At 32.4% G+C, this 144,179-nt stretch overlaps 3 protein-coding genes across 4 annotated transcripts; 2 read left to right on the plus strand and 1 right to left on the minus strand.

Moving 5' to 3' along the window:
- Nucleotides 1-10,569: 10,569 nt before the first annotated feature.
- LOC127708596 (histone-lysine N-methyltransferase, H3 lysine-79 specific-like) lies at nucleotides 10,570-12,740 on the plus strand. 2 transcript variants are annotated; one of them, XM_052213586.1, is made up of 4 exons: nucleotides 10,570-10,588; nucleotides 11,003-11,246; nucleotides 11,594-11,766; nucleotides 12,289-12,740. In XM_052213586.1, exons 2-4 carry the CDS (start codon nucleotides 11,014-11,016, stop codon nucleotides 12,540-12,542), a joined length of 660 nt encoding a protein of 219 aa, XP_052069546.1. In that variant the 5' UTR covers nucleotides 10,570-10,588; nucleotides 11,003-11,013; the 3' UTR covers nucleotides 12,543-12,740. The 2 variants fall into 2 exon arrangements, with proteins under 2 accessions (XP_052069546.1, XP_052069545.1); XM_052213585.1 differs by lacking the exon at nucleotides 10,570-10,588 and having other exon boundaries at nucleotides 10,603-11,246; nucleotides 12,289-12,739.
- Nucleotides 12,741-15,945: 3,205 nt separating this feature from the next.
- On the plus strand, nucleotides 15,946-18,121 carry LOC127708597 (histone-lysine N-methyltransferase, H3 lysine-79 specific-like). Its single transcript, XM_052213587.1, has 4 exons — nucleotides 15,946-15,964; nucleotides 16,379-16,622; nucleotides 16,970-17,142; nucleotides 17,665-18,121. The coding sequence occupies exons 2-4, from the start codon at nucleotides 16,390-16,392 to the stop codon at nucleotides 17,916-17,918; spliced, it is 660 nt and encodes a 219-aa protein (XP_052069547.1). The 5' UTR covers nucleotides 15,946-15,964; nucleotides 16,379-16,389; the 3' UTR covers nucleotides 17,919-18,121.
- A 21,534-nt stretch (nucleotides 18,122-39,655) lies between these two features.
- Nucleotides 39,656-115,027, minus strand: LOC127708304 (RYamide receptor-like). Its single transcript, XM_052213153.1, has 3 exons — nucleotides 114,619-115,027; nucleotides 48,939-49,697; nucleotides 39,656-41,467 (listed from the first exon to the last, which is right to left on the minus strand). The coding sequence occupies exons 2-3, from the start codon at nucleotides 49,662-49,664 to the stop codon at nucleotides 41,120-41,122; spliced, it is 1,074 nt and encodes a 357-aa protein (XP_052069113.1). The 5' UTR covers nucleotides 49,665-49,697; nucleotides 114,619-115,027; the 3' UTR covers nucleotides 39,656-41,119.
- Nucleotides 115,028-144,179: the final 29,152 nt, after the last annotated feature.

The raw sequence follows: 144,179 nt of genomic DNA on the forward strand, positions 1-144,179 counted from the left end.
TGGCCAAGCGAGTAACTACATCATGTTCGGCAGAATCATCATTTTCGGACAACATGCGTGTTGCCGGGTTTGCATTATTTAATCTCTTTTGATCAACAGTGAAAGCTTCATATTCAAGACCAAACCGTACATAATCATCGATTGTTTTTGGTTCTCTTTGAAATATTGATAATTGTATTTTTGGATCATTAATTGCACGAACAAAACAGTCATTGGCTAGTTGATCCCTAATTTCAATAGGTGCAGTCGGATAAGCTTGTCTAGTTACCCTACGAATTTGTTGTGCCATTTCTGGCAAAGTTTGACCAGGCTTTCTATAAATAGAATTCATTTGTACTTTGTACATATTTACTTGATGTGCAGGCTCAAAACGAGATGTCAAAGCAGATACAAGATAGTCATAATTTAACCTTTTAGCAGGATCAATATCGGTCACTATTCCTTGTGCAACTCCACGTAAACAAGTTGCAAGTTCATAAGCTTTCATACCGTTATCCAACTTATTCACAGTAGATATTAGTACAAATTGAACTAAAAAGTCTTTCCAACTACCTGTTCCGTCAAACGTAATTGTTTTCTTATTTTTGAAATGGACTAAAGGTTCAGTCATTTGAGATACACAATTATTGACTGTGTTATCATTTATATTAAAAGTTGGATGGGAGTTTTCACTTTAAATTCCATTCCCTGCTACTGCATTAGTAGTCCTTACAGGAGGAGTCATGTTGTCTACACGCCCGTTTCTGTCCACTCGGACAGTACTGCACCCCTCATCAGTTATGTTGGGAGGTGACTGTCATAGAGAGTTAGTGCTGGGCCCATAGCACTGGTCACTACTTAGACCGCGGAGATCTGCCTGTTGCCGCCTCCTGTCATTTAGGAGACCAGGGAAAACCTTATTACAAAAACTATCCCCCCCTCCATAGGATTCCCGTGATTTGCGACACTCGTCGCCTGAATGAATCTCCAATAAACCCATTAACATGCTTTCCCTCTCCCTTGTTTCATTTAGCTCTTGTTTAAGTTTAAGTATATCTATATTTTCTGTTGAAGTCTGCATCGACTTTTCAGTAGCTCCCGTTTGAGCACGTGGCGTAGTGAATTTATCATCCTTTTCCCTATTAACCCGCATTTGAACCTCCCCTGATGGTGTCAAATCAATAAGACTCGTGTTCATATCCGAGTCTACGTTCACGGACATTGCGGGGAGCCGTGTTCGAACCCCAAACGGACTTGCACTATTTTCCTCTTCTTCTAAAAAAACAAAACTGGGTTGTCTGATATTTGATTTTTGACATGTTTATTTATTAAACGAAATTAATTATATCTATTTTTAAATATTTATTTAACTTCACTTCAGCTTAAGTTCGGAGAGCCCCATAGAATTTGGGATTCCCCACATTGGCCACCAAATGTAACGTTTTCGCTCTTTGTTGCTATAGCGTTTTCGTTACCCTGAAGTGAAAATATGACTCACTGGCAAAAACTATACTACTCGTCAGACAAACTTATAATCCGCAATTACTTTTTCCAATGACTGCTTCCTTGAGTCAACTCAACCCCGTACTCCAAGTGATATGATTAAAGATGCGTTGTTTCAGTAGACAAAAATAATCAATTCTTATACAGTTAATGATTTAATGAAGTATTATGACCTATTATAGATATGTAATCCAAACAATTTCAATATTAAGTCAAACTATATCTTTTTACATGAGATCAACATACAATGAATAACATTTTAAATAGTATGCAAGCTAGTGAGTAACTCTGGTCATATACTATATACACATGTATTTAAATAAACCATCTTTATCACAAGTAATTATAGAAATCTCTTTAATTATATAAGCTATGTCGACTTTTCAAATGTATGTTGCGACTCCTGCTTTTACTGTACTTTTGCGAAGATTCGACTTCGTAATATGTGTAAAGAATCGTTGGAAATTGATAATAATAATTTCTATACTTTTGTTGTATGTCAAGTGAATAATGTAAGAATCACTTTTATCTAACTGTAACTTTCTTTGAAGAAAAACTATGTTGATGTCTTATTTGAATAGCGACTTTAAGATTCAAGTCTGCGTCGTTGAGTCTCTGTATAAAATATGAAATATCTTATCTTTCCGACTTTTTGTGTACTTTTCAGTATATAATTTGTACGTCTAATATTTAGAGTCTCTTATAATATGAAACTTAAAAATCTATGTTTTACATAAAGTAAAACTCTGAGAAAAATATTTCATAACCTTTAAAAGCGCAAGCTTAAATTGTTAGCTACAGTGACGAAAGGATTTTAATATTTAGGCTTGTGATTGTTAGCAACCTTTTGCCACGGTAGTCCGATATATATACAATGAAAAAGACTCGAAAGACTTCATTTTGACGTCAAAAGCGACTCAAAAGACTCTATTTCGACGTAATATTGCCGTTCACGACAGTGCACTTAGACTGGTTTATGGTAAGCGACTCACGTAAACATGGCGGACATTACACAGAAAAAGAGAGACCCTGTGTCTCTAGAAACTTGACCAGGTTAACTAATCCACTGAATATAATTATATATAGAGATTAAAACAACATAATACAATCATCAACAAATATATAAATGTAGGTCAAGAATAAAGAAATCCCGTATTTACACTATACAAAAATAAATGGAAAAGCGACTCAGTTTCAGATAGGACCTAACGTTATTTTTTATCTTTGCTCATGTTACTGTCTATAAAAAAATGTGTTTAAGTACTTAATATCTAAGATAACTTATTTTAATAAAAAAAAAAACATATCTAACAATTTATTAGTATCCAATGCTGTTACACGGAGGTCGAACTGTTGATAAAAAGTGAAAAGGGGAGGGGACACATACTGCCAAACAATGAGGACGAATCCGTTACAGTATTAATAGTGGTTGTTGATGCAGCTCTGTTCGTGTACATCAAGAAGATGTACAACATGTCAGACCAAACTTGTTTGCTGACTCTATTTGAAAAAAAGTCCAGCAATTAGTTAAAAAAGCCCAATAAAAGGTAGTCTCTGAAGTAAATGAAGCACACATTGTACTTTGGAGTGCCATTGAATCAGCCTTCATTTAGAGGTAGAACTTAGTTCAAGGTAAGGGTTAGGTTTAAGGGCTAGTGTTGCATGAAGATATGGGTAAAGGTTAATCTAGTATAGCATATGTTGGCTGGTCCCTTACAATAAATCAGTGCCATGGAACCAGTTAATGCGACCTTCTTTTACTTAAGGGTTAGGGTTCATTCATGGTTATGGTTAGGTTAATGCATGCAAATAATATATACCTACCCGGCGGTGCAAGTACAGTAGACAGCTTTTACGTCACCAGATTCTTTTTCAATGTAGGCCCATATATCATGCTCTGTATCAGCTAGTCTTTGTGATGAGGTATATTTCGCTCCCAGTATACAAGAAGGATGGTCTTTTTTGATGTTTTGGTAATACACCTCTTTCAACCTATCACTTTTAAAATATTCATTTTTACCTTGCCAACCTTGTACTTACTTAGATATTTATTCACAATGCCAATGGTGGGGTTTACAGTATTTACGTATGAGATGATGTCAGTGAGAAAAGTCGGTGGCCAATATGCTAATCCCTCTTTCTCATCACACCAGTTTTCTGACAAAGTCAATGGGTCAGGGATGTCTTGGTTTGCTAGAATTGTGTCATATTCTGCTTTGTTCAGCCTTATTGGTGTGGGTAAAATAGGCAATGACAAACGACTCGCTGCGAAAGTAAGAGCAACAAGTTCTGCTTTGGTCCCCTCATCTAAAAGTCCACGGAGGCTAAAGAAATCTTTCAATGCCGATACTTTCCAAGTGCCAAAATCATCAAGGGATTCTGCCATAATAACATTGTCACAAAAGCCGAAATTGGTTAAATGATAAGTTTGGTATGTTTAATCGATTCGTCTTGGCACTACGTCCATGTTTGTTTTGATGTTGCCATAAGATTTGTCTCCGAATGACCTATTGATCCGCAATACTTCCGGCGACATGCGCAATGAACGCTGTAAGTGTAAACACGTTTATTTGTCAAGTACTCTGCGTGCTTTGGGTTGATTGTATATCAATGTCACGATCCGGCAAACTTCGACAACAAAAAGTTAATAAGTTTCCGATCAACAATCACTGAATGAAGTATTATTAAATAATTTGTCGATGATTCGTTATAGGTTCGTAATAAATATATAGAACGTGTTTACAGGACTTAGTTTAGCATATATGCATTTTGTATTTACATTGTATCAAAGCTCAAATTTATTCATTCAGTGTATGTTCACTTGTGTTAATATGTCTTTTGATTGAGTTAAGCCATTTCAATTGATATTTTATAGTGTGTCTTTCTATGTTGTGATGTTACACTATTGTTTCAGATAAGGGTGAAGGTTTGGTACCATTAACACGTTTAAACCCGCTGCAAATGTTTGCACCTGTCCTAAGTCAGGAATTTGATGTTCAGTAGTTGTCGTTTGTTGATGTGGTTCATAAGTGTTTCTCGTTTCTCGTTTTTTATATAGATTAGACCGTTAGTTTTCCCGTTTGAATGGTTTTACACTAGTACTTTTTTGGGCCCTTTATAGCTTGCTGTGCGGTATGAGCCAAGGCTCCGTATTGAAGACCGTACTTTGACTTATAATGGTTTACTTTCATAAATTGTGACTTGGATGGAGAGTTGTCTCATTAACACTCATACCATATCTTCTTATATCTATGCACTGGTAAAATAATTTCGATAACATTAAAATTACAAAAAATGTCGTTTCATATGACTTACAATGCACAAGATTCAATGATCTCCTCAACGCTATATAGATATCATAGGTCTTACAATCAGAATTTCAACAAATATTTTACTTTTTGGCTCAGATAGACTCTCAGTAGTTCCAAAAATTTGTATGTAAAAGTGTCCAAAAATGTTATTATGAGTAGCAATCGATTCACATCTACGATCTTATCCTATCTTAACTCCGCCCTTCAAAAGAACTATTATCTTGCTCTGAAATATCTTTTTCATTTTTCTAAACACCCTTCATCTTTACGCCGATTTAACCTTTTTATGTCAATAAACACACATATAATATCCAATAATGATCTTTATTTAGTTGTATTCACTGTATGTAATTTTATTTTTGAATAGTGTAGGGAATTGTTTTTGAGATACTCGTTTTATTTATTCTTATAGTTTTATACATGACGAATTCATTCATAAAATATGTTTACAGTAAGATCTTCGGCGATCGTTTGCAAACAAAACTTAACGCCCATACCATCTTTTCTAGTCACAATTCAAATTTCCATACATTCATCCGATCGAAATCACTAAGCAAAACCTCACTTATTCATTTATTGTTAAATTTGCATTCGTCCTGAATATGATATATATGTCTCAGTTGATAGACGTATAAAGGGCATATCAGAATATTTGTTTTTCTCTGTTCGATTACATTGAATCTTTGGGAAGAGACAATGTATTTAATTTAATATGTATAGATAATATTGGGATCTAGACTTGTGAAATTCATGTGATTCTATTAATTTGAATATCTAAACTTCAGATTTTTTTTTTTCATTTCAACATGGATTATACAAATGTCAGCGTTTAAGAATTTGTTTTCGACAGGAACTTTGTACAATAAAGGAAGATTATTCCCTTTATATTATAATTTGTACATTTTTTGTTGGTTTTTGTTCAACATTAAACTTTGTGAGTAGCACCATTAGTTTTATCAGATCGGAACAATGCTTCTTGGCTACATATATATACTATAAATTACAGTTGAGTTTGTTATATTTCCTTTATGAAGATTACTTCGAAAGACATTTGGTTGACTAGGGTATATATTTATGGTCCTCTGCAATCCTCGCTATCGGCAGTTCAACCCATGATTAAGAAACGCACAGTTAGTTGTTCGGGATATATAAATACGCAGCCACGTTCGGTTGGAATGGGATTCAGTATTTACGTATAATTGTATTCGTGGTATTGATGTTACATGTAGTAGGTGTTCCGATGGTACCAATCGCACTCTCGCTACGGCAGATTCGAGGGATTCCTGTTTTGAGCCCAAATCACTGCACGAGCTTCAAAAGCACACAGTACCCTATCGATAACTTTCAGACAGATATTTCAGCATTAAAGATACAGTTTTGTTATTCAGTATTTATAAGATTAGTCTACACAATTATGTATACATGTTTGAAATATTTTACGTACATTTTTTTTTTGGTGTGTCCAAAGTATAAATATGTTTTAACAATGTCTTATAAATCTATTGTTATGGCTTGGTATTGATTAATTAGTGTCTTTGTATATTGTATTGATTGATGGTTGGTTGTTAATCGTCCAGGAACAAATTAACAATTAATGCAATAGGTAGGTCCTTGGAAAATGAAGGTAAATTTGGTAAGGACATAAATTCTGCTTGGCAAAATGATTTATGGACCCCTCAAAGAATTGTTGGAAGGGTTCTTTACCTACAGAGAGCGTGGCACTTTCACTACTCAAGGCATCGGATTTAACTTTCTCATTCTGACCGGACGTGGCTGCGTACTTGTACATCACAGGCGCCCCACTTTTGCAAGGGTTTTACTGCTAGTCGGGAAAAGACAAAAAGTTACCATATTTCTATTCCCCAGTCACTCTTAGGGGGATTGTATATATTTTGCATGTTAATGTTAATCACTAATTGAAGCTATGATAAACCTTTATGCATTCTTAATAAATTTTATTTCGGCAGACTTACTATTTATATAAGAATAAGAAGATTTGGTATGATTGCCAATGAGACAACTCTCCACCAGAGACCAAATGACATGGAAGTTAACAACTTTAGGTCACCGTACGGCATTCAACAATGAGCAAAACCCACACTGGATAGTCAGCTTCAAAAGGCCCCGAAATAACAAATGTAAAACAATTCAATCGAGAAAACTAAAGGCCTGATTTAAGCACAATGAACGAAAAAAAATATGATATACAGCAACAAACTACAACCTTTGAAATACAGGCACATGCAGAATGTGGCGGGGTTAATCTTGTTTACGGGCGCCCAACCCTCCCCCTTCCTGGGACAGTGGTACAACAGCACAACATATGAACAAACTATGAAAATAATTTGAAAAAGGCTTAACTCATCAGAGGGATACAAAGCAGGAAAACAAGTAACAAAAAACAGACCTTATGTGGCAAGGTATTTATATATCACCACAACAAAAAAGACACGAAACTCCCATGGCTAAATATAAATATAAGAAGATGTGGTATAATTGCCAGTGAGAAAACACTCCACCAGAGACCAAATGACATAGAAGTTAACAACCCTAGTTTACCGCACGGCCTTCAGCTATAAAAGGCCCGAAATAAAAAATGTAAAACAATTCAAACGAGAAAACTAACGGCCTGATATATGTAAAATAAAATGAACGAAATAAAAATATGATATACAGCAACAAATGACAACCATTGAATTACACGCACATTACTTTAGATAGTCACACACAGAATGTGGCGGGGTTAAAAATGTTAGCGGGGTCCAAACCCTCCCCCTACCTGGAACAATGGTGTAACAAAAAAAAATATGAACAAACTATAAACATCAGTTGATCAGGGCTTAACTCATTAGATCGATACAAAGTAGAAAAACAAGTAACAAAAACACAGATCGGACGTGGCAGGGTATTTATACATCCCTACAACAAAAAAGACACTAAGTACAGATTTGAGAGAACTCGCAGTTACTGACAGCTAGTTCTCTTTAAGTATTCCCGAACACAGTATTTGAATTTCCCTGTATAATCTATAACACATTATAGTCACATATAATGTATACTGGTCCTTAAATTTTCGAGTAGATACATTTGTACTTGTAGTCTAAATGACTGTCTGAAATAATACAGAACCTTTAATTTCCTCATTGTTTCTTTAATACGTATAATACTAGAATGCTTATGGGTTCTCGCTACAAATTATCTTGAAGCCACGTTCGGTTGGAATGGGATTCAGTATTTACGTATAATTGTATTCGTTGTATTGATGTTACATGTAGTAGGTGTTCCAATGGTACCAATCGCACTCTTGCTACAGAAAATCACTGTCTGAAATAATACAGAACCTTTAATTTCCTCATTGTTTCTTTAATACATGTAATACTAGAATGTTTTTGGGTTCTCGCTACAAATTATTTTGAAGGTAGGTACATCATATATACGGGATTTATCAATAAACTATGACTATAACGGACAAGGAACTACCTACAAAAATTGAATATTTCGTTTCAAAAACCTCATTTTGTTATTGTCTTTTTTCACGTGGTTCTAACGGATATCTTGCCATTTTCCATGAAGGATTTTTTTTGGTAAACAAAATTATGTATTTACATGTACAAGAGTAAAACAAGTTCTTCCATATTTTGTTACATTTAATCTATAAACGATTATTTCACTGTCATGTGAATGTGTGTGTTAAGAATATAGTATAGTAGATGCTAGGGTCGAAACGTTTTTCTTGGATAACATCCATGTGGACAACCAAATGCATCCAAAGCCTTATAACCAAAAAAGATAAAAAAAAAAAAAAAGGTCAAATCGAATAACCAAAATGTTTGAAGTCCTAACATGAGAGACTAGCAACCTATGTTTCTCTAAATTTTACAAACTGTAATTGACATTAACAAAAATAAAAATGATAAGTGGTCTTAAAAAAAGCTGTGTCAGTCATTTGGCTATTTCAACTAAAGTCGTTACGGTATGAGAGAAATTCTGCATGATTCAATGTCAACCATTCGTATAATGATAAAGGTTGGTTAAACATAATTTAAAGATTTGCGATAGACACAAAAGTATAGAATAAGTTCATTTAGGGATTAGGAAAACGAAATTTATTGGGGGGGGGGGGGGGGGGGGGGTATGGTATCATTCCTAAAAAATCGCTTACCAGCAGGCCAAGATTGCCATAGTCGTATTTGGCACAACTTTCCGTTTTTAAATGCCCTTCTACTTCGTGAACGATTTCGGCCTTTTAACTGTTTTGCATTAGACTCCACTGAGGAGTCATATATAGACGAAAAGCATGTCAGGCGTACCAAATTATAAGCCTGGTATCTATGATAAGTTAATACCTCCCGTATTCCACAAAATCCCTTTTTACCAGTTTATAGTTTATTAGATTTATTGAAATAATACATTGTTATACCCGTATGGGATTGTTGGTATACATGCAAATTAGCAAAATAACACATTACATAATACATCACTAAAATAATAAAATACAAGACATGAATTCATATATGTACATACCATGCAGTTGTTGAATCCACTCTCCTCAGTGACTATGACTTGTTCATAAATGGAGCAGCATACCGCATAACTGACGGACATGAAAGACATAAAACCAATTAATTCAAGTTATCCATATCATATATATTTGAATAGATATTTGTAATCTTTTTTAAGAATTCAATTCTCACGTTTTCATTTTATGTACATTTAAATAAGAAATGATCTTCATCATCTATCTTATTTTAAGAACAATGTTGACATAAACGTTCTTCTCTTTTTATGTTTCTGAACCTCCCCTTTCAATTTCCAAAATATGGCAACTTACCCTTATTTTAGTAAAGCTTTTCCTGGTTTTACAGTTATTTCCTTTAATTAAATATTGCACAATTTCATAATTATTTTTAATTCAATGTCTTAAAGAACAACTTTTTATAGTTTTCTTGTATAGTTTCCTTCATGTGTTTATTTATTTTATATTTTTCTTGTATAAAGTTAGTATTCATGAATTATATTTTTTACAAAGGTATATGACAACAAAAATACAGTTAACTCTAAACTGAGGCGATTTTTTTGCGAAAAGAAAATTGATATGTTTTTACAAAGTTTAAAACGTGTAAAATATTCACAGAGATTTGGAACATAAAAAATTGATATTTCGACACACGCTTGTGATTCGGAATATTAAGCAATTGCAAGTATCAAATACATATTCACACGAGAAGTGTTGTTCATGAAGTCAAACATCGTGGTAAATTATTTGCTTTGTTTGCATGTTCAAATTTCAATTTTCAGTCACAAATTAGACAGAATTACCTTGTTCTTTCTTCAGGAACGATGTAAATCAACATTACTTGTGAAAGCAAAGATCTGTCAAATTGTACTAATTGTGGTTTTATAACCAAATAAGACTTCAAGTGATGAATTTTGACTTACAATTCAATGTCAAATCTCGGACATAAGTAAGGTAAGGTATTTGTGGGCCCGTAGGTGATCCATCGCGTATCAAAATATCTACCTTGTCAAATATATCTCGTGCTTTCTCTTGACACGAGACATCGGATTTTGCGGCGAAATTCCGACAGTGGTTGCGTATTTATTCATCCCGTAAATTTAAACGGAACCCACCCTTTTTTGTATAGGTTTAAGTGATATTAGAGAGGTTTAGCAAAGCAGACGTGTACGTGTACGGGTAGTAGGGAAAATCCCTGATGCAGTGCGTTATACGTCATCAATGTATGAGACGTTTTACAAGTACACGCCACTGGGAACTTGTAAGGCGGGATTTACACGTACGTACAAACTTCTGAGTTTTATTGGATTTTCTGAACATTCTTTCAATGAAAATAGCAGTAAAATAATTTCTTTTTTCTCTCGGGAGTATGCAGCTCTAATTACATTGAATTCAGAAGATTATTTTGTTGTTTACAAACGAAAAGAAATATATGGGCCGCCAAGCGGGCACTTGTCACTGAAATGTACCTAAAATGAATTTTATGAAGAATATATCCCTTTGATTGACGTTGCCGCAATACCTTGCTACCAACGGAGGAAAACAAAGTGAATAATAAATACAAGAATTTCCTTCTAAATTGACTCTGTAATAGAGTCTTCCTTCCTATCCATATCTTTACCATAATTTTGTTAACAAATTACAAGTTTCATACATTTATTTTGATTTGTAGAAAATATTTCATATCTTACAGGGCACTTAAAGATGGCATCTTGTACTCCTGCAAGAAAAAAGCAAGCAAGATTTTCTGTGGCTGATGATATTAAACTGCTAAGGGAGGTCACATTAGACAATCCATTCCGAAATAAAGGGAAGTGGATAGAGATAGGCGAAAAACTCTCGACAACAACCTTCCAAATAGATGGGAGACGGGCTAGAGAGAGGACCAACTTGTTAATTACCCAATTCAAAAAAGATAATAGGGAAAACTTGAAAAAGTAAGTGATTTTCCAGGGGGTGTCTTATTTACATTTTGTACATTCAATTTGGTACATTTTTTCATAAAAATAAAAATAAATATTTTCCAGAAAATGAGCAGCCCCCTAAAATCAATTGCCTTTAACTTAAGAACAGGAATGAAAAAGATTTATTAAAAGTGTAAAAGTGTTTAAAAAGATTTATTAAAAGTGTAAAAGTGTTTAAAAAGAGTTATTTTAAAAATTATTAGCTTTCAAATCAAATGCAAGTTCTTTTTGTTTTGTGTTTGATTTAGTTTCAAATATAAAGCCTTCCAATGGAGTGAATTAATTCTGCTTGATTTATAATTTTACATTATATGTTTTAGATCAGGTATAAATGAGGAATATAGCGAAAGAGAAATTTTACTGGAGGAGGTGATAGGGTTGATGGAGGAAGAAGAGAGGAAAAAGGATGCAGATAAAGAAAAAACAGCTTCCCTAGAAAAGGCTTCCCTTGACATTAGAAAAAGGGCATTAGAAACCCTGACACCCACAAAAGGTAAGTTAAAGTCATGATAATTTTAGTTTATTTTTGGTATTCTATATTTACAATACAATTTGTATAAAATGACTCGCCTCAATCAGTTTGAAAAATAAAATGGTTGTGGTTATTATAAAAAAGGAGATGTGGTATGATTGCCAATGAGACAACTCTCCACAAGAGACCAAATGACACAGAAATTAACAACTATAGGTCACCATACGGCCTTCAACAATGAGCAAAGCCCATACCGCACAGTCAGCTATAAAATTCAAACGAGAAAACTAACGGCCTAATTTATGTACAAAAAATGTTTATGTTTGGTTCTGCTGTAAACTATCTTTTTATTACTATCTTCATATGTCCCTAAAAACAGAGATGGTAAGAACAATTTTATGGTTTTTCGTTGATTTGAAACATGCATTTTATTGCAGACGTTTTTGAATTACAAAGGTAAATCATAAGCACAATAATTTATTATTTTATTGTTTTAACCTTTAATTGGAAAGAACATATTTTCATGTGACCTTCTATATACAGATTGTGATGCAGAAGAAGCTATTAGACCAAAGAAATCAAAATCATCCAACAACATTCTTTCTTATCTGCAAGAAAAGAAGGAAGTAGAGATGGAAATAAGGAAAGAGGAGATGGAAATGAAGAAACAACAACTACAGTTTGAGAGGGAGAAATTTGAGTTGGAGAAAAACGAGAGGAGACAAAGAATGGATATTGAAAGACAGGAAAAGATGATGATTTTTGAAATGTTTAGAAAGCTCGCGGACAAGAACTGAATTAGCTGATATTTTTGTGAATAGGAAAAAGAAATTTTCTGATATTATACAAAATATTGATTACTCTAAATTTGCTGTAATTTTTCATCATCATTGTGTCATATTGTGCGATTCGATAATGAGATAGTAAAATGCTTGGTTTAATTTTGTTTTGGTGGGTTGTTGACTCATGGTCTCCTTGAAATAAGATGCCACAATTTAGTTTTACCCCCACCACATTTGATGTTTACCGGTTCCAAAACAGGAATACCTTGGTTGATAGTTCGTGTGTGAATGTCTTACTTATACCTTTTATTATGCCCCATCTTTGATAGTAAATAAAGGGGCATCATGTTTTCTGGTCTGCATGTCCGTCCGTCCGTCTGTCTCGTATCAATTTAAGTTTTGGTCAAGGCAGTTAATGATGATGTAGAACTTAGTACACATATTCCTCATGTTATGATCTTTCTAAATTGTTTGCTGAATTAAGTTTTTGAACCTAAATTTTACGGTTCAAAGAAAAATGATTGTGTAAAAACAGTACATTCTAAGTTACATTTTTTGTCAAGGTTGTTCATGATGAAGATGGAGTCGCATCAACTTGAAACTAAGTACAAATGTTCATATGAGGATATTTCCTATTATTTCAAAAGGGGAATCATGAAACTTTATTTTTCCTTTTTCCTTTTTTTTCAAGGGGAAGATGCAGTATTTTTTAACCAAATTAAATCGGAGATGAGAAGGCTGGTAAAAATTGATAACATATACGCCTTCAAGGAATTTCTTGCAACATATCTATGAGAAATGTATAATGGAATAAAAAGTTACACCCTTTCAATTTTATTTAGACGTGCCATATGGTCTGGATCTTGAATTAGACATTTAAGATTTAACATTTTCAACAATATTTATTTTATTTTCAAGACAAAGTTCACATCAATTGTACAACAAAAACGAATTACACGTAGTGTATATAGCTTCATCCAGACAAATAATTTTCCAAACTTGGTGGATCAATGTCAAAATAATGTCCAGTCTCGCTACCGTATAGACAAGTATGACAATTTACAAGAATAGTGCCAACCAAGTAATATTTCCCTACAGGTTGCAAATACAACTTCAAGTTTTTCTTATAGTCCAAAAATGCAAACAAAGTCAAAATTTTGCCAAAAGTCCATTCCACACATGTTCTCACGGCAGACATCTTCTTGTTGAATCGTGCCTGTGCTGCTGAAATGACTCCTCCACGAAAAGGTTTTATGATGTGTGAAGTCATGGGGTAAGCCGGATCACCGTAAATAACATAAATGTCACCAGTTGGGGTTGTCATATGTGTCTGAAGTTCTCCACAAATACCACTCTCTCGTAGTAGACCGGCAAATCATGCCTTCGACCTTCAATCGGACCATACATGTTTGCTACAAGTCCATTAGGAGCAACTATGCTTTGAAATTTTATAGCGTGGACTCTTTTATGACCATTAAACAGAATGCGCTGATTTGTAGTTGGTCTACATAAGGGTCGAACGGTCCCATCAATGAAACCCCAACAATTAAGAAGAGGTGCATCTCTAGCTACAACGGCGTCAGCGTATTCCTGTAAATGCCTGTGCGACAACCAATTACTGTTTAAATCATGTAAGAGATGGTTATGAGCATCGTAGACAAAGTTCAATACTGTATTAATGATTATAGACATATCAGTTTCAGAGTGTCCGAATACAGATTTAAGGTCTGAAAGGCGACTAGGATAAGCTAATCTACGTAATAAAAGACATAAGGCTTCTAGACCGGAACACACTGTTCGGTTGTCACATACAAAAGAATCTGGGATACCCAAGGCTGTACATAAATTTGGAATGTCATCTTTTTCAAAACGGAACAATTTTTTGCAAGCCTCTGCAGATAATTCATCAAAATTAAAAGCATCTCCTGAATTTGAATTGTCCTTATAACATGAAAGAAGCAATAACTCGTCCTCTATTTCCTCATCTATGGCAGCTAGCAGACGAAAATTTGCCATCTTGCCGATGAATGATATTCTCCGATTCGATAATCGTGCCCAATCGAAATCTCCGTTAAATTGTATTTACATGTACTCTTACAAGTTGCGCCATCTATTAGACATGAACGTGTACGTGTATGTGTACTTGCACGTGTATTTCACCCGTACAAGTACACGTACACGTACACGTTCAACTGCTAAACCTCTCTAATATTTCTATACACCGTCAACTTTTGAGTCGACTTACAAGAACAGGTAAGACCATATAGGGTCAACTACCCCTCAGGTTGATACCAAACTCGCATTAACAGCTTAGAATTTATCAAAATGTACGCAGTAAAACGAGTTAAGGATGAAAAGATTAGTTTTGTTAACTGTGATCATATTTATTGATATACTTAACAAGACAGACAGAAACGCAAAAATGAATGCAGAAGCTGAAATCTTAAAAGAGTTTGAAAAGTAAGTTTATTTTGCAAAATTTTAGCTATCAAACATGAAATGTGAATTATAAAATATATTTGCGATGTTAAAATGTTGACAAAAAAAGTCATATATAAAAGTATATAAAAGTATTTATTATCCCACTTAAAAAAAGGCAACAATAGTATACCACTGTTCAATAGTCCGACTTAACTGTTTTATATTAACCTTTTTAATTTAGCTTTAGAAAATGTTAACGTATAGAATGTCAAATGTTTATATTTTAATGCAATATAATTTTAGTAGTTATTTGAGACTTTGTTCCCAGAAATGGTTTCCCCAAAAACAGTTGGAAATAATTGTGATGCAAATGCAAACAAGATGACAAGGAGGCAATTGACGAGGTTGACAAAAAGTCTAGCAACAATTTAAAAAAATTCAAGTCATACCAACAGTGAAGAAAGTGATATCTAAATTTTCTTAACGATAAAAAGTTGTTTGAATTAGTGTTTGTATACTCCTCTCAAAATAAAGAAAAAAACATGTTTCATTACCAATTAATATAAATAAAATTGTAACGTTAAGAAAAGATATTTATCAGCAACAACGCAATTTTGGATATCAAATAAAATATTCTTGTCTTTTCTTATTAGATTTAAATTTGTAACTACAAATCGCACAGAAGAAAAAGGGTCTTTTACTTTGAGTGAACCCTGTTTTGTGTATCCTTGTTTGTATGAAGCAGTGATGAAGTAAAATTGAGAATGGAAAAGGAGAAATTTTTTGCGGCGAAATTCCGACAGTGGTTGCGTATTTATTCATCCCGTAAATTTAAACGGAACCCACCCTTTTTTGTATAGGTTTAAGTGATATTAGAGAGGTTTAGCAAAGCAGACGTGTACGTGTACGGGTACGGGTAGTAGGGAAAATCCCTGATGCAGTGCGTTATACGTCATCAATGTATGAGACGTTTTACAAGTACACGCCACTGGGAACTTGTAAGGCGGGATTTACACGTACGTACAAACTTCTGAGTTTTATTGGATTTTCTGAACATTCTTTCAATGAAAATAGCAGTAAAATAATTTCTTTTTTCTCTCGGGAGTATGCAGCTCTAATTACATTGAATTCAGAAGATTATTTTGTTGTTTACAAACGAAAAGAAATATATGGGCCGCCAAGCGGGCACTTGTCACTGAAATGTACCTAAAATGAATTTTATGAAGAATATATCCCTTTGATTGACGTTGCCGCAATACCTTGCTACCAACGGAGGAAAACAAAGTGAATAATAAATACAAGAATTTCCTTCTAAATTGACTCTGTAATAGAGTCTTCCTTCCTATCCATATCTTTACCATAATTTTGTTAACAAATTACAAGTTTCATACATTTATTTTGATTTGTAGAAAATATTTCATATCTTACAGGGCACTTAAAGATGGCATCTTGTACTCCTGCAAGAAAAAAGCAAGCAAGATTTTCTGTGGCTGATGATATTAAACTGCTAAGGGAGGTCACATTAGACAATCCATTCCGAAATAAAGGGAAGTGGATAGAGATAGGCGAAAAACTCTCGACAACAACCTTCCAAATAGATGGGAGACGGGCTAGAGAGAGGACCAACTTGTTAATTACCCAATTCAAAAAAGATAATAGGGAAAACTTGAAAAAGTAAGTGATTTTCCAGGGGGTGTCTTATTTACATTTTGTACATTCAATTTGGTACATTTTTTCATAAAAATAAAAATAAATATTTTCCAGAAAATGAGCAGCCCCCTAAAATCAATTGCCTTTAACTTAAGAACAGGAATGAAAAAGATTTATTAAAAGTGTAAAAGTGTTTAAAAAGATTTATTAAAAGTGTAAAAGTGTTTAAAAAGAGTTATTTTAAAAATTATTAGCTTTCAAATCAAATGCAAGTTCTTTTTGTTTTGTGTTTGATTTAGTTTCAAATATAAAGCCTTCCAATGGAGTGAATTAATTCTGCTTGATTTATAATTTTACATTATATGTTTTAGATCAGGTATAAATGAGGAATATAGCGAAAGAGAAATTTTACTGGAGGAGGTGATAGGGTTGATGGAGGAAGAAGAGAGGAAAAAGGATGCAGATAAAGAAAAAACAGCTTCCCTAGAAAAGGCTTCCCTTGACATTAGAAAAAGGGCATTAGAAACCCTGACACCCACAAAAGGTAAGTTAAAGTCATGATAATTTTAGTTTATTTTTGGTATTCTATATTTACAATACAATTTGTATAAAATGACTCGCCTCAATCAGTTTGAAAAATAAAATGGTTGTGGTTATTATAAAAAAGGAGATGTGGTATGATTGCCAATGAGACAACTCTCCACAAGAGACCAAATGACACAGAAATTAACAACTATAGGTCACCATACGGCCTTCAACAATGAGCAAAGCCCATACCGCACAGTCAGCTATAAAATTCAAACGAGAAAACTAACGGCCTAATTTATGTACAAAAAATGTTTATGTTTGGTTCTGCTGTAAACTATCTTTTTATTACTATCTTCATATGTCCCTAAAAACAGAGATGGTAAGAACAATTTTATGGTTTTTCGTTGATTTGAAACATGCATTTTATTGCAGACGTTTTTGAATTACAAAGGTAAATCATAAGCACAATAATTTATTATTTTATTGTTTTAACCTTTAATTGGAAAGAACATATTTTCATGTGACCTTCTATATACAGATTGTGATGCAGAAGAAGCTATTAGACCAAAGAAATCAAAATCATCCAACAACATTCTTTCTTATCTGCAAGAAAAGAAGGAAGTAGAGATGGAAATAAGGAAAGAGGAGATGGAAATGAAGAAACAACAACTACAGTTTGAGAGGGAGAAATTTGAGTTGGAGAAAAACGAGAGGAGACAAAGAATGGATATTGAAAGACAGGAAAAGATGATGATTTTTGAAATGTTTAGAAAGCTCGCGGACAAGAACTGAATTAGCTGATATTTTTGTGAATAGGAAAAAGAAATTTTCTGATATTATACAAAATATTGATTACTCTAAATTTGCTGTAATTTTTCATCATCATTGTGTCATATTGTGCGATTCGATAATGAGATAGTAAAATGCTTGGTTTAATTTTGTTTTGGTGGGTTGTTGACTCATGGTCTCCTTGAAATAAGATGCCACAATTTAGTTTTACCCCCACCACATTTGATGTTTACCGGTTCCAAAACAGGAATACCTTGGTTGATAGTTCGTGTGTGAATGTCTTACTTATACCTTTTATTATGCCCCATCTTTGATAGTAAATAAAGGGGCATCATGTTTTCTGGTCTGCATGTCCGTCCGTCCGTCTGTCTCGTATCAATTTAAGTTTTGGTCAAGGCAGTTAATGATGATGTAGAACTTAGTACACATATTCCTCATGTTATGATCTTTCTAAATTGTTTGCTGAATTAAGTTTTTGAACCTAAATTTTACGGTTCAAAGAAAAATGATTGTGTAAAAACAGTACATTCTAAGTTACATTTTTTGTCAAGGTTGTTCATGATGAAGATGGAGTCGCATCAACTTGAAACTAAGTACAAATGTTCATATGAGGATATTTCCTATTATTTCAAAAGGGGAATCATGAAACTTTATTTTTCCTTTTTCCTTTTTTTTCAAGGGGAAGATGCAGTATTTTTTAACCAAATTAAATCGGAGATGAGAAGGCTGGTAAAAATTGATAACATATACGCCTTCAAGGAATTTCTTGCAACATATCTATGAGAAATGTATAATGGAATAAAAAGTTACACCCTTTCAATTTTATTTAGACGTGCCATATGGTCTGGATCTTGAATTAGACATTTAAGATTTAACATTTTCAACAATATTTATTTTATTTTCAAGACAAAGTTCACATCAATTGTACAACAAAAACGAATTACACGTAGTGTATATAGCTTCATCCAGACAAATAATTTTCCAAACTTGGTGGATCAATGTCAAAATAATGTCCAGTCTCGCTACCGTATAGACAAGTATGACAATTTACAAGAATAGTGCCAACCAAGTAATATTTCCCTACAGGTTGCAAATACAACTTCAAGTTTTTCTTATAGTCCAAAAATGCAAACAAAGTCAAAATTTTGCCAAAAGTCCATTCCACACATGTTCTCACGGCAGACATCTTCTTGTTGAATCGTGCCTGTGCTGCTGAAATGACTCCTCCACGAAAAGGTTTTATGATGTGTGAAGTCATGGGGTAAGCCGGATCACCGTAAATAACATAAATGTCACCAGTTGGGGTTGTCATATGTGTCTGAAGTTCTCCACAAATACCACTCTCTCGTAGTAGACCGGCAAATCATGCCTTCGACCTTCAATCGGACCATACATGTTTGCTACAAGTCCATTAGGAGCAACTATGCTTTGAAATTTTATAGCGTGGACTCTTTTATGACCATTAAACAGAATGCGCTGATTTGTAGTTGGTCTACATAAGGGTCGAACGGTCCCATCAATGAAACCCCAACAATTAAGAAGAGGTGCATCTCTAGCTACAACGGCGTCAGCGTATTCCTGTAAATGCCTGTGCGACAACCAATTACTGTTTAAATCATGTAAGAGATGGTTATGAGCATCGTAGACAAAGTTCAATACTGTATTAATGATTATAGACATATCAGTTTCAGAGTGTCCGAATACAGATTTAAGGTCTGAAAGGCGACTAGGATAAGCTAATCTACGTAATAAAAGACATAAGGCTTCTAGACCGGAACACACTGTTCGGTTGTCACATACAAAAGAATCTGGGATACCCAAGGCTGTACATAAATTTGGAATGTCATCTTTTTCAAAACGGAACAATTTTTTGCAAGCCTCTGCAGATAATTCATCAAAATTAAAAGCATCTCCTGAATTTGAATTGTCCTTATAACATGAAAGAAGCAATAACTCGTCCTCTATTTCCTCATCTATGGCAGCTAGCAGACGAAAATTTGCCATCTTGCCGATGAATGATATTCTCCGATTCGATAATCGTGCCCAATCGAAATCTCCGTTAAATTGTATTTACATGTACCCTTACAAGTTGCGCCATCTATTAGACATGAACGTGTACGTGTATGTGTACTTGCACGTGTATTTCACCCGTACAAGTACACGTACACGTACACGTTCAACTGCTAAACCTCTCTAATATTTCTATACACCGTCAACTTTTGAGTCGACTTACAAGAACAGGTAAGACCATATAGGGTCAACTACCCCTCAGGTTGATACCAAACTCGCATTAACAGCTTAGAATTTATCAAAATGTACGCAGTAAAACGAGTTAAGGATGAAAAGATTAGTTTTGTTAACTGTGATCATATTTATTGATATACCTAACAAGACAGACAGAAACGCAAAAATGAATGCAGAAGCTGAAATCTTAAAAGAGTTTGAAAAGTAAGTTTATTTTGCAAAATTTTAGCTATCAAACATGAAATGTGAATTATAAAATATATTTGCGATGTTAAAATGTTGACAAAAAAAGTCATATATAAAAGTATATAAAAGTATTTATTATCCCACTTAAAAAAAGGCAACAATAGTATACCACTGTTCAATAGTCCGACTTAACTGTTTTATATTAACCTTTTTAATTTAGCTTTAGAAAATGTTAACGTATAGAATGTCAAATGTTTATATTTTAATGCAATATAATTTTAGTAGTTATTTGAGACTTTGTTCCCAGAAATGGTTTCCCCAAAAACAGTTGGAAATAATTGTGATGCAAATGCAAACAAGATGACAAGGAGGCAATTGACGAGGTTGACAAAAAGTCTAGCAACAATTTAAAAAAATTCAAGTCATACCAACAGTGAAGAAAGTGATATCTAAATTTTCTTAACGATAAAAAGTTGTTTGAATTAGTGTTTGTATACTCCTCTCAAAATAAAGAAAAAAACATGTTTCATTACCAATTAATATAAATAAAATTGTAACGTTAAGAAAAGATATTTATCAGCAACAACGCAATTTTGGATATCAAATAAAATATTCTTGTCTTTTCTTATTAGATTTAAATTTGTAACTACAAATCGCACAGAAGAAAAAGGGTCTTTTACTTTGAGTGAACCCTGTTTTGTGTATCCTTGTTTGTATGAAGCAGTGATGAAGTAAAATTGAGAATGGAAAAGGAGAATTTTTCAAAAAGACAATAACCCGACCAAAGAGTAGAAAACAGCCCAAGGCCACTAAGGTATATCTTAAAATCATAGACTTAAAAAGGAAATGGACATAATATTTTTATGGTGAAGAAATAAAAAAAATGATCACAAGAGCTGTAACGTAATTTACTGGATTAATATGACAGATGTCATATGTAGAGCATGATTTGCTTACCCTTAGGTATGCTCAATCTCACTCTCTTCTATTTTCGTTAAATACAACACCAACCACAACAACATATTGTATTACCAAGTAATATGTTTAGAACCAATTGGAGTATTTAGTCGTAAGTTATACTTACTATCTCTTCCTTTGTATCAACCTTTTTGCATTTATTACAGGTTTTTGATCACATACCTAATGTCACTTATGTAAAAGACGGTAACGAAAATACGAAATAGACCATTCTTAGTTGTGATGGCCTGCTTTACACCATAGACAGTTGCATCCTCGACAACTATTTTATTTGCAATTACTGCAAAATTGAGTTTGATAAAGCAACCCAACTTAACTAAATTTGATGAGCACAGAAAAGACGGGAGTCACTGCATCAACATTCCACGTCCAATCTGCTGAAAGAACACGAACTAGATGAGGTTACCAAATATTGTTATTACATCTTTATGCAAAAAGATTATTTTCTATATACCATCACTTCAAATGTTTATGTGTAATATTGAAAAAATAGGCCAGAGAAGTTTTAGATTACATAGATACTTAGATAATAGATAGGTACTGAATCACACAAACTACTAATATGCACCCCTTATGTGTGTAAAATATGTACTTAGGCAAAATATGTGGAAATAACTTAGGAATTGATTTTTCAGGTTTTGGAAATTATGAATAAATATGTCAAAGGTGTTAATGGAACTTAGGTAGGTGTAATCATTATCGACATGACAAAGATGCTTGGTTTCAAAAGTATCAGGCGTTACAGGCTTGTCATTGTTCTTCAGGTATGAAAAATATTCGAATGTTATCATCAAATACAGCATTCGAAATAAAAATAAGAAGGTGCGGTATGACTGTCTATTGTCAACTCTTCACCGCAGAACAAATGACTTTGACGTTAGCATTTATAAAAGTCTCTGTACTGGGTTTAACACAGTTAAAGCCCACATAGCATTACAAGCTATACAAAAATTACAACACGATCATAACACGTATTTATTATATATATATAAAGAGTAAAATGTTTTTTTACTGAGACAAAACCCTCCCAGTTTTTTCCAGAAGGCGGAATTATTATTACTCTTTTGTTTAATAGGAAGGTGCGTCTATTTTTTCTATTAAAATGTTGGTGTTTTGTTTTCAGACCATCACAAAACAAGGCAAATTCTACATTTTTTTTATGTTTGCAGTGGCACAGGAAATACAGCAGCCTTACTGCAGACTTGAGGTGGTGTCTCGTAGCACACCAACTATGGGAGGTTTTATTATTACTATTTTGTTTAATAGGAAGGTGTCAATTTTCTATTAAAATGTTGGTGTTTTCTTTTCAGACCATATAAAAACCCGGCAAATTCTACAAATTTTCATGTTTGCAGTGGCATAGGAAATATAGCAGCCCTACTGCAGACTTGAGGTGGTGTCTGCTTCTGTAGCCAACCAAATGTGGAAGGTTTTTATTCCTGGGTAGGCAAGTTAAAGTTTCCAATCCAAATTTTAAGTATTTTTTATCTACTGTCTGGCAATATATTTTTTAAGGGCTGGAACCAGGCGTACTTGTAATAACTCTACAGCTATTCAAGCTGGTAACTGAAAGTTTTTGCCGCTTTTCTTTGGTCTCAATATGCCCTTTTGCATGGAGGCATTTATTCGAGATTCATTTTTAAAAAGTACAATCTCCGCATGATATACTTGCCTTCAATGATAGAAATGAGTCTTATAGTGTTAGTGGTAACGAACCTGACATGCTAAAGATATGTACACGGTTACAAATCAAATGCAAAGATATTTAGTTATTTCAGAATATGTTGATAAGATAAATCCGAATGAAAATGGTGGTGACCCAAATCGTCTCTGTTCATTTCTGTTCTGTGTTTACATTTATAAAACTGGGATGGTTTCTTACTAGCAAGAAGCTGGTCGGAACTCTAATTCAAATTAATAATGATTACCGTAATTAAGGAAAAAAGTTATATTCTCCATGATAGTAGGGGCCTCGGTGGCCGAGTGGTGTAAGTAGTTACTACTTTAAACAAACTTATTAGTAAAGGTTATCTTACCAATGTTGTAATTAGATCTTTGAATATAGTTTACATTGGCACTAATATCGATTTTGTCATTAGCAAATTAAAACACAACTAAATTTGTATTTTTTTTCAAGTGGGATGTATAAAGACACGTTTAGATCTATAATGAGGTTAAACTCCTAACTATCCTACTGTCTGTCGATACATTTATTTTTGGCATTGCACTAGTCATGTCTTCTTTGACTGTCCATGACGTTAAAATGCTAAATCGCTGGGATGTGTTTTAGTTGATTTTATTCTCTGATGCATGAATTTTTATTATTAATTGTTTTGGCTTTTAACTAGCTGTCAGTAACTGCGAGTACTCTCAAATCGTACTTTCTTGTTTATTTGACCTGTTGATACTAATTGTATTGCTTTTTTGTTATTTAATGTTATTTAGGGTTATATCTGGTCTATATACCAGCTTTGATAAGTGTTTGGTAGAACTATAAATTTTCACTTCGTACTATGAACATCAAAATTATTTATTTTGTAAAAATATTTCCTTTCTCTATTGGTACTGTACACGTATACCTAACAACTAAATTATTTTCTTTTACCTGTGTTTAAAGTTATTGCAAATGGCTGATATTTTTGTTCGAGCATATTGTTTTTCTTTAATTGTTTAACATTTCTTACCGATACAACATGTTACTTTTATTATTCTTCCCTTAGTTTATTTATTTTGTATTTACATTGTGTCATAGGTCAAATTTATTTGTTCAGTGTATGTTCAATGGTGTTAATATGTCCTTTGATTGAGTTAAGCTATTTCAGTTGATATTTTATAGTGTGTCTTTCTATGTTGTGATGTTACACTATTGTTTCAGAAAAAGGGTGAAGGTTTGGTACCATTAAAACGTTTAAACCCCCTGCATTTGTTTGCACCTGTCCTAAGTCAGGAATCTGATGTTCAGTAGTTGTCGTTTGTTGATGTGGTTCATAAGTGTTTCTCGTTTCTCGTTTTTTATATAGATTAGACCGTTGGTTTTCCCGTTTGAATGGTTTTACACTAGTAATTTTTTGGGGCCCTTTATAGCTTACTGTTCGGTGTGAGCCAAGGCTCCGTGTTGAAGACCGTACTGTGACCTATAATGGTTTACTTTTATAAATTTTGACTTGGATGGAGGGTTGTCTCATTCGCACTCATACCACATCTTCTTATATCTAACTACTATAATCACCAGCCAGTCAACACTGAGGTTGTGAGTTCATACCCCGCTCGTGCGGGTGTACTCGACTCCAATCTTATTTGACTAGGATTGTCAGTTTTCCTATCGAAGGTCGGTGGTTTTCTCCGGCTTCCTCCACCTATGAAAACTGGCCGCCACGAAATAGCCCAAAAGCGGTGCTTAAAAGTGGCGTTGAAACACCCAAAAAAATCAAATCAAATCCATGATAGTAGCTAACTGAATGACAAAACAAATATCACCTGATTTTTTCTTGGTGGGAACGACTTACTACTAACTATCGCTTTACAGTAACAAAATTGCATTTCATTAGACTTGAAAAAATTGGGATATTTTCCAAACTATTCGGCTCACCACACACAATATTTTTATATATTATAGTCATTAATAGTAATAGTAAAGAAATAAACCTTAAATATTTAATTCTTTGAATTTCAAAATGTAGAATTGCAAGATTTCTTATCAGAGAGTTAAGTCTTTTTGAGTTTGGTTTTTTTTTTGTCATTATACATTCAGTTATGTTAGAGTTAAGTGCAATTTGTACTATTTGTTTTAGATTAGTTTTTTGTGCATTTTGTTAATCTTCTGATCGCAATGAAAAAAAGGAGTTTGAGATCTCACAAACTTTATGTGCATGTATCTGCCCTCGTAACCAAATGTCGTATATCTTATTTTAATATTTTCGTTGGATGAATTAAGAAATGATTCATGCAATCCATAAATTAATTGGAAATATCCGAATATGTTGGGCCGTTATATTTGAGCATTATTGGGACAAATACATATTAATTTACGTGTAAGTGTACCGTGTGAGTGGCTGTTCTATTTTATCACCTGTAAGATATAGCTAAAAATTTCAAACAGATTTGTAGCTTGCATGAATTATTTCTTAAATAACCTATATTCTATATAAATTCGACATTGAAATATTATAACATAAACAGGAATATCCGTTTGCTTTCATCGTTAAAGTGTTGTTATGAAAGAGAAGTTGAAGTCTCAAGGGTTAAAATTCACCGTGAGATGTTAATGTTTTTACTAGTTTTTTTTTAAGCCTGACCAAAATACTACAAATTTTACATGGAACAGTTGTGATGTCACTAGTAATATAAAATAATTTCTTTTTGGCATAACATATTCAAATTATGAGGTTATGGCCACTAAACGATTTATTATTTATGTTGAAACGTCAGTGCTTGGTCCAACTTTTTATAAATAATAAAATTGAGAATGGAAATGGGGAATGTGTCAAAGAGACAGCAACCCGACCATAGAGCAAACAACATCTGAAGGCCACCAATGGGTCTTCAATGCAGCGAGGAACTCCGGCACCCGATGGCGTCCTTCAGCTGGCCCCTAAACAAATATGTATACTAGTTCAGTGATAATGGACGCCATACTAAACTCCAAATTATACACAGGAAACTAAAATTAAAAATGATACAGGACTAACAAAGGCCAGAGGCTCCTGACTTGGAACAGGCGCAAAAATGCGGCGGGGTTAAACATGTTTTTTGAGATCTCAACCCTCCCCCTATACCTCTAGCCAATGTAGAAAAAACAAACGCACAACAATACGTACAGTAAAACTCAGTATAAGAGAAGTCCGAGTCCGATGTCAGAATAGGAAACAAAAGAAAATAAACAAAATGACAATAATACATAAATAACAACAGAATACTAGCAGTTACTGACATGCCAGCTCCAGACCTCAATTAAACTGATTCAAAGATTATGTCTTCATCATATGAATATCAGGAACAATCCCTCCTGTTAGGGGTTTAGTATTATACCGTCATAAAATATATGAGAAGAACATAACCCGTGTCATGCCAACAACTGGTTTTAGAATAAATGTGTTTAATTCCGATGCAAAGACCCTATAAGTGAATTAATATTAAAGCCAAAATATGCAATCTTTAATGACCTGACAACAGTGTCGTAACTATATCCCTTCTTAATAAGTCTGTTTAAAAGTTTTGTTAGCTTTTGAGGTGAATACTGACATTTTTGCAACGATAAAACGATTAAATAGAGGCGAAGGATACCAAAGGAACATTAAAAGTCGAAAATAAACTGAGAATGCCATGGCTAAAAAAGGAAAAGACAAACAGACAAACAATAGTACACAAAACAGCATAGAAAACCAAAGACTGAGCAACACGAACCCCTAAAAATATGGGGTGATCTCAGGTGCTCCGGAAGGGTGAGCAGATCCTGCTCCACATGTGGCACCCGTTGTGTTGCTCATGTAAGTACAAACACGGTGATATGTCTTAATTTGGTAGGTCACATTCGGGTGAAGGCGACAATTGGAACATATCAGTCGTCATCTGTGAAACAGATATTCCATAACGGTCAACCAACTTGTGATGGCGTCCGTAATATTTACGAAAGGATGATTTCAACTTCACCACTTGGAACTCTTGGTTTAAGAGCTACCTTGTGAGCAGACATCCTTTATCAAGGAAATCATGATAGGAAACACAAGCCCTGGAACATCGTATCAACTGGGAGAAATATACTCCGTATGCAGGCACCAAATTTTGAATTATTTAGTAAGAAATCATCATCGATATAGCGGAAATTGAAATTAAAGGATACTGCTAACTTCTTTTCTTTCTTCCAATATTGTATGTGGTTTTTTTTAAGATGGACCAACTTCACATAGAAAGGATTAATGACCAAACTGAAATGATGATATATGTCATTAGCATTATCATATCAGAATGAAGAGTGGGACATTTGACAAATACTTCAGACATTGATATGATTAAGAGACGTCAACTTCCGGTAGGGGAAAATAAAGGGAGATGATAAACCTGCCCAAATTCTTTTCTATCGTCTGTCTTGAGTAAGGTCGCGTAACAGGTCATTAACAAAGCGTCGTTTTGGAAGATGATGTGTGCAAGGGGAATACCTAGTTGATCAATAAGCTACATCTAAAGATATTTTTGGTACAAAATATTGAAGAAAATTATACAGAAAACACAAAATGATGTTTGAGAAATGTATCATTATCAAACCTGGAAAATCAGATAAACAATTTTTACTATAAACAACAATTAAGAGCAGAAAAAGTATGAAAAAAAGTTTTATAAAATATCAGCTGCAACTCATGTATGAAGATTTTTATGAAGATATTTGAATCGGCATACACAAAGAAATGCATGACATTCAATTTAGAACAATAACAGTTAACTCCCTTTGCATATATGTTTTTTTGTTATTACCGCTATTATGTTACAAATACAAGTTCTAAGTATTATCCTATTTTCTTAAAATCTAGATTGCTGCCTAATATCATTATTACATTTGTGTAGTAGATCAACTTAATAACCCAATAGGCAATTTTCATTCGTATTTCAGTCATTTATATTTTTGATTGATATGCCTATATGATTGGTAAGAAAAAATTATGCCTTGCAATGGTTTGCATTCGAGTGGTTTTTTACGTGGAAATACTCTGAAATAGCATAACACTGAAAACACGTTGCATCGAATTGAATGCCCCCGCATATTTATAAATTCCATTTGTTCAAAAAGACACTGGTCCATCGGTACTGCCGGAGAAGTCCTGGTGACCTTATTTCTATATCCTAAGTCAACCCTTTAGGTATTCATATGTGATCGATTTAGACAAGTTCTACTCTTTACAAACCTTTCCCTTCCTTTCATCGACATATACCAACCCCAAATGGTTTCGCTATAACCCATAAACAATACTACCATATCACTTTATAGATTCAAATCCTTATGAAGTTTTAAAGGTATGATTATGAAAGGACAGAACATATCATGATAGCGTTGATTCTCGGGTAGACTAAAAGGAAATGGTATATCATGAATATCAATATAAAATTATAAAATGCGGTCATATGTACCTAGAATGAACTATTGAAGAACTGAGAGAAAATAGTTTTTCACACTTTGTAAACAAATCTAAAGGTTTTTATTTATTCTTTCCTAATGATAGATTACTTGATATTATACGTCTAGACCTTTCTATACAAAACGTTAATCACAAATTCTGTTCTAATAAGTTTAATGCAAGTGATTAGTTGAGAAGTTATTTTGTATTTTCCCTTTTTGAATAGGTGATCTGTTATCGGGTCATGAACAAAAGTATCGTTGTCTGCTTCAAAGATGTAACACAAATATTCCTTTATTTTTACAAGTTCAGAATGTGTCTAGAATCTTCAATATGAAATTAACCAATAGTTACTACTTTAGGTTAATAAGTCGGGAATTTATTAACCGACCACTCGGAAAAGATGAAGCGACATAAAAGGACACTTGTAAAAGTTATTGAGGGAGGAAATATCTTACTAATGCGTGTCGAGTACATCTAAAATAGCATTTTGTCTTTCAATATAGTAAAGTTTTTCGTAACAATTAATCTCTTTTATACAATATCATTTTTGCAATATTTTTTTTCTGTCACTATGACATATTCATTGGTACGAACCTACAAATGTTTGTATCTAAGCAGAAATTGTCTTTGTCTTAGCATGACTGAATCGCCTATTGGTTTATACAAATTATCCGTTCTCTAGATCTGTAGAACACTTCACTGACATGACTGACAGAAAGAATCAGTGTCACCCAACGTGTTAAATATATAGTTAAGCCTTAACTGATATTATCTACTCTCGCCAGTACTAATTGACGCATTGTTACTAAATGAGCCCTAAAAATTAATACTTTCCCCAGTGATTTTGTATCCTTACCGAATTTAAAACATTATCGGCATATATCATATGGGAATACTACTTCTGTTGTTTGTTATATTCAGCATATAATTATCCTCCTTATGTAGACGAAACGCGCATATGGCGTACCAAATTATAAGCATGCTATATTAGACGATTTGTTTTATAAACACTGGATGGCTGCTACTGCTGGTGGACGTCTTGTCCCTGAGGGGATCACCTGTCCGGTATTCGGCACTTTTGTTTTATGTATTGATATCTTCACTTTTCTGAAAATTAAATGCTCATAACACGTCGAAATTTTCAAAACGCTTAGTTTTTTCTACCCAAGGTATAGATTGCTTGAGCCGTATTTAGCACAACTTTTCGAAAAGACGAAACGCGCGTCAGGCGTACCAAATTATAAGCCAAGTACCTTTGACGAATTTCTTTTTAACATTATCGGCATGGTTCACTAGATAATAACTGGTGTTGTATGTCACCTGTAGCATTTGATTACCCTTCAAAACAATAATGCCATTGCTTTTCGGATAATACCAAGGGTGTTGTATGTGAAAGGCAGCATACGATTGACATTCGAAACATTTTCAGAACTTTTCATGGGATACTATACTAGCTCTGTATTTTATAACCATCATGCGATTACCTTTCGAAACATTTTCGGCATTGATTATCGAGTAAACTACTGCTGATTTTGTCATATGCAACATACGATCATCCTCCCTTCGAAATTTTATCGATACGACTACCCTTCGAAACAATATCGGTGTCAATCATTTGATAATACCTGTGGCGTTGTATTTCTTATGCAGAATACGAGTAATATTTCCAATATTTTATGTAAGATTACCCTTCGAAACAATATCGGCATTGATTATGTTGAAATACTACATGGACTGCTGGTGTATGTCATTTGCAGCGTTCAATTACCCTTTAAACCAATATAGGCATTGATAATGGGATAATAGCTGTTGTAGCTGATATTCGGCATACGATTATCCTTCGAAACATTTGTAACATTGTTCATAGGATAATACCACTGATGTTGTATGTTATCCAGCATACGGTTATCTTTTGAAATGTTATCGGTGTCGATCATTCAATTATACTACTGGTGTTTTTCTCATGTGTAAAACGATTATCCGCCCTTGGAAACATCAACATTGGTCATTGGATAATTCGTGTTGTTTATGTCAGATATAGCAAACGATTTCTATTCAATTCATTATCGGCATAAATCATGAATACTTGTGGGGTTATAGTTCTATAACATTAAGCACAACATTACCCTTCGACACATTATTTGCATTGATCATTTGATAATATCACTGGTGTTTTATGTCATACGAATACTTTCTTTAACAAATCATTGGCCCATAAAGGACATGTTACATATAATGAATACAAATAGACAAAAGTAAATAAACAAAAATGATAATGCTTATGGTTATATGGAGTTAACTATAGCATTTGTTTTCTTACTGTAAAACATTGATAACAAGTCAAAGCCACAGTGTTGCATATTTCTTCATGTTGACACGACAGAGGCAAAAATATGTATCTTTATTTTGAAATTATTATTAGATATTAAATATTTTAAAGCAGAATATAACACATAACTTATCGTTGTTGTTCGAATTCTGGAAAGTCCAGCAGAAAATGGATTTCATCTTTAATTGAATTTAAAGAACAAAATTTACAAGTTCTTTTTTTTGGTAAATTTTTTCTATAACGGCCCTAATTAATAGCTTATTTATGAACACTAGTTCTCATTTGTGTGAGGTGCTTTCTAGTTTAAAAATTCTTCCCAACATTTAGATGAGTCTCCCTTTTGAAAATATCCCTACATTTGAATTAAGTTAAAATTGACCCTTTTTCATTGTTGCATTCTGTAAAAGATCATCTTTCCAAAATTGCATATACCTTTCAAATAAAGCATCTTTAATCTCATTAACATTGAGATTATTAATATCTACATTCCGCTGTTTTGCAACAAAAACAATAGAAGAACACCACGTTTGTATACCATTCTGGTGCATATAAATGCTTTATGCATATACGGTTACCTTTATAAACTTTATAAACATTAATCATTAAATAGTACTACTGGTGTTGAATGTCAGAAGCAGCATACGATTACCCTCCTTACGAAAATATTTGTGTTGCATGTCATATAGGGTACACGATTACCCTCCTTTCGAAAGTTCAACGACATTGATCATTGATTTATAGCACTGATGTTGAATGTCATATGCAACATATGATTACCGCTCGTTACATAATCGGCATTTATCGTTTGATAAGACCACTGGCTGTGTTTGCTATATGCAGCTGTATGCAACAACCCTCCAATCGAAACATAATTGGCATTGATCTTCAGATAATACAGTTCGAACAATTATTGGCTTTGATCATTTGATAATACCATCCGTATTGTATGTCATTTACAGCATAAAATAAAAAAACTGAAACATTTTTGACATTGATCATTAATTAATACAACTGATGTTGTATGAAATATGCAGCATAATTACGGATCGTTACGTATACTTACTCGGCATTATTCATTAGATAATACCTCTTGTGTAAGTCATATGCAACATACAATTACTCTTTGAAATAGTATCAGCTTTGATCATTAGATAATACTACTGGTGATGTAGGTAATATGCAGCATATGCTTATCCTTCCTTTGAAATATATCGACATTGATCATTGGATAATACCACTGTTTTGAATTGTCAAATGCAGCACACAAGTACACATAAGAAAAAAATCGGTATTGATAATTAGAGATAACACTGATGTTTTATGTAATATGCAGCATACGATTACTCATCGAACATATTCGGCATTATGCATTAGATAATAACTCTAGTGTAGGTCATATGCAGCATACAATTACCCTTTAAACATTATCGGCTCTGATTGGTGGATAATACTACTGGTGGTATATATTATATCTTGTACAGGATTACCGTCACTTCGATATATTGTCGTTAAAGATCATTTGAAAATACCAGTCTGTGTATGTCATTTGCAGCATACGATTTCCTTCAAATAATCGACATTGATGATAAGAAAATACTGCTGTTGTTTCATGTCAAATACATCATACAATAACCATTAGAAACATCGACACTAATTATTGGAAAATGCCAATAGTGTTTTGTGTCATATACAGCGTACGATTTTCCTACGAAAAATTATCGGCATAATTAAATAATACAGATGGTGTTGAATGTCATATGCAGTATACGATTACCGTTCTAAACATCGACATAAATCATTAAAACATATCAGTGGTGTTGAATGTCATATGCAGCAAATGATTTTTCTTCGAAACATTACCAGCATGGTAGATCATTGGAAAATAGCATTAGATTTGTAAAAAGGTCATTTGCAGCATACGATTTCCCTTCAAAACATCAGCACTGCTGTTGAATGTTATAAACAGCATATAATTACTAGTAGTAACATTATCATAATGTGTTGTTTGGCAATACCAGTTGTGTTGAGTTTTAAATCCAACATACGATCACTCTTCGAAACATTATCGGTATTGATCATTGAATAATACATGATGTTTTATCTCAAATACATAATACGATTACCGCTCTTAACATCGGCATTGATCATTGATAAAAAAAACAGTGAAGGTGAATGTCATATGCAGCATACGATTGCCCTTCGAAACATTATTGGCATTGATGATAGGATACACCGCTGTTGCTATATTTTATATGCATCGTATAATTACGGTTCCTTCCATCGGCATTGATCATTAGGTTATACCAGTGGTCTTGAATGTCCAATACGCAGCAAATAATTTCCTTTCACCGGCATAGATCATTTGGGAATACCACTGGTGTCACATGTGATATGAAAGTTACGATAACCCTTTACAGCACCAATTATCAAATTTGTTTGATGAACTTTGAATCGCTGAAAAGCTAAGCTATATTTATCTTGATGTTTGGTAACTTTTGTTCTACGTCGTTCGGGTATTTGTCCCCTCGATATCGATACTCTTGTATAAGTACATTGAAATTAGTTTCAACTAGTTTGATAATTATTTTTTTAGTCACACGTTGATATTTCCCGCCAAATATATTCGGAGTTTATTATCAAACGTTCCATTAAATATGAGAAATATTCACTCTTGATAGTTAAACTTTATTTCTTTTCCGTTTGCTTATCTTTTCTATTTCTGTAATCGTGTGTATTCCAGTGGTGATTTCCAAGAAATTAACCCCCAGGCAACCACGGGCCATTAAATTAGACCAAGATTTTTACTGAGGGGTATGAATCCCTTGCCAAACGTGACCATATGGCTGAACGAGATGTATGAATTCGCAGTCATGCACAATGCGACTAGGCGTTATCATCGCTACATAATGAAGGAAAAGTGCAAAGCACCCTTGCAACAACTAGAGGGGTCTGTCTACCCTGTCTAACATTCCCTCGTTTGTCTTCATCGATCTACTATACAGAACCTACATATGGATTTCTTGTAAATTTCTTTTCATCTTACATGGATTAAATGAAACTGGGCGTTTACCAAACAAAATTCAATACTCAAATTACCATTTTCTCACATGTGTTCGAGTGTGAAACAAGGGAAAAGAATAGCAGGGCATTTTTTTTTAAAACGTAATTTTTACAAGAACTCATTTCAGATAGCCGACGGAATTTAGTTAACCTTTCTGTAATCTTTTAAATTAAAATGTGCACGTACCATGCCTTTCCATTTAAGTGTATAGTCCACGTCATTTATTTTGAAAATGATAGTTTGTATTTAGTGCAATATATAGCAGACTTACCATGTATATAAACTAAAATAACTTTCGTTGAAAAGAAATATTACAGAAGCAATTTTACAAAACTACAGCAGAGTTGAAATCAAAGTACCTACGGACATAGTGTGTCTACAGCATATCATCTTTCCTTTTGGTTTCTGGTGATCTTAAATAAAATCGACTATTTCAATAATCTAATCACTATCATTTGTAAAATACACAAAAAATATACATGTATATCAACAGGAAAATTTTATACTACTTTTGACCGTATCACATATTACATGGAATTTGGATAAGATATTCATATGCGAACTAATGAGTTGAGTTGTTTTCATCCCTCGTCTTTTTTGTGTGATATAGGATAAATCACAAACACAAAAAGATGCAGACAAAACCTATTTATAAAGTGTACGCAAGCATCATGAAAACACCGCAAAGTTACTTAAGAGTCAACTACTAGAAATGGAATACATAAACAACGATAGTTATGCACTTTACTTTGCAACAAAAACAATATTGGTCCACACAGAAGGTGTGGTGTTAAGAGTCATTATTGTGCACCCGAAAATGCAAACGATCAATTATTTAAAATTTATGTTATTTTGTTTTAAACGGAATAAGTAGTAGTGTGGTAACACTAGAGCAGACTTGTCATTGGTAGGGCTGCTGATCATATTCAAATATTTATGACAAAATTCAAAAATATCAAAACAGATTTTTGAAAGATTTGTAATAAATTTCGATTTTCGATTTAAAATTACCAGAAAATGGACGCTTTCTTCTTTGTAAACTCCATTAAAACATCATGTACTAAGGATTTGTTGGTCTTGAATCAAATCCTGTATAACAAGCAGAAAATATCAATATGTCACTGGGAACTAGTTGCAACACTGTTTTTTAATCTTACGGTTTGTAATTGCGACCAAAAAACCTCTTCAGCGATTATATTGAAATTTAGAATGAACATTACCTAGACTTAACAGCTTTAATGACAGTGATACTGTCCTATCAAGAAAGAACATGTGTTCGGTACAAGTTTTAGAATAGCGGATTAACTTTGATTTAACACAAATGCGCAGGAGAAATAGTCATACAATGTAGCACTTAACCAGAAAGATAAAAAGAAAAGAACAGTAGGAACTTAAATCAATACACCCGACATTCAATTCAAATAATAACAAAATTTAAATTTCAATCGTCCTTTACTGTAAAAAAGGACTTGTTTGTAGAATAACTTGAAATTGGTGTGCAGCTCCCTTGTCGTTCTAAAATTGTCAGTTTTGACTAGCTATAGGATTCTATCATATGTTAGTCTCACATTTTATCTTCTCATCTGACACATCTGGACTAAATTGAACTTACCTGGAATGATGTTTAGTCAGATCTTTAAAACTAAGAATATGTCTTTTAATTTGATTATGCGGATTTTAAACTGTGATGCAACTCTTCAATTTGTATTACAAATTTTCACATTTGTTTTCTTCAGTTTCTTCATTTATTTCACAAAGTAACTTTGACCCAGAATTTTTTAAGGCTGGCAATTAAAACACATCTACACCAATTGTGTACAAAGGTTCCTTATTGCGTGGCATTCATGTCGTCAATTCTCATGAATCATGATGGTGTCCCTAAATTTTTTGACCGGACGACTCTAACTTTACCACATACAGAAATTGTATTTATTAATCTAAAATAATTTAAAAAGAATAAAGAATAAGACTTACATTTTGTATATTTTATATTCTGATGTATTTTATACGTTCAGATATTGATGATGTCCTATTGTTCAATAACTCACATTTTAGAGAGTACTTGCACCATATCCCAATTAGTTCGAGATTTACATAAAAATAAGGAGATGATGTATGATTGCCAATGATACAACTATCCACCAGAGTTCAAATGAAGTGGACTTGAGACTTGCACATCAAGAATGTGACGGGGGTAAACATGTTTGTGAGAGTTCAAACCTCCCCCAAACTGGGACAGTGGTGTAACGTAACAGCACAACATAAGAACAAACTACATGTATAAAGATCAGTTGCAATTGGCTTAACTCAAAAGATCTGTACTACTGAAACAAGATGGCCAGCTACATATCTTGATCATTTTCTTGAAATTAATATACTAGTAGATGCATTTGATATGGCTTAGACTATCAACGTATTTTATCGGAGTAACACGACGGGTGTCACACGTGGAACACGATCTGCTAACCATCAGAAGCACTATGCATGTAGCTTACTCAATTACATATATACAGGATTGCATTTGCTCAAATCTGCTCTCGTTATTTGCATGAAATATTTGCCATTGAACTTTAAGCAAGAAGCAATCCACCAATCAAACCTTCATTCCAAAATTATGTTTAAACAGCGATGACATATTGTGATAGTAAATAAATTGTCTTATCAATAAAATAGATAAATAACATGTGCTATGTAAATAAGTATTGCAGTATGTTATCATATTTAGAATGTTACATAAAAGGATATTTAGGATGTACATTGTGTAAAAATCGAGCGAATATGATGAAGTTATCACAGAAAACTTGTCTGAAGCTTTTAAATGCGTATTAGCTGCTTTGGTGTCACAACTGCATAAGCTGAAGATTTTTGTAGTTTACCGATAATTGTGTGATAAATCATGTGCAGTCACAACAGATGATGTCAGAAGCGCATGCATAAGTTCATGATGCAAGAGCTACGTAAGCAATACTGATTAATTGTCATAATGATTTTGATATAATTAGATGCACAAATCCTTTGCGTTGAGATATTTGTAAAACAAATCAGGTAACAGAGCGAGGAGGTTATTCATACGCGGTTTTTAATCTGAAACATATGTTTATATGTATTATGATTTGTACTGGTAATCATTTATTGAACGACATTATATAATATAGAAATTTAAAACAAAGACAAATCTGACTTGATTTGAATGAAAACAAAGGAATACATGATAAATATCCAGAGGACAATTAAATTACGTTATTCTATATTATAACATAACAAAAAATATAAGTATTATAATACTGTAGGTTCTGAACAGCAGATTCGAGTAGTCTTATCACAATGTAAGCTTTATATTGTCTGTTGCTGGTAGTTAGGGCCAGTTAGAATGTGAATGGTTTTTCAGATTATGTTCAAAAAAAATATCACGCAGAAAGGATTAGAACCAAAATCAGTAAACAAACATGCATTAATATATAGGGTACAAAAGTTCGTTTTAATTTGAGCATTTTCTTGAAACCATGGACACAAATGAAATTAAGTTAAAAAAAACATTATTTCTTCATATATTGTAAACAAACATACAAACATTATGCTTTGTCGTTTTTTTTCAGTGCTGCTTTTACACCCTATCAATACTTTAGTTCTGGCATTTATCATGGTCATACTGTTTTGACTATAAGAAATCTCTTTACACCTAATCCGCTTGGATGTGCTAATACTGATGATTCTGTTTACGTCCTTTGGTCATTAGCTGTCCAATTTAAAAACATACCCTATCATATCTTTATGTTTATTTTAGAGACAATTCAATTGTAAATAAAAGATACATGAATACATGTTTTTTTAACTAAGAGCTTATTTTATTACAAAAAAGGGAGCAAGGGATAGTTGAATGATAGGAAATGGCCTTTCTTATGTAGTACATTCACGCCATTGTCCCAGGTCAGGTGAGGGTTGATCACGCTCAGAAACATGCTTAATCCCGCCAATTCTATGGGTGCCTGTGCCAAGATAAAAGCTTGTAATTCAGCGCTTTTCGTTCGTTGATGTCTGTCATACTTGTTTTTCGTTTATTGTTTTGTCACAATTCAGTCCATTGGTTTGTTCGGTTGAATTGGTTTACATTTTGTCATATCGGGCATTTAATAGCTGACTATAAGGCATGGTTTTGCTCGTTAAAGGCCGTACGGTGATCGATGGTTAATTAAATCCATGTCATTTGAATATGACAGTAGTGTTGCATTCGTTCCGTTGGTTGATATAGTCAAACGTTTGATTTTGTCAGGTTTTAAGGAGATTTTCCCTTTTTGAAAAATAAAGTAAAATAACAAAAATACTGTACTCCAAGGAAAATTCAAAACGGACAACGGAAAGTCCTTTATCAAATGGCAACATCAAAAGTTCAAACACATAAAATAATTTAAAACAACTGTCACATTTCTGACTTGGTACAGGTATTTCCTTATGTAGAATTTACCCTGGAGTTCGGTATTTTTGTTAATACTTTTTTGGACTCTGGTGGATAGTTGTTTCATTAAAATCACAGCTCTTTATTCAATATAGATTTTAAATCAGTGTAAGGAAACACTTTAACCTGTACTCATTTAGCAAAATCTTTTCACCAATATACAATTGAATATTTGGAAAATAAAATTTTTCTATTTTGTTTTTGTTTTTCGACATCACAAATCAACCTTAACAAATCTATAAAAGGAATCCTGTATGCCTCGAGATCGTATGAGTTGAGAGTCGGCGGTAACAGTTACTTTTTATTATGTTTTATTTTTACCTATGACGACACTCAAACGATTTACTGCAAGTTCAAGTTATCCTACCGTGATTCAATATCATGTCATCGAGGTCAGCAGAAATTTTAAAACTGGTACTTTTACTATGGGTCATCAGAACACATGTGATAAACAATATTCATCTGCTCGCGCAAGAATTGACATGGTCAGGACCCTGTAGTTCAGTGGTTGTCGTTGGTTCATGTCTGTCATATTTGTTTTGTTATAAATAAGGTCGTTAGTTTTCTCAAATAAATTGTTTCATATTTTTCATGCCTTTTACAGCCGACTATACGGTATGGAATTTTTTCATTGTTGAAGGCCGTATAGTTGCCTATAACTGCTTACATTGACTTCATTTGAACTTTGGTGGATAGTTGTCTCATTGGCAATCATACCACATCTCCTTATTTTTATATGGACTTAAGGGATGTTTAAACAGTTTTACATTGTATTGTCATTTTTATGATTTGGAGATACAAACTATGCGTTGTATGGCGAGAGATTATCACAAAGTCTCATTATAATCGGGGTACGAGGCTTGAATTCGATGGTATCGAGACCAGCGTTCTTGGTTAAAAGTTTTGTTTAAATGGCTTTTTGATCGAGTTAAGCCATTTCAATTGATATTTTAAAGTGTGTCTTTTTATGTTGTACTGTTACACTACTGTCTCAGGGGTGAAGGTTGGTGCCTGTTAAAACGTTTAAACCCGCTACATTTTTATGCTCCTGTTCTAAGTCAGGAGCCTGTTGTTCAGTAGTTGTCGTTTGTTGGTGTGTTCATAGGTGTTTCTCGTTTCCCGTTTTTTATATAGATTAGACCGTTGGTTTTCCTGTTTGAATTGTTTTACACTGGTCATTTTGGGGCCCTTTATAGCTTGCTGTTCGGTTTGAGCCAAGGCTCCGTTTTGAAGGCCGTACTATGACCTGTAATTGTTAACTTTTTATACATTGTGACTTGGATGGAGAGTTGTCTCATTGGTACTCATACCACATCTTCTTATTTATATTTATGCTGGGCTGTTGAATAAAGTCAGAAATAAATATTTAAGCTTCTATAACTTTATTTTTGTGCAACGATTTACATTCGCCAATGTGTTTATTAATAAACCGCTAGACAATTCAAGTACATTGTTATTTTACGCTTACTAATACATTTAATAAAAGATTATTTTATTGGTTTTACTTTTGAATTCTATAACCTGTAAAGCACTGTACATTCTTGTAAATCGTTGTCTACCTGAAACTAATTCGGAATTTAGGTAGCATGTTTCAAAATGACAAAGTTATTTCCCACTAACCTTCTACAGAGTGTCAACAACTTTCATATCAGAACTTAACTAATATGTTTATTGTATAATAGGATCTCGTTCTGAATATGTATGAACGGTTTGCTACTGAACGTTAAGCAAACAATAATAAAACAAAATATCAATCAACTTAATATTATAAATGTTTTAATTTAGCATTGTTTAAAATCCTAAGTTGTATTTTTTAAATCTATCAATGCCTTCTCGTGACAATTTTACAGTATGTCACCGTTCGGTACATTATAACAACAATAAAAGCTAAACCTACATTTACAGATGAACAAATGTCAGAAATGGTCTGCAATAATCTGAATAAATTTAGCTATTAAGGTAGATGGGGTGTCTAAATTATAATCCATAGAATTTTTTAATAATTTGCCAAAATGTAGTTTATATCATGCTTTTAAAAAAAAAATAAAAAGAATGGGTAACGGGGCTTATTTTCACGCTACAGGTTGTGCAAAATTGACAGATTTTGTATAGATTATGCATGGAAAACCCAATTTTCTGCCATAAAACGAAAACTACACCATAGGATTTTGAGATAAAATATGAGAAGATAGCTCTAATAGTATGCTTTCAAATAAGAAAAAGAAAAATGGGGTCACGGGACCCGTTTTCTTGCTACATAATAAAATAAGTAAATTCCTAACACATTCTATCGTAAAAGTAACTTTATCTGAATTATCTGCCCTTACATTTGAGTTGCCTCCCCTTATGTGGCAAAGTTGGAAAAAATAGAATCAAACAAAAGTATTCTGTTTTTCTGTAAAATACAACCATAAATATGATAAAATATGTCATTTTCTCTATTGAAATGAAAATTCTTACACATGAATTACCTACTACTCTCAAAATTTGCACCTTTTACTAAAGATCTAGACCGATTGTTTTCTTGTATTTCAAAATCCAAGATGGAGGAAGACACCCTATCTACCTTAAAAGCATTTTCAACATATGAATTTTGACCAACTCGCATTGCCTTTATGGTGTTGACAAAGATTTACATATTGACCCTGTATGTGTTTAACTAACAATGAAACGATCTTACAATCACTGGTCAAAGAGTGTTCGTAACAATTTTGTCAATCAACTTTCGGAATATGAACTTTATAAATAACGAACGACTGTTGCATCTAAACCATCAGTTAAGATAGACATATCACTGTTTAATAGCACTAAATGAAATTTGGAACACCAAATATTAGCAATAATTCACACAGAATTAGATCCTGACTGCGACCCCGAATGTCCATTTCTAGTGCTCAATGTCATTGTCATCGTATGCTCCTCCTGAAGAGAGTTCGTTCTTCTAGTTTTCTTGCAACAACATGTAGCAAATATTTTATAAAATCCTCTTCGAAATGTTTTATTCATCCAGACATATACAAACGGGTTGTAACAGGCATGGCTCATCGCAAGCCAAAATGAGGTATTCCATATCAATTTTGTGTATTCCTGCTCGTAAAGCCTAGGATCATAGTCTCCAACTAATGTTACAATATGAATCGGTAGCCAACACATTCCGTAAACAAGAACCACAATTATCATCATCTTTACCATCTGTAATTACAAATATTCATATACATTATAAAGTCATCATGATTCTCAAATTACCATATCTGTATACCTAGAGTACATGTTACTCATTAAAGTTTAAATTACTAATAGCTTAGACAGTTGATATAATCTTCAGCATATGAAACTTATTTATATCTCTGAAAACAGAGTAATGTTTAATTTAACTTGACATGAGCCATTATTTTGATCTTGAAATTAGAAATCAAGTAAAATGCTTTCAAGTCTTGCAAAATATGTTAATTTTATTGATAAATAAATATAAGATCATAATATATTCTGAACACTTTTGTGCAGACATTTCACTATGGTGTCATTAACTTGTTAAAATGGACATATTTCATTTTAAATTACCATTATACTCATTGTTGTTGGCAATATAAGATATGAACTAAGGGGCCTTACCCAAAAAGATAGTTTACCAACATAAAAGTCGTTTTATAAGACATCTTGTAACGAAAACTAATCAAAGATACCAGGCTGATAATTTGATACATATATTATTTGTGTGGGTTAGGCTTTGGTTCACATCTAAATATTAATACAGGTTCTAAATATCAAGCTATCTTGCCATTTTTTGCAATTTTGCATCAAATATAAGAAGTTTGAATCCATATAGATGAATTTCTGAAGGATGTTGTTCGATAAATTTCGTTTAAAATGTGTCCCTATCATATGTCCGTCTCCTTTGAGGAGAAGAAAGCGATAAAAAATTCAAACAGGACAACACTATAAAGTATAAAAAAAAGTGTTTAAGCCCGAACCGAGACACATATCATCAATTAAAAACTTCAAATTCCGATCATCATTTATATTAAAATTTTACACCATGATATTGGTGATGCATTGACCACTGTGTCTGTATTGAACTTTTTCAGGCACGTAAGAGATCAAATGTGTTAGTTTACAAGGTCAATTAAAGTGTAAAAATCGATGAAGAAATTTATCACTTATACATGTATATTCTGTTATGAAGCTCTGGTTGTAGATATTACGCAACTTCGTATCCATGAATAGTACTGATTAAGGTTTATTATAAATGATAAATGTACAAATATTTAGTGGCACAATAAATGTTTACGTAATTTATTGATGAAATTATTTTTACAGGAAGCTCATCCATGTTCTGAATTGATAAGAGTATTATGACACAGTATCAGAATCATGTGTGTCTTCAATTGTCATGAACATATAAACCACATATATATTTTAAGAAAAACTGTGACAGTCATTTGATTTTCAAAGAATACTACATACTCCATCTGTCAAATCATTGTAACTGTAGACTCCGTGGAATAATTGTTATTTTAAACCAGGATGTTTTCTTTAAAATTATCTAATTATCTTAGCTAATAACTTGAAAGATCTGATAGACGATCACATATCAATAAAAAAGAAAATATAAATGTTCTCGGCCGTCTACAAATCTTTTATCTTGAGTTAAGAAATTCATTGTCACTTGCTTACAAATCGATTATGAGGACACAACCAGAATTACATGTTTACTTGTTTTTTACATAATGACAACGCATCAATTTGAGGCAAGTTAGTTTACCGATGTTTAATATTCATAAATAAGAAGATACAAAAACAAAGAAACAAGCAGAAACCTGAGTGAAAATCAAAAGAAACGACATCGGGTGCATCAATAGGGTAGGCCTCTCCTGCAATGGATGCATCATTCGATATGCGAATCCACACATTAAAGTCATAATGTCGCAGTAGTGAATAGGACACAATCGCTAATTTTACAGATCAGACTATTCTGGTATGTAAAGGTCTAATACCGCGAAAACATGTCGCTAGTTAGATGAGACACTAACACATCGATCGTATTGGTCAACCAATTCGTGATGGTGACCATAAAACTTATGTAGTGTCGACTTTAGTCATTCTTCCACATAACTCTGTTGGGGAAATTTTTAGTTGAGAAGCACACCCATGTTATCGAAATCCGTCTAGTGTCATTCTGCACGGATGTAACGTATTAATTAAGATATGTAACCGCTTAACAATGGGGGAGAGGGTATATTACTGCTGAGAAATTTGCAATTGATCATTGGAAAATTGAAATCATCACTTTTGTTATGTATTTTAATTAAAAATCGTCCATCTGTACCAGTATCGTGAAAATATCAAGATATGAAGAAGACCTTCTAGTGTTAGTAGAATCTGTAATTTCAAGTGCACTGTAATGTGGGTTAGTGAGCGACATGACATCATCAATATATCTGAAAGTGAAGTTGAGAACTTTGCAAGAGGCTTTTTTCTTTTTGTCTCTGAGAAGGATTTGCATGAATTCTGATTCATACGAGTACAAATACAAGTTGGCCAGAAGGGGTGCACAATTAGTACGCATTGGAATACCGACTGTCAATACCACCAAACGCAACAAATATTTTGTCGATCAAAAAGTCCTACATTTTAATGATAGCACCTTTGGTGTATCTTTCGTCGGAAATCGGTGCGGTTCTAGATCTTCACAGCGTAAGATTTTCCAAGGCCGTTTACAAGAAATTTGCATCCATTATCCACATTTTTATAGAAAAATCTCAGTTTAATGAGATTATGCAGTCGAGCTTTCATGTGAGGAATAGGAATAGTAGTGTAAAGCGTAGAAAAAACAAAAGTTTTGATATAATCGCAAAATTGTAAAGGTCGTGGTTGACATGGTCTTCTACGAGTTATTCAACTTAAGCAAAAGATCACCCTAGTCACTTCCGATTACGTTATAACATCACTGAATTTATAATTGAGTACTTCAGAAGCGCTTTGCCGCTTATTAGTGGCGCTCAAATCAAAACAATTTAACCGCAAGTGAAATAATCTTATTTCCTTATTAAAAGGTTTATTACAAGATGTTGTATTTGTCGGCTGATAGTTTCAATTTTGTCACGTTTATCAAAAAAGTTCAATTATCCAGCATAACAGTTGGACGGCAAACGATTTAATGGCTTCTAAGGTCAAGACATTGGTCACGTGACAAAAGGTCAGAGTTTACGGTTTTTGGGTAAACGTGCATGCCTCGTGGTTTTTTTACTCGTATCGTCTTATTTGTACTCGTATATTAATAAAAATCAAAGTGTTCAAATCTTGAGTGAATCAGCTTCATTATTAATTATAATTATTACTAAAAAGTGTTGTTAAAGTATTTTAAATTGACGAGTAAAGTGAAACTTTTTTTCTGAAAATTTGCGAAGGTCCAGGGAAAATCCCTAATTATTCCTTAAATAGATATGGTAACGTGTTGAGGGGTATAAAATATGAAGCAAAACCATTTTTTACATTAGATTTTAATTATAATCGATCCTAAATTTACTGGACACGAAATTGTGTCAGCTTATTCGTGGCGACGTGGAGATCAAAGGGAGATAACTCCGTACACGCATCGTAGGAAATTGCAAGTTCACAACAGTAAATGCGAGTAAAATTAATGATTGTATTTCGACACTTTCTTGAATAACTATTCCATATTTTATGTTCCTTTACTCTTGTAACATTAAAATAGTCATGAAATGGTTAAATATGGCATTTATTTAAGTAATTACAGGTTTTTGAAAACTTCCAAAGAAGACAATTATAGATAACTGACTTTTCTCTAAAACTTGGGACTTATAAATTGCTATACATTGTATATTCTCAAACACCCTTTTGATAGATGTAATGATACAAGTCTTTGTTTTACTTTCTTTGTATCAATATTCCTAGAAAGCATATGAAAATAAACTCAGTGTAAGTACATATAGGTTGTTTATAGAACATTTTTTAAATATAAATTTCACTCCGAAATTAGACTTCAATTAATTTAATTTAATTTATATATATAAAAATAGTATCTAAAATAGAAAGTTTTTTCTCTGGTGCACCGAAAATGTTGCATCAGAAATGAGATTTAACAAAGTTATTTAGACTTAAGAACTTATAGATTCTTTGTCACTTTGTATGCTGATCATATGGGAAAAAAGAGTGATATTATACATTCTAACACAGCATCAATTGTGAAACAATAGTTCTCTCCTCTAGAAATTTTAGTTTTCAAGATGCGAGGCTTGCCGATCAATATACATTTTTAAGATTTCACTGTTAAGAGTGGAGAATTGATATTTTTAAACAATACATTTATGTTACCAACTATTTTTGTTTTTCAACTATGATCTGCAAAGAGATGGGTTCTTTCTATGTGACATCAATGATCGTCAGGCATGATTATTGGTAGCCTTTTTTCCTGGTGTAACAATGGCAAATTCTGAGAAAAGCAAGAACCTTTCAGCAGATCCAGGTCGTTTATAAAGAGAGATTATTTCATATAACAGAAAAAATATATTTGATTTCATGCCAAAAAAATATATACAAGAGGGGTTCATCAGCAGAAATCGTGTTACAATAGAATTTAACTTTGCATTACATTAAAATACAAAATGAAAAAAAAGAAAATGTAGACAATACATGCTTCAAAATTGTGAACATTGACATTGAATGAAAAAAAAGACAATTTGCAGTGGGAAACTTATAATTTTTTTTATTATACCTGCTTTAAGATAAGAAACTATATAAGATGTACAAGTTATGTTGCTCGCTCTGAATCAAGAGACAAAATCTGAACATCCAAAAAGCCAGAAATGGATTTAAAACATTATAATCAACACAAAGAAAACTGAACAAAAAGCTGTATTGCAATATTATATCATGCAGTTCACATTATTCCTTTTATTACATGTATTACAAGTTTTTGAATTTTTTTTTTTCTTAAATTTGAATTCAAAAGTCCTACAATTAACTGTTGAGTCCTTTAATTAAATTATTGATTGAATAATGAATGATTAGTTCAGCTGATCAGTAAATAAAGTCTGAAAATGCTTGTTTTAAATAAAAGAGTGTTATTATGTCATAAAATATACTGAATCAACTTCAAATTTAATCCAAATTTATATTTAACTGCTTTAAAATGCATAGACAATTAAAATACAAAACAAAAACCTGAGACTACTATAACACAGAGATTGGTCACAGACAAAAACAAAGCAGACTTAAATACAGTATATTCAGAATTTTTTTGAAGATTGGACAAAAATGAGATATTTATTATTCTGATATCAGAAAAAAATCTTCATAGTATCAAATCAGAATGAGAGTTCCTATTATTGCGATAATCAATTAAATCGCATTATTTACTTTAATAAAAACCTCATGATAATTTCAGAATTTACGGTACTTATCTTGTCGACCTCTGCGCTTAAGAATTTCAGTTTCCTAGACCTAAATGTGGTTGAAATACTGACAATTTTGCTAACTTTTACCAAAAACCTCTTTTTTATGACATAACTGGATTATAATTATTTCAGAAAAAGCTGCATACAGTTATATATGTATCACATATCAGAAAGCTTGTTTGTATTATTGCAATAAGTTATTATTCAATTAATCAAAAAAAACATCAACTACTTTTAAATTGATAGTTTATTTTTTATAGCCCAAAATATATCAGTACATACATTTGTTTTTTATACATCTATATACTATCATTAGGGAACTTATTTAAATGATTTTTTTGCACAAGACAGTCATGGCAGTTCACAATTACAGGGGTCATTATAAACATAGTGACACCATTTATACAACCAAATTTTATTGTTGATATATATAAACTGAAATCATTGCAGATTTATTTTTCAAAGGATTTAATGTTTGTTAGTCATTTACTTCAAATAATTAACCTGTACTAAGATAAAGAGATGTGGTATGATTGCCAATGAGATAACAGTCTGAAAACTATCCACCAGAGTCCAAATAATGTGTCTGTTAACAGTTATAAGTCACTTTACAGACATCAACAATGAATAAAAACTTTGATTGCTTTCAGGCAGCATAGGAAAAAGAGGAATTGTAGCTTTTTGGCTTTATACAAGAAAATATAAGAAATATAATAATATAAATAAGAAAATAAGAGAAACAAAAAAGACAAGACTTAGCCACTGGACTATATATAAAGTGCTCCCTTACTAATCCTTAGAGGAGCTGCTGTATACTTAGAAAAGAAAGATGTTGGTGACTTATCCACAGCGAACAGCATTTTGAGACTTAGGAACAAAAGAGTAGATGCGGAGACACTACATTTTGGCCAATCTGCCCTATTTGCTCCAACCTATTAAAATTAATGCCTAGGGTGGGAATTAAACCCATGTATGTACATATACTCTATTGTTCTCTATGTACATTTATGAAAAAATATCAAATGCAAAAAAATGCTGTAATGTAAATATGGTAATTTACATCATTACAGCCTCAATCTTTTATAAGGACCTAGTATAGGAAGTCCCTGGACCTAGCTAGACCTATTTCTTAAGCAAGGTGTATTATATAACTCTTGAAAGCATTAAAATGCAATTGTAAAATTAATTATATCTACGGTTAAACAATAATAACACAATAGTGGTCATTTCTTGAGTATTCAGTAACAATAACGTGCAATTTAAGTAAACAAACATCAATGAACGACCACGTGTTTATCTGCTGTGCTTGAATTTAAAACGACCCATCAACTTTATTTGCACGATTTTTTGCTAAAGCAGACAGTTTAACATGCTTGTTTATATTATAAGTTTTATAAAAAATGTATTTGTTGTTATGACTTGTGTATGCATGGAAATATAATGAAGATAACATTGATTTTTACTGTAAACAATTTAATACACAACATTCCAGAGGTATACAAACACAAAACACATTCCACTTTTGTAACAATGGATGGAACGTATAGCCACTAACATATCAGTAAATGCCATTGGATAAGCTACCCTACACAATAAATAATTTGCATATTCATGATCGGACACAAGATTGTGTGTCAGCTATTGTTTTGATGGAAAAATGTAAATATTGGAATCCGCCATTTTGACGTAGGAAACAAACTAATTTTCAATCTTGGATTAAAGGACATTGCGCACATTGCTAGCGTATCATGCATAACCAGTCATGTGAAAATATATCTTTTAATTTGTTTTCTACACTTACTATTCTATTTTTTAGTTAATTTAATGTTTTAATTTCCTACAGAAAGGAACATCGTTCTCAAAGACGAAGTAGAAAAAAATATAGGTGGCGCTGTTTGTGGGCGTAAACATTGTACATACGGGTAGTTTTTGTGTCGACGATTGACCTTTATCTGTCAGATTCAGGCGTTTGCCGTTCAACTGATAAGGATACCGTGGTGCACGAAAAAACATATAGAACTGTGTTTGCTCGGATCATTCTTTTTTAGTTGAAGAAAATTTGTTTGGCCTTTTTCATTTTTTTTTATTAATCAATTAAATGTACAAACTCTATCCATGCAGACATGATTATTTTTAAACGCCCTTGTTGGTGTCTTGTTACTGCCTTACTGGAATATTGTAAATTAAGGATTAGAAATTAAAAAAAAAAACATACAAAAAAGAGAAAATGGTTATGAACTCATTACCTTTCTCTTCGAATTCGCCAATCGTTCATCTCTCATCGGAACAGCTTCACCCGGAGTTTTTTTTATCCATATAATGTAACCTATTCTACTGTAGGTACAAGCTAGGGCCATTAATGGAATAAAATACTGAAGCAGCAAGATAACCAGACTATATACAGATCTGTTCATATCTCCTGTAAAAACCTCAATACACTGGCCTTTAGGACATTGATCTGTGTCGTTAGAATATAAAATTTTAGATGTTATGGCAGTCGGTAAAGGCACAGCGGCAGACATAATCCATACACATATCAGTACTAATACCACACCTTTATTGGTTATTTTTGGTCTAAGCGGATGTAAAATAGCTATGTATCTGTCAATACTCATCGCTAGCATTGTAAAAGCACTCGAAAATACAGCTACAACTTGAATATAAGTTCCTAGTGGGCATGTGAATGATCCGAACGGCCAATAATGAAATATCAGATTTGCCATGATTGTTATGGGCAACATTAATGCTTTGATTATATCGCTAAAGGCAAGATTTAAAAGAAATAAATTGGTAACACTGCGCATTCTGTGATCGTTAATTATAAGGTAGCACACAACGCCGTTTCCAAATATAGCCACAATTAGAACAACACTGTACATAATGAGTAGAAAGCTCTCCCAAGGACCGATCTCAGATATACAAACATCGTCTATATCAATTACAGGATAAGATTTGTCTGTGCTGTTCTCCATGGTGTGATGTTCTGTCGTTACAGTACTTTTATCCTGAAGAAATATAAATAATTTACAGTTAGTATGAAATAAATATATGATGGATATGATGAAGTACATTTCTTTTTACGTGCATAATTTACATGTAACAAGGAAGAGTTGTCATTTAATTGCAATCTGTTGTCAGGTAATATGCATATTTGGCCTTTCAGTATTAAGTAAACAAATGAAAAAAAAATAACCTCATGTAGATATATGTTTTAAAAAAACCAAACATTTAAATAATAGACATGTAAATATGTCAATGTATTATTATGGCATAACAAAGTACTTGTCCCTGTAGACAAGACTGCAATAACCGTATATTAAAGTTTCCCCTGTAGACAAGCTTACGATAACCGTACATTAAAGTTTTCCCCGTAGACAACGCACAATAAACGTATATTAAAGCTTCCCCTGAAGACAAGCGTACAATAACCGTATATTAAAGTTTTCCCTGTAGACAAGCGTGCAATAAACGTATATTAAAGTTTCCCCTAAAAACAAGCGTACAATAACCGTATATTAAAGTTTTCCCCGTAGACAACGTACAATAAACGCATATTAAAGTTTCCCTGTAGACAAGCGTACAATAACCGTATATTAAAGATTTACCTGTAGACAAGCGTACAATAAACGCATATTAAAGTTTCCCCTTAAGACAAGCGTACAATAACCGTACATGTGTATTAAATTTTCCCTGTAGACAAGCTTACAATAACCGTATATTAAAGTTTTTCCTGTACCTGTAGACAATTGTACAATAACCGTATACTCAAATATTGCGATCGTTGTTTCTTTAACCATTTTTTCCGAGTATCATTTGAAATGTTTTGCAACATCATTTAAGTTTTATCCTCTCTTCAGCGTTTGTATTAGCTATTGCAATTTCAAATTCTTTGGCCTCGAGCATCACTGTAGCGACATTCATTGTTGAAATGCGAAAATTGGTTCCGTTAATGGTATTACAACTACAAGATTTCTTCTCATACAATATTTAGTACACTCACCAGACCACGCAGTACATACAATATTCCTTAATATTTGTGCATACACTTCTGTTTTAGTGATATATTTACGTGTATATATTAGTTGAGTGAATTTGAGTCACAATTCATATCTGCAAATAAATCACGTGCTTACATATAAATGTACATGGAAATTTTCATAAAAATCATCGACACACGGTTTATTTTTCTAAAACATATAATCTGAAGAGTCACGAAATTGTGTTCATTTCATTTTCATCATGCAGGATTAAAACAGGATAAACGCTGTTCTGATACTATCACTTTATGTATGTAGTATGTAATTTTCATTACGTAGTTGACTTAAGTACGACACTTGTATCAGAAGTGAGTATATATACAGAGAAGAGCAAGTACACACGAGTCCTAATATACTCTCACATCCGAACGTAACCGACCGCATGTCGATGTGCCAGTTTCAAGTCAGGGGTCTCAGTATAGGTTGCCGTTTATAAATCATATAGCGTTTATCTACTTCGAGAAATGGTGTTGATGGGAGGTCTTTTTGTTAGTCACTTCTACTTTTATTCACACCTCGGGTGATTTAGAGATTGACAAATGGTATAGAAACTATTCTATTATTAAGATATTGAACCACTAATTTGATCCCGATCCGAAAGAAGTTAGTACATATTTCAATTAAATGAGTTCCTACGCATAGCAGTAACTTTTAAAATATTTAAACTATTTTGGTTATTTTTGGTATCAAATGAAACCTGTATGACTGGGGGTTGTTGTAGAACCCTTGTTGAGTGATTATATTAAATAATAAAAAAGCGTATGAAATTGATACAGAAGGGTATATTCTACCAGTTTCTCAGAAATGAAGTACCGGTTTTTGTACTTCCGAACTTCTTGGAACCAATGCAATTAAATGTATGTTGATTTTTCCAACAAGAGTAACCAGAGGGTATTGTTTTGATAAGGGATTACAGTCATTTTTGTTGCTCTTGCATAAGAGCTCTGAATGCTTGAAATTGAAGAATATAACAAAAAGCAATGGGGTTATTAATAAGTGGTTTTATTTCTATTACGTACCGGATTTTCACTTTAATGAGACTTTATAATTGCATTGCATTGTTGGATTTCTGTCCCATATTCGTGATTATCAAAAAAGGATGCATTTCTTCTGTTGTCTTATTTGATTACATGTTTTGTTTTTAAATTTTACAGTATAGGTTCTATGTACAAAATCAGCCAATATCCATGATGGAACCTCCTGCCGCAAAAACGGTATTAAAATAATTTAGCCAACGGTATTAACAATATAAATAGGTTAAAGGAGACAATTAAACACTTCTTAGAAATTCAGCTCTTAAAAGTAATTAATTTAATAAAATATTTTAAACCAAAAAGTGGGACAGAAATAACAACAGCAATGTACATCACTAATTTAAAAGTTCACTTCGTCATAGAAGACTTGTTTGGCCTTGCTACGTGTTATTGCCTATTATTTTATACTAGTCATTTTGGGGCCCTTTATAGCTTGCTGTTCGGTGTTAGCCAAGGCTCCGTGTTTTGATGCCACTATTTGTTGACCTATAATTGTTTACTTTTTACACATTGTGACTTGGATGGAGAGTTGTCTCATTGGCACTCATACCACATCTTCTTATTTCTTATTTGTTAGAAATATCAAATAAACCAGGATGGTTGATAAATGTTCTTTAACAACTCTAATTGTGGAAATGATTCAGCTTTGTGACTGACCAAAACACAGAAGGAAAACATGGTCTCTGGCTTAGACTAATGTTAATATCATAAGCCTAATGTTGAGTTTCAGAAATTCTTTGAATTCTGCATAGATTGAAGTATATGATTATACTGATCATTTGAGATTCAAGATTGCCTTCATGATTTTTTTATTCAGACATGAATGTAGTTTCACATTAAAGTCAAAACGTCTCAAAAAAATGGAGACATTACAATGTCACAACTTGTCAAATTAATGAATTATCCAAAGATAAATATCTTACTTCAGTTCCTTGTATAAATATATACCACTGTTGTTCAAATATCTAAAAAAAAAAGTCCCTTTGAAATGAATCTGCAACGAATATTTCATATTCTTATTCCTGTCATCAAATCGCTGTTTGTTGTCGATATTGGAATGACAAACTTGAAACACAGATTAAAAGATCTTGGAAATATATTTCCGGTTGCAAAAAATAAGATAAAATCAGGCATTCTACATCAATTGTATTTACTAATTCTTGTACATATTCCATTAAACTGTCACGAACTCCATTTAAAATAAATGAATACTAGTAATCTATACTGTACATGTCTAGTCAAAATGTCTAAACAATAATACATGTAGATTAAACGACTAAAGTCCTGCGAAGACAATCTTGTCGGGAAATGCCGTCTGAAGTAAAATATGTTAAAATTAAATTTTGTAAATATAAATATTGAGTCTCTGAGATAACTTGCAGGAATAGGAATAAAAATAAACAAAAACAGGAAAAATTCGCCCGGTTGCCCAATTTTGCAAATCAGTAGCCTAAAATTTGGGGCTTTTTTATGCTTATGGCTCCGAAAAATACTGACAGGACTTCTAAATGATATTACTGACGATTACAAAAACAGAAAATACGGTTAAGTTATAAAAAAATCGAATTTTATGAAATTATTCTTTTCATTTACATGTAATACATGTAGCTGTTGTTGTCAATTTTACAGATGTACAAAGCAGACAACAGAATCAAAGATATATAAATAGAACTGAAACAAGTAGTTTTAACAGAAATAAAAAAGAAACTTGTATTCGGTAAAGATTGTTGCTGAAAAGTGGAACTTTTTTTAACAAGGAACAGATTTCATGTATTCTTAAAGAATCACTCTGATTCAAACAAACAAAATCTCTGAAACTGACATTATCAAGATGCTTGATATCTTGATTGACAACATATTTGTTATGTTTGGAGGACGTGTTTTTCAACAGACTGTCGGCATTCCAATGGGAACCAATTGTGCCCCTCTTCTTGCCGACTTGTTTCTTTATTATTATGAGGCTGACTTCATACAGGAACTTCTTAGGAAGAAATATAAGAAGTTAGCAATATACTTTAACTTTACTTTCCGCAATATAGATGATGTTCTCTCACTAAATAATTCAAAATTTGGTGACTATGTTGAACGCATCTATCCCATCAAACTAGAGATAAAGGATACAACAGATACAGTTAAGTCTGCCTCATATCTTGACTTACATCTAGAAATTGATAATGAGGGTCGGTTGAAAACAAAACTTTACAACAAAAGAGATGATTTCAGCTTCCCAATTGCGAACTTTCCATTTCTATGTAGCAACATTCCAGCAGCGCCTGCATACGGAGTATATATATCCCAATTGATACGATATTCCCGGGCTTGCTGCTCACAAGGAAGCTATTAAACCAAGAGTTCCAAATGGTGAAGTTGAAATCATCCCTTCGTAAATTTTACGGACGCCATCACGAGTTGGTTGACCGTTATGGAATAACCGTTTCACAGATGATATCGGATATGTTCCTTATGTCGTAATTACAATCAACTTCCTTTTTCACCACGAATGTGACCTACCGAATTAGATTATTAACCGGATTTGTAATAACATAAGCAACACGACGGGTGCCACATGTGGAGCAGAATCTGCTTACCCTTCCGGAGCACCTGAGATCACCCCCAGTTTTTGGTGGGGTTCGTGTTGTTTAGTCTTTAGTTTTTCTATGTTGTGTCATCTGTACTATTATTTGTCTGTTTGTCTTTTTATTTTTTAGCCATGGCGTTGTCGGTTTGTTTTCGATCTATGAGTTTGACTGTCCCTCTGGTATCTTTCACCCCTCTTTTATATAATTTCTTAATGAACGATTTGCAAAAGACGGGGGAAATTGAATAAAGCCAAAGCACTTCTGTGCAGAGCTTGCTGTTTTGACAATTACTGTATCATATCAAATGACGAAAATGTAAATGAAAATCCAACAAACAAATAAAATGATTCGTCTTACCTATACGATAAAATAGTATTATGATATATAATATAAATCTCATCAAGTATTATGCATAATTCAAACTATATAGATTCTTTAACATTATCTACAACTTCAAAGAGTTTATATATCTAACTTTGCTTTAGTGAAATTCAAATTCTTATCATTAAGATGCATTATTCACATATTGATAGCTCTTAAACATGAAGATATCGATCAAACTTCAAAAGTAAGAGCATTATTCAGTCAAAATAAAGAAAACGAGATATACAGTAGCAACAAATACACCAATTAGCAAGAACAGATCCCTACTAAACCCGAACATGACTTCAAGTGTTTTAGAAAAGTGTGAAGTACATTAAAGAGAATCCTGGCTTTTATTGATTGAATATTACACATCATTGGTACCATCAAAAAATATTTTTCAAAAATGTAGAAATAAACAATATTTTCGGGAAAAAAATCCATAACTGAATCCATAAAAATAGTTGCTTTAACAGAAAATAAAATGTTTTAACACAATTTGAAAAGACAAGTCAAACAAAAAACCAAACGAAAACAAACGTTTCTATGATTACAGCTCATACATATAAGCATTTAGAAAACAAAAAATCCACAATCATTTATATTCTTCATCAGAACAAAATAGAAAACTTACGCTGACGCCATCATGAATTGGTTAACCGTAATGGACTATCTGTGTCTCAGGTGACGTCAGATATGATCAACTTGTCGTTATCATAATCCCGTTCTCTTTTCCATGATGGTCACTACTGAATGCGAAAGTTTCGCAGAATTTTTACTTTAAAAAAAAAGGGATTTTATGTAATTGTATATAGTTGTGTGTTTTGTAGAAATGATTCTATAGTCTCTCATAACGCTTTTTAGAGTGACTTTTGTTATTTAAATGAAACTGTGATTTTATCAATATGTGTATGCATATATGTCAATATTGAGGCGGGACTTTAGTATTTGTCAGGCTTTGTCTTGTATTTTTAATGAGTAAAACTATAGTATTAAAGATACGCAATTAATTAATTAACCGTTAAAAATAACAACGATATACCAGAATATTTTGTTTGAAATGATATACTAGTAGAAAATTAAATGTAAATGATTTATACAGGAAGAAATAAATAAATACAATGAAAAACAAATTAATAAAATTTATAAAACATTCTTGAACAGTTTTCCTGACAGTTTCTGACAGATTTAAAGAGCGTTCAGAACTAATTCCAACTGTATTTTGTAGCCTTTCACAATTCCATTCATTTTGGTATGGGTCTGTACCCAAGTATGATAATGAGCAGAAGTGAGAGGCGAAAGCTATCAAAGGGACATTCAAACTCATAAGTAAATGACAAACTGACCACTCCATGGCAAAATACGAAAAACGACTAAATACCAAACAACAGTATACAAAATATAACAGAAACTTAAGACTGAAGAACCCTATCAAAAGACGGGGGTTGCTCTCAGTTGCACTGAAAGGGTAAGCAGATCCTGCTTAACTTGTGGCTCCCGTCATGTTGCTCATGAAAGTCCAAACTCTGTGGATAAGTCTAACGGTGATGTCACATTCGATAAAAAGACGACAGGGTTGTGCTAACGACAATTGCAGTATAGCCATCGTCATCTTTGAAACAGATACAATAGCGTTCAACCAACTCTTGATGGCGTCCTCCAAAGGGATGACTCTAACTTCCTTGGTTTGTAAGCTTCCTTCTAATCAGCAACTGTATATCAAGGAAGTCAAGATAGGAAATGCAATCTCATATCGTATCAACTGTGAGATATATACTCAATATGCAGGCGATGTTGGAATGTTTCTGCATAGAAATGAAAAATTCACAATTCAGCAGCTGAAATCTTCTCTTTTGTCGTAAATTTTTGTAACCTACCCTCATTTTCGAGATGCAAGTAAAGATATGAGACAGAATTAACTGTATCTGTTGTATCCTTTATTCTAAGTTAGATGCGTTCAACATAAAACTTTAAACTTTGAATTATTTAGCCAGAGGAAATCATCTATATAGCGGAACGTGAAGTTAAAGGATTATACTAGCTTGTTTTCATTCTTCATAAGAAGCTCCTGTATAAAGTCTGCCTCGTATATATAAAGGAACAAGAAAGAATTTTGAAATGAAAGTTCAAACATTTTTCGTCCGGTTTAAATGATTTCAGAAACAATCGACTATCAGTTCTATACTTTTCAGCATAGTTACCATTATATATTTTTTTGTTTATGTAAATATTACTCCCTGTTCTATCCTGAAGGTCTTTAGTGCTTGCAGTTATTTTATAGATTGTATGCCTATAATTTGCAAAATTATTATTTCGAGTTTTTTTTTTTTTTGGTTAAGAATAATTGGATTCTGGACATTAATCTGTCTTTCAACGATTATATATAACATATTCTAATATGACATTCTTCAAACGCTTTGAGTACACACCCGTGGTAGAATGTGAATATATTGTTTGGGCTGTTCCGATCATACTCCCACGTCATATGCTTTTTATGAATGAAGGCAACAGTAGTATACCGCTGTTCAAAAGTCATAAATCGATTAAGAGAAAACAAATCCGGGTTACAAACTAAAAGCGAGGGAAACACATCAACTATAAGAGGAAACCAAAGGAACAACAGAAACACTGTCTGAACTTCAACAAAAACAAATTCCAACATACATAGAAACGGATTATTTGATAACAACTGAAATATTCCTGATTTGGTACTGGACATTTTTAGAAAAAATGGTGGGTTGAACCTGGTTGTATGGCTAGCCAAACCTCCCGCTTATATGGCAATGTTAAAAAAAGTATCGCTAAAATGACAACACTACGTGACATGAATACAGTACAAACAATCGCAAGAACACTCAGAACAGAGAAAGGCATAAACAAATAATATAATAGTACATTACAACTTGTAAACAGCATATAACAACGGACATCTCACATTAACGACAGCACAGGACACCACAAACTGCGCGTCACATGACTAGATCAACGCCACAAAAAGTGACGTATATATGATATTGAAATTCATATAATTATATGGAACGAGATCCAATAATTCACAATTATTTTCACAATACTAGTCCAAATAATTATGATTATGACGGTCTTGAAAGGCTATTTAAAAAAAAAATAAATTAAATTAACTTGAATATACAAGACAATGTGAAATGTAACGATATTACAGAATTCAAACCACATTAGACATAACACAATATCTAACTGTACTTACAAAAGAAACATCATAACTAAATACATGAATTTTAGATGTATAAATACCGAGACACGTCGTATAGCCATGCGAATTCACACTCGGCAAAACAGTCATATTCGGGAATAGGTCACGTTCGGTACTTAGCAGACAAACGACGTAAATGGTAAACCACAATATAAGACGTGGTAAAAATGTCGTTAGTTAGTTTAGACACAGACACATCGTATAGATCAACCAATTCGTGATGGTGTCCATAAAATTTACGGAGTGTCATTTTTAATCTTTCCTCCTCATAACATTGAACGATGAGTAAGAATATAAGCATTTTACGGGAAAATGCACGATTGTGAAACTGATAGTCAGTCATCAAAACAAGGAAACATAAACAAACGATGATAAAACGTGTTATAAGCCAATTTTTTTTACATATAAGTAAGATTATCATTTAATTTCATCCAAACTTATCTAAATAGTTTAAGCATGTCACAAGTTCAGTTTTTTTTCCGTTCTTTTACGTCAATATAATAGTGTGTATATTTACGGGAATGGCAAATATGTGCCTTTACCTAGAGCGCTTCGATCCAAAAGAATTGCCGTATTTGTCCTATTAGAATAGAAATAATTCATGGGGCTTGAATTATTTCTTAATTTATTTTTATCAAGCATCATATCAATTTATAAAATAGCATTAGAACTAGTAACATAGACAGAACACTTCTTAACCAATTGTTACAACCGTTAACGAAAAGTAATTGTAATGTCATGGTTCAAGGAAAATCCAAAAAGTAAATATTCTATAATTTCATATTTGTGAATCACTGATATTCACTGTCTGGTTAAAGTTCAATTATGTTTTATTTCCGTATATGAATAAGCATTATCGACAACGTTTTCTACAAAGTATTGTAATAGTTCCTGCTTATGACCAATCTATTTATGCTTTGTTAGTTCTGTCAATACCAATCAATGGATGCCAACAACATGACTGGCCCAGTTGATCACCTTTTGTGTGTTAGTATTGTATATAATAAACTTACACTTTTCAATCGCATCCGTGATATTTTCGAGTAGGTCATTGATTTTTTTTTTACTGTCAGTAAATATGTCAAAAAAAAGAAAAGAAAATGAGATTTGAAAAATGATTGAGAATGGGATAACTTAATTAAATCGACTTTTGGATGACAGTTCAATTTCATGTTTAAATATACAATTGTAATAAACAAAAAAACGTGTTAATATTAATTTCGTATCGGAAGTTCTAATCAAATTGCATGGTTGTTTTTGTAATTTGTTGTACAAATAGTATTTGAAATATGCTGACTAGAGATATTGTTACTTGGGATGTCATTAATATAGAGTGAACAATTCATGAAAGTACAATTGGTTTAGGATGGACAATAGAAACAGAAATGAATTGCTTTATATCCGCCACATATAATGAAGGCAAATTCCTTATCGTGTAATAAGTTTACAATCCTAAATTTTATTGGACAATTCTACTTGTAGTATTGAGTAACTAATGGACAAAAATAAGATTTTTAGCCGCCTACAACCACAAGCTTTTCAAATCATTGATAAAAGGTTATATTTGAAAGGACTTTGAGATAAACAACACCTCCTTCAGTTCATCAATTATTAAGCTATCTGAAGGCTGATATAGCCAAAAAGAGAAATTGTATGGTCACATATGTATTTCATCTATTTATTACTATTATTTCAATTTAAGTTCCAACTTCAAACTTCCACTCATGTCTAAGCTTATATAAACTTTTGTATTGTTTAATAGATTTTCATTGTGTGCACGCGTTGATTCATTTACTGTCGCCTCAACGTTGATTTTGTTTTGATCATTTCCTAAAAATGTAGAAATCTGAGACTGGCTTGAGACTTTGACAAACATATATTTTGCTTTGAAAAACTTGTTTATACCATTTTAAGATATTAACAATAAATTTGTTCAAAATACTAAATTTACATTTCAGAGAATGCAAATGTGATGTACAACATTTTTTGTTGAATTAAGTGAGGTATTCCTGTCTATCTTTTTTGTTTTAATGTAAACATTAAAATATGTTGGTTCTAGTCTATTAATTGCTTAGGTTAAATGAAGGTATATATAGTAAGCATTATTATTTTTTATTCTCCAAAGTACAATCACATATAATGCAATGTAGTCCGCATGAATGGTAATAGTATTACAATTAACCATAACAAGCTTACTTCTTAAACAGTTGTTTTATGTCTCATCATAATCATATTTCTTATTTTGAAAATTTGATGTTGATAGAAATCTTTGACACTTTCTGATTAATTGATTGATTGGATGTGAGAGTTTAACGCGACTTTCAGCACTATTGGTTACATCGTGGCGGCCAGTTTTTATTGGCGGAGGAAGCCGGAGGGCCCGTAGAGAACAAGGCATTTTTTGTCTAATTTATTAATTTGGGAGGGTTTATAGCTTGATATTAGTGTAAAATACAACTTTCCATAGTAGAAGACTGTATGTATATTACCGTCTAGAAATATTTTTTAATGTGTGTTGTTTGGTCGCTTTCTTATTAACTTTTTGATCACAAATCTTCTTTTATTCGTGAATATCTTCACTCCATTGGAACGTTTGTCAGTAAGATGTTTACAATTCTTAAACTTAAGAAAGTGTGAGAACTATACAAATGCCACAATAAATACAACACAGACATTATCAGAACTATATAAATGTCACAATAAATAAAACACAGACATTATCAGATTCCCGGAAATCAAAAAGATGCCAGTCTTATCGAACAGTATTGTTTTTTTTTAAATATATATGGGTACCTTAATTTTGAGCGGCAAACTTTAGGTCAAAGAATTCGTACAATATTAATGATGTAGATATACTGATTCTTAAAAATTTAACTGAAGTTCATCTAAAAATATAGAAATATATGTATCCTTTCAAATTAGGAATTCCACTGGACGTTAAGCAAACAACAACCAATCAATCAAACAAGTTATGAATTTAATGCATTCAGAATTTGTTTTCCTGTTTACAAACAAATTCGCTATTAAATATACCTTATAAAAGCGATTTGTAAAATTTGATCGTTTTTTTCTATAAATCTTGATTTTAACTTATTTTGCAAAATTAACAAAGTGTAAACAGCGGACAACATCACACTTAAAGTGTAAGAAACCATGGTTTCTAAATCAGCTGATGGAGAACCGGGTGTATTCTTTCAGCAACTACAAGAAGTCTTTGATAAAGTATTATATAGTGATGTTTTTACCTATCTGTTTCGATATGATGTTATTATAATAACATTTCTTTATGAATTGCATATCTACAAATTCTTGAATGTGATTTGCCCGTTAGAATTTTCCCTTGATTTACATCTAGATCAAACATGTTGCCAAACTACTTTTGTAACATATGTAAACATTATGTCGAATTCAATAGGATATATTCATGCGCGATACACATGAATGAAAATATGGGGTGGCGTTCTAAGAAAGTTGAAATTGAAAGCCAAAAGAAAGGTTTGACTTAAGAATTGTAAGGTTTACTTACATTGAGTTAAGAATTGTAAGGTTTACTAACATTGCGTTGAGAATTGTAAGGTTTACTTACATTGAGTTGAGAATTGTATGGTTTACTTACATTGAGTTGAGAATTGTAAGGTTTACTTACATTGAGTTGAGAATTGTAAGGTTTACTTACATTTGTCTAGAGGTTAACTGGGCGTCTGACTCACCAGCTTTGCATAAAATACCTTTGAACTTCTTTTTTTAAGTACATGTATATGCTTATTAAAGCTAGATGTTGATTGCGTTTGTAAGAAATTCCGTTCCTTGTTGTATGTATCTCTTGGTGTAATCTTTTTATAAACATATAACTTTTAAAACCTATAATGAAATTAAATAGAATATTTCGATATCTTGTGTTGAAACACACGTTAAAAAAGACCACGCATTCAGTTAAAAACATTATATGAACAGAATCGTGACATTTGTGATGTTTTATTTTGTCTCATATACGACAAACGTTCACAGCAATAATCGTATCTTGTTAAACAATTTTCAATATAATCTATCATGCCTCATTTTTGTTCAACCGGAGAAAAATTGTCAGCGAAGGAGTTTTTAATTTGATTCTTTGTAGAATCCTCTTATTATTACTGTCTTTGAAATCTCATTTGAATTAATAGGATATTTGTTTTCTGTGGAAATTACATCTTTCTTCTGATTTTTAGAGAGAAGTCGATATACGTATTTACTTTGTAAAATAGATATCTTCCTAAAAATCTCGATTCTTCAGTGTAGGTTTTCATCCTTAACACCAAATACAGAAGTCTATATTTTATATGGACCACCTTTTCCTTCTTCATACTTATCTTTTTAATTAAATGTCTTTATTTATATTCTAATAACGACATAAAGGTTTCTGTAATGGCCACTTAAAGGTTTTCAGGGTTGCATTAATGACGATTTGATGTTATCTGAATTATTTTATCAAACGATTGATTAAGCATCGCACATTCATAAAAGAAGCAAAATAAAAACTCATCCATGTGATGTCATTTTGACGTCAATCGAATATATATATTACATCACGCATGATTGCAGACGACATTAAAATTAGTGTAATGATTTGTTGTCTGAATGTGAATGTGTTCGATTTAAAGGAAATATTGGATAAAGTTCTTTTATAGCTATTGCTTGAATCACATCTATAGATGATAAGAGCCCAAAATATCTCTGCGCTTTTTGTTATTGGACAAAACATGTGATGTACAGTGTTGTTGAGTTTATATTTCATTGATGCATACTCCATATATCATTTCATTTATTTATAGAATTCTAATAAATGTGTTTCATTACGTATACTGTACTGCGTCAGATAATGATATATATATTCGTTAATTTTAGATTCATCATTATAAATACTTCACTAGCTTCGTATTTCACTCCCAAAAGTAGTCCACACATGTTAAATTTCAATAAGGACATGGACAGTCAAATCTTAATAATTTAAAATTTTGAAGAACTTATTTCGTGTACCATTCAGAGCCTTCGCTCCTTTAATTCAATTTAATAAATAGGAATAAAAGGATATGTAGGGTAAAGGTCAACGAGCTAGTAACCCAACGACACAAATAACCAAAAGATACTATTTAAGCACAATTATAGAAATTCATTTTTTTTTAAGTTTAATTACGTTGCTAACATTCGGGGCATTTGGAAAAAAATGAATTTATATAATACATGAAGTTGTAAGTAGTAATTTTTATATTCGCTTTGATGTCATTCAAAGATTACCGGAAATTGAAATGGGTTGTATATCATTTTTTTTAAAGTTGGCCTTTACAGCACACCTGATTGACATTTATCTCAAGCTGAAGCTCATTCGGTTATCTTTAATTTCATAAATGTTTACATTCACATCTTCAGGTTTTTTGGTGGACTGTTTTCTGCTTGGCAATCACAACACATCTCCTTATTTTTAATTATAAAGATGTTTATTTTACTTTTAAAAAACCATATGAGCGCTCGTTGCGAAAGCATATATAATGTACGTTATTAAATATTGTTGAAGAACATTTTCTTTTGCAGAATACGCGACACTGACAACAACTGCCGCAATTAACATCACCATAAGATAATTTGACACAAGTTAGTAGGACATATTTGTTACCGTAATAATGAATAAAATGCTTAAGCTAGCTATAAAACCAAGTTTAATCCACCATTTTCTTCGAAAAATGCCTGTAGCAAAAATATGATAGTTGTTTTCCATTCGTTCTGTTGGTTGATAAAGCCTAACGTTTGATTTTGTCAGTTTTTATGGACTTTCCCATTTTTAAATATAACTTGGAGATAAGTAATTTTGTTATACTTTTTTAATTTGAAGTCTTTTTGTCCATTTGGGGTGAAATTAATAAAATTAAATACATATTTTGTGTGTGACTTTTCTCCATATTAGTAAATTATAAGTATAAGCTCACCGTTAAAACTAAGTTGTATGCCAAATACATGTACATGTAATATCTAAATAAACTCATATAGATACCAGGATAAAAAGTGTGTGCGCCAGACGCGCGTTTCCTCTACAAAAGACTCATCAGTGACGCTCGAATCAAAAAAGTTAAAAGGCCAAATACAGTACAAAGTTGAACAGCACATCTCATCATTATATTTCTTTTTAAGGATTGTTCTATAATGTTCACCTTTATTATTTATTGTATGAACTTTAAAATGTCAATTATGATGTTTAGCGCCTCGCAGATGCAATTTTTATTGATTATTATAATTGTTTACATGTATACTGCCTTTTATTTGCTTATCTTTGAATGGACATGTAATAGGTTATATTTCAATTGTATGCCAAGCTATGACCGAATGGTCTTTATTGTCTGTATTGATAAAGATATTAAAATGCACGTATTTGGTACCATATAATAAAATGGTTGCTGTACAAAACATTGACACAAATGAGTGACTTTTACCAAGTATAAGTAGTTAACGTAATAAATGTTTGCGACCATAAAATCAGAATATATCCGATCACTCTTCTAATAGAAGGTAATTTGTTTAAAAACTCAAAGAAATCAGTATCAGATAGTCGGAACTGCTACAATGTTTTAGCACAAGCATTGTCGTCATTCCGGGTACAATGAATCAAAAGCAGCATAAAAGTCCTTCAAATTACTGTCTAATATAGAAACTTAATTAGTTTGCACCAATAAAACATTGAAAAAGTCAGAAACAAACTTAAAAACCGTTCTTTTAAATATTACATTTGCTATCCTGTAAAGTATAAACTCCAATAAATCCAAGGCTTTGGTTGGATACGAGTCATTAAATTCTTAGTTTTATAGTTGTGTCTCTTTATTTTAACTGATATCTTTTCAATGCACTCCTCCGATTTATATTTTTATAGACACAGAGATTTATAGTAATATGAAGAACATTATGCTACTTCTCATTCATTGTACAGTTGTACATGCAATTACGGCAATGATTTGTGTAAAACGTTATAGCAGTTCTCGTTATCTGATGCTGATTTCTTTTAAGTTTTTAAACAAATTACCAGCTGAACGAACATGATATGACACATTATAATTAAATGCTCACCACCACTTTACATTTTATATTTGTAATGGGTTTAGTTATATCCGTCAATTTTCATGAATTAAAGAGAGAATACCTCTGAAGTTGTTACTTTATCAAACTAGTATAGTAAAATCGCATCTATGTTTAGCTAATGTACATGTATTTATTATTATTACATCCAAAAATATAAAAGAAGCGGTAAAAATAAAGAATAAAGGCCAGTTTGAATGTAAATATGTCTGAATAAGTCGACATGGACTTTATTGTCGTTCCATATTCTTAAAAAAGAAATATGAAAACATGCTCAAATATACTAGTAGTAAAATGGACTGCAGAAGTATTGTGATAAAGTCTGCGTCAGATAAAAATTCTAAGAAATTAGATAACATCTGAGAACCCATCTTTATACCCGATTTTGTTGAAGTTGAAGGTTTCGGCTTCCAAAAGACTATAATTAACTTGTTTACAGTCTCTGTTTGCAAAACGAACTCTTTCCGTTTACAGAAATTTGTTTTTTTTTTGTTCAACAGTATTATTAAGAATGGAGAAAACAAATGTATTAAATTTCAAGGTTGTATAAAACACGAAGTAACAAATCACTTGTAAAACTAAAAGGAAAACATGGTGGAACAACTGAAAATGGCTTAATTCAATCACTTTTTTACAGGAAAGTGGTGGGTTAAGGTAGTTTTTATGGTATCAAAACATACTCGGGTATGATAGTTTCCCAATGGTCTGTCAGTACAAGCTTCGAAGGCAAACAAAACGTCAATCCAGGCCGCCATGATAATACAGAATCAAAAACAGATGACGCACGGGGACAAGTCAGATAAATATGGCATGCCCGTCTGTAAAGGACTATGTATTCATACATCTCTGGCGGTACATACCTTTAATCATGGTAGTTATAGTTATAAACTCAATTTTGTTGGTGTTTTTTTTTTTTTTTTTTTTCGCAAAAGAAAGCTAAAAGGTAGACGTAAGTATAGGAGAAAACTTGGAATAAATTTAAATTTTAAGATCAAATTTAGACTTCCGAAAATGACCTTTTACGTAGGTTTTCTGTTGGTTTTTTTTAAGTATAACGCGATGAATGCGGAATATTTTGTCGTAAAACTTTTTCCAATACATGCAATTAATTGAAAAAAGTAATGCTTGAGAAAATTCATGTTGTTTTTTAACAAAATTAACCGTATCGTTGCATCAATGTTAATTCGTAAACAGAAAGGTTCGAACTTGCAAATAAATCATTCTTTTGTTTCATCCTTAAAAGGAATATTCGTATAAATGTTGGATATGGTTAATGATTTGTCAGTTAAAAGGCCAAATGAAAGATAGGAGCTTCAAACAAATGTTGAGATGTCGTCATCAATTTTATTGACGAAACATGGAAGTATTTTTTTTATTTTAACGTGCTGGAGATTTTTCTCATATATAGACATGCATACATCAAACTGATCACACATACGTTTTAAGTATTGGCGTTCTAATGAATCAAATTTTGTTTACGCATACAATTCATTTAAATTAAACTAATTTCAATGTACTAGTAATTTTAAGTACCTGGATATAAAACGATTGTTTAAAAAGTATGATATCTTAACATGTGTAAAGATCTGTAAAGAGCATATCTGTAGTTATTGATTGCTTTAACGCTTTTGGCTTAAATAACCATAAACCGTCGTATTAAAAGAGAGGCGGAAAATATCAAAAGGACATTCAAACTCATAAGTCGATAACAAACTGACAACGCCATGCCAAATAAGACAGGCAACAAAACACATCATAGGAAAAACTAAAGACTGTACAACGCAAACCCCACCAAAAGTATTTACTTGGGGTTAGAAATAATGTATCTTAACAGTAGGGCATGTCTTAATGAGGGTTTTAAAAAGTAAGAACGTGACCTACATGTATGTATTTTCTTACTGCTGACGTAGAATTCAAAGTAGATCGCGACATTTTAAACAACAAACGTAATTTCGTACGCGTTATCTTTTTTTTAGGTTTTTTAAGAATTGCGTAAAACGTGGTCTATGAAAAATTCGCCTTGGAAATCGACTATTTCTATTTTCATGTTCTGGATAATCATATTTTAGATCAACAAGTTACAAATTTTATAACGAGATCATTTATTTGAATGTTTGATACCCTTTCCATAATATTAGCTTTGTTATCATATAAAATCAATTTGTATGTAATAGGAATTTTGATGACGCAGTCACAACTGATGATCAAATATAATTTTATCCAACAAAACAAAATTTAAGTAATCTTAGTTTAAAAAACAAATCAATTTGAATATGTATGAAAATGTTTTCGTTGTTTTGTCATATTAAAAAATTAAAATAACGTCAAAAGCTCCATTCATTCTTAACTCAGCAAGCACAAAATTGCTAGCGTGATTTTCCTGTCAAATGGAACATATTCTATTTTATAATTGAGATGAACTCGTTAATGCTATTAATGTATAGAAGACGATGCAGTGATTTTTGCTGTTTTTTCGTCCAGAGGAAAGTAGCTGCAGTAGAACAATGGCTAGCTGGCTACATGATCGATTCGCGTCAATGGAAAATTGACAACTTAAATAGAGGTTTTATTGATTCTGATTTAGCAGCGTTTTAATAAGAAATAATCTACATCGAATGACATGGGCATCCAAATATAATGTCTTGTATAATCTTGTACCAAAGGCAATTATCTGTCGAAATGAGATTGCCACGTTTGAATGTTGCCAAATTATAGACATTTCTGTCAGCTGCAGTCATTTAAGGTCTGCTTATGGGTTTCATGATCTGCCAGCTATAGCAAATGAACTTAATTACACATTTATTTCAAATATTTACTGTCAGGAAACAGGAAAATTGAAAAAATGTTCTTTGTCCATAGGCAACTGGTAAAGATGCTGTGTTAAGGAATAAGCGAATTGTTTAAGAACTTATCGTCCCATTTAAAAGTATCTTATTCAGGTTTAAAGTTCTTTTGTCATACTAACAAAAACTTAACAATTCCTGAATATTGAATAAAAATCCTTTGTATAATATCAATATTTTATTGTCAATTAAAGATCCCCTTTACATGTACATGACATAAGACATGTGTAGCATTGGTATCTAATTCCGACCAACCATATCACTGGATCAAATGGAAAATGAATCCTTTTGATTAAGCTGTCAAATCATGTGTCAGTGCGAAATTTACCACGGTAAGGTTTAAAAGAGAGGCCAAAGATACCAAAGGGACATTCAAACTCATAAGTCGATAATAAACTGAAATCGCCATGGCAAAAAAGAAAAAGAAAAAAAGACAAACAACCGTATGCAAAACACAACATAGAAAACTAAAAACTGAGCAACACAAACCCCACCAAAAACTTTTAAAACTTTTGAATAGAAAAAATGTCTGGTGCAAAGCACAAGATAAAAAAACCATTTGTGTTTAAGGGAGTCCAACTGTAGGTACTGGTGAGCAAAGGAGATCATGAATAGGAAATACATGTATTAAATGAATAAATAAATATGAGAGGTTTACTTCAATGAAACATCAATCCAATGAAATGAGGGATATAAATTACATGTTATGGTTAAATAATAGGTGATTTAAGTTAAAGCAGTACAAGTAGCGAATTGTTGATCTTAGGAAACTTGTGTGTTTTGAATCATTTTTCCACGCCTCTTAGATGCCAAAAAGTATAATAAAAATCCCCAACTTTAAGGCAAAGATATTCAAAACGGGAAAGTCCATAAAAACTGACAAAATCAAAATCTAGCAATCAACGGAACAGGTAAAATACGACTGCCATATTTCTGACTTGGTACAGGCATTTTTCGAAGAAAATGGTGGATTAAACCTTATTTTATAGCTATCTAAACCTCCCACTTGTATGACAGCTGTTGATAGTTACGTTATATTGACAAAATTGGATGAGCAACCCAAACAGACATAATAGGTTAATGTGACAATAATTGGGATCCAGCAGCCAAAACTGTGAAAACATACATCACAGACATACAACACAACTGACTAAAATAGGCAAACAAACATACAAATTAATCTAACAAAGACAATTTAAAGTACCTTTGTCTATGTTTATATCATCTTCATCGAAAGGTTCTCTTTTATTCATATCATTTTTAAATATAAAATATATACAACTTTTTATTGTTTGCACATTACAGCATTACGATGCTTGCCAGTATTATTTGCCGATAAGTTTAACACTATTTCTGGTTTCCAATATTGAAACATGATACGATCTTTACGGAAGCTAATTACGCGCTTATAGTTGGATTAATGTGAGGCTCTCTGCGTCATGTAAGACAACCTAGATCATTATGGAATTATAGGAAACCTTATCAATTAAGTATCAAACATTTTGATAAATTGAAAGACTTAATGAGAAAATAATTACTGGTAAAAGTAGAATGTTGTTTTTCACTTTGAGGCGATGACAAATCCATGTTCCTATTTATCAAAATTGGCATTCATGAAAGAGCATGAACTGTTGCTTAAATTGATTTCAACGCTTCTATTACAAAAAAAAATTCTGAAAGCAATTTTATTATCTGATTTGATACAATTTAATGCACGATTCATTTTTTCATAGGTTTCTTATTTAGTAATTATGATATATATTGATCGAACCGAAACCAACTAACTATAAATAAACAATGGAAGGTAAGAACATCAAACAGGTGCTCTCCGAACACTGCCAGAAAGGCAAGGCTGTAATGCAAAAGTATAGGATAACACGATCTTAATGAGAGCACTACAATGGAGTTACTATGTAAGTTTGCTATCGACTTGAAACCCTTCTTTATCGCATACAGGCTAACGTCAACTTGATTTCATGGTAGGTACATGCAGTAACATTATACAAGCTTATGATCCCAGCGCTTGCCAAATTATAAGAAGCTACTCCAAAGCGAATAGATTATTATCCGGAACCACCTGCTTTTAGATGGACGGACAAATTGGAACCTTATTGTTTTGGTTTTGTCCGGAGATCGCAATCAATACGATAGAAATGTACTGAATATTTTTATCATGATTTATCCCTCAGAAAAAAGACAAACCTTGTTTCCAACAAAGATAGAACCATCTTGCATAATAATTTTCAATTTGAAATTATTTGTCTTTCTCGTCAGAAGTATCTTCAGAATCTGATGAAAAATCATAATATCACTTTCAAAATTATGTTGAATAAGTCTCGTCTCTTCAGTATTGTAATTGTATATCCGTTAAACTTTCAGATAACAATTCCCATGTTGTATAATTGGACATACAAACATCTGCTTTAAATTAGTTAGTTATATACATACAATATTTCACTATAACTGAAACGACACAACAACCTTCATACGGTTATTTCCACTTTGATGCGTTTGCTTATTAGGTTAAGAGTTATTTACTGTGTAGACAATTTTCTAACAAATGTCATAAATTTTCATTCTTCGTCCAGTCCTAATGACCAAATTATGTAAATGATTCCAATTACTTCACCAGTGGCATCAAATAAGGACATACATCTGATATCTTAACTTTTTATTCTGATTTATTTATTGAATGTTAAGTTTCGAATTAGCTACCGTAAATAAAACGATCTGAAAGATTTTTTTCCGACTATTAGGTTGAAGGAAGGTGAACGAACGACTTTCTAGTTAATTAAATATCTGTAATTGGAAATGAAAGTCTGAGATATCTGTAGATAAAACGGTCTTAATTGTTGTATGATACAACATTTGTCATGTCTGTTCAATGAATATATCACGCCAATTAAAGGAAATTGAAAATATAAGACCAGAATCCTTATGCAAACAATGAACAGTATGGTAACTAATGATATACAGCAAAATAACAATTTTCATTTACAGAATCATTATTTGGCTCTAAGATTAAGATGAGACTTTGGATTTGTAAAATAAGTACTTGTACAATTTGAAACCATCCAGAATTCATGTTATTTATTGATTTCAGGTATTTCATTTTCTGAAAATTTGCGGTTTTTATATAAAAAAAAAAGAAGTTTGCTCTTCTTATTGGTTTGGAGGGGATTTTTTTTAGGGAAGGGGGGTCTTGAATGCCCTTTAACATCGTGAATGATTTGGACTTCCAACTGATTACTTTCGATATTGGAGAACCACTGATGAATGTGTCTTATGTAGAAAAAAAGATCGTCTGGCATACCAACTCATCATTCTGGTATCTTTTACGAATTTGTATAAGGTTAAATAGCATGTTCGTTCTTTTGGGGTAATTTCTCTCAAGACAGTATACTATTACGTAAAATAATGACTATCTCTTTAGGAGATGACTGTACGTGTTGAAAATAGGGATTGATGAATGAAATTATTCTATTTTTCCCATGTGTTGATATGCAATTAAATGATATAGATTTCATTGCGCATGGCCAAAAGTTTGAAAAAACGAAATATATGTATAGGGGGAGGGTTGAGATCTCACAAAACATGTTTAACCCCGCCGCATTTTTGCGCCTGTCACAAGTCAGGAGCCTCTGGCCTTTGATAGTCTTGTATGCTTTTTTTTTTTAATTTTAGTTCATTTATATGTTTCGGAGTTTAGTGTGACGTCCATTTTCACTGAACGAGTACACATTTTTGTTTAGAGTCCAGCTGAAGCCCACCTCCGGGTGCGGGATTTTCTCGCTGTTTTGAAGACCCATTGGTAGCCTTGGGCTGTTTTCTGCTCTTTGGTCGGGTTGTTGTCTCTTTGACACATTCCCCATTTCCATTCTCAATTTTATGGTAAATAAACTCATCAAAGACGTTTGGTATTATAAACAAGCAAAACATAGAGCAGTTAGAACTAAGATCAGCTTTGCGTGAGATACTTGTAGTTGCAAGTTTAGTTTTAATACATTTACAGAATTTATGAACTAAATATGAATCATTTAAATCATGTTTGGGTAATATTGTATACAAAAAAAATGTTCAAGGGGTCCAATTTTTAATATGCTTTGATATATATATATATAGTTTTGCTTAGTTTTTCGGGATCAGCAGTTACAAATGAAACATTAATATCTATGATTAAAATAAAAAATTCTATTGCTTTTTGGTAAGCAAGACCAACCAGTAAAAATGTGTTATTTCAATATTTTTTTTTTATTTATTCATTTCAATGAGATAACGTAGCAACTCGGAAATATAGTTCTATCTTAAAGCAACAAAAAAAATCTAACAGCTGCATGCATATTGTCCAAGAAATAAACAAATCAATTTGACGTGAAATTATTCACAGTAGCTTCGTCAAAGTAATTTTACTTGTACATAGATCAGTATAAAAGAGTTTTAATTAAACCATAAAACTTCTGAATGTCTGTGTAGAACATCTCTATGATTATTACAGTCAGATAACTGATAAGAGAATGCTATCTGCGAGAAGCTACGTTAAGCTCGATTTCATTAGAATTCTTTAATACGCTATCACCTAGAATTCTCTTAACTACAGCAAAGTTTTATTCGTTTGTAATACCTATAAATTTTTCAAGATGGGTGTTTTTTTTCTAGATTAATTTTATTATGAGAAATAGATATTAAATTACTGAAAAATTGTTTTTACAATTATTGGAGCATTGTACTCATTTAAAAATTATACAATATGATCTTCTGTGTTAGAATCAGAGCTTACCGAAAATCAAACATGCGTGTGATTTCAATGTGTATGAAACTATTTTGCTTGACGACTCCACGCTAAGGAAAATAAGCTAGAGCGCGATTTGTTTGGTATTTTTTTTTAGCGAAAATTAACTTGTGTTTATAAAAAACAATGGAGGAGCAGGATCGGCTTACCCTTCTGGAGCACCTGGTTATTGGTTGGGTTTGTGTTGCTCAGTAATTGTTTTTTTTTTTCTATTTTGTGTTTTGTATACTGTTGTTTGTCTTTTGATTGTTATAAGTTTTTTACCATACAATTGCCAAGACAAGACAAGACAAGACAATTTATTACAACTTAGGCACACGTATGGTGCTACAAGAGGATAACAATTATACATTAACAATTACATAATTATACATTTGCAAGCAAGATACACAATAAATAAACTAGCGATATCATACAGTAGAATTGAAATATACCATATTTGGTTGATTTTTTGCAATATTTTGAATTGCAACGTGAATAAAATTTTATTTTAATACTACATTGTAATATGCCAGTCTGTGTTCGACAAATGAGTTTTAATGTCCCTTTGGTATATTTCGCTTCTCTTTTTAAGATTTTAAACACTCTACTTATGATCTCACTACTTCTTATATGACTCTACCACATAATCTTAGCAAATAGAACTGCTTCTTCTGAATAATTTGGTCTTACAATAAATCTGAGCGTAAATATGTCTGCTGCATCTTTATGCACGTGTTTACGTCTTTGATTACAATACTCATTACGACATATCCTTGAAACTTCACAAACAGATTGCACACGTATTAAAGTTGTGCATCTGCTATTATGGAATTTTGTTCTCCGTTTTACAAGACTTGGGAACTAAGTAATTTTTCAACAAGAATTACAACAGACGGCACTTATTTTTGCGTAATCAGCTCCTGATCATAAAAAAAGATTGCAAACATAATAGTTATGCAAAATTATTTATGGAATGGTTTTAGGAAGTTTTACTATTTTTCAAGACTTGAGAACTTAGTCATTTTTCAGCAACATTTTCAAAATGACAGTACTAATGTTGTCTCACCAACGCCTCCTTTAAATTTCAACTTAGATCCCTGAAACTTCACGGAATGTTTACAAATCTATTGACTCAGAGGTAGTGCATCTTTTATTGTGCATTTATTTACAGTATTTTTCCCATTTTTTAATTCCTTACACTTATATGTTCATTTAAGACCAACACGTGAACAATTGTCGAATAAAAATGAAAATAAATCAAAAATTAAAATATGTCTGTGTGTTAGCAATAGTCTTTCTTTTCGATTTCCGTGTCGTTACTAAAAAACAATATCTTGCAGAGATTTCATTATCTTCCCTTCCTGTGGAAGTCATTTTAAGATATCTATTATTATACAAGGACCATACAACCATTTCCAACGACCTTTCGGTAAAATGATTTGTCTGACTAATGGAACCAATATACAATGTAGTTTTATGTGGTCGAAATACTTTATTATACGTGATGTGAATGTGAAATTTAATAAAAACCTTTCATAATTTACAATAAAGATAAATGTTCTTAATTTGTCTATTCTCAATATTGTAAAGTAGCGTCGGTACTTATATTGTTTTATGGAAGATAGCAATTGAGTAAAACTGTACATTTCAAACGTCATATTAATTAATAAATGGACAATAGTTGATTGTCTGATTTCAACCCAAGGGTTGACTGGGTTAAAGAAATATGGTCAGTTGAACCTCTCCCATCTAGCAGTCAAATCAATCATAAAGAGGTGACTCTGTTTGGCTTTGCGGGATGTATGAATACGCAGTCAGAATGAGGATGTTGAATTCAGTGTGTTACCTCTTATATAAAGAAAAAAGGTGTTTGGTATACGTCAATGAGATAGCAATTCAACTACACCATTAAAACAAAATGAGAAAATCAAAAGGCCAACATAATGATTAGTCTTCATTGATAGGCAAAAAGTATAATAACAAAAATACCGAACTCCAAGGAAAATTCAAAAGGGAAAGTCCCTTATCAAATGGCAAAATCAAAAACGAATGGAAAACAACTGTCATATTCCTGACTTGGTACAGGCATTTCCTTATGTAGAAAATTGTAGATTAAACCTGGTTTTATAGCTAGCTAAACCTCTCACTTGTATGAAAAAAGTGTTCATCCCCTTATGTCAAGCTAATCTAAAATCTCCTCGAAAAAAGGCATGGTGTAAATGAATTTAACGGAGACGATCGAACGCTTAAGTCTTTCGGATACGTCAAGAGAAATAGACCCAGCAATAGAGTAAAACCAGGCAAAACATCTAAAGGATAACATACAGTGTCAACAATAGAGTAAAACCAGACAAAACATCTAAAGGATAACATACAGTGTTCAACAATAGGCAAACATCTAAAGAATAACATACAGTGTTTAACAATAGGCAAAACATATAAAGGATAACATACAGTGTTTAACAATAGGCAAAACATATAAAGGATAACATACAGTGTTCAACAATAGGCAAAACATATAAAGGATAACATACAGTGTTCAACAATAGGCAAAACATCTAAATGTTTCATGCTATTAACCGTCCGAGTATACACAATAGTGAATTTCTTTTACAGAGACTATCGAAGTTCTGTCATTAATATCAAATGTCATTGTACATTTTAGCTGTTTTGCAATAGCGACTTGGATTTTAATGTGCGTTATATTGTAAGTATTAGAAAACTGAATCCTGGATTTAGATACTAAAAATTTCCAGTTTTCAACCACAATTAACAGTCGGTAGTTTTCTATGTTGTGTTTTGTGTACTGTTGTTTATAAAAATAAGAAGATATGGTATAATTGCCAACGAGACAACTCTCCACAAGAGACCAAATGACGCAGAAATTAACAACTATAGGTCACCGTACGGCCTTCAACAATGAGCAAAACACATACCGCATAGTCAGCTATAAAAGGCCCCGAAATGACAAATGTAAAACAATTCAAACGAGAAAACTAACGGCCTATTTTATGTACAAAATAATAAACGAAAAACAAATATGATACACAGAAACATACGACAACCTTGTCTGTTTGTCTTTTTCTTTTTAGCCATGACGTTGTCAGTATATTTTCGACTTATGAGTTTGAATGTCCCTTTCGCATCTTTCGCCTCTCTTTTTTAACGGTACTTACTATTTAAGTATATTAAGTCAACATTATGGAAATGACGTCAACAAATAATACAAATATACTACTGTTGTTAAATATTAAAATATTTATTGTGGATATAACTATTAATTACTCATTAACTTACTTAAAAGAGTTTAAAATTAAATTTTATAATGTTATCATTTTTTCCTTCTTCTGAATCCCTTGGTACTAATTTGTTGTAATCATTTCACTTAATCGTATTTGTCTTGCACTTTTTGTGACGTTTTTACATGAAAGTTATTTAGAAGTGCACTTGCCAGTCAAATACAGTTTAAGAAGATGAGATTTAAAAATCACAGAATGAATACTTTAAGCTTGCTGATTAATCTTTAAAACGGTATTATATGTAGTCTTGTTTTATCTTGCGATCTTTAATATAGGAAATGGATAAAGGAATTAAATTGTTGAAAGTTGAAGCACAGTGTTGAAATGTCAAGAGGTTTCTCATAGCTGTTTATAAACGGAATCGCTCACGTATTTGGTTTATTATTGCGTTTAACCTCAGGATTTTGGATTCAGCATAGAAATATTGCATAATTCTCCATTGAAGTCAGTATAAAAAGGATTATTAGCTGCAAGACCGTTGTTAGGTTCCGTTTCATTAATGAAATTTCTTTTCTAGTTTAAATAAGTAATTACACTTGACACCTGCTACATAAGACATATTTGTGTTAGTTAAAGATCAACGTGAAAGCTTCTTGTGGTCGCCATAGCTTTCTTGGCATTCTGTGTAGGCTGCAGTAATAGAAACAGAGTTCCAAGATGCCTGTTGTCGTTATTGCTTCCTTCTACAGCATCGATTGCAGACAAATGAGACAGAAAGTAAACTACATGAAGATATATTCAAGAAAAAACGGAATGTAACTGTTATCAGACAGACGAGTTATAATTCATTATAATGTGGTACAACGAAGGTACACAGATGTCGAACTCTTATTTTGGAATATCGAGAGAATCGATTTGTAAGCCAGTCTGCACGTACAGAATTTTTGAAATTACAATTTAGATATAGACGAAAATGAGATACTTTAATGTTGCTTAATAGGAAAGTTTTCTTCTTCCTAAAAAACACACCTGTAAACACATGATTACTATCTGGTTTCAATTTATCTAAGGTACTGGAATGATCACCAGAAACATATGAAATGTTTATCTTATTTTATTGTACTTATAATTTTGACTAGAGTCAGTTATGTTATCACTGTTAATGTAGATGGGAGGTCTAAATTAATATCCATAGAATTTTTTAATAATATGTCAAAATGTAGTTTATATTATGTTTTTTTTTCAAAAATGTTATAAAAAGTTTGGTCACCGGGCTTTTTCCACGCTACAGGTTGTGCAAAATTGTCAGATTTTGTATAGATTATGCATGGAAACCCCAAATTTGTGAGATAAAAAGAAAACTACTCCATAGAATTTTAAGATAGAATATGAGGAGATAGCTCTAATAATATGCTTTCAGATGAAAAAAAAATGAGGTCACCGCACTCGTTTTCTTGCTATATTATAAAATAGGTAAATTCACAACACATTCTATTATAAAAGTTACTTTATGTGAGTTATCTCCCCTTATGTGGCAAAGTTGAAAAAAATGAATCAAACAAAAATAATCTGTTTTTTGTAAAATACAGCCGTAAAATATGATAAAACACATAATTTTCTATATTAGCTTGAAAAGTCTTACACGTGAATTACATACTAATCTCGATATTTGCACATTTCAATAAAGATCTAGACCGATTGTTATCTGCTATTTCAAAATCCAAGATGGAGGAAGACACCCCAGCTACCTTAATAAGGCCAAACTATGTCTGACCAGCGCCAGCCACTGGTTTACAGACACTCATAAAAAATGTGGCGCTTTGAACATGTTTGTGAGCGAACCTGAGACAGTGGTATAGCAACACTACATAAGAACAAATTGCAAACATCAGTTGGAAAGGGCATGACTCTTCAGATCGGTAATATGCACTATTTAAATTTTCTGTTGACTTTGGTTTCTGAATTTCTAAACTTTTGGCTATATAAATCATTTCTGGTGAAAGATTCAAGAAAACGTGTATGATGGATTACAATTTAATGGAACTAGATCCATTTAATACATTGTCTAGACATTTGAAAAAAGACACAATTTTAATCCCCATTAAAAAACTATTGATAGGCGCAAACGATTAAAGGATAGAAAATGAGGGGAGAAAGAAATGTCTGAAAAAAATCCTGAAAATAATTAAGTGCTACCGATCTGTATGAAAGTGAGATATAGGAACTAAATAATCCTGATGCTTCGTAACATCGCATTAAAAGAATAACTTGCATGTCTTTACTCGTTTGTGAAAAGGTAAAGCAAAGATGGGCACTTTCAGACGTTTCCCACGAAACGGAAGTGGAAAATATGATGGAATATGATGATTATTACCCCCTATGAGAATTACAGTTAATGACTTCAACCGTAATCGAACTTGACCGAAACGTTATCAAAATTAAAAAAAAAACGATAAACATTTCAATGAAAAATCTGATAATAATTTAAATACAAAGTAGATCCAAACTGTGGAAACCATGCACTTATAATCCCCTTTAGCACAAAGTCTTCTGGTTTATTATTCTACCTGCCATAAAAATTGGCTGTCGTGGCTACAAACTACAGAAAATGTGACGGAGTAACCAATAAAGACATGCATTCAGAAACATTCTGTAACCCAGATCGCCACAACATTGTGTTATAACAATTCCAAATCACAGAAACTTTTATAAAGTCTTAACAAATGACATATGATTGTTTGAGGTAAGACAACCTACGATATCTTACCCCATTGTGTTATAACAATTTCAAAACACAGAAACTTTTATAAAGTCTAAACAAATGACATATGATTGTTTGAGGTAAGGCAACCTACGATATCTTACCCCGTATATTTTGAAAATTTACCCCAACTACCATCAAACATGCTCACCATCACCATATTCAAAGTAGAAAAGTTGACCCCAAAATTTAGTATATGAATTGCAGAATATCTATTACACAGCCAAAAGCTTCGAACAATGTGTCCCCTTTAAAAACTGTTGATGGTTATTCTTGTTCTTTTAAAAAAAAAAAGATAGTTGTTTCCTCTCTGAATTGTGTTAAATGATTCCCTACTCATTATTGCTGTAAACATATTTTAAGTGAGCCAGAGTCATCCAAGAAGCTTGTAAAAGGTAAAATAACACAAACACCGAACTCCAATGAAAATTCAAAACGGAAAGTCCCTTATCAAATGGTAAAATCAAAAGCTCAAACACATCAAACGAATGGAAAACAACTGTCATATTCCGGTAAGACACTCTGAGTCATCTAGTTACACTTTCGCTCAATGCCGAAGAAAGAGTAGTCAGTCATGTTAAGGCCTAAATAAGTACTCCAACAACACAAACATACAAGGACGTCAAAATACGGTCTTCAAAAATAAACTGGTTTCTTTACAACCTGTCAAGCTCAAAATCGCCACAAGAAGTAGAGAATAAATTAAACAGAGACTTTAAAAGATCTGCCATCGACGGCAAATCCATAAATAACAATAAAAACCAATTGAGATTTGACAAAGGACAGCCACTACTGACAGCTCCTGACTAGGGACAGGCACAATAACATGAGGTGGGGTTAACTTGACTATTTATTGCGATCTTAACCCTGTTAATCTTGGCCGGTGGACTACAAAAAAGTACACAGGGAAAGTACTAAATCAATACTAAAATAACAGTATAGAAAACGAAAACACATGTATTAAATTAATAATAAACATTTTGCAGTAGAGTTGTCTCATTGGCAATAGTCGATTCTATAAAGCCTTTTTGTCCTGATGCGCCGTAAACAATTACCAATCAATCAATCATTGGCAACATACCACTTCTTATTTTTATATTATTATACCGATCAATGAATGCTTACAGTTACTGAAAACAATCTCAAATTAAATAACTTACTTAACCTGATGATACGAAATCATGCAGTACTTCAACAATGAGAAAAACCCATACCGTATAGTCGGCTATAAAAGGTCCCAACATGAAAAATATGAAACAATTCAATTGAAAAAACTAACGGTCTAATTTATAACAAAACAATTAACGAAAAACAAATATGACAGACATGAACCAACGACAACCACTGAACTACAAGCTCCTGACTTGGGACAGGCACATAAAGAATGTGGCGGGGTTAAATATGTTTGTGAGCGCTCAACCCTCCCCTAACCTGGGACAGTGGTGTAACAGCACAACATAAGAAAAAACTTAAGAACAAAAATCAGTTGAAAAAGGCTTAACTCATCAGATCGATACAAAGCAGAAAAACATCAAATAACAACACAGACAGGACGTGGCAGGGTATTTATACATCCCTCATCCCTAAAAACAAAAATGACACTAAGTACAGATCTGAGAGTATTCGCAGTTATAGACAGCTAGTTCGAAGCCAATAACAACTAATAAAAAAATCATGTATCTAAGACAAAATATCAATCAGTTCACATCCAATGGATTAAGTATTATAAGACGTCATTAACTTTCAGAGAAAACATGACCTTGTGCAATGTCAAGATACAGGTATCGACAGATTGTAGAGCCATGAATGTGTATATGTATATAAAAATAATATTTAGTTTGATTTTAATTTACTGATAACAAAATCAATATTAATACCAATAAAAACAATATTCAAAGATCTAATTACAGTGTTGATTTGGTAACATTTTAGACAGATAAGTTTATTTAAAGGATTGATAAGTTTACCCGGATCGTATATAAATTTCCGGGCTCGGTAAACAACATCACCGTAAAATTTAGGATGTGCTATTCCATCTGAAATAATTTATTTTTACAGGTACAGCCAAACTTGAAACCAAATCTTTGTATATCTATGGAAGAATAAAGTAAGGGTTTTAAGTAATTTGTGGTAACGAAATCCCCGACTTAATAATTTACCAGTAATTAGAAATAAGAAGATGTGGTATGAGTGCCAATGAGACAACTCTCCATCCAAGTCACAATGTGTAAAAATACATAGATAACGCTCATTGAAATCCAAAACGTCACAACAGACACGGGTTAATCTTGTATCAAACTATAAATTAGAGAGTTGATGCTCATTCAAAACAACTACAAGACGCAATGATTGCACATTTACATTAAGAAACAAATTTGATCGTTCTAATCGTAAAAGTGGAATCTTTACACTTTTGTAGCAATTGGATTTCAACTGTCTTGAATATTTTGAATGTAATTTCCCTGAGTAAATGGTAAAATATGTGTAAATTAACATCCGATTGACGCTTTCTTTTGATAAAAAAAAGCAATAAAACGAGAGAAATGCTTTCTCACTTTACTATACAAATGACGCATGAAAAAATTTGTGGCGTCACAAATTGAATAGTTTTTATTTAAGCTCGCAACATTCATTTCCTAATATTCAAATATAAAGTCACAAGTATTTACTTAAAATCCATTGCAGACGTTACCAGTGTATATTGAACTTGGTTTTACAGACCATAGAGTAAGGCCGTGTTTGATTATACAAAGAATCCGGAACTGAGTTTGAAAACCAACACGTTATTTTATAAGAAACCAAACCCGAATTTTCTCTGATTCAAGAAACGGTGAAACCTGCCCTGAAACAAGATTTATCGGATTCAAGATGGTGACGAACTCGCCCTCCACCAGCCAAGAAACTGAATCGTTAGTTCAGTCTGATTATATTCATGATAAATGTCTTTCTTAAAAATATGTTATTCCAAAAAAGAACTTTACATAAATCTATTGCATATACGGGTGCAATTTAATGGTCCTCTGTTCCGGTTTCTAGTTAAGAAAAACTTTATTTTTGGAGGAGTGAAACGAGGGAGAAAATAATAACATTTATTTACGGTCCTATGTTTTACATAACGGTTTTCAATATTTAAATTAGATAGGGAAATACCCATTGAATTCCTTTCTGCACGGACGATTTCGGCGGTCAGAATATAAAGAAAATTTAAGGTTCATCATAACAAATGGACAAATATGGCCGTATTTTCACCTCAAAAACTACTCTGTGTACAGACTTACCTGTACAGTTTGGAAAGTTTTAAGGCCTGGCATCCACTAGATATATAAAAGTTAAATTTATTTTGCATATCAGAAAGATAAAATGGTTTTTGGATTTTGATGGGCATTTTTTTTCCTTCCTGCAGAAGATATAAAAATAAACAAACACCTGAGTTGCATTTGATACGGTCCACTCCATTCTTACCTTTAACTCACCTATAGATGTGTAGATATCTATTGTCCATGCCAATCAAGGTCAATCAATACAATACAAACCAGTTGTTACCTGAGAGGGAGCATCTCAAAGTTGTTTCCCCAACTTAGTTAATTTTTACACCTTCTGCAGGAACGAAAAAAAATGCCCATCATAATCCAAACAAGATTTCATCTTTCTGATATGCAAAATAATTTTAACTTTTATATATCTAGTGGATACCAGGCCTTAAAACTTTCCAAACTGTACAGGTAAGTCTGTACACAGAGTTGTTTTTGAGGTGAAAATACGGTCATATTTGTCCATTTGTTATGATGAACCTTAAGGCGCGCTTGACCAATGCGACGTTCGTTACAGGATTGTAAAGACAAAGTAGTTAGTTTGGTATACTATTCCCCACCCACCCACTCCATATAACCATCTTATATGTTACTTTCTCATTTTGTATCGACTTGCGTATCGTGAATTTTGTTGCATTTATGTATGGCTGATTGTATATAGATATGTTAAATATGTTTTATCAATGCGATCTTGTAGCAATCGCGTGGTTTTTCTAGAGCGATATCAATTTTGGTGTTGAACTCAGTTGTATCACGACTATATTCACCAGACCTAGATCCTGCGCCTTCAGTAGACGTCAAGTTGTTATTTGAAAAGATATGCAATTTGTCGCCAAAGTTATTTTATATACGCGCTCGTTCGCATGTTGTCTTTATTTTGCCTCCACGCAGTTTCCCGTTTTGTTGGCTTTGGTTTTGTTGAATTTTAATACAATCCTGTTTTTTCCTATAGTGTGGAGGACATATATTCATTTTCATCGTGTTTTTTTTTTAGTTATTGCCAAGCTCCGTTTTTTTACTTTCGGCACTTCACTATTGAATATTCTGAAATTTTAATTTTGTCCGCTATCCATTTAATTGTTTCCTGACTCCCATATAATACAATCCAACAATTATGTTTTTCAGCGGACACAGGCTTTTTACCTCCGCCACGAGGGTGTTTTTACAACATTGTCACCAATGATGCACACAAGTTCTTCAAACAGTGATCTGCTTACACGGAACACATATCTGAAGTCATCTATATTATAGAAAGGTAGCACATTTTCAACATAACCTTCAATACGTGTTTTTTTGTCCCTCTTTATAAAAATAAGGAGATGTGGTATGATTGCCAATGAGACAACTATCCACCAAAGTTCAAATGAAGTTGATGTAAGCAATAATTTTTGTTCTTCCAGCAACCATTAAAATTAATCATTGGTATACAATTTAAATCATCATCGAAAAGAAAATCAAGTACAGGATAACTTGTAATATCCATATTCATTAATTTGATTTAGAATATTCTTTGGTCTCCAAATGAAATCAAACACTGAAACTAAAACCGGGTTTCTTTAACAAAAATAAATAAGAAGATGTGGTACGAGTGTCAATGAGACATCTCTCCATTCAAGTCACAATGCATTAAAAGTTAACAACTATAGGTCAAAGTACGGCCTTCAACACGGAGCCTTGGCTCACACCGAACAGCAAGATATAAAGGGTCCCAAAATGACTAGTGTAAAACAATTCAAACAGGAAAACCAACGGTCTAATTTATATTAAAAAACGTATTTAGTTTTAGCGTTTGATTTCATTTGTAAGTTTTTGAAAAACCGGATTATGAAACCGTATCTGGTTCTATTGTAATCAAACACGACCTTAGTTATATATTTTTTTCCCGATTTATGAATCTTCTATCATACATATCATACCACATCAATTGTTTTAAATGAATTAAACATGATTGATGTTTTAGAAATAAGATTAAGATATCAACTAGATGATTGTTTGACAATTTCAACTTGTGCTAAGCTTTTAACAATCTAAATTTTGATTAATTTTTGTCATACTTTTCTAGGAATATATGTATTTCTCCCCCAAGTAAGTTTGATATTGGTTGGGTGGGCCTGCGAGCTTGTCGGAACGATTTAAATGTTGACATATGATACAGACGTTCGTCTATTGTTGACCTGTGAGTAGATGTTTGTTGGTTTTGTTCAGTCGATTTCATAATTATTTAAATTTTTGAGAGGAAAAACAAAGCAGGTTCATCCAACCAAGGTCAATATTGCAAGAGGGAGACATAATAATAACATTGTACACCAATTAAACTTTGTGTTTGTTCATCTTTCGAATTCAAAATTCAATATTTTCCATAATTAATCAGGTCATCTGCCACTTTTGTTTCTGATATGTAGCTTATTTTTCAGTATGTTGATCAGATAATCGAACATGCAGTTATTGCGCTTTTGAAACTCACCCTTTTAACCGAACAATTTTCCATATTGGAATTATCTCCACGTACACTGTTTATCTTGTTATCGCTTCTCCTCAGAAAGCATAAAAGTTATCGTTTAAATTTTTCTCCAAAATGCTCATTTCCTCAGGATGATTTGTCAAGTTTGGACCGAAGTGGTCCGGTTACATTTAATAAGAGTTATTTCCTTGTTTGTGTTTGACATGAGTGGTATGTTGGTGCAACTCATAAACCTTAAGTTTTTATGTTAAAAATTACGACATATGTAATCAAGTTAAAAGCTTTTGCGTAAATTGCATTTTACTATACCATACTAAAATATTAAATTGAGGATTATAAACTGCACCACTAAAGTTCAACTGATTAATTTATTGTAATATCAGACTTTAATATAAATATGATTAAAAGCTTGTGTACTCCTGGAAATCACGGCGCCGATGTCAGGCACTAAATGTAAATGTAGAAAAGAAACGTTAGAAAATCAAAATATACTGTGTCAGAAAAAGATTTTGTTATAAATTCTGTTTATAATATGACATTGAGGTAATTTAATGCGGTAAGGAGATTTTATCTTTTTATTTTGCTGCACTCGCCGGAGGTGTTTCTGTAAGTTGACGCCTGGAGGAATTTTAATGTAAAATATTTTAAAGTTTTTCCAAATATCAATAAAATCTGAATGGCAATCAGACTTCATACATTTAGATGTTGAACGCTATTTAGATAAAAAACAAAATTATTGAAGAGACCAAAAACCAAATACAAAGTAAAGTGCATGTCATAGACACATATATACTGTGATATATATATTTGGTTTAGTTTAAACATATTTCATTTGCAAAATATCACAAAAAGGATTAGACACAAGTTAGTTCAACCTAGATCGTCTTCTACGAACATTGTATTTATATTTAGTATCTGCTTATAATTTCTATCATACTAATTTTAGAGATAAATATTCAAAACGTCTTCTTAATTGTGTTCTCATGAGCACTCTGTATCCAATTTCAATGTGCTTTAATGCCTGTCTGTGCTTTTTTCACATTTCCAACTTCCCTTAAATTACTTGGGAATTCAAACCAAACTTGACAGGAATAATATTTTAAAGATATGTTTATGTAAAAATATCTAGAATTTGTTCCAATTGGTTGCTTAACACTGATCTCCGATTTATTGTCAATTTTCAATTTTCTTCTATTCTGAAAAGAAACCTTTTTTTTAACTCAAAAGAAGTGCAAACTGAGTTTCCGTTTTACGAAGAATGTTTTTGACTTGTGCCTATTATGTGACATATTCTTAAGTTACAATTGAATCATTTGAAAGTAACATTTAAGCTCTGAAACAACTTCAAGTCTGAACTCAACTTGAAAGAGTAAATCGTATAGAAACTTTTATACAATATTCTTATTTTCCCTAGGGGGCATAAATGCATGCGTGGCAGGATGAATTTTTGGACTTTACTCTTTTCGAACTTCTTAACCCCCAGAATTACAAAAAAAAATATGGTTGGTGACCCTTTACAGAGCTTCTTCTATCACATTGTGATGACTGAGGGCAAACATGTGGGTTACTATATAACATAGGTACCTTGCATGCTGAAGCTTCTTTGAAATCACATTTTCATCTTTCCTTAAAAGTACTTGGCCAATCTGAACCTAGTATGACAAGAATGGTGTATAGAATGCCATTAATATTTTTCTCGAAAATTTTCTAGTAGAAGACGTTTTTTTTATTATCAATTAGCCAATTTTCGAGTGTCTATACTAACATTTAGCTTTAAGACAAATTCATTGAAAAAACAAATAAAAACTATTTTGTCTTCCTACAGAATATGGCTTCAATAGCATAATTTAAGCCAAATAAACAATTTATCCTCATTGGAGCCTCTTCTTTTTTGTTTAGTCTGTTTACCTCAAAATTAAAACGAATCTTCCTTTCAATATATAAGACCATAGATCCAAGTTTAGTTCCAATTCCGTGAAATTATCATGTATTGCTCGAATACATCATTTTTCATACAAGCTTTTGCATTTTCAAAATCCACACATTGACATTAGGCAGATTCAATTTATTGATTTAAACGATTTTTAAGGGTTACCCAAAGCAAACATTAATCTTGCCATAAAGGCTAAATATAGGATAGAAATCCCAATCCGCAATATGTCCCGAAGCAGTGAATTGATTTTAGTAGAATTATCAGATATTCCTCAATGTGTTATACCTTTCAATTTTTAATCTTTATAAATTGAGGGATTTCTGACTTAACTATTCTATACAGGCTTCATATGGTAGACATTCCACAACCGAAACCTTTGAAAACTACGGAAATGATCAAATTATACTTTCAAAACGAATCAAGAATACAATTCCAGTTGCTCTCTTTATTTTTTCTTTTTATATCAGCATGTTTTAGGGTTTTCAATTACAAAAGATTGACTTCTCCATTTTTCTATACGAACTTTAAAGGGAGAAGACATCCCAATCCGTTAATTCTATATAGGCGAAAACTCAAATGGGGTTAAATACACAAATACATAGTGCATGTATTGATCGGAGTGGTTTGGAGTGTTGGCTTTTGTTAAAAAGTTACAGATTTAATTTTTTTTTTAATCTAAGCATCATAAAAATCCTTAATCCGTAAAACCTGCTAACGCAAGCATTCGAATACGTGTGAAACTTTGGAACACTTCAAATATCTTCAATTACAACGTCACTCTGTACCCGAATTTTATTTTTATATATGCATATATTTTTTTTTTAATTATGTAAGGAACGGGTTATAATTTTTGTAAGCCCTACACTAAGTACATCTTGTTGATTTCTATTATGATATCATATAAGAATGGTTCGTAAGGAATCGCATGATTTAATGAGTTTGATTTATTGCTTGGGGAATTATTATGGTCAGATTGTCATTTTATATTCAACATAGGAATCTGATTCGTTGTCATTCAATTTCACATCCTGAGTGCCCGATCACAAAACATCATTGCTTGTTCTGACGGGTATGCGAGCTTTATTAATTACAAACCTGTTATATATGTCATCTTGTTAAATGAAGGCCACATCGCAGTCGACAGTAAACAATCTGTATATCTTTACAGATGTCAAAACCTTTAACTGGGCATTGCTATGAAAAGAATTTTTTTCTTCAAAGAGTGCATTTAACCTATTTTCTTTTGAGAGTGCATTTAAACTCATATTATCAAACCTCGATGAAATCTGGATAACATAAATAAAAGTATACAGGCTGGGCCTTTTAGTTTTTGTTTACAAATAATCAAAAATCGAATAACAAAGAAAGACAGATAACATCCAAAAAAATAAAACAATAGTCCAAACAAAATTGCAATCTGAAAAATTAGCAACATACAGATGCTTTATAAAGAAACCAGAAAAAAGACAATTCAGCTGAAAATGAAATTAAACCAAAAAAATACGTATTTTCATATCAGCAGTTTATGATGAAACCATCATAGATAATAAGAACAATCTTTTAAAAATGCGTTCTTCCAAGTCACAACTTTATCATACACAAACATTGTTCATATATGTTTACTTTTTAACATTAAATGACAGAGTATGTACAAGATATATCACTTAATATCCGTTACAAAAGCGCGATAGCAACTTAATTTTTATTACTTTTGGATGTTTTAAAGCGTAATGTCCCCGACAAAACATTTTTAAATTAAAGTACCAATTCGAATGTCTTTTTTTTTTCTGAATTAAAATCAATAGAATGTTGTGAAATAATTTAAGAATCATGTACAGAGGTTTTATAATGAAAGTCCTATCATACTTAAAGTTTTACAATAAAGTTGAATATATTTCATATACTTGAATTGAATTAAAGTATAACAAATCTCCAAAACTGTACTGCTATTGAATTATTGCCTTCCAATTATCTAATTCGCCGACGTCTTTTACATATAAAGTGACCTTAACAATGACACATCTTGTTAGAAATTCGGCAACCACAAGTGCGAAGAGCAAACTCGTAATGAAAGATAAGGTAACCAAACGTGGAAAGAAGATATTATCAATCGATTCTGAAAGTAAAAAATGTAATACACCAAATCAGTTAACAACTGTTATGGCAAAGCTTAACTAACTAATCGGTACGCATGGACAATATGGGAAAAAACCTAAATAAACATCGCTCTATCATCTCACTTATTTTTCTTGTGCTCAATGATTCGGTGTCGATTGTTTATTTAGGTCAAAATCGGTAATTTTGGCAAAAACTCGAAAACGAATTAGCAGCCAAAATTTTCGAGCAACGATAATGAATGAAATATGTTTTTATCGATATTCGTTACGGATGCGTAATAAAATTAATATAAATACAACGCAAACAGAGGACTGTGAAGTTTAGTATACAAGCATGCATTGGTTCAATAATGTCCTAAAAATCATAATTACCAGAAACTCGTTTCATATGACTTTAAACATCTTATTGTAAAATATATATAGATGAAGTCGTAATATATAAATGCATCTGAACTTGCCTCACCTATTTAACTCTCAATTATAAGAGAACGAAGTAGCATAAAATTACATGCTCCATTACATAATATGTTCGTGTGAAAATAAGGTACAGTTTATTAAATATGTGTTACTGCCTCATGGGTATTTACCAACAGACTGACAAATCGTGTCTACGATACAAGTTGGCGTATCAACGATCTCGTCCTTCTCTCTTCTATCGCAGATGTTTTGCTCGCCATAAGCAACACGAATGGGTTCAATAGTGAGGCAAGAACTGCTTACACTTTTGGAGCAACTGAGTTCACCCCTGTTTCGGTGGTGTTTTTATTTGCTTGTTTTCTTTGTATACTGTTTCGTGAGATGTTGTATACTCTATTCCTTTTCAACGTGGTGTTGTCTGCTACTTCCACTGATAATTTCGAATGCTCCTTAGTAGCATGCTACATTTTTGGGTCTTATAGCAGTCTGTTCCTCATGTTGTATAGTCCAAATGATAATCAAATACAAGAATCACAAGGAAACATTATTCGTTCGTATTTAGATTTGAATAATTCAGATCAATTTGACTATGATCAACAAATCACTAAAGTATTTCAAACTAAAAGAGGAACGAAAGATACCAGAGGGACAGTCAACTAAGCTTGCTGACCGCAGCTCAAACTCCCATTGGTGAACAATTGGCCACTGTAAGTAATTCTTTAATACCATGTAATAACTTCATTTTCCGACAGGGATTCTTTTTCTTATCAAATTATGATGATTTTCGTACAGACTAATTATTGGTTTGTTGAGAAAGTTAGCATATTCTATTGAGGTTTACATATAAATTAAAGATTCTAGTGCCAACATGCGTATCAAAAGACATTGAATGCAAACCGTATAAAGGTTAGTTAACAGTTAAAAAAATCTCCGCCGTATCCACTTTGTCAAGTCTAAAAACAAAGTTTTGACAGAACATTGAATTTATCGAACTTTGCTAATCAAGTTTCAAAATAATTCATGCTGAAATCAAAACTAAAGCAACATGCCGTTTAATTGAAATAGTTATGCTGTGAACAAATGTTAGTAAATTTACCCACATGTATGTTCGTCTTCTTTTAAAATAGTATCAGATAGCCTATGATAAGAAATACAGTATATATTGAACCATCTGTTCTACAAAATGTAATTATCAATTTTTAAATGATTAATTTTATATAATTAAATATATTTCCTTATGTTCTACAAAAGGGATGTCTTGAAATTTCAAAAGTAGTTCGGGTTCAGTTTCTTCTCTTGTTAGTGATTTAAATTCATTGTGCAGTATAGTTGATCGAGAAATGTTAATTTTCATAGGACCACACATACCGGTACATAAAGCATCCTACCCAACTACTGATCCAAGTTTGGGCATTCTAAGTCGGACTCTGATTACTGCTGTCAGTTTATGTTAACAGAATCAGTGTTGATTTTCATAGGAGCCAGACGATGTATTGGTTCGGAATGTATTACTTTCAAGCATTTAACAAATAAGGTCATTGTACTTTTTTATATAGTTCCTGTACTATACTTTTAATCGTCCGTTGGCATTGAAGATGGATCGGTATCCTGAACAACGCGACAATAACCGGAAGAACTCTCGGGGCATTTATTACGGTAATTACGAAAATGTTAGGACTTTCAAATTGCTTGTAACAACTGGTGGCAGGTTGCAATCGTATATTACATTAGATTTTTCCTCAGTCCCCTTTTTCTGAATGCAAAATTCTACACAATGTAGACGACGATTTTGCATTTAAAAGATAACACATGTTGATGCATGTAGACATTTTCAAGAAGCTGAAACCTACTCAATATTAACTTAAGTTGGCACCAATTCTTCCATGTTTATTATACCATGTGGCATAGGTAGATACATTAATGGAAAAGAATGGATATGCTGTATTAATTCTTAAAACAAATCCCTACACGCAATTGACAAAAATTAAAGCAAAGAAAAACCTTTTTTCTTTCAGGTAATCATCTAAAAGTCATTTTGATGTCATCAACAGGCTCACAACTCACTGCAAGTTCGTTCAAGCCTTGCACTATAAAAGCGATTAAAACAAACCTATATTGTGTTGCACTTTTATATTATATAATCTGTATTGGAATCTTTGTCCCGATATCTGTAAATCTATAAATGTATGCATCTAAAAGCAAAGTATGCATTACAGAATGGAGAAAACATGCGTAATTACACTTGATCCATAGCAAATTCAATCAAAATTTTTCAACGTTACTATTATCTACTGATATTAAAATAATAGATTCTTTTTACAAGTTACCTTACACGCAGTGTAAAATTTACAATCAGTTGTCGAAAATGATATTCAATGATATCAATATGAATATCTGTATGTCAATGAGACAGCAACCCAACACACACATAAAATATATCTAGTGGTCAATATACGGTCTTCAACAACAGACAAGTGTCTTTACTAAATGTCAATTTCTTACTTATCGTTTTATGTCCATCAAGTATAGTAAATAAAATTGCAGAGACTATCAACGAGATGCCACCAACACCAAATTTCATAAATGACGGTACATTAACATATAAGAAAGACAACCACTGACGGGGTCCTGATTTTGGGATAAAACACAAACATATAAAATATAAATAGATTTTTTCAAGGCTCTCCCCGGATTACTTTCAGTGGAAAAACAAAGGTTGCATACGACAGTCTACATTTATACAAAGGCGATTTGGGAAAAACAAAAAGCCATGAAATGAACTCTTTGAATTTTTCTTTGACACTGTTGTATTAAAGTCACAAATCAATGTGTATATATATTTAGCAATATTATTTTAAGTAGCCATTAGGTTGAAGAATTTGTTAAATCTATCAAATTAATGATTTTTTTTGCTGAACGCTCAGTTGCAAATATTTCATGCATTTTCAGTACATTCAATGATCACAATAAACTTTCATAGATTCTTTACGGACCGTGAAGTTATGCTGAATGAAGTTTGGGGTACATGTTAGTGGCGGATCCAGGATTTAAAAAAATAAGGTGAAGGGGCCCTTGAGTCAAAAATCAGAAAATATGTATAAACGCAAGTGGGAGGGGTTTGGATCCGCATCTGTTTGGTGTCAACATTACTAGTATTAAAGAGAAGTGGTTTTTCTAATCTGATTTTTATAGCATGTTCCTCCACACTAGGTATATTCCATGGAACAGTAATATAAAACTTATAATCCGAGATAGAATTTCTTTTTGATGAGTTTGTACACATTTCGCCTTTTTACTAAATTACTCGCCCAGCTAATTATGTATTGTTTATGATTTTTCCAGTTGTACAACTGTTGCCTCGTCGCTGCTTTGTGTGATACCGGAATTCTTACGTTTTTATCATACATATGTCAGCTAGCTCGAGCTACTAATGAACACCGTACGGCCGTCTGAGATGTATAATTCTATTTAAATAACGCTGAAACGTTATTTTATTTTGTTTCGTACTTTTAACAGATTTAACTGCTGTGATTACTATTTAGCAACTTGACGCATGCGCTGATTGAGTAGTAAGAAGATTGATGCATTCAGATCTTTATTTTGCACTTTCTTTCTTGAGTTTACATTTAATAAATCGTTCATCTCAAAGTTATGTTAAAATGAACAACAAATACAATAAAACACGCAACAAAACCTACAAACATGTCAGGAACTGAATTAATTAACAACGGTTTTCTATTCTTCTCTGCGAATTAAGCATGACAGTGAGGAAATGAAAACCTAGTACTCTACTGAAGATGCGAAGCTGAAAGCCGTTTCTTATTATGCAACTTTATTATTGATATGAATATTATTCTTGATGGTGTATGCTACGAAAGTAAACCAATATAATTATTTCAATTAAGTTCCGTGTGTACACTTTTAAAATAGTAGTTAATATAATTTAGCAATGACTAAACATTCATGTGTTTTTAGATAATATAATACCGAATATGATAAACAATGTTAATCCCATACTGTGTAAAATAAACATTTATAAATAAAAAAGAAGGTGAAAAATTATAATCAATCAACTTTTGCGAAGTATATTTGGTTAAGTTTTGGCAAATGTAGACTATCCACAAGCATGAAGGTGTGTAGCCTTCAATTTATTATTTTTTTTGTGAAAGTTTCATTTCTTTCCCTGATTTAACTAAAAACAAGAATGCACGCGTTTGTCGCGATAGCTTGGCATACTCAACTCGTAATTCAAAGTATCGGATAACAGGAAATAGATGTATGACAGATCTGAAAAATGCTCACACGTAACAATTCATCACGATGAAGCTGCTGGCCAAGTCTTTCTCTTCAGCAGACAAATGTGGTGAAAAATTATAAGTTCATTCAACATTTTGGTGTAAGTTAGAGTTTTAAGTAGGTGTTTTTGTTGCCATTGGACTGAGTTTAAGATACTAATTGAATTCAAGGTTTATTTTATGCACCATGTTCGCATGTAGAATAATTATTTTTCGTCAGTTGTGCAAAAACCAGAGGACAATCCGTAATACAGCATTGAGCTAAAAATAGGAAGACAACAAAGCAAGTTAGGGATTATTTCTATTTTATATGGTTTCATGTTCCATATCAGGTTTTCTCTAACAGTTTTTACTTAACTACGCCCATTGAATGTATAAACATTTATTCAAGGCTTTCTAAAGATTGGTACTAGTCTGTCAATACTTAGGTTTTGAGTTCGAACACCGCACGTTGCAGTTGCGTTCGACTCCAATCTTAATTGGCAATTTAAGGATTGTCAGTTTTCCTGGCGAAAGTCGGTGGTTCTCGCCGGGCACTCCGGCTTCCTCCACCAATAAAAAACTGACCACCACGAAATAGCCAATAGTGCTGAAAGTTGCGTTAAACAGCATTCAATCTAAACATTGGTTGTTTTAGAGCTCTTGAGTACCGAAATGTACATCATTGAATAACATATAAACTCTAGTGTTGTAGAGTGGCCAACTCATGAAGTTGGGTTGTAGTCTCACAGAGGTTAATCTTATTCATATTATGTAAGAATTAGCTGATTTTTTTGCTATTTATTTGTGTTATGAGTGTTTACACATGTCCGTTTTAAAAAAAAATAAAACAGATATATTATAAGCGGTGCCCACGCTCGGTGATTTTTCAAAATATAACGAAAAAGATGTTATTGAATTTTTGGTCCCAAACCCAAATTGTCAATTATAAATCAGACCATATTTAAGTTATTATTAAATTCTTTATGATGTGAAATCGCATTTATATAGTCAATTCCTCATGACAATATTAAAAGGTTAAATACTTTAACCGAGGGAAAATTTTCACTTGAAGTGTAACACATATAAACGTTGTTTTTAGTGGGTGGGGGTCCGATTTAAACTATGTCTCCTTATTAACAATAATTACGCCTTCTTTATCTTCTGTTATCCTTTTTAAGTTGTTCTATTTTTTGTTTAAGGGTACTTTACTGTGTGTGTGTTTGCTCATTGATAAAGTAAGCGCAGTAACTTGTAGGTGTTTGATATTTTGTCCTGTTTTGTCATTGAAAAAACTCGTATCATTGAAAGTCGTGCAACATTTCCTATTTCCATATTTACATTCATAGATGTAATTAATCTATTTACAAAATTTAAACGAGAACCTACGAATAAGATATAAAGATAAATGGTTCTACTACTAGAATACAATGTGCATTTGATTTCAGTCCCGTCTGCTTTTAATGTTGTCATTATCAGTGTTTCATACAATAACAGATTTTCAAATGTCTTGACACACGCACGTAATATGTATACGTATCAATTTATTAGATGACCTTTAGGGCCGCTGATTAGAATGATTTACCAGTTGATCATGCATGCAATATTTTATTGAATGAATATCAAGTAATATTTATAGCATAAATGTGTTTGAAATTGAGATTCATGATATATACTTTTACGCGTTATCGAGGCTTTAAGAATAAACTAAAAGTGCTTGAGAGAATACGAATGAAAATAAAGTGAGGGAAACCGTTTTAGTTTTTAAGATACGAAAAATTGAAATTTACGGCATGATACGCTAAAAAAGATTTAGAAAGTAATGGATAATCGGCAGTAATTCTTAGAATTTTGGTTTGGATTCTCTCTTTTATCCGTTATTATACTTTTTATTGTTTTATGTTTTAAAGCTTTTTTTTATTGTTGTCATGGTGTTAGTTTTTTCCTTACCTTTTTTACTATCCCTCACCGATATATCTTCTGACTTCTGTGTAGATAGAATGATTTGAAATAGAATAATATATCTAAACTTAAGATTTGAATCAAGAAGTTTTATCTTCTATGGTTATATACAACCTCTGTATATATTTTGAGAAATATTATTTCGTCCTTTCCTTTCCGTGTCTGTCTGAATGATTGCATTTCTGTCTGCCCGTTCTTGACAAATAATTGTCAATCCCAAATCTCTTTCAATGTATAACGGAATGGCACGAATTTGACTTATTAGCTCACATTATTCATTGTTGTCCACTTCAATTTTTTTTTGTTGATAGTCAGATTGATTTTATAGCAACCATGAACTTTATTAATTCTATATATGAGAAAGTTTGTAAACATAAATGCACAGTTCACAAAGGAATGAAACTGTAGACTTGACTGAATATCTTCACAGTATGTGGAGTTGTGCAGTTGATCTTATTTACCCGATATGAAGTTTGTTGTCGGAATTATCTTGTATTTTACATTAGAATAGGCAAAAACTTTACAAATTAAACATGAAAAGTTGCACGTATCTTTTTTAAAAGGTTCTGCATTGCATACCATGGACTCTTCCATTTCTACATATTTGGAAGTTTCACATGCAAAATCACCTTAATTTTACTTAGGAATTTTTCCCGACAGAACTACTTCGATCTATGTCTTTTTATGTATTTTCTAATTACTTTTTTTTAATCAGATTTGTCTTAGGGAGTTTCCTTTTTCCATTACAAAACATGAACTTAGCTTTTCTTTATATGAGAAGAAAATACAAAATGTCTTACAATTTGCATTGCATTCATTTGAATAGATGGAAACTTAGCAAAATTATGTTACGACATGTTTACTTTCGTGGAAATAGATAGTTTGCTTACACTTGCACTGTACTATATCCTTTTAACTGAGGAAACAGAGCTAGGAGACAAGTGTTTTGTCGAAATAAAACTATCTTGTATGATTCTACGATAATTTGATCAACATTACAACAAAGAAATGTTATAACTAGATTTGTTATAAAAATTTGTAAACAAAATTATGCAATTACTTAAACAAAAAATCAGAATGTCACACCACAAAACACAGATGGACTTGATCGAACACGAAGATGAGGTTCCATAGATTAATGAAACTTCGTTATGGATTACTATCAAATCCTTGTTCCATTAATGTAAGCAATGGTGATGACTTGTGTGTATTTGCGGAATTCTCTCAATTTATTTTACTATATCTATTCCTAGCTATAGCAAAATAAGGCGTTCGATCTGATGTTTACTTAATGTCAAGATTGAAGCGTAATAAAAAAGAAATTGTTTATTTATTGTTATCGTTGAGATTTTTCTCTCCCCATTTAATATGACGTTTTGATAATTTGTTGATATACAATTGCATAATTATTGCTTTATTCATTCATTTTTATAGGGTCGAGTCTTTAGGAACTGTACTTTTAATCTTGATTGACTGTTCTAATTGATTGATTGTTGTGTGCTTAACGTCCTTTGTGGGTTTTTTTTAACAGATTTTAATGTCAAATATTGCTGACGAAGTATCAAAATAGAGATAATTGTGTGATTTTTTTTAGATTGCCTCCTAATGTTTCATTTTTACTCCTATAAGTAAAGTATGTTGATAGAAGCTGGATTCTAGTTGTATAGATTGCTATATTAACAAAAGCAATTCATATATCTACGAAACAATAGAATGATTTTAAAACCTTTTTATAGCATATCTTTATACTGTTAATCAAATTTATAAAGCATTTTATAATTTCCTTTTACACAAATTGTTCAATCTGCGTTTCGTTTTTTTTTTCGAATTATCTTGACTTGTTAACTTAAAGAGTATATAAGAAGTAACTTTATACGCATATTCAGTCAAAGACGTAAATTCATAAGTATATTCAGTTATAGACGTAAATTCATAAGTATATTCAGTTAAAGACGTAACTTTAAAAGTATATTCAGTTAAAGACGAAACTTCATAAGCACATTCAGTTAAAGACTTAATGTCATAAGTATATTCAGTTTTAGATGTAACTTCATAAGTATATTCATTTAAAGTCATAACTGCATAAGCAGAATCATTAAAGACGCAACTTCATTTAGCGATGTTCCCACTGTTTGTTTTATTCTGCTCAGCTCTTGATAAAATTGCATAGCACGGCTTTGTGACGTCAAATACGTGGATCCGACCTAAATAATTTTGACCCGGACATATTAACGACATCATAATGAATAAACCGACGTTGATAAGTTTGAATTGATAAGTTTGACCCGAAGTTATTAAGTCATCTTCCGGTTTTCTGGTGAAACAAAGAAAACACTTGTTTCTATCCTTCAAAATTCACAAATACAATCCGATAAACCGATTATCATGTTGTCTGCATATTGATATTGTAAAATTTCAACTGCTCGACATAACATGAAGCCTATTTGAACTCGTTCGCTACGGTGACTCAACAAAAAGCTTCATATTGTGATTCGCAGCTGATATTTTACAATATCAATATGCAGACAAGTTGATAATCGGTACAAGTAAGCATATTTAGTTATCGACGTATCAAATATCGATCCTTTATCACACTAAAGTTTGGATATAACTATACTAATCAACAAATGTAACGATTCACTTGTTTTTTTATCAAATTTATCATACAAAATAATTAATACGATAAACTGTTTTAAATTATCCAATGACAAACATTCAATTGTGCAGAAAATCCATATGATACAGAAAATCTGACCAAGTTGCAAACCGAGAAAATCTGAAAATGTTAATAAAGCCTTAAACACGGCACTCAATTTCGAAGATGAGAATGTAGACAAATATCTGACATTATATATCAGTATTGAAAGCGAAGACATTCAAAATGTTAATCAGATCATGTTTATGTTTTAAGTTTTAAGTTTTGATACTGTTTTTTGATTTTTTAAGAGAAAAATGACTTTTTTAAAATCAATGAAATTGCGATATAAAAATCGTGTGTTTTTTTTCCTTAATCAAATATTAGACAAAGTGAGTATTTTGTTTAACTTGGTATCGTGCATCCAACTTCATATAGTATATGTAACATGCATTGATGTTTATCGTTTTTTTTTTGTTATTGTTGACTAGACTAAGTATATTATGCATTCAAATTTATATTTCAGTCGAACACCGTAAATAGATACCAATTATTCACTAATTTATCAAACTTAATTAGAAAAAAGACAACCTCAGTTTACAATCATATATTAAAAAAGTTAGAATGTAAGGCTACAATTATAAGTACCTAAAACTAGTTGAACTTGAATAAAAGGAGATAAACGTCCTTTCCCCAGTTTTGAATGTTGCCCAGTGCTAGATTTTTAAACAGCTAATATAATGTAACAGGACTTAGTATTTAGGTTTTCAAAAGTAGGTAGGGTAAAATGCGAGTGCGAATGATATCAATATTTGCTATTCATGTAAAGCAACATAAAGGGAAGAACAGTCTACTTTTCGACGAAGTAGCCTTTTCTGTTGAATAGCTTTGCTAAACCTCCCACTTGTTCCACTCCCAAGAGACGATTTATCTCAGCCATAATCTCTGGTGATTTGTGTACCTTTTTTACCTGGTTTTCATCACATTTTGCACACGGACAATATTTCTTAAAAGAAATTTCAGATGGTAGTTTCACACAAAATCCTTGTTCTTATACAGATAAATCCTATTTGGTGCACTGATCATAGCTGGCTTACATCATGACACTATGTAGAATCAGTTATCAAATGAATAGAAGCATTTTGTCTCTAGTTTATCAGTGATCCCTATTGCAAGGTACAACGATTTCACGTTAAGTTAAACGATTTGATGTTTAATCAGCTATTCCATCTCTGGAATAGCAATTATAGGTCTAAAAGTAAACATGACACGAATTCATTTCAATCTGCTTAGTTTAATGTATTGGTTTGCACCCTAATATTCCATTTATTTGATCTAAAGGCTTAAGGTAAAAAGAAAGGTATTAAAAGTAAAAAATCCCGATAAAACTTAATTGAGGAAATACAAATACTTATGACTTACATCAAAGACTTTTGATCCACATTTACATTTATCATACAAATATTCACATGTCTATCTTGTCAGCATAGAAGTGTTCTTCAGGAAGAGGATGTATAAGTATGATCTTACTTATTACAAATTTTAGTTGTGCAGGTCTACGCACTATAATTAACAGTTTTTAGTTTCCTTTGTAATATTTTTTTTATCGCTTTTATGATGATCTTTTGCCATTGGCTTATTGTAAAGCTTTCAAACTCCGTGCATACAATGATTTATTTGATTAGTGCAATCATTCATGTAATTTTTTTTACAGAGTACAATTGCACATTTGCAAACTGCATGTTCTGTTCTATATACAAGTATTTAGCTGATCAAATAGAGTGGGTCTTTGTAAATTACCAAAATGACAATTATTATTATTAACTACGTTTGTCTATGGCCTTAACATTTTGTCAATATAACCAGTTTTTTAGTTTTTATATCATATAGAAAAACAAGCTCTCTGATCTGTGTATACATTAGTATGTTTATGGTATCTAATTGTCTGTCTTAAATGATTCTATACATCAACAGGATGAACACCTTTATGTATGAAAAATTATGTTCCAGGCATATTTGAAAGGCATGGATTTTATGACTGGTAACTGCTTGAATAACATAAGGTCATAAAAAAAATAGATTTTTCGTTGATATTATGGTATTATTACAAAAAATAGTTTGCCACTTCTTCTTTGGAACTGGTAACTGGAATATGGATAAAAAAAATTATAAACAAAATTTTAAAAAGAATAAAAAAATAAAGCTAGAGTATGATTTCGTATGTATACCAGTTGTTGTATCAGATTTTGTTTGTCTCGTCTTTGACGATATTTTGTATTCGAAATCTACTGTCCTTTTAAAAAAAATAAGAATTTTGGACCAATAATCGTCAATGAATAATGTATCATCTGACCTTTGTCAAATTTCATATTGAACTACATACAGGAATGTTATATGCTTGCCGTTTAATTAGGTAATAAAAAGGGAAGTAGACAAAGCACCTTTCAAAAGTGTTTAAACAGACTTTATGCAAAGAGCGCGTTAACAACCAAGAAAAACACAAACCTAGTAGTATAAACATTGAGGTCAATATAAATGTTTATTTTGAGGAGGGAACCTGGCCCCTTCCGAAATTGAAAATTCCAAGTGATGCAGTCGTAGAATGTTCAATTTACGATTTTTGCACGGTATTTGACAAAATGTTGTTTTATAGTACAGTACTGAAAACTGTATGTTTTCTTTGCGTTACTTCAATCCATGATCTCTTTTTTATGCGGTCATAAAGCCAAAAATGTATAATTGAATGTCACCTGTGATGAGCATTCGAACACATGTTTCTTTAATTAAAAAATAATAAGCAACTTGAAGGGAAGGGTATGAATTAGTGCAGAGGAAGGAATAACCGCTCACACACTCTTCGTTCGTTTTTCTATATACAAATGAAAATAAGCGAAAGTCGAATATGACAACTCAAGTAGACGTAAAGTACTGGGTATATATCTTAAGTGTTATGTAAGAAGTGAACTGTAAGTGCAGCTTGCCAGCAAATATCATAAAGTTTGTTCATTTGTTTTATCAATTACATACAATCAATCCAGCTAATTAGTTTCTTTCTAATAAGATTTTTTTGTTGATAAGAATATTTTTAATATAATATTCTTCAGAACTGCTACAGTTCCTGAGAACATCAAAAATTCAATTGCCCGGCCCGATATTAATTGAGGGTATATATATATATATATATAGACCAAATGAGAGAAAAAGTATATTTTAACAAAACGCATTTGACTAGCAGGTCGAACAACTGATGTTCTTAAACCCTGCTGACTGCCTTGCGATTGCCAAATAAACGGATCACAAGTTGTAACAAAACAGATCTTATTATTAAATTATTACCAAACAGAAAACAATAAACTTGCGGAAAAGATGGTATACCGCAAACATGAGGTGCAAAAATTTGTACACCATATCCGGATTTCGACAATTAATGTCTCTTCAGTGATGTTAGGAATCGAAACGGTATTTGGAAGGCCATATAATTTACCTCAATTTAGGATAGACTTTGAATTTTGAAAGAGTCAAAATAGGATGAAATATACTTTTTCACTCATTTGGTCTTTTGGAAAATGTTGTTTGTGCTGTATTTAGACCCCTCTACCAAGAAATTTGTTTTGCATGCACACGTATAAAAATTGCGGTTTTTATCCAACGCAATCATAAGTTTGAACGTTGTTTTCAATTTAGACTTGTTTATATTTTTTCGTTTGGGCTTGTATTATATTTGCCTTCGGGTTTATATGATCCGTTCATCCTATTTTGACTCTTTCAAAATTCAAGAGTCTATCATGTTTGCGGTATACCATCTTTTCCGCAAGTTTATTGTTTTCTGTTTGGTAATAATTTAATAATAAGATCTGTTTTGTTACAACTTGTGATCCGTTTATTTGGCAATCGCCAATGGCAGTCAGCAGGGTTTAAGAACATCAGTTGTTCGACCTGCTAGTCAAATGCGTTTTGTTAAAATATACTTTTTCACTCATTTGGTCTTTTGGAAAATGTTGTTTGTGCTGTATTTAGACCCCTCTACCAAGAAATTTGTTTTGCATGCACACGTATAAAAATTGCGGTTTTTATCCAACGCAATCATAGGTTTGAACGTTGTTTTCAATTTAGACTTGTATATATATGTATATATATATATATATATATATATATATATACAAGTCTAAATTGAAAACACTTGTATATATATTAAGATCCATTTATTACACCTTGTGATCCGTTTATTTGGCAATCGCCAATGGCAGTCAGCAGGGTTTAAGAACATTTGTTGTTCGACCTGTTAGTCAAATGCGTTTTGTTAAAATATACTTTTTCACTTTTTTGGTCTTTTGGAAAATGTTGTTTGTGCTGTATTTAGACCCCTCTAACAAGAAATTTGTTTTTGCATGCACACGTATAAAATTGCGGTTTTTATCCAACGCAATCATAGGTTTGAACGTTGAAAACAACGTTCAAACCATATATATATATACAAGTCTAAATTGAAAACAACGTTCAAACCTATGATTGCGTTCAATTTAGACTTGTATATATATATTGGAAAATGTTGTTTGTGCTGTATTTAAACCCCTCTATCAAGAAATTTGTTTTGCATGCACACGTATAAAAATTGCGGTTTTTATCCAACTCAATCATAGGTTTGAACGTTGTTTTCAATTTAGACTTGTTTATATTTTTTCGTTTGGGCTTGTATTATATTTGCCTTCGGGTTTATATGATCCGTTCATCCTATTTTGACTCTTTCAAAATTGAAGAGTCTATCCTAAATTGAGGTAAATTATATGGCCTTCCAAATACCGTTTCGAATTCTAACATCACTGAAGAGACATTAATTGTCGAAATCCGGATATGGTGTACACATTTTTGCACCTCGTGTTTGCGGTATATCATCTTTTCCGCAAGTTTATTGTTTTCTGTTGGGTAATAAATTAATAAAAAGATCTATTTTGTTACATCTTGTGATCCGTTTATTTGGCAATCGCCAATGGCAGTCAGCAGGGTTTAAGAACATCAGTTGTTCGACCTGCTAGTCAAATGCGTTTTGTTAAGTTATACTTTTTCACTCATTTGGTCTTTTGGAAAATGTTGTTTGTGCTGTATTTAGACCCCTCTATCAAGAAATTTGTTTTGCATGCACACGTATAAAAATTGCGGTTTTTATCCAACGCAATCATAGGTTTAGGTTTGAACGTTGTTTTCAATTTAGACTTGTATATATATATATATATATATACAAGTCTAAATTGAAAACAACGTTCAAACCTATGATATATATACAAGTCTAAATTGAAAACAACGTTCAAACCTATGATTGCGTTGGATAAAAACCGCAATTTTTATACGTGTGCATGCAAAACAAATTTCTTGGTAAAGGGGTCTAAATACAGCACAAACAATATTTTCCAAAAGACTTAAAAAGTGACAAAAGTATATTTTAACAAAACGCATTTGACTAGCAGGTCGAACAACGAATGTTCTTAAACCCTGCTGACTGCCATTGGCGATTGTCAAATAAAATGATCACCAGATGTAACAAAATGGATCTGTAATATTAATTTAATATCAAACAGAAAACAATAAATTTGCGGAAAAGATATATATATATATATATATATATATATATATATATATACAGTTCAATGAGCGATTAGTTTTTGGTTTGAAAATCTCAAAATGAAAGTTTAAAGAACGAAAGAATAGTGTGACCGTATTCGTAATCGAACTTTTAAACGAATACCTTCTCATAAAATATATGATCAGTTTGATCAGTTGTATTAATCCCTATTTCTGTACTTTCAAGATTTCAAGATTTTATTGATAACCTCAGACACATACAGGTGTACAAGAGGACAATATAATTACAAACATAAGATAATACAAACCGAGACAGGACAGAAAAAAACACAAATACATAGTATGTTATAAGAGACAATTGATATAATTAGTTAAAGTATTTCATAATTTTCTTTACGAAAATTGATAATTTCTTTTGTACTTGTACGTTACATAAAGACAGCAGACCGGTAAATTTGTTCTTGCTTGGGTTCATTACATAATACTTTGGTATAAACTTTGATCTAAGAGCAGAAACATCAGCATTTTTACATGTAAACAATATATGAAACTCATCACCTATTCCCTCATTACATAATGTACATATTCTATTTTCCCTCGCAATCCCCGCCCATCTCCCCGTCTCAATAGGTAACTTCAAATTCGAACATCGAAGTTTAGAAATATAATATCTGTCCCTAGGTAATAATCGTACTGATCCGCGCAGTTTTAGGGTCTACGGGTCCATATAGCATATAGTTGCTATCAGAATTAAAATTCTAATCGAAAGATGGATTGTTGCATATCAAGGCTACCAGCTGTGGACACCGTTTTACGAAATTCTCTGTGTGTTTTCATAAATCCGTAAATATATGAAAAAAATAAGTATATATCAGCTGATGTTTATTCATGGTCATAAATATGAAGCGTCCCTTGAATTAATTGATTTTTGAAAACTGTGCGTGTAAATGGAACGTGTAGTTTTGTTTCTTCAGTTTTGAGCACCAATAGTCTCATGTGCCATTCTCATACTTTGCATCTCAAAATAAAAACATGTATCAGTTTTCTGCAAGAATCTAATGTAAAATCTATTTCTTTTTCAGTTTTTACAAAGCATTTTATCAAAAGTAGAAAGGCCACACTATATCGTAGAAAAATATCCTACATTAATGACGATTCACAGCCTAATTCAATTTAGAATACCTGTGCGCTGGCGACCAGTTGTTCGATGCAATCAAACAGATCTTAATTTTAACCCCTTCCATAGTATAAAAAATGCAACCATTATCTTTTAATGCAATGAACAATTTGGCCGAGGAATTTATATTCCCTCTCGCCATTTTAATAAACTTTAGATTAACTACACACGTTAGTTAAATTTCAACCAAAATAGATGCTTAAATGGTAAATATATCCGCGCGTCTGTTGGTAGGTGGAAGTTAGGCCTATGTGTAGCTACGCAGTTTGTAAAGTTATCAACACGAAAACAAATGATTTAGTTAAACAATAAAACACAGGCAAGTTAAATATTGATTAATATGTAGAGTAGTTACTAATTTAAAGTGGTTGCATATTTTGTTTTCACTTTTCAACTATTAATAAGAGAGGCGAAAGATACCAAAGGGACATTCAAACTCATAAGTCGAAAATAAACTGACAACGCCTTGGCTAATAAAGACCAGCAGACAAACAACAGTACACAAAACACAACATAGAAAACTATAGATTAAGCAACTCGAACCCCATCAAACACCGGGGGGGGGGGGGGGGGGAATCAGGTGCTCCAAAAGGGTAAGCAGATTCTGCTCCACATGTGGCACCCGTAGTGTTGTTCATGTAAGTACAAACCCGGTGATAAGTCTAATTCGGTAGGTAATATTTGGTTAGAAGGGGACGGGAGTGTAGTTGGAACATATTCGTCGTCATCTGTGAAACAGATATTCCATAACGGTCAAACAACTCGTGATGGGGTCCGCAAAATTTACGAAGGTATGATGTCAACTTCACCACTTGGAACTCTTTGTTTACTAGCTTCCTGGTAACAAATAAATAAGGATTTAAAATATTGTCACATTTCATCTTCTTACAACATCGTTATGTTTGAAACGATATAAATACAAGGACCTTTATAGCATGCTATGCGGTATGGGTTTTGCTCGTAGTTGAAGGCCATACGATGCCCTATACTTGTTTGCATCCTCGTCCTCCGGTCTCTGGTAAATAGGTGTCTCATTGGCAATCATACCACAGCATCCTCGTCCTCCGGTCTCTGGTAAATAGGTGTAACATTGGCAATCATACCACAGCATCCTCGTCCTCCGGTCTCTGGTAAATAGGTCTCTCATTGGCAATCATACCACAGCATCCTCGTCCTCCGGTCTCTGGTAAATAGGTGTCTCATTGGCAATCATACCACAGCATCCTCGTCCTCCGGTCTCTGGTAAATAAGTGTCTCATTGGCAATCATACCACAGCATCCTCGTCCTCCGGTCTCTGAAGTAAAGGAATTTTATCCAAATGGATAGTTTCTTTTATCGTCCTTTCTCAAAGCAATCTTTGTTTTGAATATGAGTATTTCCATTTCTGACGTTTGTGTTCTGTTTTTTGTTGTTGTTTTTGTGTGTTATTTTGGAATTCAATATTTTATAATGTTGAAATAACATTCAAAACCATAAAGCACTATATTGATCAATTTTAAAAGAGATTGAAATTGCCAGTTAACATAAAGAAAATCATTTGAACATCTACAAAAGAATGGTTTCGATTTAAATGGCATGTGTTTATTGCATGTCGTTTCTCATTAAGAAATGAGCACAAATTCATTTAAATCTTAAAATGTCTACAACAAATAATAAGATTTCTGTTTTGGGAGCTAAACCGTTATAATGTATCCTAAAATGAACATATAATGCGTTAACAATTAGGAAAAAGAACACATAATGTTATAAAACATTCGAGCAAAGTCGCGGGTTGTAGCACATCAATGTCTTTTAAATTAATTTATGCAACAGTAATTCGGTATCAACTCAAATTCTCAGTTAAGCTCAAACGAGGCCACGTAGAGCTAGAATGAAGGTGGTACATGTATATGATTAAAGTTAGTACACTTGTATGTATGTTCATTCTACTAGAGGTTTTTCTCGCATAGATAGTGTGTATGGCAAATATAACTAGAAGCTTATTAGAGCCTGAGTCGCTCACCTTGCAAATTAATCCTTAATTGTTCATGAGAAGATAGCTTCAGACAAATTTAGCTACATGTGCAGATGGCTATGTTTTCGGTATTCTTCTAATGTTCAAAACATTTTATCTTGTATTTTTCGATGGAAAGATTTTTGAAAATTAGCATAACAGAATCAAAGATAGTCGCCGGTTGCTATGTGTTCCGTCGACTCGAAACACAATGATAATTTCGTGTTTAAATCATTTAATGCATTATTCCTGGATAGTTTGGTTAAATTTACTTGGTAATATCAGAGAAAAAGTCAGATGAAAAAATCTGCTATAAATATTCCTCACATGGCTTTGATTGTATGAAAAATGGCCACCGTTGACAATTTTTAAATCTGATTTGCCAATTTTCAAAACATTTCTACTCTCTAATTACAAAATGTTTTGAAGCTATATATAGGAGTTTATTATTTCAAAACATTCTTCATACAATCCACATTTTATGTTGATTAGGTGGAAAACATGGCGGCACCGGTAGCACCCAGTTCCTATGTATTAAATCTCTATAATACTATACGTCAGACCTGGAAAGTGTGGTTAAAAGTTGCATGGTAGCTTCAGGGGGGGGGGGGGCAAGTTCTTCATCTATGTAAAATTAAGTAAATTTGGTATAATTGCGAATGGGACAACTATCCACCAGAGTTCAAATGAAGTGTATACAAGTTGCTTTCTTTAAAAAAAGAAATGCAATCGTGAACCCAAATGCCTGTTTGATACGAAAGATCAGATAATTGTAAAATAAAGATCCATGGTTGTACCTTATTTTTGTTGTATAAATAAAGGCAACACTGTTCAATAGCTATTATTCGATTAAACAAAAACAAATACGGGTAACGAACTAAAACCGAGTGAAACACTCTATAGATATAGAAACTGACATGGATTGTCAATGTAACTGCTGTTCAATGTGGGGCAAACTATTCTTGTTAAATTATTCCTTTGTCTATCTCCGCTCACTCTCTTTGGCCAGAAAGATAGCATGACAACATTCTTGATAAGAGTCAGCCTCTGAAAGTTCATTCTGAGGTGCTGTTTTTTTAAATTAAAGATTAGTTTTCTGGCTACAGTCTAAATGCAAATGTGAAGAAATTTAATGAAATTAATCATAATTATTTATTTTCGGTTGCCAGTTTGAAAATAGTTCAAAATTCTAAGCTGTATTCTTATTTGATTATATTCAAGATATGTTTGACCTCGATCTATTTATACCACAGACAACAAACTCCAACCAAAATTTTGGAGTGAAAGAGTTTGAAACCACAACATTATACTTGTTCAAACAAATCTCACTTTTCATTTCTAGCTCGTCCTTTTGTAAATCAGCAAAAATGAAATGATGCTAATGTTTTGTTGCTTTTATACGATTGTGAATAAGAATAAAAATAAGAATAAGAATTGTATTAGTCTAAAATCCAAACAATAGGACTGTTACTAAATAAAAAAAAAACATATAAATAACAAAATGATAGACAGAAGACAATACAAACATGTAGCATTGAAAATATCTTGATTATAATATATAACATCATAATATTAGTCATGAATAATTCACAGTTCATATATTGACATTAATTTTTTTCTCTCATTATACATTTCACTTATACTGTTAACCATGATTATTAATATATCACATTCTTCACAAGAAAATAGAGCATAAAATTTATTTTCATTTCTAATTGAATTAAAACAGGGGACAATATTATAAATTTTACTAAACATTTTGATCGTAGGTTTATTAAGTTCTGTACATATTATGATAAAATGGAGTTAATCTTCCACCGCTTTGTGTGACAGACAGGAGGAAGTAGGAATAAAATGGACAATGCAGTATAATAGTTCATGTCCAGTACGCAATTAAAAAAATGCTGTGTTTGCAATCTGCTGTCGACGTTAAATATATATATGGATGTTGATTTAAAGAAAAATCATATTTTCTATTCTGTTGTTTTTGCGTTTGTGTGTGTGTAATGAATTACAAACGATGTTAACATAGCATATCTTGTTAACATATCGTCACATTTTGTCGCAAAACACGCTCGATGCATCTGTCAACTAGACCCTCTAACCTTGACTTGGCCTTTGAATACAGATTGTTGCAACTTCTCGTAAATGAATTGATGGAATTCCCAGAAACTTGCAATGATAGATTGGACACCTGCTCATTTACTTTTAATCTTATTTATTACGAGGAGGGGTTTAATATACATACATGCACCAAAACAAAAGAATTGACTTTGCCATATTTAAAAATATTTATTAGAGATGGTAGTTGACACAGGTGTCCCTTGGAAAACTCACATATTTCCTCCACAAAAAAAGACAAACGGATCTCTATTTTGATAAAATAATCATGACTAAATAATTCTAATCTTCCTGGTATTACTAGTACAATTGCTAATCTATTCTCGAAAACCACATATCAGTAGTAACTTACGATAATTGTGATGTCAAACATCGAGGAATATATCAAACTTCATTTATTTAATCGCAACGACCAAAAGTTTTAAATAAATAAAAGTCATCGCATCACGCCAAAGAATATCACTCAGTATACGCGAATCGTTTTATATCTAAATAATAATTTTAAGGACTCAAACGCATATTCATTAATTAATTGTTTCGATATGACGAAATATTTGCATTTAATCAGAGATGTCCCTAATTTAATACATCCAAAAGGTGCCTCTAAAATTTCGTCTAAATTCCCAGGGTTAACTGGCATTTTTTTATGAGATTAATAGAAAAATAAGGAGATGTGGTATGATTGTCAATGAGACAACGATCCACTATAGTTCAAATTAATATAGGATATAATCAATCTTAGGCAACCGTATGGCTTTCGAGGCCGTATTTCATTTTGTTTTTGTTTCTACTTTGATGACGGTAAAGAATTTATATTTTTTCTAATACATTCCTCTTGAAACGAAAATAAAAAATAACCCCTGGTTCTAATTTTTCTCATAAGTGTAATTGTAGATATCATTTTTCTACTATACGCATCTGTCCTGGACATAGAATTTTGATAGCTGCTTAAATCTGGGAACATTATATCTAACAATATATATGTTCCTGCTTAAATGGAATGCGCTCTATTTTAATTTTGCTAAAATGGATAGATTTTAAAATTATAAAAACGCCCTCTCCATTGACGGTAACTTTTTTCTCTTAAAATCTCATCTCCAATGTGAACACAGCTTGTGTTTGTGAACACAGCTTGTGTTTCAGAAAACGTTTACTCATGCATCTCTAATTAATTATCTACTGGTGTAGGATATCATTCAATATCGATAAACACTTATCTCTATAGTAACTGCAAAACGCTAATGAATATTCATCAATTAATTACCTATAACGCAGTTGGCCATAGAAAAGAACATATGTATTCCGAAAAGACTTCCGGTGTTCCGAAAGACTACAGAGGTCGTCCAATATATACTGCGTGAACCCTCAGGGGTTCACGCAATAAGCAATAATAGGTCACCATACGGCCTTTAACAATGAGAAAACCACATACCCTTTAGTCGGCTATTAAAAGGCCCCATAATGAAAAAGTGAAACAATTCAAATGAGAATCTTAACGGCCAAATTTACAACAGTACAATTGTCGGAAAACGACCTACTTTATATTATTCGAGTTAGGTTTTGTCAAATTTGCTCGGTCGTAACAAAGGAAATGACATTGTCGAACGGGTACGAATAATATACCTCACATTGCCTTCTGTATCTGGTGCAATATCTTGAAATCATCATTACCCACAAAGAGGTAAACATTGTTGAGGGTTAAATGAAAGTTTTAACTGACAGGCATAGGGAATAATAATTCATTTCTAAACTTTGATCGATGTTATAATAAATCAATGTACATATAAACTTTCCAATTTAAACGAAGAAGAATGGAAAATCGGTGATTAATTTCATAATTCTGTTTTCGGTAGCAAAGCACCAGACCTCCCTCATGTACTACAAACAATTCAGTTCTAATCAACTACTTGGAGTACTTTCCCAATCATTAAGGAATTATTTCATGTTCATTGTAAACTTTAATAATCTATTTATTTTTACAGTGTGTCCGTATGTAAGTTAAGGCAACCTAAACATCTTTACATAGGACATCTTGCAGTGAAATTTCTTTTTTAGATAAGGTCATGGCTCATATTGGAATGACAAGCTCTAAAAATAAGACTATCTTGACAGTTTTGCATAAAAAGCATCAAATTTGAAACCCTATTGTTAAATCTGCTTGGAAAGATTAAAAAATATAAATGTCTTTAAAACATCGGAGTGACGTTATTTGATCAATAAATCAATTGAATCGAATTCAAGAAGCAAAAAAGCGGCCTTTTCATACCTCCTTCTTTGTGGAAAACTCCTTAGAATAAACAAACCAATAACAAATGTATCCAACTAAAGAGAGAAGGACCCATTTCCCCTGTAGTTGTTTCACTCACAGGGACAAATCGGAAAGTCGTCAATTCGTACTGAAATTTGAATATTAAAGAGTCCATATCATAATTTAATAAAACATTATTGAAAAATTTTATGTATTTCTACGAAAATCAAATTGCTATTCAGTGCTACATGTGGCTGTTGAGGGCATTTGATCTAAAATTAAAAATTTACATATACCCTCCCCCCTATAAAAAAATAATTGCAGTTTTGATCTATCTTCTTATTGATACTAAATATACTGTAAGCATACAAATCGAATTGTGATACTTAGAATCTAGGTAATAAAGATTGAATTCAAAATAAATATTATAAGTTTTACACATTTTTTTTAAAATTATTTAATGTTTAATATTGTTCTTTGTTATAAAAATTTGTTTTACTATGGGTTTTTGTCTCGACTTTGACTATGCATAGAGACGAGACTTTAGGTGTGCTGTTTCCGGCGTCAACGTCGGCGGCTTGAACAATTTGTTAAAATTTGTGATTAGATAAGATTAAGGGGAACAACACATGGTAACTAAATGATATTTAGCATGCGGCTATAAAATCTCATTTCCATGGAGATTATTTGACCCCGCCTTCGGAGTCATGGTCTACTAACTTTAAACTGTTTTTTTGAACTAATGGTTTTTGTTTGTCCCCTTCGTATCTTCTCTTCTTTTTACATATTAAATTATGTTATAATGTAAAACTCACATATTATTTTTTTTCAAATAGAATGTGACTTAGTAACGAGGCAGTAACAACCGACTTGCGGCTAGTTTTAAGGTTATATTATTTAGAAATGACACTACTCGTCCTGGTTGTTTAGCTTTTTTAACAAAGGTAATGATTTTCCAATAAGCCTGCACGTAAGGATCACAGTATAAACACAAACGTCGTAAAAATAGGACACGAGGGACTCACTAGTTTAAATTAAGCGGAGCAACTTTCGCGGAATTTATGAATTATGTTGATAATTTATAACAAGGAGTAAAAGTGTCTAGTATTACGATATCATTTAAGACAATCACATCAATAACAACTTATTGTCACAAGAAAGAAGACCCGTGCGTTTGACATATTGTCAAATCTCGACAGGTTCCAGGTTTGCAATTAATTTTAACGATGACCACAGAGAAGATCACAGATGTATTAACAAAACAAATTAAGATCCAAGGTCATCATTGACGCCTGAACAAGGTCATAATTGACCACATACTCTACACATGGCCATTATAGTTTTAAGGGAAAGTACAAATGATTGAAATGTTAACTCAATTATATTCAGCATGCGGTTTTATTTGCACAATTACATATCATTCCATTGAGATTATTTTATCCCGCCTTCTGCGACGTTGATATGCCATTAGCGCCTTTTTAATATTCATTAGCGCTTCAATTCTTTGGACAATTGAGCTTTTTTAAAAAGGGAATTTGCGCAATTTATACAGGACTGCTCATTATAACGGGTATAACATGAGTCTGAACCATTTGTTGTTCGATTACTGTATAATGGCTGCTATAGTAGTATTGGTGGAAATTGACAATGACCATGTGACTCAGTTTTCGGAGGTCAACTTGATGGTAAATTAGATGGTCCATAAACCTAAAATACTTCAGTACTCACGAAATGCCAATACTTTATTACGATTTCATGCATTGATATTTGTTTCATATAAAGTTGTCAACCCAAATTCCTGACACTTCCTAGGATGTTGCACATATGTTGAAGTTGTGCACCTGCTGTAATGGAATTGTTTGGAGATTTTTTTCTTATTCTTTCTGGACTCAGGAACTTGGTTATTTTTCAGAAAAATTAAGAAACAGGGTACAATTTTTTGTGTAATCAACTCCTCTTACAGTTTTCAACACATATCATAGAAACTGTGATTGCACATATGTTAGAGTAATGCACCTGCTTTTATGGAATTTGTTTGAGGACACCATTGAACTTATATTAAGTCATATTTTTCAAAATTTATGGAAGAGAGTACAAGTTTGGTGTAATCAAACCTTCCTACAATTTTCAAAGCAGAAAAAAATGTAGACAAGTTGGATCATTCTACATTGATTAGTCACAACTATTGCAACCCGACCGTTTGAAACGTTGACCCATTTTTCACTTTAAAATGCCTTTTCTCAATAATTCATTTACAGAATTTCGATTAAAACTTATATGTTATTGCTGTTAACATTTACGTGTTAACAATATAAAAATATTAGGTCACTACATTCGATTTTTCGAAAGAAATCAATTAGACTCAATCTGTAGCGTGAAAAAGATCAGAACAAAATAATCCTAACGTGACCGCGTCATGCTGCAAAATCATATATTGTTCATGTATCTTTTCTCTGTCGTACTTGAATAATTTAGACAGCAAATGCAAAGACGATGACCCCTAATATTTTCATATCCCCCGGAAAGTTAGATAAAATTAATCCTGATGACCGATCCTTTATCGTCCTGAACATGCATGCAATATGTGCCACTGGACGTTTAGCAACTTAAGACAAATTGCATATACATTATTTTGTAGTTCATGACATCATGTAAGGTTTTCAACAAATTTAAACAATGGGTGCTTTAATTATCATAGGGAAAGCCAATGAAAGACGGACGGACTTTTTTTACATCATTAACACGGAAATATGTATCAACAACATTTACTTTTTAAAGAAAAATCTATGAATTTGAAATTGAAGATATGATTCTTTTAAGAAAAATTAAAAACGATGACCGAAATCTATATATATTACTCAACTATTCATATTAAAGTTACTGTTTGTTGCGTATTTTAGAAAATGTGTACGTATAAGACATTGTAATCGTATTTGTTTGATTATTGGTGTTTAGCGACACTTTCAGCAACCTCAGCTATATCATAAAAGCCAGTTTTCTAGGTGGAGGAAGTCAGAGTATCCAGAAAGAACCACCAATCCTCGGTAAGAAAAATATCAATCCTAGCCAATTAATATCGGAGTCGAACACACCTCGACGAGCAGAATTCGAAATCACAACCTAAGAGTTGACGGGCAAATGATCACGATAGATGAACTTCATAGACCACTCAGCCACCGACGGCCATAAGTTTTAAACGTGAAAAGCAAAGAGTACCTACAGAAAACTGAAACTGCATGTATAAGAGAGGGCATTGGATTGAAAAGAACTGCTTTAAGTAACAAAAAAAAAACTAATCGAATATTTAAATCATTAATTTAAAAAAGCTTTTTTTATGCCAGTCCTTTTTAGAAGTGCTACCTCTCTGATTATTCCATAGATTTCTATATTTTTTTTTTATTAAAAATTCTGTTAAGCGCGACAGTTAATTCGGATTTTACCATTAATTTAAAATATTTGTTTAAAGCAACAAAATAATTCACGCTAAGTAAGAACTGACACTTTAAGCTTTCACTTGATTTGTTTTGAAAAATATATTTATTTTTCATTTATTAAGTTTTATTCATGTATTAACAATCTAAAACAAATATTTTTTATAATCCTTTTGTTAATTTAATAGAAGATATAGAAGAAACAATACGTTTTGTTTTATATATAATTGACTAAATAAGTTTATTATTGGACATGATTACTGAAGATTTTTAAACACTTCATATTGTATCAAATATATAAATCATCTTACCTTTTATTAGTATGTTATAGTCCTTGTATAATTCTATCTTCTTGTGTTAACAGGAATCAGTTGTGACTAATTTACATATTAACACTGTTAACTTCTAGGAACCTAATACAGAACTACCAGTGTCTATTGAAACGATTCAATAAATAGTTTGCTTCTACGGCGTATTTCTGATAACGTTTCCACATTCCCTGGGATATCGCATCTAACACTCATTAAGCACGTAGAAAACAGTTTTTTTTTTGTCTTTCTTATTTCCTTTTAAAACATTTGATCACCATTTCATAAATACATTTTTGTACAGAATCAGAATTTAAAATGTCACTAATATTATGGTCAAAGTTTTATTTGTAATATTAATTTCAGCAAATGACATGACATCAATATTGTTATGTGTAAATGATTTGAAGAAGAAAGAGCTGCTAGACAAATGAGAAATAAGTCAATACCTTTTGATCAGGTAAACCGCATTACAAATAATTTAGTATGAATTGAACACACAATTTCACAACCAATAATTTTACATACTTCAAATGACATTAACATATAACCCAACCCATTGATGTGATTCTTAAGATACAATCGTCAGTAAATGTTCTTTTCGTCTTTGTGTTGTATGGCAATAGAATATCTCGTTTAAACCGCATTATCTTAACAATGAGTTTCCTGGGTGATGAAATTTATGTACTATAATCATGCTCCGTTAAAACTGTGCAAAATGTTTATTGTCATAGTTTTGTAATCTTGGATATTGTCGAAAATGATAGATTGTTTTACGCAATTGTATAAACTTTGATACACTATTAATACTTCTCAAATAAACACTTTCTCCTCTAAACTTTACACTTTGCAGTTCGCTTTTTCGGATAAACGTAGTATACTAAAAGGTGATAATTAATGTCTTTCACACTGTAGGCCATTATTAATATATTTTCATTAAAAAAATCTTGAATCTGCTTGTCGAAATTGAACGAATTATTATATAATTGCATTTTAACGATTGAAACAAATGTTGATCGAATCTTAAGAGAGGAAGTATCTGATGAAGGAATTAAAAAACGAAAAAACAAAAAACACAACAAAATCATATCCATCAGAATAATCCGAGTAGAATGATCACAAAAATAAAAGGTATTCCGAAAGGGACACTCACCATTCTTTTACAGCAAGGATGTACGGTCTATATTCGTTCAACCAACAATTTCAATTTTGAAATACTGTTTAAAACTTCTTTAAAATCTACAGTATTACAACCTTGTATATTTGAGGTTTTGAAAATAGTGTGTCCTATTTCTGAACATTTAAATGCTTCAAAACGTCAATTTTAAATTGATTTTGACGAATTCGGAATATTTATCTAAAAATTAGTAGCAAGGAGACATTCTAAACAAGCATCTCCATTCTATCGAAAGTTTATCCGTGTATTGTCGTTTAACTACAATTTAATTCATTTTAATTCCTGGTATTCTTCAATGCCAAAGAGAGAGGTCAAAGATTTTTTTACAGCTAAATGATTTCTCAACAAACAAAAAAGTAATCATAAATTTAATTTCATGACGAAACATTTTCGTTTATCGTATTTCTATGTAGAATTAGTATATCCTATATGGGAAGGGTACATGTAGCTGTACCTGATGTACCCCCTAAATATGCAATTTTAAAAAGATGTAAAAAGATACGATGCTTACTTTAACATGTGCCAGAGTGCTTTTATTCGAAACAGCCCTACATTGGTCACCAAGTACATTTCTCAGTACTTACATATGAAATCGACATGATGTCATCAAGTTAAAATACCGAATAAAATCGATATAAATTAACTTTGTTTAATCACATCGATTAAATATTTTCCTGTATAAAAGGTGATATTTTTGCAAATTTTATTCTTCATATATGTCTTTTGCTTTAATCCGTTGTCAACCAATCTACGAAAACTAGTGACATTTGCATTTATTTTATACTATCAAAATTGTCTTCCACCGCATGCGACGAATAACATTTCGATTAACCTTACTTTTAGAGCTGAACGAAGAAGTTAACATTAAACCGCATGGGTCTTATAGTGCAACACAGTACACATGTAGGATCTCGTGTGTATTCAACCAGCGGTGTCAATCAGATGTGGATTCTTTAAAAAAAAACCTAAAGACCTATTCCAAATCTTAAATCACTATCTTTATAACTTTGTAGTAATATAAACTCCTTTGGGTTCGCTACGCTTTACACTACTTTTCCCCATGCTCAATTGAAGGTCGACTACATCATCTCATTAAACAGAGCTTTTTATACAAAAATGGGAAACATAGATACAAATTCCTTGTTTACGTGATGCAAATCTTACTTTGTGAAGAAACAAACTGATAACAACAACAACATACACAAAATATGAAATCATCAAAATGCTGGACTTTTTTTTATCGACAACATATTTGTCTTATTTGTTATAACGATGAGTTTTCTGCAGTCATAATTATGTGCACCACCACTGGACGACCTGTTTTTGTACTCAAATGAAGCAGAATGCACACAGAACCTTCCCAAAGACAAAAAGAAAAGCATCTTGCAAAGTTCTTTAATTTCACTTTCACATAATTCGATGATGTTCTGTCACTCAATAACCCACATTTTAGTGAGTGCTTACATCTCATTTATCCCAGTGAACAAGAAAATTAAGGCTACAACCGGAAGAAGAGGGTTTGCTTCATATCTTGATTTTTTTCTCGTTTAAGACACAGATGGGCGACTTCAAACTAGAATCTATGACAAACGTGATGATTTCAACTTTTAAATTGTCAACTTCCCATATCTTAGCAGTAACATACCCTCTGCTCCATCGTATGGCGTCTACATATCTCAGTTAATACGCCATACGCTCATGCATGTTCACACTATATACGGACTTCAATAAACAAAGGTGTGCTCCTTACAAAATAACTGCTCCAACAGAGTCATGAGGAAGAACGACTGAAATCGACACTACATACGTTTTACGATCGCTATCACTATCATGTTGTTTCATTATTAAGAAATAAAATTAAAATGGCATTGGACACCCAGCTTTTTAGAAATATCGTTTACAAAACAAGATAACGAGTTAAGAAAATAAAGATGAACTTATTTTTAGGGCACCTTTGGTCAAATAGTCCCTCAAAGTTACAAATAAATATACATCCTTGGCTTTCTGCAAATTTTGGAGTTTGAACGTTCCTGATGAAGACAAATCCAGAAAAAAACCCTTTGGACGCACCAAATTGATAAAGTATTATTTCCATTGAACAGAGTTGTCTTTCTGATATTTTTTTGATAACCTAGAATTAGGTGATCTTGACGTGACCACAGCCATTCCAGTCCGCAGCATAAACCTTAAACGGTAAATGTTCACTGTCATTCAAATTCGAACTTGACCTGTGTATTATTAATCCTGACATTGTGTTTAATTTCGAACAAGATATTCAGAAACAAAACAAAAAATAATTATAAAAAAGTTCGAAGAACATATCACTTAATCAGACATGGTCAAATCCGTAAAAGTCACACAACTGGGTACAGTAGTTAATGGTCTATGGCATAATTTAAAAATGTTTGTTCAGTTTTCATCAGGGAATTTTTAAAGATAATTCAGGCGCAAAGTTATTCCAAAACAGTCAAAATCGAACAAGACCATGGCCCATGACTGTGTTAAAATCCAGTGGTACTCTTATTACCATAATTAAATGTTTTTAAAAATTCCCCCAAAAAGAAGCAAAAGGAATTTCTCTTGAACATACACAACCCTTTAAATTAAACTTGACCTGTTTATTGATACTGTATGATGTATTAATAATCATAATCACAATGCAAGGTGGTTTATCCCCAATAAATCATCATTGATAAACTCATGTAAAGCTTAGGCACTTTAAGGAAATATGATTGGCTTTTTTCTCAAATATATGAATACGGTATTTAAAAACAAACTTCGAACATATTATCTAACAATTTCAAGTCCAAGTTTTGATTGCTATTTTACAAATAGTATTAAATGTATGCAAATTGTAAATGCTTAATAAACATTGTTGCAATAATATAGACAAGATTTTTATAACGCCAATAGATAAGATCCCCGTAAATCACGACACAAACGTACGACTTGGGATATTGTCTATAATATTGACAAACATAGTAAAATGCAATGTGATATTTTCGTAAACACGGGAAGAGAGAGAGCGGGCGAGAGTTAAGACTAAATGTCAAACTAACACCGGAAACCCTTTCCGGAATTCTGCAACAACATGGCGTAAGGAATTCAAAGAAGCATGCGATCACGCTCCAAAAATAAACACACACGAGCTTACAGAAAAACATTTAGTTTAAACATATTTTACTTCATCAAATATACATACATGTTAATATAGAATACATCAAACAAATTAATTAGTAGGATTTGGCAACAAGCTATGAAAGCTTTTACAAAAACCATCTCCTGGTGATACAAACATCAATTTAGATACATTCTCTTTGGTGAATGAACTAATAACGAAAGACAAAAAAGACCTTGAATGCTTAAAGAATTTAAGTAAATAAATAGATAAATATTTATACAAATTAATAATTCAGGCCTGGATTTGAAATAGATTTAAAGAAAGAATAATATGCAAAGAAAATGTCACAGGAGAAATTGAAATAAATTGTGTTAGGTGGAATGCAAGTCAAATCTTTTACTTTCCAATATTAATGTCTGTCTGTACCTTAAAGGAATATGTGCGTTTTTGTAGATCATTCTAATAAACTTGAATCAAATAAAAGAATCTGTGTATCTAATACAACAAGGTAATTAATAGACAATATACTGTCTTCTCTAATTTCTTTTATTTTGTTAGTTTAAATCCCGCTCGTGGCAGGTGCGCTCGACTCCACTCTTAATAGACTAGGATTGTCAGTACTGTTGTCCTGCCGCAGGTCGGTGGTTCTCTCCAGACACTCCGGCTTCCTTCACCAATAAAAAACTGACCGCCACGAATGCGCACATAAGTGCTGAAAGTTGCGTTGAACACCAACCAATCAATCATTCAATATTACAATTTTACAGAAACCGAGAGACAAATTTGATATCCCTACAAACAAAGTGATGCGAGTCTACTAATCTACTTATTTTTGTATTGTTCAAACGTCTGTCTTTCTGTATAAAATGACAGTTCAACTGATTTGAATTTGTTTTTAATATTTTACAGGCATTTTGGTACATTGCATGGTGTTTCATTCTTTAAGTTGTGAAATTATACTTAATCTAACATCTCCCTCAGGTAAATTTGATCCCAGACCTTTTTGTCTGTTCTATGTATGTCTTTCCGGTTCGATGTCTAAGACGTCTATAGTTTTGTCCTCCTAAACTCTAACTCTCTAAAGTACATATTGTTATGAGAAAAATAAACACGTGTCATGAGCAGTAAAATCGGTTAATAAGTTAATATTAAATACATTAACTTCGTCATCTATAATTTGTCAATAACAAGTAAATAATAGCTTGCATATTTGTATCATAGAAACGCCATGTTAGGTATGAACTTATTAAAAGACAACGAATAGATTGATTTTCATCAATAAATGATTCCCGGTAGTATTTCCAAACACATCAGCATACTAGTACATATGTAACTTAATAATGAATCCAACTTCTACGTGTTTCTCATTACAGAGTGGAATTACAAAATAAAATCAAGATATTATTTTAAAATTTGAAATCGTTTGAATGGAGTACAAAGAATCAAAGGATATCTTACAGTCATTGTATCGAATTGATATTGCTTTTCATCGTATTTTAATATTTCAAATTTTACAAATGGTTGCTTAATAACGTGTTTATCTCTAGATGCATTGTAATGATCCCAATATTTATTTTCCGTCCTTTAAAGAACACTTTGTCTGATATTTTTTTTCATTTTTCAAAGCTTTAGATAAATTGTCATAAATTTTTCTTTGATACTCTGTTAAAACTCATTTTGTTTTGCAAGAAAAAGTAAAAAAAAAAATACTTTCAAATGGTCATCAGAATCTGTTTAACCCGAAGAACAAATAACCTAATCCTATTTGTTTTTATTTTTCAAATTGTATCAATAGGCGTATACTATTTGAAATGATGAATTAGAAATGTGTAATGTCATAGACAACAAAGGTCTGATGCTGAATACTTACTCCCTTTGTACCTGGGCAAATAATGGTGAACAGCTTACAAAGTTTTTTTTTATCCTTTTTCTTTGCTTTTTATAAAGAGAGGGGGGACAATCAATAAAAACTTTTCATTCAGGTGTATAATAGTTCTTGGATGGAAAATTCATAAAATCAATATGCTCCTCATCAAAGAGAAAAGGGAGAAAGTGGTAAAATTGCTGCTACCTCGGCGTTGATTTTTTTTTTAAAAAGCTGTGTTATTGGCGACGTGTTTCGTTTGAAAGGTTATGAGTATGTGGTTTTCGTTTTATTATTATAATATTATTGATCAAAAAATCTTTTGCCGGACGCTTGATAAAAATATCTGTTATTTATTCCCTATTATGACCGCTTCCTCCATATTTTCTTTGACGCTCTCATTTGATTATTTGTTCGGTTATCTGCAATATGTTGTTACGTTTTATTAGTATCTAATTATGAAACTCTCACGTAAATAATTTATATATACTTTTTTAACTATATAAATGTAAAATTGTTATGCATCGAATCTTAAGTGATATTCTTATAAAAATAAGGAGATGTTACTCGGTTTGTCAAAGAGAATTCCGAGGGTCTAAAATAATGACAGTCTTTATACATGTAACTAACATTAAAATAAATTAAATAAATAAATACTCTTCTTTGCGTTTATTTGATCACTGACACACAACAAAAGAAATAATGTCGTTGTCATAATTTTTTATTTCCTATTAATGTAATATTTTCTTTTAGAACAACTCTTCATTAATTGAATGTACATGTGTAAGTATGATATACAATTTACCTTCACACAAATAGAAAATTATTATATAACAATTATACACCTGCTTTTGCACTCTTATGATCATACTGTTCCATGTAGTACAATTTGAAGCAACAAGTTCAATGCTGAGTTCGACAAGCTTTTCTATCTTAAGAAAGTATTCAGTTAAGGTCAGAAAAGTCTAGCAGATCTAAAGATATAAAAAGACAAGAGAAAACTGTTTAATGTTAGACGTACTGATCGAACTACATGACCTCAACGTATAGTTATTGGCTAACCATAAGATATTTGACTAAATTTTGAGGATATGAAAGAAAAGTATCTGAATTGTTTTGTTTAAATAAAAGTGTGCAAATACTAAAAAAGGAAAACCGCAAAATGTGCAAAACGATCATATTTTATTGAGAAAAAGGGCTTATTGTCAAATATTAGTAACTGTTATGATGATGTGATTGATTGATTTCTGTTTGCATAACGTCCAGTGGCAAATATTTCATGCATGTTCAAGACAATAGTTATCGTAAGGATGAGAAAGAAACTGTCAATATGAGATAATTACAGATGAATAAAGGGAAATGCGTTGTATATAGTATTACGTCAACAAGACAGCAACCAAATCAAAAGACATTCAGAGGGAGTGCACAGTCTTCAAGATAAGACAGTTGGCTTTTAACTGTCTTGAGACAAGCAAAATTTATGTGACAAGGTTATTCTTACATAGTCTAGATTTTTAAATATCATTCCCTTTGTTAAATCTTGATGAGGTGACTAACAAAGGAGACATAGAAGACCACACAATAAAAAAAAAATAAGGCTACAGTCCTTTTGCATCAAATATTATTTTTCAAAAGTATCAATTGCGCCAGAAATACAGAATTCATTTACATGTACCTGTACACATATTTATCATAAATAATTACCCTTAATAAAGTATGATTCCCCTCGAACTGGTGCTAGGGGCCGTCTTATACTTGCAGTTTGCTGAGAGTTTTTGCTCCGCGTTGAAGGCCTCGTGTGACTTTGAGATGGAGAACAGCAATAAAAGCTCCGTTCCTTTGCTTTTTGTGTTTTTTGCTTGGCATGAACTGATTTTGAGTCATGGATGGATACCCAATATCCTTTCTTTTCTATTATGAAATCTTTAAAAGAATAATGTATGTAATAAATAAGAGTATTGCTGCTTAGAAAAGGGAACGATGGGTTTACAATTTCATATGCAATAAATAAATAATCAATCGATTGCACTAACATATAGTATATTGTGTATATGTAAATGGACTGAACGGTGAACACTAAAATGTTAACTTGAAGAAAAGAAAATATCATAAAAGTATTCACTGGGACAAGTAAAGAAAGTAGAATCAATAGAGGGAATTTCTTCTTCTTCAGTGTCGGGCAACACAACAAGAGCTTTTTATGCTATTTACATTTGAAAATATCTCAACATATAAAAAATAACTAGTTGTTATTACAGATGGTCAAGCTTTCACAAAGAAGAGTGGAAAAAAAAATTCAAATTAAAATAATAATATAGATTTCAATTTTACATAAAACTAGAGGCTCCAAGGAGCCTGTGTCTCTCACCTGATATTTTTTTTTATAACTGATGCATAAAATAATGCAACCGCTATACATTTGCTTTAGTTTCAGAGATATAAGTCAAAAACTGCATTTTCCCCCTAAGTTCTATTTTTAGCCATGTCTGCCATGTTGGTTGGCAGGCAGGGTCATCGGACACATTTTTAAACTAGATACCCTAGTGATGATTGTGGCCAAGTTTGGTTAAATTTGTCTCAGTTGTTTCAGGAGAGAAGATTTTTGTAAAAGATTACAAAAATTTACGAAAAATTGTTAAATTTGACTTTAAAGGGCAATAACTCCTTATGGGGTCAATTGACCATATTGGTCATGCTAACTTATTTGTAGATCTTACTTTGCTGAACATTATTGCTGTTTACAGTTTATCTCTTTCTATAATGGTATTCAAGATGATAACAAAAAACTGCAAAATTTCCTTAAAATAAATAATTCAGGGGCAGCAACCAAACAACGGCTTGTCTGATTCGTCTGAAAATTTCAGGACAGATAGATCTTAACCTGATGAACAGTTTTAACAAGACAAATTTGCTCTAAATGCTTTAGTTTTAGAGATATAAGCCAAAAACTGCATTTTACCCCTATGTACTATTTTAGTTATGTCGGCCATCTTGATTGGTGGGCGGGGTCATCGGACACATTTTTAAAACTAAATACCCTAGTGATGATTGTGGCCAAGTATAGTTAAATTTGGCCGAGTAGTTTCAGAAGAGAAGATTTTTGTAAAAGATTAATAAAATTTACGAAAAATTGTTAAAATTTGACTATAGGATAAAGGGCAATAACTCCTTAAGGGGTCAATTGACCATTTTGGTCATGCTGACTTATTTGTAGAGCTTACTTTGCTGAACATTATTGCTTGTTACAGTTTATCTCTATCTATAATAATATTCAAGATAATGACCAAAAACTGCAAAATTTCCTTAAAATTACAAATTCAGGGGCAGCAACCCAACAACGGCTTGTCTGATTCATCTGAAAATTTCTGGGCAGATACATCTTAACCTGATGAACATTTTTACCTCTAAATGCTTTAGTTTCAGAGATATAAGCCAAAAAATGCATTTTACCCCTATGTTCTATTTTTAGCCATGTCGGCCATCTTGTTTGGCAGGCGGAGTCATCGGACACATTTTTTAAACTAGATACCCTAGTGATGATAGTGGCCAAGTTTGGTTAAATTTGACTTAGTAGTTTTAGAGGAGAAGATTGTTGTAAAAGTTAACGGACGACGACGACGGACGACAGACGACGGACGCCAAGTGATGAGAAATGCTCACTTGGCCCTTTAGGCCAGGTGAGCTAAATAAACTGTACGAGTCCGATTTCAGGAATAAATTCAATCAGGTTCGTTAAAGACAAAGTCGCACACGACACGTGTGTCTTGAATAACCTCAATCAGGTTCGTTAAAGACAAAGTCGCGCACGACACGTGTGTCTTGAATAACCTCAATCAGGTTCTCTAAAGACAAAGTCGCGCACTACACGTGTGTCTTGAATAACCTCAATCAGGTTCTCTAAAGACAAAGTCGCGCACGAAACGTGTTTCTGGAATAATCTCAATCAGCTTCGTTTAAGGCAAAGGCGCTCATGACACTTGTTTCGGGAATAATCTCAATCAGGTTCGCCAAAGACAAAATCGTGCACGATACGTGTTTCGAGAATAACCGCAATCAGGTTCGCCAAAGACAAAGTCGCTCATGACACTTGTGTCGGGAATAATCTCAATCAGGTTCGCCAAAGACAAAGTCGTGCACGATACGTGTTTCGAGAATAACCTCAATCAGGTTCGCCAAAGACAAAGTCGCTCATGACACTTGTGTCGGGAATAATCTCAATCAGGTTCGCCAAAGACAAAGTCGTGCACGATACGTGTTTCGAGAATAACCTCAATCGGGTTTTTCAAAGACAATGTTGCACACAACACGTGTTCATGTAATAACCATAATTATGTACGTTAGAAACAAAGTATTTCTGGAATAACTTCATCAGGTACGTAAGAGACAAAATCGCGCACAACACGTGTCTGGAATGGTGAAGGATTCCTCTCCGATTGATCACCAGCCCAATAGTCAGCACTTCTATGTTATATATATAGCACGCCTTTTACGAATTAACGTATTTAATTCACGAAAAGCGCAGCTTTGAGTGGATTAAATTTGTTAATGAGTAAGGCGTGGTATATATGATTTGTAACATTAATGGGCCATGACACATGTCAAAGGTTAAATGCTGACTAATAAAACTTTACTGTACTTTTCAATATGTCAAACAAAACGTGGCGTGATACCATATTTGATTTTCAGAAAATGAACACACGCAGCAGATGACAATTGGATTGGATTCAGATTTGATTTGTATTTCAGATACAGGTACATTTAAATATGTTTCAGACTCGATTTGTATTTCAAATACAGGTACATTTAAATGGATTCAGACTCGATAGACATTTATGTGTTTTTGAATAGTTTTTTCTCCCCGAAAATTCTTGAAGAGGGGGGGGGGGGTAGATGCACAATTTTGTTCGATATTTATCTGCCTTCTAACCCGAAAAGGACGTGTAGTTTCAAAGGAGGTTGTGAACTGTAAAAAGATCGGTTATTTGATTGGAGTGGTTGTTGATTGGGAGTAAGGTCCAGGGACAAATATTTGAAGCATGATCAATTCACGGAGATAGACCTTTTATAAAATGGAGAAAATCACTAAAGATCCAGTGACATATATTTTTTTTAGAATATCATTAATTTCGACACGATAAAAACAGGAATCCAACCAAAATAACTGTAGGAAAATGTAAAGTCATTTCTCTTACATTTTGTTTCATTCATTCATTATTTACTTCTCGAAGGAGGCGGAGCCAGACTGTGCATTAACAACTTCTGAGATGGAAGTTAGAGCACTGGTTTAAGCTCCTCCCATTCTTTGCTATTCCAACGAGATGCGGTCAACGGCGGGATTGGAGAGTGCAATAACTCAAAAATCATTCTGTTAACGCACTCCTCTAATAATAACCGAAGTTAACTCACTTGAAGATCAAAGGAAAAATTACCATACATGTTACAACTTGATATGAATTATCATTGATATGGTCATAATTATAGATTAAATGGTTAAAAAACTCTAAATTTTTCGAAATGCTAAGGATTTCTACCACAGGAATAGAATACCTTAGCTGTACCTGGCAAACTCTATCGGAATGTTAAGTCCTCAATGCTCTTATTTCGTACTTTATTTGACCTTTTCAACTTTTTTTTTATTCGAGCGTCACTGATGAGTCTTATACAGACGAAACGCATGTCTGGCGTAAAAATTTAATCCTGGTATCTATAACGCTTTTAATTATCTTTATCGGGTACGTGAGAGTTAAAGTCTTGCGCGACACGTGTTTTTGCAATAACACCTTGGATACGTTAGAGACATAAGAGTCCGATATTAGAAATAATGGTACACCAGTGCCAGCGTTCCGAAGATCCATAGGTAATAACCTCAATCAGGTTCGTTAAAGACAAAGTCGCGCACGACACGTATGTCCGGAAAACCTTAATCGGGTTCGTTAAAGACAGAGTCGCACGCGACCCGTGTGTTGTAATAACCTTCATCAGGTACATTAAAGACAGAGTCACACGCGACACGTGTTTCGGAAATTAGCCTAATCAGGTAGAGGAAGCCACATACATACATAGTTCCAATGAATTTGGACATTATTAATCTGATATAATTCTTAAATTTACATAAAATTGATATTAAAACCAAATTCCAAGATTTCTTAACTATAGCAACCTAAACGACAATGTCCGAACAGTCACCTTATAATAAAAGTAAATCTTATGGATTAAGGTATTAATTTGGATAGATTTTTATTCAGTTAATCGTGGACCAAAGCGAAAATAATATTTAGGACGTGTTTTTCATCCTTACTGCTTTCTATATGAAATGGTCAAATGATGGAAGCGATGTCCCCCCCCCCCCCCCAAAAAAAAAAATCATAAATCCAAAACAAAAGAACAACAAAAAAAAAACAAAAAAAAAGAAATCTGAAATTTGTAGTAATGTCGAATATGCACTTTTGCTAGCTATAGAAACTACTTAAAACACACAGTAAATTATTAAATACAGCTTGAATACTCATGTATGGAGCAGAATTTAGGGTGTTGGAATAAAATAAGATTGAAAAAATCAAGAAATGGTTTGTCAGTTATTGTTTAAGCAGCATTTTACATGCTGTTATAACGCAATTTAATACGAAGTTTGAATTTGTAACACGGAAATTTTTTCAAATCCCAAGGAGAAAAATAGTTTGGCATGTTATTTGAAATGACATTAAATAATAATTGATAAGCAGTTTATTATATTAGATAACCTGAATAATGAATCGCTTTTCAGGGGGAGTAAACACAGAATCAGGGGAGATACATACGATTACGTTCAATGCCATAATCAATGTCCAGTGTCCCGTTGTTATTAGTTTTGATTATGATTATGTAATTTGGGAATCTATGGCATGTACCAAAATTTTGATAAATATAATATAGCACAAAAAGCCATCGAATGAGAGGCGAATCTGTTATACTTTGCAAATGGAAAAGGGCAGTTTTGTCTTATTTGTAATTTTGAAGGTTGAGTGTGATTTCCTGCAAAAAAAAAAAAACAATTTGGGAAAAACATACCCAAAAACAATTCTTAAGAGATTACGGTAAAATACACCTTTTATGGCTTTATTTAAAAAAAAAGCACAGTAAAAGCAAACTCATATAGAAATATTTAAGAAAAATAACAATTCACAAACCTTGTACAACTGCTTCATTAAATTAGGCAAATTCAAATTTTGGCATGCAATACATTAATTCATTCAAATTTTGATATGAAACAAAACTGCTGACATTTTATTTCCCCCTAATGCACATTTATACATAAAACCGATTTATCTATCATGATGAGTTTATTAAGCTATTTTATTGACGAATATACTTTAAGAAAATCTTAAAGTTGTTATAAAAAAAATAAACCTCCAAATTTTGACCCTTGGTTATCCCATAAAACTAGCATGGAAACCTATGTAATATTTGAGATTTTTCAAAGTTTTTAGCTCAATCTACAACATGTCATAAAATTACAAAAAAATGACAATACAATGTGACATTGTATCGACCGCTCTTAGTTTACGCATATTCCGGACGAAAACAACTTCACACTAAATCCCAGAGGAATGTACTGCAAGACTGGTCGATAGGAATGAAGGCTCAGTAATTTTGACTGCCATTGGACAGAGGGTACTTTGGGTAAGGGACAGACATAGTCCTTGTAATATCACAACGATGGATCCCTCAAAGAGTTGGAGAAGGATTCATTTTCATAAAAGGAGCTTGATACTTTCCTTACACGAGGCATTGCATTTAACGTCCCCATTCAAACTGGAAGTGGCTGCGTATTTATACATCCCACAGCCAAACATGCGCAAATTTTGATTCAAAATCAAACGAAAAGTCTGTATATTAACACATTCAAGTAGCAATTCTATGAAATAAAAAATATAAACCTTTGAGCAGTTTTCAATCTTTCATTAATGTTACATTAATGCCCTTTATACATACAAGAATCAATTGTTCTATAGCAAGATATATTATTATCCATCAACGCTAAGAACTATATCATGTGTAAACAAACATAACAAGTTAAAGAAATTGTTTTTTTCGTTTTTCTTTTAAAACGTATGTTGAAACAGAGTGCAAAAAGTTATACCAATGAAGCAATCAATACTTACAATATCGGTTACATACGCCGTTGTTTGAAATAAAATGACCGTATATTTACAAGGAGGACTGATTAATCTTTTATAGCGAGTGACTTAACCTTAAAAGAGGTACATATTGAATGGACTAAGATCGTTACCACTTGACAAGTGACGAGAGAATACATTTGCACTCGAAACATGGAAGGATATTTGCGGGTTTGCAGTACAGGATGTATAACTACACAGGCATGTCGGGTAGAAATGGGTTCGTTAAATCTGATGACTCTTTTAGATAGAATATCATGATCTGTCAATGCATTAAAACCAACCCTTGCAGCAACTTTGAGGGGTCCATAGGTGGTCTATCGCAAGCAATTAAATCTTCAGTGGTACACTCGTTTTCTAGTTTGTCTTAATTCCTCACATTTCATTCAGGTAGACTCAATTTTATGATGCTACCTATTGGATTTATTATTTAAAGTTTTCGTCCCAATTATGCATGAAATATTAGCAACTGGACAATCAAATAATCAAGGTGCTCGCATAGAATAATTTTGAATGAGTATAATGAACTGAAAATATCAAATATTGTATTTGTAAGTATTATTCAATTAATTTTCTTAATTTACTCTGTTCTACGAAAATAAATCATTTATGTACTCGAATTCACAATTTTCAAACTAATACTTACAAAGAAAACAATTTTCTCATGCCAACCTTATACTTTCCACGAAAATGGAAATCTTTAAAATAGGAAAACACGTACAGTATTATGGAAAACTTTCCCAAAATTATCTTTAATAAATCCATTCTCAAACCTAGTCTATAGAAATTCAAAAATCGATTTGTCGTTTCCAGATAAATTTCAGTTTAAATGATGTACTGACTTTCTTTCTATGCCCCCGCCGTAGGGAATTAAGTGTTACTCTTAACCGTCCTTCCGTCCGTTAAATTTCCTTTTCGCACTCTAACTTAAGTGATCCTCATGTAAATTTTATGAAACTCATACACAATGCTTAGAACCAAAACTAGCAGACAGAGTTTGAATTTGGGCTGTTATTCACTTACCGTTCTAGAGTTATGCCTTTTATAACTTGGAAAATTGCAAATTTTAGCAAATATTCTCGATTCCGCACAATAACTTAAGTTTGCCTCATCCAAATTTTTTAACCTAAGTAAAAATAACACTTTATAAATTACATGGGTCAGAAGTGCTTTTCTGGATTAATCTTTTTCAGGAACACTCAAATTAATAAAAATGAAAGCCAGAGATGTATAAATACGTAGAAACATTAGAAGCTTTATGACCAAACGGGATCCAAAAAGAATAAGCCAAGTTTATCGAAGTTCTGAGGCAGTTTAAACCTTTCAACCTTGTTCTTAACTCAAATGATATATTTTGATTTTCGATTTGAACAAGTTTCTCTTTAAATGAATAATCTTTTCTTTTAGGAATCTATGTTTGCATTGCTGTTTTCTAGTAAATCTATATAAATTGATACTCTTTTTGTTTTATGTGACAAAAAACAACTTACTGGCAATAAATGTTTATGTATAAAATGAAGGAGTGACTGACTGACTGTACTCTATGACATACATGTATTTGTCCCTATGAAAATGTATAAAATTAAAGGGAATCGATTATCTGCAAAGTCGACTATGCAGTCTTTAACGATTTGATAAATGCACTGTGGCATGCATTTGTAATTGTGAACAGTAATGTAAAATAGTTAACAATATTAAACCACAAAAGACCAAATACTTAATTTAAAAGACATATATAACAAAAATGTCAACCCTTAATCTAAAACAAGTTTCAAATTGCGTTATTGTTAATGAAAATATCCTCACTTGTATAGAAATGCACGAAGCTTTCAAATTCTTTGAATAAGAAGCACTTGACATTTTATCTTTTCATATGTCAAACGCATCCACTGGTCTTTTCAATGAATATGTGAAAGAGGGAACACAAAATGACAGCGTTTTAATACAGTAAAGATTCTTTAAGTATTTATGACAAAGCATTTGTCTAGACGTCTGGGATTAGCCTAAGCAATCTTATGTAATTTTAAAAAGTTGGGAAAATGATTTTTTAAAACAAGTAGAAAATTAGTTGAGAGTGATTGATTATCGTTTGCTGGTTGTCCAGTGGCAAATATGTTATGCATATACAGGAAAAGAACAAATTAATCGAAATATGTCGGAACGACACGAATGGAACCGCTCGCAAATAGAGCTTGAAGCCATTTCTAGGAGTGGAAATTTGAGAATGAAAGTCCGTATAACTGTAATTTTTAAAGTCCAAAGCCCGTATCCGTTATTTCGGCACAAATCAGTGGAGCGGAACCAGTGGACCAGATCTGTAACTCATCATAGTAGACTCACATACTCAAAATCAGCTCAATATGTGAAGGCGTTTAGAAAAAAAGTCCGTATAAATGTTATTTTCACAAAATGTTCAAAGTCAAAAGCCCTTTGTTTCGGCAAAAATCAGCGGAGCGAAACCTAACGTAAACTCGATCTGCAACTCATCATATTAGACTACTAGACTTACATACAAAAAATCAGCACAATGTGTGAAGGCGTTTAGAAAAAAAAGTCCGTATAACTGATATTTTCATGAAATTTTCAAAGTCCAAATACGGTAATTTAGACAAAAAAACAGCAGAGCGGAACCAAACGTAAACTCGATCTGTAACTTATCATAGTAGACCCATATACTAAAAATCAGCTCAATATGTGAAGGCGTTTAGAAAAAATAGTCCGTATAAATGTTCGTTGCGGAATGACGGAATGACGGAATGACGGATTAGGGTTAACTATAACAAATAAAAGACCATCAGAAAAACAACAAAAAATACAACATAGAAAACTAAAGACTGAGCAACACGAACCCACCGAAAACCGGGGGTGTCCTCAGGTGCTCCGGAAAGGTAAGCAGCCTGTGCTCCACATGTTGCACCGTCGTGTTGATCCTGTAAGTTCAAACCCGTTGAAAAGTCTAATTCAGTTGGTCACATTCGAGGAAAAGGGGACGGTGATGGGGTTACGACAATTGGAATATATCCGTTAATTTCATAACGGTCAACCAACTCGTGATGGCGTCCGTAAATTTTTTTCGAAGGGATGATTTCAACTTCACCACTTTGAACGCTTGGTTTAAAAGCTTCCTTTTAAGCATTAATTAAGGAAATCACGATATAAAATGCAAGCTCTGGAATATGTACCAACTGGGAGATATATTCGCCATATGCAGGAGCTGCTGTAATGTTGCTACGTAGAAATGGAAAGTTCACAATTTTTTAAAATCATCTCTTTTGTCGTAAAGTTTTTTCTCAACCGACTCCCATTGTCAATTTCTAGGTAAAATGGAGGCGAAAGATACCAAAGGGACATTCAAACTCATAAGTCGAAAAAAAAAATGACAACGCCATGGCAAAAAAAGAAAAAGATTAACTTGACAACAGTATACAAAACACAACATAGAAAACTAAAGATTTAACAAAATATGACGCAAACTTATCTGTATCTGTTGCACCCTTTATTTCAAGTTCGATGAGATAAATGCATTCAAAATATTCACCAAACGTTAAAGTTAAATGATATTGCTAGCTTATTTTTATTCTTCCGAAGAAGCTCATGCATGTATGCAAGATATGAGGTCCCGTGCGAAGGTCTGCTTTATATCTTTATTAGCACATAGAAACTGACCGGGTCGGTTTGAGACCTTAACTTCAAGACAAAAGAAATGAATAATTTTCAAATTGTGAACATTTTACTTTTAGGTAGCAACTTACCAGCGGCTCCTAATATTGAGTATAGACCCCCCCCCCCCCCCAAAAAAAAAAAGATACGGTTTTCAAGGGCTGGTAATTCCTTTTGATTTATTTTAAACAGTCTTGATGTTTACAAGAATAATATAACTGAAAAATGGGTTCCTTAAGGTCAAGTTGAAAAAACCACAACTTCGAATATATATTGGTGGTGCCATGATTTAGTTAACCGTCAAGCAATGTTTGTGTTACCAATGACATGTTTGAAATTCATTTGTCGTAACCAATATTCAGTTTTCATTTCATCGTATTTTGACATCACCGAATGTTACTTTTTTCTGAATTATTACTTGGTGTGAGAACTTGAAATGGTGCAAAGGGCGGATCCGGGCCTGCATAAACTTTAGGAGCACACTACTCAACCCCGGATTTGTATTTGGCTTCGTTTTTCTTCAATCTTTAGGTTTCCATGCAGTTTTTTGTTGACTGTGTTGCCATGAGAAATTCAAATGTTGACACAAGCAAATCAGGAACTGCCTGCCAAATCCGGTGTTACTTCGTCAATTTTGTGCGTAGTATTATTTTTTTAATCAGAGCATGTGCAAAACATTATTAAAATTGTGACTTTAAACTTTAAACCTACCCTAAAAGTTTGCGAACAGTGCAGCTGTCATTTGACCAACATAACTGTGGTACTTTTGAATACACAAAGGATTCAAGGTTAAGAAAACACAAAATTGAAAGATTAATCTATATTTTGTTTCATTTTATTTTTAGTCAGAAGTTGTGCTGCTAAACTTTTTTTTATTACTTATAACAACAGACTGTGAGACTGCTAATGAATATTCCTAATTCAAAAAAAATATATAATAACAATATATGCATGTTTTTGTAAATACAAAATTCTAAATTTCATCAAAACTGAAGTATGTATATGTGTCAGAAATGTTAAAATAACAGAAAAATATCAAGTTTTCCCAAAGAAAACAATATGTGAAACTTATTTAAAGCTAAAATGAAATCAAAACTACATGTAATATACGTTTTCTGAAATTTATCTATTCTTTTTCACATTTGTATGTTCTCATTTCATATTGTTAAATTAACACAGTCATTGAAAATCAACAATGAAGACTAGATTCACAATTGTTAAATCTGTATTATTGTTCAGATAATGTAGTTACCATAAAAACATTAAGACTAGCTTCAAATCTTCAGTCATTTGATAGATCTTTGTAAATTCAATTTCTGGTCATTTTTATTACATCTTACCTTGCATAAAGGGTGAAAGTGCATTTTCTTCTATACACTTTTTTACTTGGCTTCTATCCAATAAAAAGTAAAATTTAGAGATGAAAAAACAAAAATTGGCAACAAGCATCCTCAGGATGTATAAATTTAAATAATATTTAAGAAAGCATCAGTCCAACTTATTTTGAGGGGTGATATAAATATTTAGCTTATTCATGTATATATATATATATATATAGTTGTACAAGAAGCCATAACAGTAGTAATTTGCTTATAATATCTGTTTTGTTGTACTTTTATATACTTTTCATACTTTTGCTCAAAATACATGTATATCAGTTAAGCCCTTTTGTACTGATTTTTATAGTTTGTTCTTATGTTGTACTGTTACACCACTGTCACAGGTTAGGGGAGTGTTGGGAGCCCGCAAATGTTTTAACTCCGCCATATTCTGTATGTACCTGTCTCCAGTCAGAAGCCTGTAATTTGGTGGTTATCGTTTGTTGCTGTATATCGTATTTGTGTTTCGACCATTGTTTTGTACAGAAATCAAGCCGTTAGTTTTCTCGTTTAAATTGTTTTACATTTGTCATTTCGGGCCTTTTATAGCTGAATATATGGTATAGGTTTTGCTCATTGTTAAAGGCCGTACGGTGTCATATATTTGTTAACTTCTATGTAATTTGGTCTCTGGTGGAGTGTTGTCTCATCGGCAATTATACCACATCTTCTTATTTTTATATATCCCTTGACATTACAAAACTTCATAACAATTTGTTTTCGCCTTTGAAAGCTTAACCACAAATTTGGAATAAGAGGTAGTTCTACTATTCAATGTAATTGTTTTCATTGAAATACATACTGTTGAAGGCCCGTATGTGGGTAGGACGCTAACGAAATTTTGCACAGTTGATGTGCATTTTATTTTTTGGTAAAAAATGGTTGTTTAATTTTAATTAGTTTATATATGTTAATAAATTACAAATTTGGAAAAATGAGTTTGGTAAATGCCAAAAAACAAAAGTATGACTAGGACACCGATGAAATTGTATACAGTTAAGCTTAATATGTAGGTGTGCATACTATATTTTTGTGAAAATTTGCAAATTAACTATGGGGACATTAAATCACAAAATTTTGGGAAACATCTTTTTTTGCGCTAGGATTTCAATGAAAACATATATTCTGTTATAACAGTAATTGTGATATTCCAAATTGATTCCTTATATTAAATAATATCCGTTATTGTAGGAGGTGACAAAAAACAAAATAAAGAATTATTAAAACAAATATTATTCGTCGCCCGTCATTTTTGATATGACTGGCAAAATACATGAAATTCAATGTCAGATTTTAATATACTTGATATTTACATGGAAAATATCTTGAAATTTTTTCTGTTGTCAAAATTTAGGAAAAAAGAAATAAATTTGTCAGTTTTCTAGTTATTATAAAAACTCAAACTACATGGTACTTTACATAAATTTCTTTGCCATTAAAAGATAATATATAATTTTACTTAGATGTGTGGTGTACATCCATGCGTCAACACCATTTTCAAGAAATGGAATATTATTCTGCTTACAGGAGATAACTTGTCATTAAAACTAATAGGGAATGTAGTATACAATTTTTATAAGTTATCCAAAAGACCATGTGATCTATTTCCATCACAGTACTTCGGTACTGACATGATTTATAACAAACTCAAAGTTTCTTAAGGATGTACACCTCCGAGGAGTAAAAATTTTCTAGAATTAAACTTTTTTTCTTAACCTGATATTTGGGTTTATATGACTGTAAGAAAGTAATTGATGAAGAAAAAATCATAAGGTGGTGCACTTCTTTTTTTTTGCTACGGCCATTTTAAAGTACCCCATTTTTATGATTTTCACGTTTTTCATCAATTTTTACCCACTTTTGGGCTATTATCATGAAAAAAAATCACAGTTTCACAATTAAACTTTTTTTCATACTTTCACTAAAGATGAAGTAGACCAATCTGAATAAATTTAACTTAAAAAAACTATAGGTAGGTGTTATAAGAAAGTTTTATAAAATTTTGTTGCTTTTTCGTGTCAAATTGACCATGCTGACAATTTAGAAAATTTGGGAATTTTCTCTTTTTTTAGAACAAAAAGCATGTAATTTCAACTTCTTTATTTTTAAATGATTGAAAAAATACATATCTAAGAATTTGGAAAATAAAAAATTGATATGGGATGTTCATATTTTTGGTAAAATCATTTCTGTGTACCCTCACCTATTTTCTCAACATTTTAGCTGATGACCCTTACCAGATTGGTTATATATTTTGAAAATTTTATCACTCAAAAACTACTTAATGTAAGTACACAATTTTAGTTTGATTATAATATTTTTTATATTCATTTATATTTTCCACATGTATCACATGTTTTGGAAATAATTCCCAAACGAGATTTCAACGAGACTGAAACCCCAGATGAATGCATCCATAAATTGTCCGTTTATAAATTTATAAATTAATAAGAAACTAAGGTTTCAATTCCCTCGGACAAAGTTGACCTTTGATGGTTTTGGATATTACTTCAGGTCCTTCTTGGTTATATATATCTTCAACGGTTTCGGTTCTTATATATACTTTCAAATATTCGACTTTGAGTGTCGCGGATGAATGTAAATCCAGAAAAGCGCTTCGGACGCATGCAATTCACGAAAACACGTTTTTTTTTGCTACTGAAGCCAGGTTTCATTAACAGTTAATCCAATAGGTAGGTCTTGGTTTAAGTGGGTCGCCGCGAGATGAGAATTTTAATCTGCCACTGAAAAGTGAAATTATGTTTGATAAGTGGCAGATATTTTGATTTGCAACAGGCCTACTATGGACCCCTCAGAAGATTTCTTTCAAAAATTTGTTTACGTGCCGAGAGTATGGTACTCTCTCTTAACGAAGCATTGGATTTTACGTCCTCTGTTTCGAACTGACGTGGCTGCGTATTTATACATCCGATACAGTCAAACGAACGCCCTACAGATGTTCAAGGGATAACCATATTGTTATATCCCAGTCAACCCGGTTCGAATTAAATATTTTAGTTTATTTCTATCTTTTTTTAAGTTGAAGTACATTGTTTAATATAAATCCTTTCTTATGCGATCATCAATTAGCACAGACATGTTCCTCTTTCATTTTATTAGGTTAATTTGAATTAGATGCGCGTGTGTGTAAACAAAGCGTGATATCAATAAACAACAGAAAACAGATAAAATATAGGGTTGCTGAGTTTGGTAACATTTGTAGCAAATGAAAACATGTTTTTGATAAATAAAACCTGAAGAAAGTAATAATAAAAAAATAACAACAGCTGTATTTATAAAGAGTGACACATTATTAAAACTAAATTTGAGTATTTCACCAAATATCGATGGAATGACCTTTGTTTTTTTCATTTTCAATTCAATTATCACTTCAAAAAAATATATATATTACCAATTATAATACCGTCGAAACCATGGGGTAAATATCAGTCGTCGAGGGTAACCACTTGCTGTACATTCCTGCAAACATATCATATACATTTGTTACCAAAACTAATCAGTTAGAAAAAAAGTTTGTCATACATATGTGCTATTTCAGGATTTCATTGTTAGACGGTTTATAATATCAAAGAAGCTATGGAACCAACGGTTCCTAGTGGTAAAGTTAAAGTCATTCCATCGAAAGTTTGAGGGACGCCATCACAGTTACATGTATGTTCAAATTATAGACACATCCCCCTTTCCTCGATTATAATATCAACAAATGAGACTTATAGCCGAGTTTGTACTTACCATGTGCAACACGACGGGTGCAAAATGTGGAGCCGGATCTGCTCATCCTTTCTAATCTACTGAGATCACATCAGGTTTTAAGTGGTGTTCGTCTTGCTCAATCTTTAGTTTTCTATGTAATTTTTTGTTTTTCTGCCATGGTTTTGTCGACTTTTATGAATTTTGATTGTCCCTTTGGGATATTCATTTGGCAGATTTCGCAGCGCTGGATTTAAATGGCAAAGAAATTTATATAAAGTTGCATGTAGTTTGAACTTTTATTAAAACTGGAAAGTTGAAGTCATCCCATCAAACGTTTTAAGGACGCTATCTAGATTTGGTTGACCGTTTTGAATATCTGTGTCATAGATAACCTACAGTTACATGTATGTTCAAATTCTAGACACATTCCCCCTTTCCTCGATTATGACATCAACGAATGAGACTTATAGCCGAGTTTGTACTTACCATGTGCAACCCGACAGATGCCTAATGTAGAGCCGGATCTGCTCAGCCTTTCTAATCTACTGAGATCACATCAGGTTTTAAGTGGTACTCGTCTTGCTCAATCTTTAGTTTTCTATGTAGTATTTTGTAGACTGTTATTTGTCTTTTAGTCGTTTTTTTTTTTTTTTTTTTTTTTTTGACATGGTTTTTTCGACTTTTATGAATTTTGATTGTTCCTTTTGGGATATTCCGCACCAGTTGACAGATTTTGCTGCGCTAGATTTTTAACATTCATGTATTCAGTGAACATTAATGATAGCCTCTAATTACCAGGCTCACCAGTCAACCTCTTCGGTTACCAGGAGACTTACGGTAGCCACATAAGTTACATCTATATTAAAATACAGACATTTATAAATATCTTTCAGATCATAGATTGACAATTAAATACATATATCTTATATGTCGTTCAAGATAAAGCTGTAGCCAAATTATGCCAAATTTCATTATTCTTTTTTGTTATTTGTTGTGCCTTAAAGATAAGTGTACATTTTATCGTAATTGTACAAATTACATACCGTACTAACTTTTATTTTATTTCATTGTATTTCATGCTGCGAGTTTCGTTTTTGTGACTGGGACCGAATTTCGCGTTTATCACTAAATTGGTATATTTTGTTAAGGTTCTTGGGGTCAAATTAGGAAAATGCCAATGTTTACAATTGACCTTTCCCTAGCTTACTGATTTCAAAGAAAAAGAAATCAAGCACGCATTTCCTGCATACTGTCCCCTCAATAAGATCATAATTTGTTTCTATAGTTGTATGTATTTTATCTATTTGTACAAACTATATAAACTAGTTTAGTAAGGGAGAATTTCGGAGGATTCCCAAATTCGTAATTTTAAAACCTTCTGGAAAGATAAAAAAGAAAATAAATTCTAGTAGCAAAAACAATGGAACTTCAAGTCTTATTAAACAAAAAACTGCGTTTAAATTTGATAAATCTAGGTGCTGCTAATTATTTTTTCTTTCATGTGACTAGTTTTGCCTGAGCTCTGTATACATTTGATGTAATATGCATGGTGTACTGGCAACTATGTACCTTATGAAAATATTAGTGATGTTTTATAACTGTTGTGTGAAAGTTAAGAATATTAAACGTATTTGTCACGTTAGGTTTTGATCATATGCTTACTATAAATGTTTTACGACATGGATGTCTCTTTCAAAATACGATTCAGTAGCTTGCAACAAATTAATTTACCTTTGCTTATCTGAGGTAATTTTGGCATCATTCTTTATAACTGGAATAAACAGATTTCTTAACAGTGAAGATCATTATCGTAAATCATATGAAACCATTCATTACAATTGATATTGTGTACAAAAAACTGTGTCATTGTCTTTATTGAGAAATCTATCAGATCATCCTAGCAAAAGGGGGTATATATATATTTGCAATTCGTTTGTAGAATTGCACGAAAGATATATAAGATGTATCAAACAACAAGTACGAGATCTTAAATGTTTCAGATGATAACGTTTTATACTATAGATCATATTCGAATGGCAAAATCGACACAAAAAATATATGTTAAATCACTTTTGAGGAAAATTTTCTTTCGTTTTAACAACAAATGAGACTGATCAGTAGTTTGTTGCTTGAAAAAAAGAGTCAGAAAATACAAAAGTCGAGGAGAAACTGACCATGCCATGACAGAAAACGAAAGACGACGAAATGCAATCACAATACCACAAAACACCACACCGAGCAACACGAACCACAGCAAAAAACTGGGGCTCCTGAAGGGTAATAAATTAAATAACAAAAATACCGAACTCCAAGGAAGATTCAAAACGAAAAATCCCCCATCAAATGGCAAAATCAAAAGCAGATCCTACTCTACTAGTGGCACCATTCATATTGCTCATGTTAAGTACATATTCGCTTAAGTCTCATCTGTGATGCCACACGCGAGGAAAAGATGATGCGATTGTGCATACGACAATTGGGACATATCTTTGGTCATTTTTGACGCATATATTCCATAATTTTCCTCAGAGGAACGTAGCTGGGGTGTCGGTCATAAAATTTTACTCGTAATCGGAGTACAAAATTTGTGCTCGAAACACCAAATCCAATATTTTGATGGGTTGATTTCTGTGTTTGAGTACGATATCGTAATCGATTTTTTTATGACCGCAAGGCCTGATCACAGAAACTATATGAAGGAAGAGTCTCTGTATAGACAGGTTTTTCCAATTATCTGCCTTAGTTTGTGACGCGACTCCTAGACGTCGTTGTAGTACGATCGCCATTACAACCGTGAAAAAAATGTAAACAAGATATACATCTATTTCCCAGACCGCATATATTAACGTAAACACAAGAATGTGAAGCGTACTTGACCTCGGCAAAATTTCAAAGTAAATAATAAAGTAATTAGATAAGGAATGGACATTAAAATTATAAGTGTATTGCAGGCCAGGTGTCGTGTCCTTAAAATATAACTAATTTTATTTGATACGTTAGAACCGGGACATAATATTTGCGAATACGAATCCCAGGTTACATATCGATTATAATCATTTGGCAATCATAATATTGATTATTATAACCCGTACATAAATAAAAATAAATTGTCTTGCGGGTCGAATGTGATATATCAGAAAAACCAGGTGCAATTTTATCAAACTCATAGAAATTTCTGTAGTCATGCAAAACCTATAATGAGGCAGTCCTAAAATTCAACAATCTTCTAACCCGACGGTCCTTTATTCGACAGCCCGTTTTCTCCGGCGCGCGGTTACTTACATCTTCTGAAAAAATTATACCTATAGACATGTACCGTTTGATGATAAACTTTTTTTCACAGAAACGATATTTTTGCTTTTGGTTCAACTCACGTATACTGCTCTAAATTTAGTGACGTTTTCGTATCACTTTTTTCTCCGCGTGAATTGCGCTATATGCTATCAGTGCGTCGGGCCATATGTAGACTTAACTTTGCAATTTAATTGGGCCGAAGAAGTTTTGAACTTTCACGGCCCATGTTATCATATAGTTAGTAGGTGTTCGATTCCAATTTCTTTTGTAGAAAAATTGCTTGACATGAAACTACTAGTATGCATAGCCTATAACATCATGCTCCGGCCCGTGCTGAAAATAAATGAATGTCATTAAACCACAAAAGACGCAAACGTGTAAATTAAAAGCAATGCTTAGAATTATGTTTTAAAAGCGTCATTTAGTGTTTTACCAATTTCCCCCTCCCCACCACCCCAAAACAGAGGTCTCGTATATTTTCATCCTGAATCTGTATTAAACTCCTTTATGAATCCCCGATATATATAATACAGTGAAATACAGAATTACAGTATTACATTAGGGATGTATATTGGACCATCCGACTGAAGTGAATATATACTTTTTATATAGATTAGACCGTTGGTTTTCCCGTTTGAATGGTCTTAAGTAATATTTGGGCCTTTATAGCTTGTTGTTCGGTGTGAGCCAAGGCTCCGTGTTGAAGACCGTACTTTGACCTATAATGGTTTACTTTTATAAATTTTGACTTGGATGGAGAGTTGTCTCATTGGCACTCATACCACATCTTCTTATATCTATTTAAGCACACATTCCTTCATATATATGGACCATTAAGACGAGGTTTATAAAGAAGTGCCCTTAATAGTAAGTTTTGCTGTGATTTGTCTATGGATGCAGCTGTTTGTAAAACCTTTAAGTTTTCAGCAAGAACTGGCACCCAGGAATAAAATAGTTTACTAGCCTTACTTTTCGAAATATGAAAGCGCCGTCCCAAATAACCAAACATCAAACTAAGTGTTAAGCTTTAAATCAGTACGATCAAGCAACAGCTGATCTGCAATATCGTAGTTGAAAAGTAAATTGTGTATTTATTCCACTAAAGTATAGAAAACTTAGTTACATAAGACAAGTATACAATAAGGCGTAACTGTCATTCATAATATGTATATTTATACGCTGATCGACGTGGTTTCCTGATTTTATTCAATTTTGAACTCCTTACTCCTCTGCTAACAATATGTTTGTCTGAGTTAATGATGTCGGAACGTCTGTCCATTTTGCAGCCTAAAGATAGTCGTCATGTATAAAAAAAAATCGTCTCTTCATACTTGTTTGATTTGCATCCAATGCATGCATGTAGCCTCGGGGTAGGTTTCATTATTATTATCTAAAGAAATGTGCAGGAACGGATTTAGGGGGTGCCCAGGCCCCCTTATGAAGTTTCATTCATGGTTAATTCAGACTTTTTACCGCTTCCACTACAAATTGTGTCTTGTTTGGGGACCCGCGGCCCCCTTTCAAAATCCTGGATCCATCTAATGTGTAGATCTTCTATACAAACAGAGACAGATGCACTGTAGTCATCGGATTAATTTTCATAGATAATTTCGTTTGACAACGTGTCAACATTCGTCTGCCAGTGTAATTTTACTTTCATAAAAAGTTTTATTAAAAAAAAAGGATTGTGTGCAGTCGGCACAACTTGTATAGTTCACTTATTTTATTTATTGATTTTTTTTTGCACATCTGAAATTTTCTACAATTATTTGGACAAATATTAACTGCACAAGAAATACCTCCACCTTTTTTTATAACTTTCGGCAGTATCCATAGTGAAATAAATAAGAAAATGAAGGAAATACAAATGTAAACAGAAAATCGATAATGTTTTGATCAATACACGTGCGTTATTTTTCACGGTTGTAATGGCGGATCGGTCACGTGAGAGGTTAATGGATGCGCCCATGTTTTCTAGGTCAATTATAGATAAACCCGTCTATAATTTAGAAAAAAATACCTCATCAAAGATACCAGGCATCGTGTACGCAAGACGCGCAGAAAAGAAGAGATACAAGTTTGGCTTTAATTCATGCAGTGGTTATGGAAAGCTACGATTGCTATAATAGCTAACCTAATCATGAGAATGGGATACACAATATTCTAATTTTTAAACAAGTATCAGTAGTAAAGTTGCAATTATGACATCATTTGTAGGAATAGCATGATATGCATTTCACTATATTTCATGTCATTTACTAAGCAAACAAGTTTTCCTTCGGATCTATCTATTTGGCTGAATACACTTAATGAGAAAGGTTATTATAACCACGATCATTGTGATAGTTGAGTGTTACATGTATATATACATATGTAATCACTAATATGTTCCATGATTTGTATCTAATGATGATGATGGGTGGCTGCTAAACGTCCAGCGGCAAATTAAAATGCATATTTAGAACGAGAACATGTTTATGTAATATGAATATTAACCCACCTTTGTACTAGACCGACACGCTGAGCTGGATGTTTAACGTACTAGTTCACAAGGTTAACAGTCCGCAGGAAGACATGTCACCTTACCCGGACACAGTATTCTGACACCGAGCCGACCAGTCTTTGCTCTTACTTCTTAATGCCGGGTTCGTATCTAAAATCGCATCCTCCTTTCCTTGTTATTACACATCACCAAACGAAGGGGGGGATTTTGCACCAACTTACATGTTTAGCCCCGCCACATTATGTAAGTGTATGTGACTGTCCTAAGTCAGGAGCCTGGGATTTAGTGGTTCTCGTTTGTTGTTGTATATTATATTTGTTTTTCGTTCATTGTTTTGTACATAAATCAGGCCGTTAGTTTTCTCGTTTTATAATAGCTAACTAAGCTGTATAGGTTTTGCTTATTTTTGAAGGCCATATGAAGACGTATAATTGTTAACGTCTACGTCAATTGGTCTCTGGTGGAGAGATGTTTCATTGGCAATCATATCACATCTTCGTATTTTAATAACGGCAAAACAATGTACATCGCTACCTGTCGGTATTAATGAATTAAAATCTATAAATGTTCAAAAAGCACTTTCTCTAAAAATATATCATAAATTTGGTTAACTTTAACTAATCCTATTATGGTTTCACCTTTCAAATATCTTTCAAGACAATATGCGCGTCAATTATTATTTTAGAATAAATGTTC

This window comes from Mytilus californianus, unplaced genomic scaffold (assembly GCF_021869535.1).
Source record: "Mytilus californianus isolate M0D057914Y unplaced genomic scaffold, xbMytCali1.0.p SCAF_7, whole genome shotgun sequence".
In the NCBI taxonomy this organism is placed as follows: Eukaryota; Metazoa; Mollusca; class Bivalvia; order Mytilida; family Mytilidae; genus Mytilus; species Mytilus californianus.

Coding starts and splice junctions, on each gene's coding strand:
- LOC127708597 (XM_052213587.1), top strand. CDS start 16,390: ATGGCATCTTGTACTCCTGCAAGAAAAAAGCAAGCAAGATTTTCTGTG. Junction 16,623..16,969: donor AATAGGGAAAACTTGAAAAA/GTAAGTGATTTT, acceptor TATATGTTTTAG/ATCAGGTATAAATGAGGAAT. Junction 17,143..17,664: donor AACCCTGACACCCACAAAAG/GTAAGTTAAAGT, acceptor TTCTATATACAG/ATTGTGATGCAGAAGAAGCT.
- LOC127708596 (XM_052213586.1), top strand. CDS start 11,014: ATGGCATCTTGTACTCCTGCAAGAAAAAAGCAAGCAAGATTTTCTGTG. Junction 11,247..11,593: donor AATAGGGAAAACTTGAAAAA/GTAAGTGATTTT, acceptor TATATGTTTTAG/ATCAGGTATAAATGAGGAAT. Junction 11,767..12,288: donor AACCCTGACACCCACAAAAG/GTAAGTTAAAGT, acceptor TTCTATATACAG/ATTGTGATGCAGAAGAAGCT.
- LOC127708304 (XM_052213153.1), bottom strand. CDS start 49,664: ATGGAGAACAGCACAGACAAATCTTATCCTGTAATTGATATAGACGAT. Junction 41,468..48,938: donor TGGCGAATTCGAAGAGAAAG/GTAATGAGTTCA, acceptor TTGTAATTACAG/ATGGTAAAGATGATGATAAT.